This window comes from Panicum virgatum, chromosome 7N (genome assembly GCF_016808335.1).
Source record: "Panicum virgatum strain AP13 chromosome 7N, P.virgatum_v5, whole genome shotgun sequence".
NCBI lineage: Eukaryota > Viridiplantae > Streptophyta > Magnoliopsida > Poales > Poaceae > Panicum > Panicum virgatum.
This window is the reverse complement of record NC_053151.1, coordinates 31,314,803-31,452,491: the sequence shown is the minus strand read 5'-3', so window position 1 is coordinate 31,452,491 and position 137,689 is coordinate 31,314,803. Positions and strand designations below refer to the sequence as shown.

Sequence of the window (137,689 nt, the reverse complement as noted above, 5' to 3'; positions counted from 1 at the left end):
GCTCCATATGGTAGGTAGCCGTGATAATCCAAATAAGGCAATGCTGCAACTGCCTGCGGAAGTGGCGGGTTCACCACCCCTGGTGGTGGCCACAGAAAGCCCCCTGCAGGGGGAGAAGTACTGTAAGGGTTGTAGTACTGACCACTGGAGGCAGAGTTGGAGCTATCTTCATCATATGCAAGTGGGGCCTGTCGACCATGTCGCTGTGTCGATGTTGTTTGTCGTTGTGAAGTAGGTGCTCCATGATCTGTATCTTGTGTTGCATGGGTGAAGTCCTCCTCCCCAGTGAATCTTATAGTAGGAGATATACGATAACCACCACTTTCGTTGCCATCATTGCCATCACCTTCACTGCTACTGGAATCATCATCATCATCATCATCATCATCATCATCATCATCATCATCATCATCATCATCATCATCATCATCATCATCACCAATGTCCTCACCACCGGGGGTAGTCACTGCTGAACTTGCTGGCATATGTCTGCCTCATGTTTTGATACTCCATTGTCACCTCACTCAAATTAGGTGTCTTGTCTGTGTCAGCAAATCTCAAAAACATGTACAGAGGCTCAACATCATTGATCACATACTCCATATTCGCCCACCATTCAAGACTTGTGATGCATTCGTAAATGTACCTTCCAGTTTCACTTTTGAAGTGGCGGGACCGTCGGAACTCAGGTGACACTAACCATGTCATGAACTGGTCCTTCTTCTTATACATGCTTTCAAGGAACATGTAGTTGGTCCCAAATCTTGTTATATTCCACTTGACCAACTCTCCACCGATGGCTTCCCTCATCATGCTGTGTAAATTATTGGAGTTGTAGAGCCAGCTGCAAATTCGTTGCGCGCTTCGAATACAAGCATCATGCTCCGGCCACTTCCCTATGTCCTTCAGCATAAGGTTGATGGTATGGGCAAGGCAAGGCTGCCATGCAATGGTAGGGAACTCGTGACAGAGAATTTTGCAGGCTTTTTTGTAGTTCGAACCATTATCCGTGACAAGCTGAACCACATTGTGAGGCTCCACTTTCATGACCACTGCTCGTATCTCCTGCACAACATTGCCAATGTGATATGCGTATGGTTCTATATTTTATGCCAAGGTGAGAACAATGCATCGATACATGGACTTACCTTCAACAAGTATTGATGGTCCTGTATTTTGTCGGACGCATTGATGGACTTCAAGAAATACATGGTGCCACCGCTATACACCAAGAAATTAATGACCGAGTTACGCATAGGCCCCGTCCACGAATCACACATGATCGTGACTCCACATTCATCCCACTCGTTCTTCCACTTCTCTATCTCTTTCTCTATCTCCTTCACATTCTCATCCAAATATTTTCCATCTATCTCCCTCCCTGATGGTATTTTGATTCCAACACCTGCGGTCATAGAAGAGAAAGCATTAAGATCACAATGAAGGATATGTAATGTAGCTCAAAATATACATTGTTACCTTGTTTCTGGGTCTCCACGATCGCAGCTTTAAAGTATGGGTCATCGACTTTCCGGCCGGGAATACCGACAGCATGGCACGCCTTCGCCCATGCCCTCCCTAGAAGCTCTCTTGATGTCCTCCCCTTGACAGTCCATGGGCCGGTATCAATCCTTTGCTGCCGTGGAGCACTGCTCAAACCTAGGTGGTAGTCTTTAACCCTCTCGGGGACTTGTGACTGACTCCTTCTGAACATCGAAGGCTGTGGTCCACCACTGCCTCCAACACCACCTCTTCTAGATCCAGAAGCAGCTCCAGATCCGCCACCCCTCTCGTATCGTGGCCCAGCTTGCTGCATAAAGTCATACTCTTGGCGGGACTGGTGTATGGCAGCCTGTAGCTCTGCATCCTCGTCGTGCCCCTGGCCACCCTCCTCCTCTAGGTCAGTGTGCCGCCCCCTTGCTGCTTGGTCCCTCAGCACTCTTTCTCGGGCCCTTGCTTTTGCTCTAACCTTATTCCTGTCCAACTGCTCCCTAAAGAATTCCTTAACTTCGGTCGGAACCGAAGGGCAGTCCTTCACATCTTTCCCCCTATGTGCCAAATGCTCTTTGAACCGTGTTGCTCCTCCCCCACCCTTCTCCTCCCTGCAATACTTGCATTTGAAACCACCCCCGACCTTTTGGCCATGCTCCCACACTACGTCTGGCATTATCCTACAATTACAGAAAAATAGCACGGTGTAAGTTCATGAATATCATATAATAACATAATGCAAGTCCATATATATAAATACTTTTATGGTTACATACTATTCTATATCACTTACTACCTAGGTGACATGAATCAATCGGCTCTTAATTTCATCAGTAATATTGAATACAACTCATATCCAAAAGGTTGGAATAATTTTTTCTATACATTACATTTCACATTGTCGCTAGAATATCAAAACAACTAACAAATCCTAACATTCCCTCTAACCCTAGCTTCCCCATTGCAAAAATAGTATGAAGTTCATCATTTATCAAAACTAACTCACTTAGATCAACAACAACAAGCTTCACCATCACAAAATAACATCTCATACCTTTTTTTTCCGGTGTCCGCGGAAAAATCCGGCCCGAAGGGGCGGTTTTCCGCCGGGATTTCACCGAAATCCGCCCGGGATGTTGGCGGAAAACCGCCGCGCCTTCCCGGCCCAGAGATCCGGTGGATACCGGTGGATACCGGCCGAAATCCGCCTCCTTACCGCCGAAATTTCGGTCCAACTCGCCGGAATCACCTGCTTCGGCGGCGGGCGGCCTGGGAAACGCAGGAGCGGCAGAGCTGAGCGACGAGGGGAGTGGGGAAAGGCCGTGGGCGGAGTCACGGGCGTTGGGTAGGTTAAAAATGTTAACGGGTCTCTTAATTGTTAACGGGTCCGAACCCATTTAGTCAATTTAACCAACCAAATCAACTTATATTTCAATTATTTCAAGTGCTACTCGCTCAGAAAAATACCTAGTTTTTTATCATATTTTTTACATATTTTTTTACAAATTTTTTTGAATTTTTAAATTTCGAAACGAAAAATCCCGAAATCTACCGAAATTTCTGTTCCCGGTGTCTAGCGAAAACGGGAAAAATACCGAAATTTCGCCGAAAACCGACCGAAATTTTGAACCCTGTTACCACCCTGGCACCCTACCTAGCTCATTTCGATCCAGGCGCCCGTCCTTAGGACATGTACAACGGTAATTATGATGCTGTCTATTGCCGGTTTATTATGATTTTCAAGACCAAACCGGGAGGCGACGACCTCTGCCGTCCTCTCGCGAGGCGACGGCCTCGCCCCGTTGCCCGAGGGAACGCGACGGCTCTGCGCCTCTGTTGTAGCAGCAACTGTGAGACGTTGCCGGCGACGACGGATCCCCTACGAAATCCCGTGGAGGTGCTGCTCCACACCGTGTTGCCTTGCCCCCACGCCCGCGCCCCCTCCAAGGCCGCCGCGCCCCGGTTCTGCTCTGCTTCCGGTCCGCCGGCGCCCGCCGGCCAAATTTGGCCACTAATCCTCCATGGATTCCAAATTCTTCCCATTGGAAGCTCTCCCACCTTCCTAGCTCCCTCCACCACCGCTCCGCTCAGATCCAAACCCCGACCACCACCTCGCCGGGAATCGGAGATTCCCTGGCCGCCGGCCATTAGTGACACCCAAGATCCACCTCCACATCGCCGGCTCACCTCGGCCTCCCTCCGCTCGAGCTAGGTATAAAGCCCGAAGCCCAATGGCTCCCTGATGCTCATGCTCTGGTTACATCCACGCGTTCGCCGGTGTACTCGCCGGAACGCCGCCATGCCGCCGCTCCGACCCGCCTGTGCCGCCGCAGGAGCGCCGTGCGCCGCCCTGCGCAGGGCCGCCAGGTGCGCCTGCCTCCTCCGGGTCCCTTGGCCACGGGCCTGCCCCGCCGAGCACCGCGAGGGCCTCCGCTGCCGCGCTGGTGCGGGCGCCGCCGTCCAACGACGCCCGACGCCGGGTATGTGGTGCCGGCGGACGGGTAGGCGGGGTCGACGGCCGCGCCGTGGTGGCCGTGCGTCCTGGTGAGGGGCACGCGCGTGCCGTGGCGTCCGCGCGGTGCTCGGCCTTCTCCTGGTGCTTGTCGGCGCGCGGTGCACCTGGCCTTCTCCTGGTGCGCGGTGCTCTGCTCGGCCTTCAGTTTTGCTGTCCGCATCCTGCCCGAGTTGCCGGTCACCCTTCTCTCCTAGCCTGCGCTCGTGCTTGGACAGCGGATTGGATGAGATGCACTACTGTGCGTTCATGTGATGCCAACTAGTGATATGATAATGATATGCATATTTCCTGGAGATAGCTCAAAGCTGAATTTGTGTGAATCCTAGCAGCTTTCAGTTTCAGACATATGTACCATGCTACCGGACAGTTTGTTTCCTCTTTTGCTGCATTTGAAATTCACTTGTCTCTTGCATGGATACTTGTAGATGACCAAACACTAATCCCAGGAAACACATACAAGGCATTGCTGGCCAATGCAACAAGCTTTGATTTATTTGCATTCGCAAATGATTTTTTTATGCCACAAACCAATACACAAAGATCCATTCACATGTTTGATCACCATATTTCATGTGCCTAGGAATGTATTAAATAGCCTGCAGACAGTCACACGGACACACCATTGTATAGGTTATCTATTCTGTCGTCTAACCATTGTACATGCCCTTAAGCCCTGTTTAGACCACTTTGCATTTTTGGATTTTTAGAAGGGAATCTTCAACATTTGAAATATTAAATGTAGTCTAATCACAAAACTAATTATAGATCTCATCTATAAACTACAAGACGAATCTAATGAGCCTAATTAATCCATCATTAGAGCATATTAATTGTAGCATTATTGTAGCAATTTAGTATCTAATCACATTCTAATTAGTCTCATTAGATTCGTCTCGCGATTTACAGTCTATTTATGTAATGCGATTTATTTTTCGACTATATTTAGTACACCATGCAAACGATTTACAAAAAAAATTGAATTTTGAGTTTTTGGATCTAAACAAGACCTTATTTTGTTTTTGTTGTCGTGCGTGGCACTCGATCGTATGCATTTTGGTAGGGAGGGGGGGGGGGGGGGATCCGCAGCGTGTCTGGGTCAGGCTGGCCTTGTGCGACAGACAGCTTGTGTTCCGGCGGCATAAAGGAGAATAGGGAACCCAGGTGCAATGCACTTGACCATTTAATGGTACTATGCATATACATGCTCTCTAGGAGGTAAGGTATTGGAGGATTTAAAATTATACTCAAATATAAGATATTCTAGAATCCTTTATATAAACAGGGTATACTAATTTTCTTGATTTTGGTGCTAGTTTTGTAAAAAAAATCAATTACAGTGGGTAGGTGGAGTAAAAAAGGCATGCTAATCTTCTTGGTTTTGGTGTAGGCAGAACAACCGGCTGAAAATTAAGCAATTAATTAACTGAACAATGCACTAATAAAAAGTACATATATATTTTCTCTACTCCATAATTTGGACGCCCTACATTTCAGGATGGAGGCAGTACTCATATACTCCTACTCATATATAATACCGACATGATATCTTTCCCTCTTGGTTTGACATCATATATAGTTTTATAAATATGAAATAAAATATATTTATTTATTTGGTATTATAGTTGTTAATACACTTTTCTATAAATATGGCTAAAGCCAAAGAAGTTTTACTAAAATTAAAGTCTCTTACTAAAATCAAAGTTTCCGTGGAATTATTTTTTTCAAAACCAAGTAGAGTAGATAGAAAATAATAACTATGGCAATATTTATATCTCCTGAAAATTTATGTATGGTGTTTGTGGTGATTCTTCATTATTATGTCCGTTTCTTTTATTTTGAGTAGCTCAACATTTTTTGCATGATCACTAAGTGTAAAGGCGCATATATACTCAAACATCTTGAAGTACAGTTGTGGTTGTTATATCTGAACTTTGCAATTGCACTTGCTAAGAGGGCATACGTGCGCCCTTGTGCATGTGTGCTTTTTTAATTGTTTTTCTAAAAGTCAAGTAGAATGGATAAAAATAATAACTATGGTAATATGTATCTATGCGAAAACTTCTATATGCTGTTGTGGAGATTCTTTTTTGTTATTATATATGTCTTGGTTTGTCTTGAGTTTGCTGAACATTTAATTATATTGCACGATCTGTAAGAAATCACTACTCCATGATGGTATTTATATGACTGGTTTTCTCATGATGTGCTCATATTTTTTTTTCGCCGATATTCGATTGTGTAGCTGCCATGATGGACTCAACACTATCACCTACTCACCTAGAAACTAGTATTAGGTTTGATATAGCCTACATATATATAGTATGACTAGTACAGTCATACACTAGACTGGTAGAGAACAACAAATTACAATGTAACTATATGAATCAACCACTTGATATATGTAGTATATATCACTGAACTTTGAGTGTAAGTACTATACCAGCTGTATATGTAACTAGATTTCACATTAATTAGCCGGTCAACAATGAGGAGGTAGGATTCATCCATGCATGCCTATCTCTCTATCACAAAATCCGAACGAAAGGACAAAAGAAAAAGAGTACGATGTGATGATTATCTACAAGTAGGTTTGGCCCGCCGGACCGGGGCCGGCCGTCGACGTCGGCATGAACGCCAGCACGAGCAGCAGCACCAGCATTGCCACCGGCACCAGCATCAGCATCGACGGCGGCGGCGGGAGCGGCGGCAGGACGAGCGGGAGGATCACCAGCGACGCGGTGACGCCGACGAGCAGCAGGAACGAGGCCGAGGAGTACCTGGCCCAGAAGCCGCCGCCGTGGCTGCCAGGCTCCTCCTCCCTGTGGGCCGCCACCGCTTTCTGGTGGTCCGACGACGCGCGCGACGACGATGACGCGCCGCCGCCCCTGCCGCTCTCCATGTCGCTGCTGCCGGGCGCGGCGGGCGGGCTGCGGCTGGGACCGGCGCGGTTGACGGCGATCAGCTGTTGGATGTCCTCCGGGGGCTCATTCCTCGGGCTCAAGAACATGAGGATCGGAGCCGGAGCGCTCGGTCCAGTCGACGCCTTGCCCTTTGCGTGCGCCTTCTTCAAGTCCAAGGCACGCGTCCACACTGCACCACCAGTTGCTAGTAGCTAGCTGACTGGAGTCGTGAAGCTGATGAAGGTCATGAAGCTAGCTCTCGATCTCGTTAACTCTGATGACTGTCCGATCGCCGAATCAGGCCAGATCTAGCTCGCCTGCGATTTCACCAAGAAAGATCTAATCAGCACATGAAGTGATCGATCGAACTAATGGATGATCGGCGGCGGCTTATTATGCGTGTGTGTTATTTTACGAGCAGGAAAAGCTGGTAAAAGACGACGCACACAAATGGAGGAAAAACTCGTAAAGGCAGCGGGTAGGAGGCGAAAAGACATCCAATTCCTTGTTGTTTCAGAAAAGGGCGAGACAAAATAAACCCGGCCGGCAACTCTTTAGCTGAAAGAATATACACGAAAGAGGTCGATCGATTGAGTAGCAAAGTCCTGTCAGATCAGCGAACTAAGCTTGTACACAAGACGATGGTCGATAGATTAATAGCAACAAAAAAAAGCTTGTGCTCTAGTACTACCTCTACATGGGGCCGCATGCATACAATCACATGCAGTGCATAGGAACATCAGCATCGAGCAAAAGGCAGGCAGAGCGAGCCCGCGTCTCGAGATCGTCGGGCGCATACCTGCCGAGACCGATGGCGGCGGCAGCATCTTCCCATGCCAGATTTAGCTTCGGTATCAGGGAAGGCCAGCCGGCCGGCGAGTGCTGCCGGTGCCGGATGGGCACAGCGACGCAGACAGTTAGGCAGGCTAGGGGGGAAGAGTCGAGACGAGACGGGTGAGCAGACAGACTCTGCTGAGCTGCGACTGCGAGAGAGGCCGGGCCGGCCGGGAGAAGAGAGGGAGAGAGGCGGATGCATTGCACCTGGCGCAACTAGTCGTCGCCCGGGGTGCAAGTTGCGGCGATGGTGGCCGAATATTATACAGGCGGAGGAGGGATGATCCAGGTCCAGGCCGGGGTTCGTCTCCCCTGGCCGGCCGCCCCGCCCTCTCTGTCGTCTCGTACGTGCTTTCCCTACCATCTCCTGGGGTTTTTCTATGCGCCCGGCCGCCCCCACGCACCCCTGCCGCGCCCGCGCCCCGTCGGAGCTCCCGGCTCTCTCGCCCGCCCACTCTCGATGCTATCGCCGCCAGCCATGCACCGGGCGGTTTGTTTAGGCCATTCTCAACGCCGGAAATCTAGGGGCGCATTGGATTACTTTAACAATTATTAGTAATTAATCTCCAGGGGGGTTAGACAAGTCGTGGTTAGCTGCTGCCTGCTGGCCTTGGCCTTTGCTTCGGAGAATCGCTGGCTGCTGGCTGGTGGCAATGCAGACTTGTTTACTGGTGTGCTCAGTGCTGGTGGTGGCGTGCCCTGTGCCCGTGTCTCGTCGCGTGCCTGATAGTGCTCAGGCAGCGCCGCTGCTGTGCTGTCTCTGTTCTACGAACCATGGGGGACTGACCGGAGCGGAACAGATGAATCAGTAGCCCCACCTAATCCGAGTCAGCATGCCCGGCCCTTGGCGTCTCCCGGCCACGTACGGGTAGTTGTTTCACAATCCAGCTGATTCAGGTTGCGTTCAAGTTTCGGATCATTGGGCATTTGGCCAGAAAACGTAGCGCCCTGGCTGGCCCTTGACACAGTCAATATTTCAACTTTGCGTAATTAAGCGCGAGTACAGATTGCTATGTTCGTTTGGCTTGTCAGCCAACCAGCCAACAATACTGTTCTCTCATACTAAATTAACACCAGCCACCAGCTACCAGCTAGTCAGCAGTAATGTTTTTTCATAACAAATCAGCACCAGCCACCAGCCACAACCAAACAAACACAGCGATAGAAACTAACTGGCCGTCCTTTCTGCTGGTACATGAGAGAACAAGCACGTTTTCGTACGGGCGCATTGTATTTGTAGGGGACAAAATGACCACGTGTACCTCACTTAACCCCACATTCAAGAAGCCTCGATTTGGTTTTACCTTCCACGTGAGTCACGTGGCAAGCGCTAATGATAGGTTTCACAGTGGCTATGCTACGCTAATGGGCACCAACACAAAGCTTCACTGAATAAAAGTTCTATACCGATCGATGCTCTCATGGAGGCGAAACTCACATCTTTCCCTTCGATGGCTGCAGAACGAATGAGCTTGTAGACCTTCCCCTTCTTCCCTTGATCCTCGCACAAGTAAATTTCACAGTAGGGTTATAGGCAGAGGATTAACTAGGCATACATACACGACCCCTAGCAAAACCATGACAGTGACCATCATATCTCCGGACATCTATACAAGTATACAACAAATGTGAGTTCATTTGTAAAAGCTCGGTCTTAATCGTCATCCCATCCAATGTTGCCATTAGTTACAAATATCAATGGAGCTATTGTGCAACGGAGGCGTGTTACAATTACAACATTGCAGCATCTGCTAGCCCTCTGCGGAAATAAGCTGAACACTCCAGCCCCGCACCCGCTAGTCTTCAAGCTCAACAAGCTGAGCTCGTCTCTCGGCCGCTTTCCTCCTGACGAAGATGCCCCACCGCATCGCGGCCTTAATCTTCAGCCACCCAACAACGGCTTTACCGGACGAGCGAGAGCGAGAGCGGTCGTCCTCGAAGCTGAAGGCTGGGGCAGGAGATGGGTACGAAGGGAAGCTGTCGACATTGCTGAGGCCGGTCGGTGCCCCGCCCATGCTCAAAATGCGCAACATCTGTTGCATCTCATCGTTCTCCAGTATCTCGTGGCTCCTCGCCCTTATCTCCTCCATCAAGTAGTCATCGGCACCTCCGTGGTTCTCCTGTAACCGCGACCAGTCCTCGTAAGGGTTGAGAGCTGAAGGTTGGATGGACTGACCACCAAGCCTGGAGAACTCAAAGTTTTGCAGCAGCGGCTGCTGCTGCTGCATAGGGCGCAGTGCTAGCAAGTTGGAGCTTCTTGAAGCTTGAGTTTGGATGGACGAACCGCTGAACTGGCCTTCAGGGGCCAACGAACTCATGTCAAACTGCATGGTCATACTTGGTGCCATGTCCTGAGGATTGGCTGCATAACCTCTTGCTACTTGATTCCCGATGGATGCGATTCTAGTTGCATCTGCTGAACAGGGGAAATATGCTTATAAGCTCAAGCTAGCAGTAGTCAGCGATTGACAATAATTAAGTGAATAAAGAAACAAGTTGACACATAAATGCAGAATAATTGTCAGCGGGTAAATAGTTGATTTATTTTTGCTAAAATGACATTAATATCAACGTTGCTTTTGAAGCATTAAACTAAATTCAATCAGGAACAACTACTGATATTGTCAGACAGTCAGACTCAACAAAAGAATCCATGTTTTTGTGTTATGTATAGGTCCTATAACCGGTATAATTCAACAGATACAGAGCAATGTAAAAAAACTGCATAAAAGAAAGTGGAAATACTGCTCAAGAAATACTACTAGAAAAGCAAAGAAAGTCCACAAGAAACATACTGAAAATGAATGTTAAAGCTAGATGAGTCCAAATCTAGATACCTTCACTAATATTGCTCAGGGAAGACTGCTCAGCATTTGCAGGACCTCCTACCAATTGTTTCTGCGAATGCATTAAACCATTTGATGCAGGGTCACTTGATGAAGACTTTGCTGTTTCACTTCTAGTCATAACAGATTTCTTTTTCTGCTTGAATCTCAATAGTGCCTTCCCATCATATTCTACAACATTGATCCAATCATCATATGCTTGCTTCACCAACGTGTCAGCAAAAACCTGTGATCAGTTAAGTGAGCTTGTGACTTTTGGAGCAAATGGTTTTATATTTAAATTATCGTCACACAGGTACTAAAAACTTCACATCTTATACGGATAGCAATTTGGGAGAGAGAACTGGAGAGATAATTGAAATTTCTTGGCTGCATGAGAAAACACTGATATATAACTGAAATATCGAGGCAGTTTGTTGCAGAAATGGAGCAGTTTGCTAAATGTGTGCCTATGTCAAAATAATAGCAGAACACTCGAGCCAAGAATGGCAACAGAAATTCATGGACCATGAAAGGAGAAATATTTTGGGGGGCCATGAAATTTTGTCAGCGGTCATGAGATCAAGAATCTCAATCCATAGAATATCAACTATCAAGTGTTAGCAAGATATGTGACTCCCAAGACAAGCGTTATAGAAGGCATTGTAAGGACACTGACCCTCTGGTTTTCAGTGAGATTTTCAGCAGAAATGAACTGATCATCAGCGATCAAACCAGTGAATTCATATATGTTATTGAAAATTGCACCGACACTTCTGGCATCACTTGAGTAATATATATAATGCTTGCCGCTCAAAACACAAGTCTTCGCATGCTCAACAAGACTTTCCCACATCCTATTTGACATGTTACTGCCAAGAATCTGCCAAAGCAGCCAAAAAGTAAAGGAAGTATTGGTTACAAGACTACAAAGTTGATGAACTGTAGTTTGCTAGAAAACTAGACTTACACTTCTTAACTTCTGCTGGTCTCTAACAAGAAATTGAAGAAAGTGTTCAACTGTATAAATTCCACTTGAGTTTAATCTCTTGTGGAATGAACCATCCTTTCCAATCTTTTCTAATCTCCATACCTCATCCTTTAGTGCAGGAGGATAGTGCTTCTTGTACACTAAAAAAACCTCAGATATCATATTCATGAATAAGATGAATAAGAACTATAAGTTAGATCATTGTTAGATCATTAAACAATGACAGCATAGTAGATGAACATACATTCGCCTCTGTGGTCTTTAACAGTAAAAGCCTCTGTTTTTGCCTCCATAATCCGAATTCCTTCACAAAACCCTGAAGAGACTCTTAACCCAAGTCTAAATTTCCGGCTTCTTATCCAGCTGGAATTGTCAGTAAAAATAAGCTCTCCAATGGTCCCAACACCTTCTTTAAGGGTCACCTGGAGGTCACCAGTTAAAAGAGGCCTCTTCCCTTCACGTTCTTTAACTATGTGACTTTCAAAGTCTTCTTCAGTCCAACCCGCATCTTCCTCTTTATTAAAATCTCCCTCAAGCACTAGAACATCCAGTTTCGCAGATGACTCAGGTCCTGCAGTAATGGCATGTCCAGTGTTTGCATCTAGCAGCACAACATGAATTGCTGCTCCCTGCTCGCCTTCTACTTTCCCTCCAGTAAAGAGTGGAAGGGATAACCTAGTCCTAAACTGAAGCTGGAGATTTTTACCATCAGGGCCTTCAATTTGCTTGGGAGAGCTGCTCCTGTTTTTATTTGGTATGAGAAGTTCACAACTTATTGCGGTATATCCAGATAAAACTGCAGAAACACCATAAATGATCAAGTTCGAAATTTTGTACCTTCCTTGGATCCTAGCAGGACCAGCCGGGGCCAATTTGGTTAAAGCACGCTCTACTTCTTCACTGACCTACAAAGCAAACATTAAGCCACTAATGATAAGAAAAGCTGTCAGATGGTTATATCAAAAGTCATCCTCGGGCTTCAACTCACAACTCTGCGTAGAATCGGCTCCAGTGATGAGCAAAGCTTCTGTAAACTGTCCACCTTGAGGGCTTCTACAATGACACTGCAACCACCAGGAAAATATATTAAAGTGTGGCACATGCAAAACTTATCCATCACAATTTTTTTGTCTGTGTAGATATTTATCGATGATAAATTACCTAGTTTAAATTCTTAGCTGCGTCATAATTCACTGGTTTTCAAATGGTCTTAGAAAAATGGATAACCAATGACACCTAGAAACTAAAAACTAAACAAGCAAATATCTATTAAGAACACTGTTCAGCATTTAAAACTTTATATAACAATAGACAACACCATTGACTGACTAATTTATAGATGTACTACTTCAAAAGGAAAACAACGTGGTTTAATTACTGATTAAGGGTGTTATAGATCACAATAAATGCTGCCATACATTTTTGAAAGTAAGGTGTTTGAAAGGGCATGGATGGTGCTCTGCTCATACACAATCCCCCAAACAAAGAGGCACAGATTCTATGTGGACGAAACTACAATACTGAGTTCATACCCATCCTTTTAAGCACTTCTGTGAGCTAAATTGATCAATCCATGACCTGCTCTACCTTCATAAACAATGTTTCTGACCCATCCTGATTTACTGGGCCACTCAAGTTGGGATCCAGTGATCCACAGAATTTGCACCGCATTAGAGACCGAACTGACAATCAAGTGTACGATTTACGAGTCAACGTTTGCTTCTAACTGCTGCTACTTAGCCAAACAAAGTCACTAATCCACAAACTAAGCAGCACGTGCACTGAATCAGCAGCAACCCCCTCCGCAACAGTCCAACCGCGCCAGGTTCAACCCGCTCACCTCGCGAGGGCGGGGACGCGCGGGCGCTTAGGCGCGCGGTCATCGTCGTCGCAGCCGCCGCCGCCGCCACCATGGTCGAGCGCCCGCTTCGAGTTGGACCGCTCCAGGTGCCGCCCCTGCCTCTGCATCTCCGCGTCGACCCGAAGCCGCCAGTCAGATCTGCACGCACCACCAGAATCCCGGATCAAACAAAAGCAATCCCCGCCCACAAAAAAGAAACCCGAGGAAAATCCATCACCGGAAGCGCGGCCGCGCGGCGCAGGGACGACGAGCCGCCTGCTACCTACCGCCTCAGCAGCCGCCGCGAAAACAGGTCCGCAGCGAACCGTGACGCGTCCAGCGGAGCGGAGCCGGAGCTGTGGAGGGAGAGACGCGCGCTTGCGTTGCGCGGTTCTGCTCTGCTCGCGTCGGAGCTGAGCTGGGCAGCGACTGGGCGACGACTTGGGCGAGCGGGCGACGGCGACGGCAAGAGAGAGAGACGGAGAGATCTGTGGGCGCTGGGCGGGTGTGGGGCGTTTTTTATATTTTTCAAAAACGTTTTTTTATAGAAATATATTTTTTGTTTCACAATTTACATTTCTATACTCCTGCCGCACCGCCCCTGTCGGGCGATAGGGACCTATGTGTAATTAAAATTTAAGTTTTATCGCATAGAGGCCCCTACCGCCCGGTGGAGGGGCGGCAGGCAGGCCGACCGCTCGGCAGGGGGCGGCAGGCTCCCCCAATATAAAAACTGAGGTCCCCCACCTGCATTTACAGCAAACAACATCCATAGAGAGAAAAAGGAAAGACGTGGTGTGAGGGAGGGAGTTGCAAGAGCGAAGCCCTGCCGGATTTTAGATCCGAACCGCAGGTAAACAATATTTCTCAACTTTGTCATTCTAAATTTTTTTGTATTTTTAATTTTATGATTAGTGTTTTTTATAATTGTAACCACTTAGGGTTCGGATTAGTGGTTATAATTGAAGCCGTACCATAGATTTAGAAACTGGTTAAATTAAAATTAAGTCTTTGAATGGCCAGATATGTCGAGCAAGGTGGCGTTTCAAGTTCATTACGGTGATTTCTATAGAATTACTCGTGATTTCTATGTAGTAAATCAACCAGCATTGGAACGAAGACAGTGCAATCTAGATAAACCCTTATAGAGGAGTTTTGGTTCCATACGCAAATGGCTTCACGGGAAGTTCAATGTGAATTCAAAGACCCATTTACTTACGGTTCATACCGTGACTTCCTGGGAAACAAATAGGAATTTTTGGGAGTTGACGCTTATAAGTAGTACGGAAGAATGGAAGCATTACATGCACGCAGCTCTTCAAAGAGGGTGGCCTCTTGCAATGGTAATTCAGATTCACCAGAAGGTCGGTGATTTAGGTGAAGGATAAACACACACAACATATGACTGGAATGAAGAGTTGGAAGAGGATAAAAAAGAAGAGAACGTACAAGCTCCAGAACCAGAACCACAAGGTTTAGCAGATGAAGGCGAGCGGATACCAAGAATTGTGGAGGACATGGAGAAAGAAGACCAGGATGCACAAATAATGGAGCAATGTGGGGACTTATTGGACGATGAGGACGATGAGGACGATGAGCGCTTCCCAGTGCTAGGTGAATGGCATGAAGAGGGTTTTGGAAATCCAGTGGTACAAGATATTAGATGTCCGGAGTTTGAATACAGAGTGAATGAGGTCATACAAGGGACAAAGTATCGTACCATTGAAGATGTGAAGGATGATGTGAAGGTCTGGGCTATATCTCTGAGGAAGGAATTCAGAGTGATGAAGTCTAGCAGCAAAGAATACGATGTGAGGTGTGCAGATAGAGATTGTACATGGCGAGTGCATGTCTACAAGGGGGAGTTCAAAACACATTGGGAATGTTTAATTGTTACACCACATACTTGTAGATTGACAGGTGTTGTGGGACATCACCGTAATATCACATCTACTTTCGTGACTAAGAAGATGTATGGGGTGATTCTTGACAAAATGGATTACGAGCCTGCATTGATAATTAGGGACATTGAACAGAATTTCCAGTATGTGATCAGCTATGCAAAGACTTGGCGGGCTAAAAAAAAGTGTTTGAGATGCGGTTTGGCACTTATGAGGCTTCATATGACAACCTACGTCGTATGCTTGAAGCAATTGTGCACAGAAAACCTGAAAGTGCTTTTGATACATACAGTGTACCGAGCTTGTCAGGGGGCCACGAATTTTGATGCGAGCTTTCTTCTGCATTGGTGCATGTGTGAGCGCCTTCATTTACTCCCTTCCTGTTCTGTGTATTGACGGCACTTTCCTAACAGGGAAATATAAGGGAACAATACTGACGGCGATCGGAATTGATTGCAACAAGCAGATAGTTCCCATCGCCTTTGCCTTTGTTGAGAATGAGAACACAGAAAGCTGGTACTAGTTTCTTTAACGTCTAAAGAATCACGTTGTTGCTGGAAGGCCTAATGTTTGCCGTATCAGTGATAGGCATGCAGGTCTTCTTGCAGCTATAAGGCAGCTCCAAGAAGGTAGTCCATTTTCACCTCCTATATAGCCAGATGTTGTCAGTAGGTGGTGTGTGAGGCATATGGCTGCTAATTTTTATGAGCGGCTCAAGAATAAGGATCTGATGAATTTGTTCAAGCGATTGTGCACTCAGAATCAGCAGAGGAAGTTCGATGCTTTGTGGGATATAATTGATGACATGAGCACCGAATTGCTTAAGAGCCAGACCTCATCATCCAGCAGGAGACGTTTTACAGATTCATTAGTTCGAGCTGCTAAACTATTTACACAGTGGATTGATGGTGCACCTAAAGAGAAGTGGTCACTTCTGTATGACACAAATGGGAGGCGTTACGAGATCGAGACGACCAACCATGCTGAGTGTTACAATATGGTAATGTGTCGTGTTCGTGGATTTCCTCTTGTTGGCAATGTCGAGGTCATCATGTATGGATGTGTAAGGTATTTTAGGAAGCGGTACGCATCAGCCGCTTCCTTGCTTCATGATCCAGGAGTGCGTTTTTGCGGAAGGGTCAATGAGTACATGGAAAAAAAGATGGAAAAGGCTCGATTTCACTTAGTTATATCGATGGGCACAAAAGAGCAAAGGTTTGAGGTATCATGCAGGGACAGGACCGGACAGGGTGTCCGCAGACAAAGGTTAGTTCAAGAAGTTTTGATAACCATTGACGGGAGGGTGTTCTGCAGATGCCAGAAGCCAAAGGTGCATCACTTACCATGCTCCCATGTCATCGCAGCTTGTTCTATATCTGGGTTAGATGCTGCATCATATGTTTCTCACTATTTCACAAAGTAAGCCGTTGCACAGACTTGGTGCCATGAGATATACGGCATCAGTATTCTAGGACCATTCACTCAACAAAATTCACATCTAATGCTCATCCCAGATCCAACTATGAAGAGGGGCATAGGCCGACGGAAGACATGTCGTATCCAGAACGGAATGGACGAGTTCGAGGTTGGAAAGAAGAAAAAACATTGCAATTTGTGTGGAGCAGACGGTCACACTTACAAGAAGTGCCCACAGCTTTCAGTACCCACTGCTGCTGCCGAGGCTGGACCTTCCGGGAATCCGACGGATGGATCGGCTCCACCTACAAGAATTCGCCATATCTAGTTGTGCACGCAACAACTTGCAATGTATTTATGTGTACGAAACTAAGTATATTATGTATATACTATGTCTACATGTCTTGTTTAATTAATTGGCAGTGCGTATTTCTCTCGAATTTGGTTGTAACGAATGAAACCTTGAATGTAATATGTTATGTGGTATTTTTTAACGTTATATTTATATTTCGTTCATTGTATCTTATGTGGTATTTTATCATAGAGCCACACGAGGTTCAAGATTCACAAATAAATATAATCATTGCAATCAAACATAGCAAACATATAAGTATTGCAATTAAAGGTACAAGAGGTTTGCCGTCCCGTCATAATTTACATCACAATCTAAAACCGACGAACATCATATGTTATAGATCATGTCATGAAATCATCAAGGTCGTCATCCGAGTTGACAGATGGTGGTGCTGCTGGTGGTGTAGCGTGACTTCACGAACCTCTCGACTTTCCCTTTCTCTTTTTTCTGGTTATAGGTTCATGTACAGGGGGACAAACATCATGTGTTGGAGGCTATGGTTTTGGGGGTATGAAGTCATCCATATCATCATCCCAGTTAACACAAGTTGGTGCTTGAGGTGGTGCAGCATTACTTGACGAACCTCTTGCCTTTCCATTTCTCTCTTTTCTGGTTCTAGGTTCGTGTACAGGGGGAGGAATATCATGTGTTGGAGGCCATGGTTTGGGGGCATGATTTATTCATATCGTCATCCCAGTTAACACAAGTTGGTGCTTGAGGTGGTGCAGCATGACTTGACGAACCTCCGGTCATCTGTTCTTGCGGAGGCCAAGAACTATCACCCGGAGATCTTCTCCACCTCATTCGTCTAGTTTGTGGCATAAGTCCACCGAAGATACATACCAATTTACGGAAATTTGGTATCGATTTGTTAATCAACTCCGTGTCCTCGGGGTAATCCTAGCATATAATTACACAATAATTTTACTATTTCGTAAATATAGACTACAAATGACGGACGGGATTAGAACTGAATAAGAGTTACCTTAATGTGCATGACATACACCTCTGACCGCATCCATATCTTACAAGTATTTTGTAATAATCCAATAACATTAGGATGATTCGCTAGTTCACATACCCTCATGTATATCTTCCGACGTTCTAGCAGGTGTTAGTTTACATCTTGCGTTGTAATACCTCGAAATAATGTGAAATCTTCAAACTCAACTAATTTTGACAACACCATCTCTATCGTACCATCCACTAATACATCCAACTTTTTACTGATTACAAGATGTGTCATGATCTCAAGTATTATACTAGATTTTTCTTCGGTCCATGAAAATCCTCCAAAATTGGAGGCAGCCATTGACTTATGCTGCAATATTTAGAAATAAGTTTAATACTATATTTCACTCTCCAAAACTTAATTCTATTTTAATTTATAATTAATTTAGAAACAAGTCTATAATAAACTGAAATTTTAATACTGAAATGAAAATTTAATACTATAGCATTAATTAAATTAAATTGTTTTACAATATTAATGGATTCATACGTAACTTATTTGCAGATCACAAGTGCGGAATCCGGCAGGACTTCGCTGTTGCAACTCACTCCCTCACACCATGTCTCTTCTTTTTTCCTCTATGGATGTTGTTTGCTGCAAATGCATGTGTGGGGGACCTCAGCTTTTATATTGGGGGGAGCCCCTGCCTGCCGCCCCACCACTGAGCGGTAGAGGCATCCATGCGATAGAACTCAAATTTTAATTACATATAGGTCCCTACCGCCCTGCAGGGGGATGGCAGGGGGCCGCCCGCCCCGCCGGCCCCCTGCCGCCCTCCTGCCGAGCGGTAGGGGTATAGAACTGTAAATTGTGAAACTAAAAATATATTTCTGTAAAAAAATGTTTTTAAAAAATAGAAAAATAGAAAAAACGCGGGTGTGCGGGCCCGCTTTTGGCCTTTGGGCGCCCAGTTTGTTTACTGGTTTCGGCCCGCGTACGAGGCTCCGTCGACCGTGCGCGTCGCTGACGGGCGTGGCCCACGAGAGCTCCAGGGGGATGCTGGTACGGCTGGATATTCAAGTGACAGGTGGGGGCACGGATGGGTGGGGCCCGATGCCAGGGAGGGGGAGACGGGGCTGGTGGCATGGCGGCTGGGTGGGATATCCTGACCGGAGCCGTTCTGCCGCTGACAGGTGGGATGAAGGTTTCGCGGTCCTGTCCGGGAGAGGGACCCGATGCCAGGGAGGGGAGACGGGGAAGACGAGTCGAGTCGTGTCGTGTCGCTGACATGTCGGCCGCCGGTGGACAAGGTGAGCTGGGCCTGCGAGATGATTGGGCCGCTAGTTGCAGGGCCGGCGGAGCAGCACAGGTGTCGAGCAGGTGGCCGCGCCAGATACTTGCCTGCCGCCGATCGTCTGCGGGTGCCAAGCGGCGCCGCCGAGTGCCAATGTGCCATACATGTGGGCACGCGTGTGGTTGTTTTCAGACGCTAAAAGGTGCGACTAGATCTGCATTGCATGAAACACGTGTCCAGTTTGCTAGTACATGGCCACTATTACAAAGTAAATTTTGGAAGGAAAAGGAGATCGGTGACGGCATTTTCAGAGGATAATATTGATGCAGTGAACCTGTGCATTTCGGCTGGTACATTACATATTGAGAAGGAATTACATGGATTTTTTAATCTAGAATTTGTTTCAAAAGGATAAACCTAACACATACATGCATGTGTGGCATATGAGTGGCAATGTATTTACAACTAGCTAGATGGATTGAAACAAGAGGCCACCGAGACACTAGACCAGTCCAAGATCATGTCTTCTCAACCAAAAGGGAGTCACATGGGCTGGCCAAGCAGAAGCATCGACGAGTTGTTAGGGATCGAGAGTTTTGTACCGAAGAAGTGCGGGAGGTCTTGAGCTGGAGAGAAGTTACATATCCTACTATAAGACCGGTAAAGAGGCCATAAGGCGGTCCGTGCTGACCTGTTATTCACTGTTGGGACTTTGAAGATGATGTGGGAGGAGAGGATGCCAGCCTATTATTGATGCTCCCTCTGTTTTTTTTTTCTTTTGGTGAAATAAGGATTAAGGAGGCACCCTTCACCCTTGCATGAGAGTGAGGAACCTATACACATGTATGCGGTCATCACTAGGCATCAAGGGATACATGTATTTGGGCAACTCATGCTATGGATCTAACACGCAAGCGAACTCCATGAGAAGAAAAGAAAAGAAGTACACATGGAACTAAAGTTTTGACCTCTTATACGAATAACAAGATTCTGTTCAGAATTTCAGTAACCTATGTTCATGTTCATGTTGCAAAGAATCTTTGAAGGGTGGTAGTCTAATATATATAGTGCAAAGTCTAGAATTATCTTATTTATTTTGACTAATGATATAATCATGAAGGTTCATTTGAGATTTTGGTAATATAATAAGATATATGTGTGGTAAAACATGTTAATTGTTTGTGTAGCTAGTCTCCTATTGGTATGCACGATATGTATCTTGATATGCAAAATGATGGATAAATTTATATTTATAAATATAAATATATTTTAATGGCACTGGTGGGTAATTTATAAACATGTATATTGGTATTTTAGGCAATTTTTTCATAATGGCAGTGGCGGGTAATTTTAATTTTTCTTTTTCTCCGATTAACCTGGAAATTTCTAAACTATGAGAGCGAACGTGGAGGCTCCGTTTGTTGGCCAAATAATAAGATAATAGATTTTATGTGGCAAAGGCGTTCCTTTCCCTTACTGTTTTTTCAGTGCATTTTTCAAGCACTCCAGCCACAACTGCAGACACCTCCCCTGCTGTTTCGTCGTCGCCGCCGCCTGCGAAGTCTCGTCATCATCGCTATCATTGGAGTCACGTTGTCACCGCCGTCCACCACAACTATTAGCGCTAGGGTTTTGTTCGGCGGGTTCTGAGGGAGAGCGAAGCGAGGAGAGGGACGTGGGGTCAATGTATATGTGGGATCCGAGTCAGACGTGCTGACTCGAACAAAGGCGTGGTTGACGTGGTAGGCTGACTGGGCTAAAACTAGGACGGAATGGTGTCCATGGTCAAACGTGTCTGGTATAAACATTTGCATGGTTGCGGATGTTTGGTTTTGAAGTTGCGTTGCGCCGTTGCCAAATGAACACAGTCGATTGTTCGATGGTCAAAAAATGGACCTTTTCGGCTAAGAATGATCGAAGCAAAGAAGACGAGAAGATCTTCAGTGTAATTTTATTTTTTTTCCAAAGATCATTTTGTGTCAATTGAACCTTCTTTTATACCGGCTAGGATGTAGCTACAGTGCAACATATGGCTGCAGAAATCATTATTGCCAAACAGCTGCTTTTTCAACTAACAAAAGATTAAGGAAAAACCACTTCTATCATTTCTTTCCTGATGCATTAACAGGACCGGAGAGAATCTTGTAAGGCTGAATAGTTTTCAAAATTAGTTTTTGGCCCCATATTGCGTACGTAGCTAGGGACCGTGTTTCTAGCAACACTAAGAGAATCTTTTGTATGCATACTTATTCCCAACTCCATATATGTTTGTCAGAATCTTGTCAAAAAAGGATGTTCGGACCCTAAATAATGGAATCCTAATTTTCTGGTTAAGAAGAGGAAATGAAAAAAAAAACCTAAAGAGATGCCTCATACTGGATTTTTTTTTCAAAAAATGAATTCGCAAGATATAAAAATAAAAGGTATTCTAGAAAGTATTACTGATTACTTACTTTTGTCTTTCAAAATACATATACTACTAGCTAGTTATAAACATCTACCGGCATAATAAGATTTGATTGAAGTTACATCTTTCACAGAACCTGAAATGCAAAAACATCGAATAAAAGGAGAATCAACTGAAAACTTGTTAACTAGCTCTCGTGACTTATATTTGCTTCTAAAAGAAAGCCAAAAAAAAAGAAAGTGCAAAGCCATATATAGGCAACTAGTTTTACATCAATTTTCTAACATCAAATTAAAATTAATTAAACGTTTTCACTAGCTCGCGTCATCCATCTGTGGGCTGCAGCTAGCACCCATATATACTCTCTGTATTCAATCTTATATATGCAATCTTTCGAACAGTAATTAGTGGTAGAATCGAACTTCAAGAGACACAAATTAAACGTTTGTAAAATTAGATAGAATGAGAAGAGTGCCAGACATGGAACATGTCTATGCTGGCGCTGTTCTTCATAGTGGTTCTGTGATTCTGCCAGCTTCCCTGCTCTCCCTTCCATAGCACATATATAAGACTACCTGACCAAATGTATGCTGGCTGCGGTAATCTATGTACATACTCATAAATAATTAAAGACATGGAGTGCAAGCTTTTCACCTTAAGGTGTTGCACTTTATTCAGATTTGGCCGGGACTCAGGAGTGTAAAGCAGACATGCATAAATGTATTTGGGTCTGGCGGCTGTGGCTACAACTGATATACCTGCTGCTACTACCATCGGTGTGTCCAATAATGAAAAATGGAACTGATGATTCACTAATAAGAAAATATATGGACTCAAAAGGTACATCATGAAGCAAGAGGCACATTCCTAATAATAAGCTAGCAGTTATTGATCTGAGACCTCTGGAAAAGTGGAAAGCTGATGAGCTCAAAGCAATTTGTAGCAGGACAGAATATTTACAGAGAGATCAGCACTAGCAGTACAAGGAATTCATGAAGAAGGTTCTGATGATGAGTGCTCCTAACTATTGCTCAAGTTAATCCCTGCGTGATCCCTGAACTGAACATCACAATCGCTCAATGAGGATGATGAGTAGTCCATATTCCATAAGCTGAGACAAGGAATAACACGTACGACACAACAAACAAGAAATAATGACGTGATGATGAAAAGAAACTAAGCAAACTAATTGAGGAGAAGAGGATCGAGGAGCTGCTGCTGGTGCTAGCTCATGTGCATGCATGAGTTCATAGCTTCAGGGACAGGTCAATAACCTCCTCGGCATCATCTCCGTCGCGCCGTGCGCCGGACGAGGCTTCCGCGCCGCCTGCTGCCAGGCCCTGGTGAAAATGATGCTGACGACGATGCCTCCCCTCCCCCCACGCATCGGCGCCCGGCTCCGCCCTCGAGCGCGGCGCCGGCGCGCTCAAGCTGCCGGACGCCCTGCTGTTACCTTGGTCGCCGGCTACTGGCGGCGGCGGCGGCGGCGCGGGGGGCGCGGAGGCGGCCTCCCGGCCGCGCCTGGCCAGGTTGCGCTGCAGCTTGTGCGCGTTCTGGTGGCCGCCGAGCGCCTGCGAGCTGCGGAACTTCCTGGGGCAGTAGCAGCAGGCGAAGACCGCCTGGAACCTCGGCGGCGACGACGGCGACGGGTGCAGCGACAGGCTGAGCTCCAGCCCCTCCTCGTCCCTGTCCGCCGCCGCCTCCATGCCCGGTATACAGGAGCCGAAGACCCTGTCCATCCCCCTCGCTCGCCAATGGCGGGTTTCTACTACCTAATCAACCTGCCGCTACCAAGCTCAGGCCAGAAGGCCTCACAGGGCCGCAGCAGCCACACACAGCCAACGGGCGTCCGGGCCGGGCGAGTGCTGTGGCAGCTCCCCACTGGAGGAGGGAGTCGCGGGCGCGCCATGATATGATATCATGGGGGAGGGGAGGGCAATGGCCTGGCCTGCTGCCTGCCGCATGGTGGGGTTCCGCCTCCGCCTCGGCCTCGGCCTGTCCCTGTCGGGGAACTGGACGCTGGATGGACACAACAGTTTACGATGCCCAGAAAACGCTTGCAGTAAAATCATATCGGCGAGCCAGGCCGGCCGGCAGGGGAATCGAATCGGTCGATCGATCGATCGAGCAGAGGCCGGCCTAGGATGGTTAGCTCGCGGCGCGCCTTTCTTTCCACCTCTGGTGGATCGCCGGACACCACCACCACCAACGGGCGGCAGAGACAGGGAGCCAGCAGAGAGCAGGATGGGGTAGGCCAGGGGGGCGCTAGCGCTAGGTTACTCTCGTCTCGATCGACTCGTGCTCGTGCCGTCTGTCTGCTGCGCGCTTTCTACCTCTCGACCTTGGACGCGTACTATGTGTGCATGGCACTGTGACTGGCGCCCTCGCACACGGGGACGGGCTAGGGTTCGCGGCGTAGGCCACCGGATCGGAGGAGAGGACATGGGCGATGCTCCATTATAAATTATAAGAGCAAGTATTATAGCAGGCTATAAGCAGGCTGAATCTCACATGGAAGAGAGAAGAAAGCCATGTTTCCCTTGCCGCCGGCTCAAACGAGCGATTCAATCTCTGCGCGTGGACCCAGGCAAAGCAAATCGCTCGCTCCCAGCCTGCTGCAGGCGCAGAGCAGAGCTCGCAGCCGGCTGTGCGAGCTGGGGGCGCTATTTGGCGATCGTGCGCCGCGGCAATTAAGCAGCGAACGAGCTCCAGCTAGCAAGCAGTGCACGTGCAATATCAATAGTAGTAGCGAATAAATATTTGACTTGCTAGTTCCATGCTCTACTCTACCTTTTACTCTATTTTTTTTCGGGACAGCGGGTGTGTAGGTGAGTGAATGGGCGGGGGATTTCACATCAATATGCATGTAGAACTAGCAAAACTGAGAAAAAAATTGTATTTAAAATATTGTTGTACATAAAAAATATTTAAAATAAAAATAAAAGGAGAATGCAAATGCACTATGAATTTTGGGAGCTTTGTATTTCCAAATATAAAACATTGTTATTCTACACTATATGTTTAGATATATAAGAATTTACAGTTGCTAAACCTTTAAATCAGAAAAATTAAGTTTATACTAGCACATTAATAACTTTGTAGTTGTACAAAGCTTTCAGATCTGAAAATTGTGAAACCTTGTACTAGCACATTAATAACTTTGTAGTTCTAAAAAACTATAAAATTTGAAACTATAAACTTTGTACTATAATAATAATAACTTGTTAGTTCCAAAACTTTCGAACATGATGTCGTGAACTTTTTACTATCACATTAATAAATTTTATTATCTCCGAAAACCTACTATTAGCCCATTTTAAATTTTGTACTCCTAGATTCAAAATTTTAATTGAAATCTTGCACTCTAAATTCAGAAACTTTCTACTAATATACTTTTAAACTTTCTACACCAGACTCCGCAACTGTGTAATTCCAAAACTTTGTACACTACATTTCAGAACTTTCTATAATTAAATTTAAAACTCTATACTATTAGATATGAAACTTTATACATGGATATTTGAAACGTTTTACATAAAAACTTTCTACTGAAATAAAAAAATAACACTAAATTCGATAAATTTGGACTATTAAAAAATTAGTAAAATAAACTCTGAACTTTGCATCCCAAATTAGACAATTTTCTACTATCATGTTATAAACTTTGTATTCTCATGAATCCAACTTCACTTTTTAAAAAATCTGGAACTTTGTGATAGAACATTTAAAACTTTATCCTTTTAGATCTAATACTTCATAATTAAAAACCTTTGCATTCTCGTATTGGGAACTTTATTCTAGCCTATCATAAACTTTGTATCTCTCGGTTCCAAAACTTTATTTAAAAAATATTACAGCCCTAAATATTACAACACATGAACTTTAGAAAATTAAAATTACTAACTTTGTATGACAAACTCAAAAACTTTCTAATTACAACAAATTTAGCATCCAAATTTAGGAACTTCATACCAACGTATTTTCACACACACACACACACACTAGAACTTTGTGCTCCAAAATCAAGAACTTTTTAAATAAAAAACTTTGTATTATGAAATTGGGGGCTTTGTACTAGCCTATTATAAACCTTATAATCTTATATATAAAATTTTAACATGTATATGAAATATTTTCTATATCTCAACTCTCATATTGCACTTCAAAACCTTTGTACTGGAATGTTGCAAACTTACAATTTGTAAATGTAGAACTTTGGTCTAGCATTCAAACTATGGGTATAAACTGAAGAATTTAAGTCCTGTCGCAAACTTTAAGCTAGAAAATCTAAAAAATTTGAGGTTCAACTAATGGGGTGGGGGGATAATATACCATGGTTGGGGGAAAGAACATTGTGTTTAGTAAAAAAAATAATCTATGTCTGTGTTTAGTATAAACCTTTTATTCTAATCTTTACATTCTATATTCAAAGGATTGCTCCTTGCACATTTCAAAACATTGTACTTATGGAAAAAAAGGCTTTGTAATTCCAAACTTTGCACTATGAATATATGGAACTATGTACCGCCAAATTGTAAACTATGCACTCCACGCTACAAACATTTACATATATTTGACTCTTAAAGTTCTACATATGGCACTTTATAGTAGAATCTTGAAAGCTTTTGGCTCTTGTGTGGAAAATTTTTATAGAATACCTAGCTTCAAATGCACGTATTTGAAATTTTATTTGTGAAAAAAACTATGAAGCATATAAAACATCACATGTCCAAACTTATAAAGTTTCATGCTAAAACTCTAAACTGACTACTTGAAAATTTTGAATGCAAATATTGAGAACTTTCGGATTATGTATATAAAAACTTTGGATAATTGATTATAAAAGTAATAAATATATCAAGCCATGGAATAAAAACTTTGAACCCCTCAATTCACAGCACTAACTAAACCTGTATGGCTAACAAAAAAGAATTACATGTCATAATGTGGAGTTTGTTTTGGAAGGGGGCACAACTTTGGGCAGATATATTGAAACTTTATACCTAGAGATGTAAAACTTTGAAATTAGTGTACAATAGCTTCCAACAGATATATATTTTGACATAAACTAATTTATTTTAGGACCCTCATCACAAATTGACTAATAATACACACATCTCAAATTGGAACAAAAAACGAAAAAATACATATATATAGAAAAACAAAAAATACAAAAAAATTGGACGCTTACACATATCGCCGACGAAGCAGGCGAGACGGAGTGCGCGGTGAGCTGGCGCGGCTGCCTCCTCGACTCCGGCGTCGATCAAAATGCGGTGGAGCTCGGCGCGGCGGCTGCCTCCTCGTCTCCGGCTTACTCCCCGATGAAGCAGACGAGACGGAGTGCGCGGCGAGCTCGGCGCGGCTTCCGCTCGCTTCCCATGCGTACTCCGCCTCGGCGCGGATGAATTGCACGGCAAGCGAGGCTCATGACGTGGAGATCAACGCGGGTCTCTGGTGATTCGCCACCCTGTCTCCCTCGAATCCCTCAAATCTGGCGATCCCAGCCCCTTTCGCCTGCAGCTCGAGGCCGGGCCAAAGGAAGGGGAAAGGGAGAAAAGTTAGGAAAAAGGTGCATATATATACGAAGCGGTAGCTGAGATTCGATCGATACGGGCTGAATCCGAAGCAAAAATTGGGAAGTAGTATCTCTAAGTAGCGACGCAGTGGCAATAAGTAGCGACGCGCGCGCGCACTGTAAGGAATTCGGCTTGTGGTATTAGAAATCTGAGATATGTGTGCATACAGAACCTCTACGAAGACATTCCAACTTATAAAAAAAATGCACCGTTGGCGTGTTGCTCATGTCGCAGAAAAAAATCAAAACAGAAAAAAATGAAAAAATGATAAATGAGAGGACATAAAAGAGTCCACGTGGTTCCAACTAGAGCTGGCTCGTCATTCGCTGCTACAGTTGCCAGCGAACACCCATGTTCCATGAAGATGTCCGTTCACGACAAGAAATATAATTAGCTAAAGTAAAGAAATATAATTCGCGCGCCAACTAATAAAATCGCTTAGGAAGGCGCTGGAACGAAGCCGAGATCCAGTCATCCGCTCGAGCCGACCGTACCGATTATTAATTCCATGGTCTCCTTCTCTGACCCCCTTTCTCCTATCCTTTGTACTACATGCTGTATTATCGATCCATCGACCAATCTCCTTATTATCCTCTACTACTAGTATAGTAGAGATACATATGAGCCACAACCTGACTAATGATAAATAATGGGTGGGCTTCGTCACTTTGTGGTTTGGAACAGCGACAGTTGAACCGCCTGTGATCATCTCACTCATATGGATCACCCATAGCTAGCTTTGTCGGATCCATCCATCGACTTGATTGGCGCATATGATCTTTTTCATCTCAGTAATTCTCACAATTGTTGCATAGCTGAAGAAGTACTGTAAAAACTTACAATAATTATCAGCCAGCCAGCCAGCAGTGTTTTTCTCTAACACCAAATCAGCATCAGCCACCAACCAATAATACTTTTCTCTTACAACAAATCCAACTGAACACAGCGATTAACAATTTGCTACTGATCATACTGCATCTTCCGATATACAATTGAAAGTAACAAAGTGATGGAAGCATGCATATAGTACTCGCAGATGGATGCATGGATGTACTGCTATAGCTCCAGTGAAGTAGTAGGGGAGATTATACCTCAGCTCTGGAGGAGCTATAGCGATCGAGCTGAGCCCATCCGGGTGGAGGAGACTGATCAAGCTAGCCACAAGAGGGCCGGGGGCGGAATCCGGAGAGGACAGTTCAGAGGCCTGTCGGTACGTGCGTGGTGGGCGTGCAGTAGCTAGGGCAGGGGAGCGTGTGTACTATGAGGAAGTTAAGGTTACCAGGCCTTGGGGCCGGGTGGTCCAGCGAGTTGCCTGAACGAATCAGAGTCGACGCACTGCTCCATGAACAGGACGCTTCACCACCAGCCACCTGCTGGGGGAATCCATCGACGGCCTAATTATGGGGATGAACATGGGCTGGTCCCTCTCTCGCCCGCCCCTCGCACGCATGCATGCTGCTAGGGCGCCTAGGCCGATGATGGATAGCTAGGCAGGCGCATCGGCGACGACGACGAGCTTGTTGAGAGTAGCTGCAGCTGCAGTACATGGTAGCTTTTCTAGGACCTAGGTTAGTAGAGCCACATACTACTGTAGCACATATACGTCTGACGTCTCTCTCACACACACATGGCTGCTGCCTGTAGTATGTGGCTGTATCGGAGATTCAGAATCCTGAAAAGTGTACAAATTTGTCTGCTCCCAAGGACACACATACAGTAGCAGTCGTGAGTCATAAAACTCATAATGCATGCATACGGACAGCTAGCTAGCCCTGCAGGTAGCTAGCTACACGAGATCCACGACGGCTGCGTTTAGATTCGTAAAAATAGTTACATCGGATACTATAGCATATTGTAGTACTTTTTATTTATTTGTGGTAATTATTGTCATATCGTGATCTAACTAGGCTCAAAAGATTCGTCTCGTCGTGTACATCAAAACTATGCAATTAGTTTTTTTATTTACCTACATTTAATGCTTCATGCAGGAGGCAAAAGATTTGATGTGATAGGTAAATAGTGAAGTTTGAAGAGAGAAATTTTGAATCTTTGTTTGGTTGCGCTCTGTAAAATTTTTGAAAAGACATCTTTCTACATTTGAAGTACTAAACATAGACTATTCATAAAAATAATTACAGAACTCGTCTGTAAATCGCGAGACGAATCTAATGAGCCTAATTAATCCGTCATTAGATGTTGTTTACTGTAGCATTACTGTAGCAATTTAGCATCTAATTACAGCCTAATTAGGTTCATTAGATTCGTCTCGCCATTTACAGACAGCAGTCGCAAATACGTTTTTTATTTCGTCTAAATTTAAGTCTCCATGTAGGTGCTGGAAAAAAATTTAGAATTTGAAAGTTTGCAACCAAACACGGGCTTAATACAGCCGACGATGGATCAGTCGACGACGGCATAGACGACAGCTAGAGCTAGGCTGATCTGACAATCCATCTCTCCCAACGAAACAGCTTCTCTCAGGCACCTGTAATCGTTTAGTTCAAAAATCAAAATTTCAAAAAAATTTCGGGCACCTGCATGGAGACTTAAATTTAGACGAAATAAAAAACACATTGCGACTGCTGCCTGTAAATCGCGAAACGAATCTAATGAACCTAATTAGGCTGTAATCAGACGCTAAATTGCTACAGTAATACTATAGTAAACAATATCTAATGATGGATTAATTAGGCTCATTACATTCGTCTCGCGATTTACAGACGAATTCTGTAATTTATTCTGTGATTAATCTATGTTTAGTACTTCAAACATATAAAGATGTCATTTCAAAAACTTTACGGAGCGCAACTAAACACGGCCACGTCGGTCACTATAGCACACTGTAGCACTTTTCGTTTGTTTGTGATAAATATTATCCTACCATGACCTAACTAGGCTCAAAAGATTGTCTCGCGACGTACATTAAAATTATGCAATTAATTTTTTTATTTAACTGTATTTAGTACTCCATGTATGTGTCATTTGCTATATTTAATGTTTCGATGTGATAGGAGATGTGATGGAAATTTTGGAAATTTTGTGATATCTAAACACACCGTCAGTAACGACAGAGTTACTCGAATCGCCATGTACCCACGCCGTAGCCCGGTAGCTGGCGCGGCCCCCTGTTTGCTGCATCTGTACCACGTCCGCATGCGCCCGTCCATGTGTGGTAGTATCCTCCATGGGGGGGGGGGGGGGGGTTGCTTCCCTTCACATGGCTGCGGCCAGCGGCAGCAGCCGGCCGGCGCCACACGGCCGTACGGGCGCCGGCCGGCCGGCCGGGCACACCAGCTGCTGATGAGCTGCGTGCCGGCTCAGCTCGTTGATCAGGCCGGCCGGGCACACCAGCTGCTGATGAGCTGCGTGCCGGCTCAGCTCGTTGATCAGTCCCGTCACCGCTCACAGTAGCCGCGCGCTGTGCTGCTACAATGCCTAGCATATGCAGAACTCGGTAGCAGCTCCGATCCATGCCCGGCCCGCTGCGCTGCGTGCTCGCGCTCGCTCGGATCGCCGTCGCAGGCTCGCAGCAGAGCTCGCTCGCTCGCTCGCTGCCGGCCGCCGCCTGCGCGCGCTGCTGCTGGCGGCCGGAGAGAGACGACGACAAGAGATCAGATCGAACGGCGGCAGCTAGCGTCACACGGCCATGCCGGCCGGAGCTCGCGATGATAGGCCCGGCCCGGCCTATGCTTGCCAATAAAGGAGGTGGTTAGTTGATGAAAATTTTTGGTACAAATGTCACATCAAATATTTGATCAGACGTCGGAAGAGATTTTCCGGTACTAATTAAAAAACTAATTTCAGAACTCGTTTGGAAACTGCGAGACGAATCTTTTGAGTCCTTTGACCGCATCATTAGCACATGTGAATACTGTAGCACTTATAGCTAATCATGCACTAATTAGGCTCAAAAGATTCGTCTCGTCGTATACATCTAAACTGTGCAATTAGTTTTATTTTTTAATTATATTTAATGCTCCATGCATGTGTCTAAATGTGAGGCAAAAAATTTTGGGTGGAAATTTTTTTTAACTAAACGGGCTCAAAGAGTAGGATCCAGGATTGGGCGTAGGGCCAGGCGAAAGTCGATCGGACGGCATGCTCACTTGCGGCCGGGGCGCCTATATGACTGTTCACCGCCACAGTGGCCGGTGTTCCAGCAGGCCCGCGCACAAGAGTTAACTGCTGCTGCGGCCCCAAGGCGCTCAGCTCCAGCGAGCGCACACTACTAGCTATAGCTACTTGAAAAAAAGAAAAAGGAAGCTGTGTGTACTTGGTTTGAACTCGATCGCGCTCAGCGGATAGCGTGATGTGGCTAGCTAGTAGTAGGCAGCATCTACTGGGAGCACCTCCGTCCGTTCCAGGATTTTTCACGTGGCACCGGTGGCGAATCTAGTCTGAAAATGTAGAGGGGATCATGTCCACTCTCTTCTTCTTCCTCCTCTTTTTTTTTCTTCTTCCTCCTCTCTTCTCTTCATTGTTTCATCCCAAATCTTCTTCTTCCTCCTCCTCTTCTTTTCTTCTTCCTCCTCTCTTCTTCTTCATTGTTTCATCCCAAAAATCAAAAGGAGGCTTAGAAGAATATCCATGGGTATTAGGGAGGTAGGGGGCTTAATACCCCTAGCCCCATGTGGATCCGCCCCTGCGTGGCAGTTTGGTTGCAGCCTGGCAGGCAGCTGCAGCGCCAGGCAGCAATCCTCACCGCAGGCGGACGAAATCGTGCGCCTGGGGATGCTGCCTGCGCCAGGCAGGTTTGCCAGGGCTGCAAGCAAACAAGCCCATATGTGTCGTGAAAACTTTTTGCTTCGTAGTACGTTCCAGCATGTTGACACTAGCAAGTGTACTGCTTAGCTGTGCTACTAATAATCAGTTCCTTTGAAGATAGATAGATGGATATATCGATGGATATAGCTTTGTGCTCTAAATATGTGAACCCTTCCATTACGCTGTTGAGGACGAGAGCCGAGGCTAATGTGGGGGCACGTATCGGAATTGCAAAAGTTGGAATGCGCCAGGTAATGTTAAATTAAGCATGGGATTGTAAAACTAGTCCCAATAGGGTTTCATAAGTATTAAAATATATGACACATAAAAAATTTGCTGATTTGGCAACCTCATTGTGAGAGCATGTATTATGGCCGGCGCGGAGCGGGCGGAATCCGACGTGGGAGCAGGTGAGAGAAGGAAGCCGGCGGCTCGCGACACGCCCGCTCGGGCCGGCGACAACGCGCTCCGCGAGCTGCTATTGGCTCAGCCGCCTGCAACGCATTAAATAGAAGCGGGGTCCGCAACCTACGCGCTCGCGTTACCGCCGGCTGCCGGCGAAATCTTAAGCCATGCTCTGAGAAGAGAAAGGAGGAGAGTTTCATCTGGCAGGCAGGACTAGGTCGGGTAAAGAAACCTAGTTTTTTTTCCTTCAGTTTGAACCTAGCTCGAACTGACCACCAGATTGATTTTTTTGTCCCGAACTTGATCCAATCCATCGGTTGGTTCGGGTTAAGCCTGACTTTTAGTGAATAACTTTTGAGTGGATTAGGTTAAAAATTTTTTAAAAAAAGTTCGGGTTAAAAAATTTGCCCAGGCTTGGTTCGTATTTTGTTGCGAGTTGAAAATTCCGGCCCAAGTCTGTCTCACATATTGACCGGGGCGGGTCAGCCCGCATATTTCGGCTCCCTATCTAGTCCGATCCGGTCATATCTTCATGAATACAACATTCTCTCTTCGTACCAAAGACAAACCATTCTAGAAAATTTAGACAGATTAAAAGAGTGGTAAAATGGTCTTGTTTACCCTTATTTATTAGCTATATTTGGTACTAATTGGTAGTCGTTGCATGCATATGCACCTACTAAATTTGATAAAATGACTAGGAGAATTCCCATCGATGGCACCTTGGAGACTAGAGGAAGGGAGAGGGGAGGGGGTCGTATAGATCGGAGGATTCCGGAAGGGTGAGCAGTGAAGGATTTTTGCTCAAGTCCGGAAATGTGGTTGGAAACTTGGAATTGTTGTTCCTGAAAATGCAACGATTTGGCCTTCGAAAGAAGTCATAATCCTCTTGCTGTTTTTTTGTCGATTTGCTTTATTCTTTAGCAGAGACCTCGCGCAACACTCCAATGGCGTGCTACCAACACTGTCCAACATTGGTTGTACACAATTCGCGCAAAAAAAAAAATGGTTGTACACCATGGACACGCATTGCGCTGGAGATAGAGCCTTGAAGCCCTGGGTTTTATAACTTTGTATGTTGAAGCGACCTCCCTCTACAGGGATGCCTTTTGCTACTCTCAGAAAATTCCACAAATTAGAGCAACAATTTGCAGGGAGCTACATGTAATCTCTGGTGCTCTACTGCTATCGGGAGAATTTTGTTAATTAGACATCGGTGACCGTTAGTTATACATGGGCATTTTGTACTAGCAAATCAACAAGAATTGAGACATTTGTTCCCTGTAACAAGAATTAAGACATTTGTTCCCAGTTAAACTACATATTAATTGTATTCAACAAACTCTTTGGATTAATTTAAACTATTGAAATATCGTAAAAATCAATGTTGTCAATAACTTTTTTATTAGCTTGTCGTTTCAAGCCATATTTCTGAACACAGCTTAAATAATTTAATTTTACATGGACTATTTATTTACATAATTACTTCCCAAAATAGAAATCAACCTACCAATCTTTATTATTTGATCAAATGTTAATTTCCTTAAATTTTTAATTCCAAATTTATCCATTTACAATGACATTCATCATGTACTCTTTTGTCAAGAGCTATTTTTAATTTTTCATTTAATTTTAAATTTAGCTATTTACTAGTTTGGTCACACTACTTGCGCTACAAAAAGAATCTTGCATGCATGGAGTACTAAACAAAGTTTATTTGCAAAATCTTTTCATAGATGGATGCAACTTTTTGTGACGAAGCTAATGACGGTAATTAATCGATAATTGACTACAGTAATACTACAGTAACCATCCTCTAATCATGTGGTCAAATGTCTCATTAGATTCATCTCGCGAAGTAGCGCAGGGGTTGTGAAGTTAGTTTTATAAACTGACTTTATTTAATACCTTTAGTTAATGGTCAAAGTTGCTACAGTAGCTTTGCTACAAAACCACAATAGAGAGAGGGCTTCGTGCTACGTGTGGTCTTATATTAATGGGGTTTCATGGAAAATTTCATGGTATTAAATATTATCAATTTTGCTGATATGACAAGGTGAGAGAAAGATGGAGTTTCATGAGATGTGAGAATAATTTCATCGCCATGAAACTCATCTAGCATAGTTACCTAGTTCACAGTTGAGGTAATTGTGCCATAAAAATATGCACCGAGACTGGCCTTGTACGCCCATGAAAACTGGATGGATCGAGTATTCTATGTGGTTTTAGTTAAGTCTGAATTTTGTTATTTTAATTCCAATTTTGACTATCTACTAATCGTATTGGGTAAGGACTCTTTGATCAAGTCCTAATTTTCCTTAATTTTATTTTTTGAAATATATTTCATTTATGTATTTGATATGGGTTCATTGAGTTACTCTTGACCGCTAGATCTTCGTAAAATTCAACGATATAGATTCTTCTATCTTTTTAGATTATTGTGGCAATTTCTAACCCCTCTCGGCGAATCTAGTAGCTTCTTTTAACACTCCCTTATTAATGTAATAGATAAATAGATGATCCTATCACATCAGCAACAATTAATACACATGAAACTCTAATAAAACTCCATTAAAACTGGCCTAAGAATTTGGATCCAAAACCTCCTTCCGAAACACACCCCTAGTATTACAAAATAGGTATCACAGTTCTAAAGTTCCTATTAATTCTTCCAATAATATTCTTTTTGGAAGAAAAAAATCAGATTAGAATGTATGGTTATCTAGAATACTCCCTCCATCTTAATAAGAATACAACTCTCACTTCCTGAGAAGTCAAACAATTTTAAGTTTAACAAATTTATATAATATTAAAATTTATATTATAAGATAAGTATTATTAGATTAATTATGTAACATATTTTCATAATAAATCTATTTGGTGATATAAATATTAGTAATTATTTATATAAATTTGATCAAATTTGAAGTTGTTTAATTTTTTGAAAAGCGAGGGTTGTATTTTTTTTTTTGAAATGGAGGGAGTACATTCTAACGTCATCCTCTTCAAGCGCAAAGGGCAAGGACACTGGCAAAGGTAGACGATGGAGTTCGGGCTCGTATCGTATCGTATCGTATCAGCCGGCCGCGAGAGCCCGTCCAGTGGCTTAAGTGGGCCAAAGGTTGAAAGAAAACGCACCGACGGGTCGAGACTCTTTCGTCCAAACCATTTTGGGCCCCCTAAAAAATAACCCCCCCCCCCCCCCACCCCCCTCAAAAAAAAAAAGTAGCCCGTTTGGGTAACCAACGCCACCAAGGACCTGAGTATCTGACACACACCTGGTAGTGAATTCGATCCTCAGGCACGCTGCATCACAACTCAGAAGAATCAAAGGCGTAGAGGTGTTAATTGGTGATTCTTAAGTGCACTTTTAACTATTTTTAGTTCAAAATTTTGTGCTATTTTTTAAATTAAAATTTTATTTTAAAAACTAATATAAAATTTTGAATTAAAAAGGATGGATTGGAGGTGCATTCAAAGATTACCAATTAGCATCCTTATTAAGAACGTGGCAGGTCGAATTCCGCTCTAGTATATATATATGACTGTTAAAAACACGTCTCATCTTGTAACAGAAAGAGACTCGATTAGTCGACTGTCATCCGAGCGCACATTTACATTCATCTCCTATAGACTATAGTCCTACGTAAGATTCCAAATTTCCAACGGCGGTGCCGGTGCCATCACCTGCAGTGGCTTGGCTGCAGGAACTGGAGCTCGCACTCGCAGCCGCCGCGTCATGCCTCCCTCTGCTCCACAGCCTCCGGAGCGAGCTCAGCCTCGCCAGGCCCTGCGCCTTATTCGCCGCGTCACCTTCTCGCGGCGTCGCCGCCACAGCCGGTGCGGCTGTCTCCCGGTCCCGGACCTCGACGACCAGCGCCGCCGGTGGTCCACGGGAAGGGCTCGGGCCGCCGGTCGTCGTCACCGTGTCCAGGGACCCCCAGAACAGGACGTTGGTCGGGAGATTTGTGGGGTAGTTGGCGGGCTCCGGCAGCGCCGGTGGGAGGGCCAGGGACGATGGCGCCGGCGGCAGGGCGCCCGCCCTGTCGACGTCGACGCGGCAGAGCGGGCAGGTGGAGTGCCCGCGCAGCCACAGGTCGACGCACTCGGCGTGGAAGCCGTGCCCGCACCTGGGCAGGAACCTGGCCGCCTCGCCGTCGGCGAGCTCGGCGAGGCACACGGCGCACTCCAGCGCCTCGCCGCCCCGGCCCTTCGCCCTGCTGTACACCGTCACGGGCAACGCCCGGAGCACCGCCGGCTCAACGCCGCCACGAGGGGCCACGGCGGCATCGCCTTCTCTTAACGTGCCGCGCCGCTCGGGCTGGGCGCTCGACAACACCCCGGTCGTGACGAAGCCGCCGCCGCCCCGCGCGCCGCCGCGGCGACTGACCGTGAAGTAGTGGTGCACGACGAACGCGAAGGCGAGGGCGAGGAAGAGGAGGACGGCGGCGGAGAGCACGACGTCGCCTCCCGCCGGAGAGGCCGCGCTCCACCACGCGACGGGCGGGCCGCCGCCGCCGCCGCCCGCGTCGACGTCCTCGGGCAACGACGACATGATGGTCCCTCGAGCCCTGCTGGATCGCCTTCGGTGTGAGCGAGCTTCTTTTGGTGTCACGTGGCCGCGACCGATTTATGGGGATGTTCGTTGGCGTTCTTGGAGAGGTTTTGGTGAGCTTCGGAGTTGGAGCGGCCGGTTGGAGTTGGTGTGATGGCGTGGGTGGGGGATCGATGTTCTTAATTTGAGTAGAGCAGCTTGAGCTCATGGTTTAGGGGGACTCGTAAAGTGTTTAAGCCCCTGTCAACTTGTGATGACGCATGGAAGGGGCTAGAGAGATACGGGAAGAGCATCGACTCAGCAACGCCTGGACGGTTGTGCACTCGGCTTCTAGTAGTTTCCAAACCAGAGGCAAACGATAAGGCCATAAGGGCCTAGAACTAGAAGGTGCTTGGATTGGCCAGAATTCAGTTGAGAGGACAAATCATAGTATTTTGCAGCTCGTATTAATTATTGTTGCTTCGTTCATGAAAATAGCAAGGAAACATGGTACGAATGGCAAATATTGATCATTGTTGTTTTATTCAATTCGGGCCCACACAACAAGTTGACCTTAACCATTTGGATTGCGAGTGCCAGATCCAATTAGGTCTCCTCCAAAGGAGTGGCGACGTCGCTGGCGGACATGGAGGAGAGAGGCGGAGCGAAGTGACGAGAAAATGGCGTAGAGAGCTTTGTGAAGCGTGCATGTGAGAGCGGAAGATGCATGAGATAGGTGATTAATTCATCGCTAGCGAGATTCTTTTTTATATTGTTCATCGAATAAAATAGTATTTCAGCCAGCGGTGTCACCCCTGTTGGAGGAGGCCTTAGAGCAACTCCAACAGATTGATCTTCCCCTTTCCCCTTTCCCCTTTCTCACTATATAGGGAAATCCTCTTTTTTAATTTTAATATATATGGAAGAAGTGCTCTAGCAGATTGATTTTTCTCCCTTTCTATATGGAAAGGGAGATGTGATGTCTCCCCTTTCTATTGGGGATTGGAGAGAAATTATTGGGGATTGAGAAAAAATAAAGGGGAAAGGGAGATGAAAAATCAATGAACTGGAGTAGGTTTTTTCAACATCAATCCCCTATATTGAGAAAAAGTGGAAAGAAGAAAAGGGAAGATCAATCTGTTGGAATTGCTCTTATGCCTCATATCAAATGGTCGGGCCCAACCGCATTGTCTACGTCAATGCTCAATAGGTATCGGAATCAGATTGGTTCTACCAATTACCAAACAGGCCCGTAAAAGTCGATGGGAGTTAATGAATACATATACACTAAAAAAAGGAAAAAGTCCTTTCACCCCCTCAACTATCAACACAATTTGATTTATGCCCCTCAACAGAAAAACCGGATATTCAAAACCTCCGACTATTGAAACCGTTCAATTTACTATGTTAGTGGTTTTGAAAGATGGTTTCAATGATGTGACATTATATCTGCGGTCCCACGTAGCACCGCGTCCGCTGGGGGGGGGGGTAAATTAGACCGTGTTGATAGTTCGAGGTGGTCAACTGGACTTTATCAAAAAGTAGTTAGAAAAATATTTTTTTCTTAGAAAATATATGCAATTAAAAATCCTAAATCTAGTTTCATAGTAGAAATCTAAAATTTCTTTTAGCTAAAAATATGAAAAAAGCAATTTCATACTTTATTCTAAAACCATGTTCTATCTTCTGTTCCTAGTTAGGAGTCATTAGATCTTTAAAAAATTCTTTGATTACGATACTTTATTTCCAAATTAAAAATAAGCATTTTTAATGAAAGTCAACTTCAACTCGGCTCATTTAGCTCGTTGAAGTTGAGCCTCAAACGATACAGGAGATGATAATAAGTAGGTTGAGACAACTTACAATAAATAACAGAACCAACTTTTAGCAAAAAAAAAAAAATTTAAGGCTATCCAAGGATCTAAATAATTTTTAACTGGACACTATAAATAGAGCATGATTTTAGAAAAAAAAACTAGTTTCATATATTTGTGAGCTAAAATGAACTCTGTGAAATTAAACCAGATTTTACGATTTTTTTATAAAAATAAGGCAAACAGACAAATGTAAATCAAACCATGGGTGGATTTTTTTTAGGGTGCGTTTAGTTCCCAAACCAAAAAATTTTGGTTGTCAAATCAACAGTTTGACCAGATGTCGGGAGGATTTTCCGGACATTAATTAAAAAACTAATTTCAGAACTCACCTGGAAACCGCGAGACGAATCTTTTGAGGTCTTTGACCGCATCATTAGTACAAGTGGGTTACTGTAGCACTTATGGCTAATCATGCACTTATGGCTAATCATGCACTAATTAGGCTCAAAAGATTCATCTCGCCGTGTACATCCAAACTGTGCAATTATTTTTATTGTTTAACTACATTTAGTACTCCATACACGTGTCCAAAGGGATAGGCACAAATTTCGAAGTGAAAATTTTTGGGAACTAAACGCGCCCTTAGATCAACCAGGGGCAGATTTGGGGCCAATTTCGACGTGCGCCACCAAAGCAGTTGGGCCAGTTCCAGCCCGCTTCAGCATCCTCTTTTTCTGACGGGCAGCATGGTGGGCCTAAGAATGCCCCTCCGCCCGCGTTTTTTTATTTTTATATTTTTGAAAATTATTTTTTACAGAAATATATTTTTTGTTTTATAGTTTACAGTTTTGTACCCCTACCGCCCGGCTGCGGGGCGGCCGGCCCCTGCCGCCCTCTTGCCGGCGGTAGGGACCTCAATGTAAATAAAATTTACATTTAATCGCATTTTGGCCCCTGGGGAGCCTGCCGCCCCCCTGCCGGGCGGCAGGTACCCGCCGCCCACTGGCGGGGCGGTAGGTGGGTAACTGCCGCCCAGCAGGGGGGCGGCAGACCCCTCCTCACCGCAAATGAACGTGCAGTGCGGTATTAGATGTGATTTTAGATATTTTGGATAGAAATAAAAACCGTTAGTAAAGTAGATGAATATGAAAAGTATAACTTAGTAATTCATACACATACGCAACTGAGAATGAAATAGGTGATGCATAAGAACGAAATAAGTATAACATGATGACATGTCCATAACAAAAATACAGAAATAACTAGAAACACCTCCTAACCACCCCGGCCATGTCGACCTCTTTTACGCTGTGCGTGGACGTGGTCTGTAGGGTAGGTGTGTCGGTCTGGAGGCCCTATGTCTCTACCTGGACGTCCGGTGGCCACATGTGTCTGGAAGGTAGGATCGGCCTGTTGGTTAGGTGTAGAAAATAACCGACTCCAGTCTTCGAAGTTCGCCTCAAACGTATCTTGTGTGGCCCCTATGTAGTAGCAATTAAGATATCTTAATCATCATCTTATAAGTCATCTATTTGGGTATATATTCATCATACGTACCTGTTGGTGGTGGATACGAAGAAGGACCCATATCAGAAAGCTGGTTGTGTGATCCTGTAAACCGTTCAAATTATCTAAAATATTCATAGAAATAAGAAGAACATGATAAATTCGGGCTATGGATTAGGTATTTACCTTACATTCCTTCTGCTGTCGCCATAGGGTAATACGAAGAAGGCCCCGCATCATATAAGTGTTGTGATCCTATATGTAAATGCAAAAGGAATTAGACTTCATACCAAAATTAATTGAAATTAAGATATGGACTATATGTTTACCGAAAGGTCGTGGTGGTGCCTGTGTTGGTTGAAATGACATCCCTACAGCTGGTGCCATGGTACTAAACTGGGTCCCTCCGTGAGGTTGATAAGGTGGGTGTCCATCACTTGTATGGACTGAGAATTAATTGTTGTTATCAAAGTAGGAAGTCAGTAAGTATCATCACTGTAGCGAAAATGGCCTCTCATGCCATATTTCAATATATTGTTTTGGCGATTGATGACACACATAACACTTGGACTAATATGATTGTTAAGATGATCATTCTCAGACTTTTAGGTTCAAGTGATGACAAAGATAAGATAGGCAAAGTTAGGCCCGAAGGGCCGCCCCTACGGCAGGGGGCGGCAGGCTCCCCCAGGGGCCAAAATGCGATTAAATGTAAATTTTATTTACATTGAGGTCCCTACCGCCCGGCAGGAGGGCGGCAGGGGGCCGGCCGCTCCGCAGCCGGACGGTAGGGGTACAAAACTGTAAATTATAAAACCGAAAATATATTTTTGTAAAAAACGATTTTCAAAAATATATATAAAAAAACGCCCCCTCCGCCCCCACGCTACGGCCCGGCCTTTCACGGCCTATTTAGCAAGCCTGCAACGCTTGTTGCCTCGCCTCGGCGTCCGGTAGACGACGACGATCATCATCGCCACCCAACGGGAAGGAATGGCCGGAGAGGAGACACCGCCACACCGGAACAAAAAGAGATATTTTCAGAGGCGCAACGGCATATCTACATTCCTTTCACGATTTCGCCTCCCGCCCCGGCGCCACGCTCTCATGCTCCGGCTCGGAGTGGGTAGGGTAACCGATAACCGAACGCTCAACCGAAATACCCGACCTCTTATCCGCTCAGCTACTGACCTCCGCTCCTCCAGCTCCAGGTTCCTCCAGCTCCGGGCGGCGCTTGTCGCCCCCGGCGGCAGCGCCTCCTCCTCCACTTGCCCGCTCCCCCGGCCCCGATTCCTCCCGGCTGCAAGACTGTAGATCGATACATCTAGCACCAGGTGCGGCCTCTGCTCGTCCTTTGCTGTGGCAAGGGTGGAGCAGCGGAATCGATCCCCGCATCGCGGAAGAGCTCGCAGCCTCTTATCCACTCCACCTCTGTCCAGTGACCGCCGCCGCCTTCTAGCTGGGTGGAAGAAACATGTCAAGAATGGCGCCTCCGTCCTCTCCCCTGTCCATGAAGCCCCCGACGCTGCCCTTCTCCCCTCCCAAGAAGCCGGCGCCGATGCCGGTGTACAAGGACCTGCACTTCAACCGCGACCTCTCCGCTACCAAGAAGCTCCAGGCCGGGGTGGACCTGGTGGCGCGGTTGGTGGGGGTCACCCTGGGGCCCAATGGGAGGAACGTGGTGCTTGGCAACAAGTATGGCCCTCCCAAGATTGTCAACGATGGGGAGACCGTCCTTAAGGAGGTAATGCCATGCTTCCCAACATGAACTTTTCCTGCAGTATGGGTATGACCCTCCCAAGATTGTCAGTGTCAGTTTCACTGGAATCTGGATTGGGTGCACTCAGATGAAGCCATAAAACGTTAAACGTGTTGTTCACTCCAGTGGTTTCTGTTCAATTCTCGATTATCTTATTTTACTGCAATAGTAGACCCTTTTTTACTGTGCTCATTGTTCTGCAGTAAGCTAGTAACATAAGTGGGAAAATGCATTTTGCTATTGTTGTCGGTTTCTGACACTACTGTATGAGCTTGCTTATCATTCTTCCCTGAGCATGTCACACAACTTTCAAGGCCTGAACATATCAATCTAATTATGTTCTTGAAGATCGAATTGGAGGATCCATTAGAAAATCTTGGAGTGAAGCTGGTCAGGCAGGCTGGTGCAAGGACCAATGATATTGCAGGAGATGGTTGTACCACTTCCATAATCCTTGCTCGAGGCCTGATTGCTGAAGGAATGAAGGTATGCCCACCTCTTACCTTGTTCTAGTTTTCTACAATGTGAAGTATGGTAACAGGGAATAACAAGGAATGAATTCGCTCATATTAAAATTCTGAATCCTGAACCTGCATTGCTTCTTATGATTGTTTCGTAAAGTAGGTTCTTGCAGCAGGAATCAACCCAGTTCAGGTTGCACGTGGTATTGAGAAGACTGCTGCCGCTTTGGTGTCTGAACTCAGAGTAATGTCACGGGAGGTATGTTCTTAAGTTTATCTAAGTATTCTTTTGCATTTCCATTGTAAAGATATCTTAGAATTGTGTGACATGTTTTTTGAAACTTAATTGTGTGACATGTTGTCATGTAGATTGAAGACCATGAACTTGCACATGTGGCTGCAGTTAGCGCAGGAAATGATTATGCTGTTGGAAATATGATTTCTGATGCTTTTCAAAGAGTAGGTAGAAAAGGAATGGTGAGAATTGAAAATGGAAGAGGCACCGAAAACAGTCTGGATGTTGTTGAAGGAATGCAATTTGAACGTGGTTACCTCTCGCCCTACTTTGTTACTGATCGTGCAAATATGACGGTGGAGTTCACAGACTGTAAGGTAAGGGCAAGTTGTTAGGTTGATCTCCTTCCTAATAGGCCCAACGGCCTATTAGGCCCTTAAACCGCGCCCTGATCGGGGGCGTCCAACCCTTAATGGTTGGTGGGCCCCCGCTGCACAGCGCCAAAATAAAAGGGGTGAGGGGCCGGCGGCACACGGCACGAGGTTCGCCGTGCCGCCTACACCCTCACCCACAGAAACCCTAAGCCGATCTACTAGGGGGCGCTGGAGCAGTGGGAATCCGCCGCCGCTGCAGTCGACTCCGTCTAGCCGTCGCTGCTACCGTCCTCGACACCGTCGCCCCTGCATCGACCTCACTGCGTCACTCGTCGCCGCCTTTGAGCGGATCTCCATCAGCGAACAAGGGATGGCCGGCTCAAACTCCTCTGGTGGCGCCGAAGGTTTCTCTACTCTCTTTCTCTCTATGTATTTCCGTAGATCTAGGATCTCTTGTACTCAGAATCATAGAAAAGAGAAAGAAATCCCGCTCGATCCGTACACAGTGTTGATCCTAGACTCTAACATTGGTATCAGAGGCCTACACTAAGTGTAGATCGAGATGGGAAGTGTAGATTCGGTCACGAATCAAAAGAATCAAGACTCAGAAAAGCAATTCGATGCAAATCGAAAAAGAAAAGAAAAGTCGTAACCCTAACCCTAACCCTAGAGGTGAAAAGGCGCGGGGCCTACCTGGTCCGCGTGTCACTGCCGCCGCCGGTACGCGGGACGCGTTTGCGCCGCCGCTCGCCGGACATCTCGGCACAGAGAAGCCGCCGCTTGCCGCTCCGGGACGCTGGGGTTGCGCATGCGGGGCTCGAGAGCCTGGCGCCATCCATGGCGAGCTCGACGGTGGCGCGCTCACCCACCGGCGAGCGCGCGCGCCGGCGAGCAAGCCGCGGTGGCGCCGCCCTGCCCACTCCGCCGGGCCACCAAGGCCAGCGGCCGTCGCCTCCGTTTCGAGGAGAGAGAAAGGGGAGGGAAAGAATGAGCTAGGGTTTGAGGGACGCCGCGTCGTCGTCGGTTTTGATCCGGCGAAACGCGCGGACGGCCGTTCGATCAAGATCGACGGTCCAGATCGCGCCTCGCCTCCTGGGCCGGCAGGCGGCCCATGCGGGCGGGGGGGAGGAGACACCGCGGCGGGCCGATTCGGCGGCCCGGCCGTTGGCTGTCGGGCCTCGGGCCCAAGGAAAAATGCCCGAGCAGGCCGCGGGCCGTTTCGCTTCTGGGCCGCCTGAACAGTGCTTAGTTTTAATGTTTTTTCTATTTTTCCAGAAGCAATTTCAATAGTTTTGATTATAGTTTGATCTCTATTCAATTTCGCACCAACGTGTTTATTGTTTAGAGATAAAAGTTTATAGTTTTGCTTCTGGAAATAGAAATTCCTACATGTTTCCGCTGCTAAGATTATATAGTTGCTTTTATACTTTAATTCGAACCAACGAGACAATTAAAGTTTAAGATCATGGTTAAAAGCTTATTTTAAGGATTATGGTATTGTTAATTTTCTGACCAACGTTGTTAGTTACAATACTGTAATTTCATAGTTTTTGTGCATTTATTTCTATTTCTGCCCAACGGTGATATAGATTTAATTGCATAAACAGTTGTATGTTCTATTTTGACCAACGTTGGAATTTTACATACAATTATTGTTATTATGTTCTCACTATTTTTTGAAATTTTCAGCGGGGATGAACTTGATGGGATTCATCAGTCACATCCCGACTTTAAAAGGAGATAACTATGGCGAATGGATCAAGAAGGTTGATCTTGCTTTCGTCTGTGGAGAATTGGATGAGATAATCACCACTCCAAAGCCCACTGAGCCACCGGCTCCAGTGAGAGGAGATTCTGACACTGATGCTGAGTGGCAGAAAAAGCAAAGGGACTATGCTCCCTTAAAGATGGCTTATGATCTCGAAAAGACAAAGTGGAACAACGCCAACAAGAAATGTGTGGCAGTTATAAAGAACACAATTGATCCTAACATTTTGGGTTCAATTGGAGAGTGTGATTCAGCTGCAGAATACCTTGCAAAGATAAAGAATCAGTTTACTGGTTCTTCAAAGACTTATGCTACACAGATAATAGAGCAGTTGGTCACAAAAAGGTACTATGCCAATGCCGGTACGATAAGAGATCATATCATGGGGATGTGTGCTTTGAACTCCAAGCTCAAACCAATGGACTTGGATCTCAAAGAAGAGTTTATGGTGCACCTGGTGTTCGCCTCTCTGCCAAAAGAGTTTGCAACGTTCGTTGTAAACTATAACTCACAGCCAGAGAAGTGGAACATGGAAAAGGCAATTGCAATGTGTGCACAAGAGGAAGATAGACTCAAGAAACAGAATGGTGGGTCTGTCAATTTTGTGCATAATAACAAGAAAAGGCCTTTCCAAGCTGCTTCTTCCTCTAAAGCTAAAGACAAAGCCCCTATGCCACAGAAGTATCAGCAACAGTGTCAGCAACAACGCACTCCAGCTCAAGATGAGTGCTTCCACTGTTTTGACAAGGGGCATCGCAAAGCAGATTGTCCCGCTTATTTAAAGATGATAATGGCAAAGAATGGTGAGAATGTAATTTCATTTGTTAATGAATCCCTATATTTAAAGTTTTCTAAATCTACTTGGTGGATTGATTCTGGTGCAACTGTGCATGTTGCAAATTCTTTACAGGGATTCCGTTCGACAAGGACTACGCAAAGAAGCGAAAGACACATTAAAGTCGCGAACGGAGTACAAGCAGATGTTGAAGCTGTTGGCGATGTCTCCATTGAGCTAGTTAATGGTTTCATGCTTGTATTAAAAGATGTTTTATTTGTTCCTTCGCTTCAAAGAAACTTGATCAGTGTATCACGCTTAGACACAGATGGTTTTGGTTGTCATTTTGCGAATGGCAAATGTGAACTATGGTTTGATAATAATTGTATTGGTGATGCTGTCCTTTACAATGATCTTTATTTATTATCTATGCGTGATAAAGTGCATTCTGTATGTAATGTGAATGTGAATAAATCCTTGTCAGAGAAAGAAACAAAGAAAAGAAAGAGAACTCAAGATACTTCATCGAAATTTTGGCACTGTCGTTTAGGCCATATTTCGAGGGGGAGAATTGAAAGATTAGTGAAAAGTGAAATTCTTCCACAACTAGAGTTCTCTGATCTTGAACAATGCGTTGAATGCATTAAAGGAAAATTAGTAAAGCAAATTAAAAAGGGTGCCAAACGAAGTGCAGGAACGTTAGAAATAATTCACACTGATATATGTGGACCGTTTCCTGTGAAAAGTGTGGATGGCTATGATTCGTTCATAACATTCACAGACGATTACTCCCGCTATGGTTACATTTATCCAATTAAAGAAAGATCTGAAGCATTGGATAAATTTAAAATATTCAAAGCTGAGGTTGAAAATCAGCTTGACAAAAGGATTAAAATAGTAAGATCAGACCGTGGAGGGGAGTACTACGGTCGACATACCCCTTATGGACAAGTTCCTGGACCTTTTGCGAGTTTTTTACAGGAAAATGGTATAGTTGCCCAATACTCTACACCGGGGGAGCCTCAGCAAAATGGAGTAGCTGAAAGGCGCAACCGTACACTAATGGATATGGTGCGCAGTATGATGAGTTATTCTTCATTGCCATTGAGTCTGTGGATGGAGGCGTTGAAAACCGCCATCCATATTCTCAACAGAGTGCCAAGCAAATCAGTGCCCAAAACACCGTATGAGCTATGGACAGGAAGAGAACCCTCACTGACTCACCTACGGGTCTGGGGGAGCCCAGCTGAGGCTAAAGTGTTTAATCCAAATATTGGAAAACTGGATTCCAAAACTGTAAGCTGCCACTTTATAGGCTATCCTGAAAAGTCGAAAGGTTTTCGTTTCTACTGCCCAGACAGACATACAAAGTTTGTAGAAACGAGACATGCTGTCTTTCTAGAAAGTGAAATGATCAGGGGGAGCATGGTACCTAGAGAAATTGACCTTGAGGAGAAGCGGGTGTATGTGCCTACTCCTATGATTCAAGAGCCATTTTTCTCACTACCTGTTGATGCTGCACCAAAAGTTCCTGAAATAGTGACGTCAGTACCTTCTTCGGTTGTTGCTGCGCCAACTATTCCAGTTATTACGGTGTCAACACCTGTCGCAACTCCACCCATACCAACAGTAAGCGAAGGTTTGGAACCTGTCATCCAGGAACCGCCTGAACCCGTGGTTGGACATGAGGAGGAGGTGCTACAGCCCCTTATGGAAAATGTGCCAGAAGTTGAGGCACGAAATGTGCCACAAGCAGTGGCCCTTAGAAGGTCACAAAGAGAAAGAAGGTCGGCTATTTCTAGCGACTATGAAGTTTATAATACAGAAGAGGTTCATATGGAGGGTGATCCCGCTTCATATGAAGAAGCCATGAGAAGTATTCACTCATCCAAATGGCTGGAAGCTATGAAAGATGAGATGAAATCAATGAGTTCCAATGGTGTTTGGGACTTAGAGGAAATTCCTAAAGGAGCCAAAACAGTAGGCTGTAAATGGGTTTACAAGATAAAACATGACTCCAAAGGGAATATAGAAAGGTTCAAAGCACGACTCGTGGCAAAAGGCTTTACACAAAGAGAAGGGATAGACTATAACGAAACTTTTTCTCCGGTTTCGTGTAAAGATTCCTTCAGAATTATAATGGCATTGGTGGCACATTATGACTTAGAGTTACATCAGATGGATGTAAAGACGGCATTCCTTAACGGAGATTTGTATGAAAATGTTTATATGGCACAACCAAAAGGTTTTATCATGAAAGGAAAAGAACATATGGGGTGTCGCTTAAAGAAATCCATTTATGGATTAAAACAAGCCTCTAGACAGTGGTATTTAAAGTTTGATGAAACCATAAGAAAATTTGGTTTTAAAGAAAATGAGGAGGACAATTGCATTTATGCAAAGTTCTGAAGTGGAAAATTTATTTTCCTGATCCTATATGTGGATGACATTCTACTTGCTAGTAGTGATGTTGGTCTGCTACTGGAGACAAAGAAATTCTTGTCCTCAAATTTTGATATGAAAGATCTCGGTGAAGCTTCATTTGTTTTGGGAATTGAAATTCACCGAGATAGAACAAAGGGGGTATTAGGACTGTCACAAAAGACATACTTAGAAAAAGTTCTAAAGAAATACAGTATGCATATGTGCAAGCCTTCACCTGCTCCAATAGTCAAGGGCGATAGATTTGGGAAATTTCAATGTCCCAGGAACCAGTATGAGATCGATCAAATGAAAGCGGTTCCATATGCTTCAGCTGTAGGAAGCATACAGTATGCTCAAGTTTGTACACGCCCTGACTTAGCTTTTGTTACCGGGATACTTGGCAGATATCAGAGTAATCCAGGACAGGCACACTGGATTATGGTAAAGAAAGCATTACGTTATGTGCAAGGCACAAAAGGCCTCATGCTGACATACAGAAAATCCGATTCCCTAGAGATAGAAGGGTACTCAGATGCGGATTTTGCGGGGGACATCGATGACCGAAAGTCCACGTCCGGTTATGTGTTCACACTTGCAGGAGGAGCTATATCGTGGAAAAGCTCCAAACAAAGCGTCACTGCATCATCGACGATGTATGCTGAATTTGTGGCAACAAGAAGTTGGGCCAGTTCCAGCCCACTTCAGCATCCTCTTTTTCTGACGGGCAGCATGGTGGGCCTAAGAATGCCCCTCCGCCCCACGCTACGGCCCGGCCTTTCACGGCCTATTTCTCCTGCAAGCCTGCAACGCTTGTTGCCTCGCCTCGGCGTCCGGTAGACGACGACGATCATCATCGCCACCCAACGGGAAGGAATGGCCGGAGAGGAGACACCGCCACACCGGAACAAAAAGAGATATTTTCAGAGGCGCAACGGCATATCTACATTCCTTTCACGATTTCGCCTCCCGCCCCGGCGCCACGCTCTCATGCTCCGGCTCGGAGTGGGTAGGGTAACCGATAACCGAACGCTCAACCGAAATACCCGACCTCTTATCCGCTCAGCTACTGACCTCCGCTCCTCCAGCTCCAGGTTCCTCCAGCTCCGGGCGGCGCTTGTCGCCCCCGGCGGCAGCGCCTCCTCCTCCACTTGCCCGCTCCCCCGGCCCCGATTCCTCCCGGCTGCAAGACTGTAGATCGATACATCTAGCACCAGGTGCGGCCTCTGCTCGTCCTTTGCTGTGGCAAGGGTGGAGCAGCGGAATCGATCCCCGCATCGCGGAAGAGCTCGCAGCCTCTTATCCACTCCACCTCTGTCCAGTGACCGCCGCCGCCTTCTAGCTGGGTGGAAGAAACATGTCAAGAATGGCGCCTCCGTCCTCTCCCCTGTCCATGAAGCCCCCGACGCTGCCCTTCTCCCCTCCCAAGAAGCCGGCGCCGATGCCGGTGTACAAGGACCTGCACTTCAACCGCGACCTCTCCGCTACCAAGAAGCTCCAGGCCGGGGTGGACCTGGTGGCGCGGTTGGTGGGGGTCACCCTGGGGCCCAATGGGAGGAACGTGGTGCTTGGCAACAAGTATGGCCCTCCCAAGATTGTCAACGATGGGGAGACCGTCCTTAAGGAGGTAATGCCATGCTTCCCAACATGAACTTTTCCTGCAGTATGGGTATGACCCTCCCAAGATTGTCAGTGTCAGTTTCACTGGAATCTGGATTGGGTGCACTCAGATGAAGCCATAAAACGTTAAACGTGTTGTTCACTCCAGTGGTTTCTGTTCAATTCTCGATTATCTTATTTTACTGCAATAGTAGACCCTTTTTTACTGTGCTCATTGTTCTGCAGTAAGCTAGTAACATAAGTGGGAAAATGCATTTTGCTATTGTTGTCGGTTTCTGACACTACTGTATGAGCTTGCTTATCATTCTTCCCTGAGCATGTCACACAACTTTCAAGGCCTGAACATATCAATCTAATTATGTTCTTGAAGATCGAATTGGAGGATCCATTAGAAAATCTTGGAGTGAAGCTGGTCAGGCAGGCTGGTGCAAGGACCAATGATATTGCAGGAGATGGTTGTACCACTTCCATAATCCTTGCTCGAGGCCTGATTGCTGAAGGAATGAAGGTATGCCCACCTCTTACCTTGTTCTAGTTTTCTACAATGTGAAGTATGGTAACAGGGAATAACAAGGAATGAATTCGCTCATATTAAAATTCTGAATCCTGAACCTGCATTGCTTCTTATGATTGTTTCGTAAAGTAGGTTCTTGCAGCAGGAATCAACCCAGTTCAGGTTGCACGTGGTATTGAGAAGACTGCTGCCGCTTTGGTGTCTGAACTCAGAGTAATGTCACGGGAGGTATGTTCTTAAGTTTATCTAAGTATTCTTTTGCATTTCCATTGTAAAGATATCTTAGAATTGTGTGACATGTTTTTTGAAACTTAATTGTGTGACATGTTGTCATGTAGATTGAAGACCATGAACTTGCACATGTGGCTGCAGTTAGCGCAGGAAATGATTATGCTGTTGGAAATATGATTTCTGATGCTTTTCAAAGAGTAGGTAGAAAAGGAATGGTGAGAATTGAAAATGGAAGAGGCACCGAAAACAGTCTGGATGTTGTTGAAGGAATGCAATTTGAACGTGGTTACCTCTCGCCCTACTTTGTTACTGATCGTGCAAATATGACGGTGGAGTTCACAGACTGTAAGGTAAGGGCAAGTTGTTAGGTTGATCTCCTTCCTAATAGGCCCAACGGCCTATTAGGCCCTTAAACCGCGCCCTGATCGGGGGCGTCCAACCCTTAATGGTTGGTGGGCCCCCGCTGCACAGCGCCAAAATAAAAGGGGTGAGGGGCCGGCGGCACACGGCACGAGGTTCGCCGTGCCGCCTACACCCTCACCCACAGAAACCCTAAGCCGATCTACTAGGGGGCGCTGGAGCAGTGGGAATCCGCCGCCGCTGCAGTCGACTCCGTCTAGCCGTCGCTGCTACCGTCCTCGACACCGTCGCCCCTGCATCGACCTCACTGCGTCACTCGTCGCCGCCTTTGAGCGGATCTCCATCAGCGAACAAGGGATGGCCGGCTCAAACTCCTCTGGTGGCGCCGAAGGTTTCTCTACTCTCTTTCTCTCTATGTATTTCCGTAGATCTAGGATCTCTTGTACTCAGAATCATAGAAAAGAGAAAGAAATCCCGCTCGATCCGTACACAGTGTTGATCCTAGACTCTAACATAAGTTACCCGTTATACACTATTGGTCTGCAGAATGAGTAGAAGTTTTTTTTTTCTTTTTGTAGATTCTATTGGTTGACAAGAAAATTACTGATGCTAGTGAAATTATAAGGATACTGGATAGTGCTGTCAAAGAAAATTATCCATTATTAATAGTTGCTGAGGATGTGGAAGAAACAGCAATGGCTGATTTGATAAAAAACAAGCTGAAAGGGACAATTAAGGTTGCAGCAGTTAAGGCCTTCTCTTTTGGGGAGCAAAAGACTCAATGCTTGGAAGATGTTGCAGTCATGACGGGAGGTATGGAATTCAGTCGTCAGTCGAACCAATGCAATTCCAGTCACCAACAAATTCTTGTTGGTTTTCAGGTACAGTAGTGAGGGATGACATGGCATATTCATTGGAAAAGGCAGGAAAAGAGGTTCTGGGTTCTGCTTCTAAGGTGGTTATCAGGAAAGATTCAACACTAATTGTTACTGATGGAAGCACTCGTCATGCAGTTGAGAAAAGAGTTGCTATGATAAAAGGACAAATTGAGGTATAGTTATTCCAGTCGAAACATGCAAGTGCCCATGTGACTTTGTGTCCTCTGTATGCTTCACTTTTTCTGGATAAAATTATATCTTTTAATCTTTTAATTGTTAACTCTCAGAACTCAAAGGAAAGGTACAACAAGAAAATATTGGGTGAGAGGATAGCAAGGTTATGTGGTGGAATTGCAATCATCCAGGTACCACATGTTGTTTTAGTTCACCACTCAAAACATTTAGGGGTATCAATTTTGCCATTGGAATGTCAGAATTTGAAATTATATTTCGGGACGATGCTAATTGCAGGTTGGTGCTCAGACAGTCATTGAGATGAAAGATAAGAAGCTGAGAATTGAAGATGCTCTTAATGCAACTAGGGTACCTTGATTAATTCAATCTACACGTGTATCATGTGTGGTTCGGTAAATACAGTTTCGAACAATTGTTTTTTATATAATTCAGGCAGCTATTGAGGAAGGTGTTGTAATTGGTGGTGGATGTAGCCTACTAAGATTATCAAAGAAGATTGACGCAACCAAGGAATCATCATTGGATAATATAGAGCAAAAGGTCATACTTTATTACTTGTATTTGAGTAAAAGGGTATTTAATGAAATATTTGTAAGTTGAGATATTAGCAGTACGTCGACCTCTACTTGTGTAACTCTGTTTTGCAGCAGTGGTTGTCCAGGTATATTGTTCCGTTGCTTGTTCCAATGCAATGGATATGTCTTGACTCAGATTTGTATTATCCTTGTTTAGATTGGTGCTGACATCTTCAAGCAAGCCTTGAGTTACCCTACCTCACTGATAGCAAACAATGCGGGGATGAATGGTAATTTTGTCGTTGAAAAGGTTTGTTAGCTGCACCTGTAGCTCTATCAGTTACAGTACATGCTATGCATAATTTTGTGTCCACAAATATGCAGATGACACCATGCAAGTGCACCATATAACTGTGCACGCAAATTTTTCTGAACTACTCATCATCTGGATCTAACTTGTGTTTGATTGTTGCTCTTAAAAGGTGTTATTGAATGACAACACAAATTATGGTTACAATGCTGCCACGAACCGCTATGAGGACTTGATGGCTGCTGGAATACTGGATCCATCAAAGGTTGTAGACAAATAGTCATAGACATCTTAAATCATCTCTGTCATCTTGGACTATACGAATGATGGAGTATATCTTCTCACACTCCCAAATATCACCAGGTTGTGAGATGTTGCATTGAGCATGCTGCTGTGGTTGCAAAGTCTTTTCTCACTTCTGATGTGGTGATTGTTGAGGCAAAAGAAAGCAAACCAATTCGAATAAGGCCCCCAATGCCACCTAGGAGCTTGATCCCCCCAATACCTGCCTCAGGTAATTCTTGAACCTTCATATAGCGAAGGTACATTTTCATCGATCTGAATGTCAAACTTAATTAGCTTAGTTTACTGCTATGTTTTCAGTTTCAGGTATTCGAGTGTAGCAAGCTTCATTTCCACAGATTGACCTCAATATGACAAAAACTACATGGACGAAATTCTTTTGCAAAAAATGCATGTAATAGAGAAGAGAATGCTGGAAATTTCAATTGATATTCTTATCTCCTCCCACACTCTGTGGATATGTTTATCTTCTTTGGGGGAGGCTAGCTATGTAAATAGCTCGAGTCGGTTTAGATTGTTCACATAAGTTGCATTGTACGACCAGAGTTGCTACTCATTTTGTAAATATTTCTAGCAAATTCCTCAAATACTTATGTATATTTATAAAATGAGTAGAAAACTCACATAATCTACACAGTTTGGTTGACCATCATGACCACATATGAATTACTTGAGTTGTAGAAAATTCTAGTTCTTTGTTAGATTTTTTTTTGGTTAAGGGAATTAGTGCACTACACAGTCACGTAACATGCACGCAGGTAAGAGCGCGCAAAAGGGGTGGCGCATGCATGGCTGAAGATAGTAAACGCTTCTCTACCATCTACAGTTCACATGATTGACTTTGTGGGGATTAACTATTAAACATCTTTGATCATCTTCAACGAATCCACTTTAGGACACTTTGAAAGAAAGCAAAACTTCTTGTGTAGTGTCTAATGCTAATATCTTATTAGTCGAGGTGAACTGTCTGTCTTACTCTTAGAATAGAGAAAATTGGATAGTAAATTAATCAAGCCTCTTAGAAAATTTCCCCCTATTTCCTGACTTGGTTTGGAATCAAAGCACAATGAGGTTTTCTTTATTTTCATATGTATACCAATGTTTTCTTAAACTAAGTATACCCAGGGCTGGCTCTATAGTTTTAAGGGTCCTTGGACAAGCAAGAAGATAAGGGTCCGCTGAAATTTTTAGTATCAAATTACAGTGTACAATATGGATAATAAAAATTACTTTACAGTATATGTATAACTCATAAATGTGACAAAAACTAAAAACAATAACCATCGTGATTACCTTAAATAAAAATATAATGCTTCAGTGCCTTGTAAAAGGTTATATGTACTAATTACCTATATGTGATGCATGGGCCTTCAAAAGCTTTCAAAGGCTTATTATGATGGATTTTCAAAGACTTATATGTAAATAATTATATGTAAAAAATAACTATTATGATGGGATTTGAAAAACTTATTATGCTAAATAGAAAATTATATGTAGTAATTACCTGTATGGTCTTGGCCCCCAGCTCGATCCATGCCCTCCCCCCAGCCAGCCTGTGCATGTTTCAGATCATGCTAATTACATGGGAATTCAGAAGATTTACTATATTATGGCATTCCACTTGCCAATGTTTTCAAATCATATTATCAAACCTATTCGTAAGAACACCGATAAGATGACTAATCATAATTAGATGTTGATCAGGCTGATTAGTCAAGGCTAGTCGATCCTAGTCGGTAGTCTAGTTGTCTTGTCTAAATTCCCTGATACTTAGGATCTATATATATTAAATAGGTGATCAATTATAAATTAGAGTAGAGAATAAGTAGGCAAATAATAATGATTAAGATTCAACCATGGTTGGTTGGTCCAGCACATAAATCTCTCACTGAACAAGTATCCCTAAGCAAATTATCAAATGCTAAGCTATAGTTACAAGAGATTATTAATGGATTACAAACCTGAAGGAGTGTATTTATGAATCAGATATTAGTCTTTCTATGTCTAATCAGACAACTTGCAATCTAGCTTAGCTAATCGAGTCGGCGGATATAATTGGTACCAAGAAACCAAAGGTAATTAGTCTTGGCTAATTATGATTAGTCGGACGATATGATAACATATATAACCTCTTACACAGGGGCGGAGCTAGAGAAAAATAGGGGGGGTGCGGCGCTTCATAGTATATACATCATAGTGAAGCAAATATGTTAAAAATTTAGAAGTAGTAAGGGATTATGGAATCACATCTGAAATGGGAAAAAGAAGAAGCAACTTATATATACTGTGGAGAAGAAGCAACTATATTGAGAAATATATGAGATTTGCTCAAACGTGAATGTGGGAAAAACAACTTATTTATTTTCCTTTTGTGACGTGTTCTGATGAAACAGTTTTCTTGATCACTAAAAACTTCTTTTCCATTTTTTTCTCTTTTTCCTTACTTTTCCTTTTCCTAGCTAGTAAGGTTCAATAATTCTTGAGTAAAAGTATTGAGCTGTTCTATGAACCTCGTGATACACCAAAATTTGCACTAACGCTGTCTCCTAATTCTGCCATAGGTACCTCATATTTTACAGGGGGAACTAGAAACAGTAGCTAACACGTACTTTACTATGGTTTCTTACATCACCAGCACATAAAACAGTAAAAAAACACTGTTGTGTTGGGCTGTTGGTTGCGCTCAGATCCTCTTGTCCTTTCACCCTTGTGGGAAGCTTGCCGCCTCGACTAATAACAGAGCGCACACCTGAAGCATACATAATTGACACGGCGGTCGAATTGTGGCAAGTTTAAAACTGAGCCTGGAGGCACAAGTTTTCATGGCTAGTACGTTTCACCCGCCACACAGGCACACACAAAGATTACCAGGGGCAACAAGCAAATAGCACAGGAAGCAAGCTGAGACCAGCGTATACACGGCTCGCCCGGCTAGGTTCCTATCCTAGGTGGTAACAATCTCAGAGCTTCCCCTGATGAGGTTGGTTGCGGTAAACTCCAGGCTCGGGCTCCCCCAATCATTTGCCGCAAGCAGCTCGCGTTGGCTTCTCTCAGCTCTCACTCAAAGCGCGCGCGAATGGCGGGCGCCCGGGGAGGCCCCCGCGCGCGGCCTGACCACCGGGGCGAGGTTTCTTCTGCCGATCGATCGCGTGCTGCGCGTGCAAACCGAGCGAGCGCGCGCCCCGCGCACGCACGAGCTAGCTAGTAGCCCGGCCCTCCGCCCGCGCGGCGGCCTTGGCTGGCATCGGGAGCCTCGCCGCGGGCGGGGCGGAGGCGCGTCAGGGTGACGGCGGAGCAGTAGACCTCACTCAAGGTGCACGAGCTAGCCGTGTCCGCACGACGACGACGACCCCCACGAGCCGTGGCTTGATCGGGGGCCTGCTGCCCCTCACATGGAGTGACTCTTAACTCATGCTTTGAGTAATCATGCTAGTTCGTTTTTTTTTGGCTAATTTCTGCGATATTTCAGTAACAGTTGACAGGTACATTATGGATTCAAGCTAGTCCAATCTATACGCATGAATGAATTCTAAGACATGGTTGGCGAATGCAAAACATTGTTCTTATGAACATTTGGATCGGAACTCACATAAACAACTTTTAGATTAGGCTAGTTCCAGTGCACGGTTTCATTGCACAGTTACCTAAACTGAAAACTAGGTAACCGTATTGGTTGCGTTTCAAGGGAGTTAGCTAAACTGAAAACTAGGTAACCATATTGGTTGCGTTTCAAGGGATGAAACTCCTCTCATAAATGATGAAACTCCCATTTCTCACTCATCATAATGATCCTGTCATGTTAGCAAAAATTGATGATGTGATATAGAATTTAATGCCATAAAATTCTTCATGGAACCACCATTGAGACTGGCCTAAATACTATAGAAGTCTGAACTTGCTGACATGATATATGCCTGTCCATTTCCCAGGTTTGCAGTTGTAGCCTGTATATACTGCTTTCCAGTTCAGTGATTTATTTAAACTGTTTGATCGATCAATTGGGTGAAGCAGAATTCATCATCATCAGTACTAATTTAGTGGCGGAGGGTGGATGTCAACTGATCCTTCAGCTGCAGTTAAGCTCAGTCAGTTAAGGTTTAGTGGAAACTGTGCCTGCCTGCATGTGTGTGCATGGTGCTCGATCCCTAGGGAGACTGGTTGGTTTAGGTTGCAGCACCAAGTTAAGTGTTCGTTGGACTGCGTTATCGTCTAGTTTAATTTGGCCATAGCCACCCTTGCCTCCTCCAATGTGCAAGTAATAAACCCCAACTAACCACAAGCTTTGCATCAAATCCATGCATAGCAAAGAGCAACACTACAACATAAATCTCACTGGTGTCCCATAAATCGCCAACCCTCCTGCTTGTTCGGTTTAAAAATCAGTAGAAAGTTCCTTGTTAGGACTTAGGAGTAAATATAGTTCCCAACTTCACTTGATCATATTTCGCCTGAAATAATTGCCCCTCCTGAATTGTATCTAAAATTGCGGCTACATATATATAGCGATGCCTGGATGCATGCCACATAGACAGCTACATGAATGGGTTAAATTAGCTAGGTCAGATAAGGGGCGGAGACAGGGGGCGGGCAGGGGCCTGGCCCCCCCTATCATCCCCAAATTTACACTGCAAATTTAAATTTTGATTAAATTTTTAGATAAATTTATATGGTTGGCCCCCCCTAACAATGAAAAAAATGCCATCTTGGCTCCGCCCCTGGGTCAGAATCCAAATGATTTATGATGCGTATTGGATCTTGCCCTATCTTCTTGTTTCCTAGCTCTAGTCCTCAAATCCTGTGCGTGAGCATGTTCATGAGAAGATGCATTATTGCCAATCACACTCACGCACTAGTACTATTATCTTAGATCTAGAAATCTCAACTTTTAATCCTTGATTTACACAAGTAAATATAATACAGACACATCATGCAATAACCATCATATAATCTGATGTCCATCATCAGATGTGAAATTACACACACACAGATATATATATATATATATATATATATATATATATATATATATATATATGATGAATAGCAAATAAAGATTATACTACTAGTGGATAGCAGCCCTCCCAAAGCCACAGCAATTAATTGCTTTGAGAGCAATCAAGCGATCCCTAAACAACGAGCCTCGGGATCGTTAACGGGCGTAGAATAATGCAGCTGACCGCTAGGCGATCGAGCTCGTGCCTTCCTTCCTACGCGACCAACTTTATCTCCCTGTCCAGCGCCGTGGCGGCCGGCGTCAACTCTCCCCACCACCGTACCCCCACCCCCTGCTGCCCTGCGGTCTGCAGCCAGCCAGCCGCGGCAGTGCTGACGATGCACCTGCCTGCTGCTGCCCATGGAGCTAGGTCGGCCACGCCACGCGTGTATATATACGCGCTACAGGCCTCTCCCGCGTCAAAAATGAAGGCTTGACCACCGTACCGGCCACCGGGTGATCGATTGATTGGATCGCGCATGGCGGCCTTCTCCTCCAGCAACGGCGTGCCGCCGGGGTTCCGGTTCCACCCGACCGACGAGGAGCTGCTGCTCTACTACCTCAAGAAGAAGGTCGGCTTCGAGAAGTTCGACCTCGAGGTCATCAGGGAGGTCGACCTCAACAAGATCGAGCCATGGGAGCTGCAAGGTAAACTAGCGAGCAAGACATGCATGCTATTAAATTTTGATCATGCATGTCAGTCTAATAATTATTCCTCCATAATGGTTTAGAAGATTGTTCTTGTTGATTCATACAATCAATTGATGGCATGGATGGATGGATGCAGAGAGGTGCCGCATCGGGTCGGCGCCGCAGAACGAGTGGTACTTCTTCAGCCACAAGGACCCCAAGTACCCGACGGGGTCGAGGACGAACCGGGCAACGACGGCCGGCTTCTGGAAGGCGACGGGCCGGGACAAGTGCATCCGCACCAGCTACCGCAAGATCGGCATGCGCAAGACGCTCGTCTTCTACCGCGGCCGCGCCCCGCACGGCCAGAAGACCGACTGGATCATGCACGAGTACCGCCTCGAGGACGCCGACGACGCCCAGGGCGGCACTAGCGTAAGCTCGCTCTCTCATGAGTCTCTCATCCGCTGTGTTAGCTAGGGTTCTTCCGATCTCTTAACTGTGTGCTTGATGGCCGCGCATGCAGGAGGACGGATGGGTGGTGTGCCGCGTCTTCAAGAAGAAGTGCTTCTTCAAGATCGGCGGCGGCGAAGGGAGCACCAGCCAGGGCGCGGACGCCGGCGGCCACCTGGCCGTGTCGCCGCCGCTCGGCGGCCACCACGACCAGCCCAGGGCCGCCCTGGCGTCCCACTTCATGCACCCGCACCACCAGTACTACCACCACGCCTCCTCCTACTACTCGCAGATGCAGGCGCCGGCACCGCACGCCGCCTACTCGCACCACGTGCAGGTCCAGGACCTCCTCACCAACCACCGGCCCGGTGACGACGCTGCCGGCGCCGGCTACGACTTCTCCGGCCTGCCGGTCGAGCATCACCCCGGCGGCCTGGACGTCGGCAGCAGCGACGGCGTCGCCGCAGACGCTGCCCATCAGCTGGGCGAAGGGAGGGACCAGGCGAGCGGTGCCGCCGCCGAGCAGTGGCAGGCCATGGACGGGTTCAGCAACGGCGGCGGGAGCACCGCCGTGCAGCAGATGGCCGGCGCCCAACGAGGCGGGGAGATGGATTTATGGGGTTACGAGAGGTAAAAGCTTAGCTCTTGATGACCATATCTGATCGGAGACACAATCGAAGAACAAGTGAGCAATGCAGCATCATGCGTACATGAGAGATAGTGCAAATTGATGCGGCTTTCTTGCATTGGGATCTTATATAGTATAACCTGATTTGTTTGGCTTAGTTTTGGTGTTGAACAAGATGCATGTGTGTATATGTTGTATCATTTGTTGTTGGTATATGGTGTAATAAGAGCCAAGGATACATAAATATGGCGTGTAATTGGTGATTAAATTGTGTGTGGGCATGCTGACGAAGCACAAGAATTCAACTTTATTTGGGGGTTTTCTTGTCCAGCATGCATGGGGTACACACACAGATGTAGAGCGTGTGTATTTTATTTCGACCAGCATGGAGTAGGCGGCGGCAGTATTTGTTCTGCATGCATGTATGCCACTTCTACTCGTTTTGTGATGAATGAACTATGATAACAAGTTGATTGTTACGTTGTATGATAACTTCTTTTATGTGCAATATTTCCTCCTCCATATATGCATCTTCAAGGCCGTCAATATCTATAGACATATACTCGTCAGTATTGAGAATGATTGCTAATATATAATCGAGAAATTTTCTAAGACGATGAAGGAGAGGGTGATGGGCAACGAAGTAGGGCAAAGATAGAAGGACAACGAAGAAAGAGGTGGGGAGGTAGTTCTTGATGGAGCAACGGGAAATTCTTGTGAGGAATTAACATGAAAGGATGAGAGGGTTAGAGGGAAAACGTCTTAGGATCAAAATTTGAACATAGATACGAAGGTAACAATTTTCAACGATTTAGTCACCACCACAACCATAATTTCAATTGAGGTTCGTCCATCAAGTACATAGCTGCAAGATTTGATATTGTCACCCAGTTAATTTTTTGTTCTCTAGGTAATATGTTTGCTAGTTGCTTATGCAGTTGAATGTTTTCTTTTTATTTTTTTACAGATCACATACAAAAATGATTTTTATGGACGGGTAAAAACCTTTTTAGGGGCGGACGTGGTACCCACATCTAGTTTTCACAACTAAAAATCGGATTTGTAGGGGCGAGTAATATGACCGTCCCTACAAATAATTTGTAGGGGCGGGTCATGTGCTCACCCGCCCCTACAAATCGATTTGTAGGGGTGCATAAAAAAATAGAAAAAACTTGAAAATAGCAAAATAAAAAAGAAAAAATATCCCTATTAACCGGCCACCACCACAAGCACCTCTCCTGTCAAGTTACAATTTTTTTGATGAGATATGCACACTTGCGTAAACCGAGATTCGAACCACCTACCTCGAGCCTTGCGCGTACCTTCCTTACCACCACACTACACAGTTACTTATGACTCCATAGGGTATGCTATTGTTTTATATTAATCCTGAAATTGATTTGTAGGACGGGTGATGCCACCACCCGCCCCTAAAAATATTTTTCTATTTTATCTGAAAATTTATTTAATTGTTTACATATAGCAAAACAAATAAAAAATGTGAAACTTCTACACCATGGTTATTGTGAACTATATAAACGTAAAAAAATATGCCAAGTATAGTTCAGTGTATATAAAGGTTAAGATTGTAGAAACTCCAAATTATGACTTGAGTTATATGAGATACTATATAGTTATAGCTATGAAAGAACTTATAATAATTTTTTGAACCATTAGATGACCTTAAATGAAAAATTTGTCAACTACAAAGTTTTAAATCTCGTAATTCTCTACAATTTTGGTACAAAGATTGACATCATCCGAGATCATATAAAAAAAGTTATGATTTTTTTTTGCTTTGAATCATTTGTAGGGCGGGCTATGCCGTCACCCACCCCTAAAAATGGATTTGTAGAAACGGGTGAGACCATAACCCACCCCTACAAATGCCACCATTTTAAGGGGCGGTTCATGGCGTCACCCGCCCATAGAAAAGCTCTTTTTAGGGACGGGTGACGCCATTAACCGACCCTGAAAATGGCGCTCATTTTTAGGAGCAGGTGAGGGGTGACCCACCTCTAAAAATGCTTTTCTAGTGGTGGGTCGGATGCAACAGTAATCCCACTCTATTTGTAGCAACGTGTGAAATTTTGATCCGCCCCTGAAAAAAAATCTGGGTGTTTCTACAAATTATTTTTGTAGAAGTGTATTTTTTTGACACGTCACATGTATTTTTATGAGTATAATATGGGGTACACTACCGGAAACCCCACCTTTGCCGTGTGCCGCACACACGACAAAGGGACTATCCACGCGACAAAGCGTTTGTCATGTACTGCACATGACAAACAGCTCACGGCAAACAGGCATTGGCAAAGAAGGTTTTTGCCGTAGGTCATTCATCGCGAACTCGGCAAAGAGTGTTTTGTCGTGTGTCAAACTAACACTCCACAAAAATTTTCGGAATAAATAAAAAACACATCCACCACGTCCGCCGCCACTGCCACCACCGCACCGTCGCCGCTGCTCCGGCCACACCCCCGTTGCATCGCCCGCGGGCCGTCAAGGGAAGATGGGAGCTGCGCCGTCGCCGCTGCTCTTGGGGAGAGGCGGTGCCGCCCGCTCCGTCGGGATCCGCCGCTCGCCGTAGTCATGGAGGGAGGGGAGGACACCGCCTCCCGCATGGGACAGATCCTCCCTCGCCGAGGCCAGATCCGCCCGCAAATGCCGCCCACCGAGGATGGATCCGCCCTCGCCGGGGCCGGATCCGCCTGCGCCGTCGCCCGCCGAGGACGGATCTGCCCGCGACGAGGCTGGATTTGCCCACGCCACCGCCAGGTCCGGCCGGTGCTGGTGGTCACCGTCGGGTTCGGCCGGTGCAGGTGGTTGCACCTGGGCCGGCCATGAAGTGAGGGAGGGAGAGAGGTGAGGGAGAGAGGGAGTGCGGGAGCGGGTGAGAGACAAGGGAGAGATAGAGAGAGATTGCGGGAGGAAGTGAGGGAGAGGCTAGCCGGTCTTATCCGGATGGGGAGGAGAACTTTGCCGAGTGTCCAGATCTCACACAAGGTAAAATATTTTATTTTTTTCTTTGCCGAGTGTAAAAGAACACTTGACAAATAAATTGTTTGCCGAGTGTAAAAAAATAAACACATGGAAAACTATTTGTCTACTGTATTTGTTTTGCTATATGTATTTTTTACTCTACTCGGTAAATAAGCTATTTGCCGAGTGTTCGAGATAAAATACTCGACAAATAAAAAACACGGCATAGGCTCGAGTTTCCCGAAGTGGCATGCGAGTGGCAAGCTGAAAACTATCAACTCCGCAGGACCTCACGAAGCGATTGAGAGGGGCACAGCTGGCGGATTGAGATGGGTAGTATGAGTGATTTGGAGGAATGTTCTGGTTGGAGTTTTGAAAATTTAAAAATATTTTTTCTATCATTCATGCATCCTCTTTTGAATTGATTGAGGCAAGATGATGCTCATAATTAACTCAAAAGTAAGACCCTATATGTTTTTTTATTTTTTAAAATCAATGTTTTGAAACAACTCGTTCTTGTAAAATGTTAAACCATGTGTTTTAGAATGTGGACCTACCATTCGTAACTGTTGATAGGTGTAAGGTTAATTGAATTTTAATTGTATCATTTCAACATTTGGGATTTACAATGTCAGCATTTTGGCATTATAATTTTAACATTTTGTGTTACAATTGTATAAATGTCCTCCACAAAGAGTTTAATATGAATCACTTATTTTTTGACAGGTACATATTTTGAAATAATGAATTTCTAAAAGTATTAAAAAAGGTGTTCGGATGGAATAATAGAAAAAATTAATTGTAGAAAGTTGGACGAAATTCACTGTAGCGATTTTCAACCAAATATTAGGAGGACTAAACATAATATAATTATAAAACTAATTATACAAATGAACAAAAAATCGTAAGATGAATCTATTAAGCCTAATTAATCTATTATTAGAGATTATTTACTGTAGCACGGCATTGTTTAATTATGGTCTAATTAGATTTAAAAGATTCATCTCATAATTATACTCAGAATTTATGGAATTGGTTTTGTCGGTTATCAAAATTTAATAGTCCTAATTAGTGATCAAACATTTAAAGTTAATGTAGCACTAAAAAAGTTGGAGATATAAGCAAAACTTTTAAGCTAAACTGGGCCTTCTGCTCCTGGCTCCTCTCCCGCTCTCTCTCGGCGTGGGCCTGTTCGAGGTGGGGAAAAAAAACGATCCGGCGGCTTCTCTCTTCTCTCCCCCACGCCTCTCTCGGCCTTCTTTCCTAGAGGCGACGACGACAGGGCGAGTGGAGGTGGAGCCGCCCTTTACCAGATCTTCGTCGGGTGCTTCGCCGGCCGACAAGGGTATGTCCCCCCATTCTCTTCCCTTCCTTCCCTGCTGTGTGAAATCGAGCACCTGAACCCCTAACGTGTGCTATTTGTATTCGGGATCTGACCAGGGTTTCGTATTGTACCTACTAACTTCGATTTTTCGGCCGCCAAGGGTTTTGTATTGTACCTAATAGCTTCGATTTTTCTTTTGCAAAAATTATTGGCCCCGCCCCTGCCTGCTTGGATGCATATTCTGTGAATGGGATGTGTGCCACTTGATCTTTTGTTTCCTGCGAGCAATCAAATCCCAATCGTCCTTGCCGGGATGGATAATCCAAATCCATCAAGTTTATTGCAAATTCGCTTGCTGTGTGATTGTGTGAAGGGCTAGTAATTACTTAATGTTCCAAATATTGAGGGTTCAACTAAGCTCCCATTCCTTCAGTAACATGGTCAGCGATCATGCAGGCTCACGCTTAGCCATCCCTGGAGATGCATCCTCCGCTAACCTTGCACAGGCATCCTATGTGTGCTGAGGTACCTCTCTGCTTATATCTGGCTCTGTTTAAAGCTCTGGGCCTCTGGCATGTGAACTGTACAATCTGTGCATTCTTTCATGAAGCTAATGTCCATTTGTCATCCAGATAATTGAAGCATTCCAGAAGTGCCATGTGGATCACCCTGTCAAGAAGTTCTTTGGCGAATGCACAGATCTTAAGATTAAGCTAGACCAGTGCTTCCGGCAGGAGGTGCTTAATTCTTTTTCTCTTTTCCCTGCATTGGAATTCATACCAACATTTATTTGTCTGTTCCTATGTGAGAACCTATGATGCTAGTTCTTTGCTTCCCTAAATGCCATTTTGTTCTTTGTGAAATTCAGAAAGGTTTGAAGAGGAAGGCAAATTTTGAGGAGAGCAAGAAATTTAAAGAACAGTTGCAGGCATATAAAAGGGAAATGGCTGAGGAAAACAAGGAATCATAACTTGGAATATAGGGCGAGGATCTGCATTTGAATGTTCTTTTTATCACAAAATGCAACAGCCTCAGCTGTATACTTCACAAATTTTTAATGTTTTGAAAAGCTACTACTAGTGATGAACTTAGAGTTCTGAACTCTTTCATGTGGTTGTGCTACTGATGTTTGATCAAATCTCTAGGAAGGAAGCAACCTTACGTTTAATCTTTAACACAAGAAGCTCTTGTTAGCAGAGTAACAGAACATAGGTAACTGAATTTGCACCATGTTGTACTAAAATAACTAAAGTTTGAATTAAAGGTCCTTGTCTTCTTATATGTCTACTCCGAGAAACATTCTATAATACGACTGTCAACATAATTATCAGCTGAATTGAAATTTTTCTTGAATACCAGTGGAAACTATTTTGTTCTCTGGAATCCTACCAGCTATTGACATACTGACATGGTTATGGCTCATGGATGCCTGGTCAGGGACTTGGCATTGAGTCATTAGATTTTCACATTTTCAGTATTTGTTATAATATTTCTTTAAGATTCTTTTCTTTATGTTTGTTTCAAAGCCATCTAAGGTCTGTTAGCCTTTTTTCTTTAATTTTGACTTTTGTTGATGCCCCATCGTCCTTACCAGCACTGTTTATTAGCGATGAGGATGGCTGTGGCACTTAAAGAGAGAAATCAGGACAACTATGTGCTAAACCTTTCATTTTGGGTAGCAAGGTGCTGGGCATTGTATTGCAAGACAATCAAGTTCCTTTCAGAGAGGAACATCAATAGGCTAATAGCAAAGGGTCAGGAGAGGGAGAAAGAAAATTTGAATCCCATTCTTGAGTTAAAATGGGAATTTTCATGTTTTCTCACAGGTTAGTTGTCATGACTCATGAGCAACCTTTCTGCGTTTTAGAATTTCAGTAAACATGGATGGTTTCATACTTTCATTTGCAAGCTTGTATATTTCTATGCTGTTTTTCTACCTTTTTTGTGTTAATTTTTTTTGTTGACCTGCAAATTTATCACATATGTTGATGTAATAATTTGAAGTTTTCATGTTCTGCTTACTAAATTGAAACTATATACTGCGGTGCCCTGGAGATGCTGGCTTCTTATATTCCTTTTCCCGTCTTTACTCTTGGAACTTTTCATGGATTAGTTTCGTGTTACTGAGCTGCAAATTCATCTCAAGAAGTTTTCGTTTTTTTCTTGTTATTAAATAAATATAACTTTCTACCTCAACATGTTTTCAGCTGCACAGCAACGCACTGGGAAAAAATGTATGAAATGGTAATCATGCTTAATATTTGCATACCTTGTATGAACTGGTATGTGTATCATGATTAATTTTCTCCTCTGTTTCCTTTTACAGTCAGTTCAATGCTGTTTCCTTTTTCCTGAAGTGCAACCATTTTTAGAACATTACAAGCATGGATATTTAAAATAAAAGGATATCATGTACTTGTGGCTTGATTCGACATTCACCTTATAATCTCAATATTTGGTTTGACCAAAATATATTCAGAACTTCTGGTGACTAAATTCTAGATACAAAAGAACATAAACTTTTAACAGGTCAACTTATTGTATTGCATTTTGCATTTCAACTTGGTAACTTGCATACTGTAGAACAACCTGGTAGGCTAAGTTCTTTACTTAGCACATGCTGATCAATATAGAGATCATAATGCAATCTTGCACAGCTAGGAAATGGCTGATGGTGAGAGATGATTACATAAGCCACAGGTCTGTTGTCTGAATCGTAAGGCATAACTGCAACTTGAAATAAGTAGAGGCCTGGAAGCTAGTTGAGGATGTTGTGCTTGTGAAGGGTGGGGATTGGGATATTCTTCCACCAGATTTGGCATGTTTGGAAGAGCATCTGACATTGCTAAGATTCCTTTATATATTCCTAAGTTTATAAAGAAAGAGTACTTGATTAATTTATATTTCATCACACAGTTATTAAAACCATCTGAGGTTCCTGTGCCTCTTTGTTTCCTCTTGACTTGTTCAGAACAAAAACAAGAACATATCAGTGCCTTTTTCCAAGTATAATGGGGGCTTGAACCTATGATGGTATGACCTCAACCACCAGTCTTGTCCAGTTGTGCTTTAGAATTAATAAACTGGAGACTTGTTTATATTCGACCTACCCACCTACCTTTCCCCACCAGCAGCCTTTTCGGTGACAAGGATGAGTTGGGCATTCCCATCAAATCACCCCCGAAGTGCGATCCTATCAGGAGATGTTGTGATAGACACTAAAATCAAGCCACTCCTGGTTCCTCTTGGAGAGTGATTGCAGAAGAACAAGGAGAGGAATCATGGAGTCTATACCTCTTCTGAGTCCTCGTGAAACTGGAAGGTTCAGGTTTTTGCACAGGTCAGTGGAAGACCTATTCTACTAGAGTTCAGTAGACTCGGATGACTTTATATGTCAATTTCTTTTTCTTTCTTATCTTCAAAATTTCTCATGTATCAGTTGTGTTATTGACCAGCGAATTACTCAGTTCTGCTATGGAGATTGATTCTCTTCAGTTTATAAAATAGTTTCTTTCAACCTACTTGTCACTTTTACTGAAATTCATTGGGAGAAATACATATATATGATGTATGCCTGTACAGGCGTTTCTTGTATGAATAGAATTTATGTTCTGAATCATAATTATTCTTCCTTTCTTCTGCTTGTTCCCTGACTTTGAGGTAACAATGTTTGGTCTCATGGTCATGGTAAATTTTGTGGAACTATGATGGTATTAATCAAGCAGGATATTGCTTCAAAATGGTATGAGGATTGATGCTACTGTGGGAATTTTAAAATAATTGAATTTACATACATAATATTTTGGAATGGGTAATAAATGTATAACTTGTGTTAACTAGGTGCGAAATCTTGTTTTCTCTGAGCTATAATTCAGTCTATATCAAGTATAAACAACCATGTTCTCAATACACTGATCCTTTAGGATTATGAAAACTCTGTCAAGGCCCTATTACAAGCCTTATACCTGAAATATTATGCCACATAACTCTGACATCTTCTTTATGTTTTACTTTCTTCAATATTGACACAGAATTGTGCTGGCACCTTTAACAAGAAACAGATCATATGGCAATCTTCCACAATCACATGCCATACTGTACTACTCACAGAGGGCTACAGAGGGGGGTTTTCTGATTGCTGAAGCCACAGGCGTGTCATCTGATGCTCAAGGGATGAGTTTATTTCCGCACACCCCAGGGATATGGACCAAGGAACAAGTTGAGGCCTGGAAACCTGTTGTGAATGCGGTGCATGCTAAGGGTGGAATATTCTTCTGCCAGATTTGGCATGTAGGAAGAGTATCTGATATGGGTATATATATATTTCTTAAATGATTCCTTGCGTTTGTTTTCCTAACCACCATTATGAATGTAATGGTGTTTGGAGAATGCTGTGCTCTTGTCACACTTGACACTAGCCTGCACCTGCTACATTTGCTTCAAACTTAATTTAAGTGTATGTGGTTGCATCTTCTGCTGCAAGGAATGTTCTTTTCAGGTTTGGTGCAAGCACAGGAGCTTCACCTACTCTCTTTCTGTTCCAAAGCTAAACTGAAAAAAAAAATCATTAACAACTCTACTCTAGTCATTTGGCTAAATAAGTTCTGAATATTTGGAACCAACAACTTTTAAGAGGTGGTTATCTTTGTATTGCCATTTGCCAGAGAAAGAGCCCATCTCAAGCACAGATAAGCCAGTGGAAAAGAATGAAGATGACCACATGGACTTCCCCATCCCAAGATGCTTAACTGTAGAAGAGATCCCCGATGTAGTCAATCACTTCAGAGTTGCTGCAAGAAATGCTATGGATGCTGGTAAGTTGATCATTGACAAAAGAGATATGCAAGTAAATATTAAAAGAAGACCAACTACTACAATATTCAGTTGTTCACAATATCATCATGGCCAAAAACATAACTGGCTTACAACAACAACAACATAGCCTTTTATCTCAAGCGAGTTGGGGTAGGCTAGAGATGAAACCCACAAGACACCAAGGTCACGGTTCAGGCACGTTGATAGCTAATCTCTCCAAGTGTTCATATCCAAAACTACATCCTCAGAGATATTCTAATCTTTAAGGTATCTCTTAACCGACTCGTCACAAGTCAGTTTAGGTCTACCTCTACCCCCTCTTTATTTTATCGACACGCTTAAGCACCCCACTACGAACCGGCGCCTCCGGAGGCCTCCACTGGACATGTCCAAACCATCTCAATCGATGTTGGGTAAATTTCTCCTCAATTGGTGCCACCCCTACCCTTTCCCGAATAATTTCGTTCCGGACTCTATCCCTCCTTGTGTACCCGCAAAATCACCGCAACATCCGCATCTCTGCTACACTCAGTTGCTGGACATGTCGTCTTTTTATAGGTCAACATTCATCACCGTATAACATCGCCGGGCGAATTGCTGTCCTATAGAACTTACCTTTTAGCTTTTGTGGCACCCTCCTGTCACAGAGGACACCAGAAGCTTGACGCCATTTCAACCAGCCAGCTGAGATTTTATGCCTAACATCTTCATCAATGTCACCATCCTTTTGTAGCATCGAACCTAAATACCGAAAAGTGTCCTTCTGGGTCACCACTTGCCCATCGAGACTAACATCACCACCCTCATGCCTAGATGCGCTGAAATCGCACATCATGTACTCGTCTTCTGTAGAAAATAAGGTGATTCAAGTTGTAATTGATCTCTCTAAGATTCTTGATTTGCTCGCTCATAAACATTAGATATTATATGACTATGTTGTACCTTCTGAAACATGTACAAGGACCTGACATGATCAATATCATAACCTGTATGTATCAAATGCAGGTTTTGACGGGGTTGAAATCCATGGTGCCCATGGCTTCCTCATTGAGCAATTCATGAAAGATAGTGTCAATGATCGTATTGACAAGTATGGAGGCAGCCTGCAGAACCGCTGTCGATTTGCGCTTGAGGTAGTTGAAGCTGTGGTGGCTGAGGTTGGGTCTGACCGTGTAGGGATCCGCCTCTCTCCTTATGCCAACTACGTTGGCTGCCATGACTCGAACCCAGATGCATTAGGTGTCTACATGGCTCAGGAACTGAACAAACACAACATCCTGTACTGCAGTGCTGTGGAACCTGAGATGGTCACGGTGGATGGCAAGATGCAAATCCCACATAGGCTACACGGAATGAGGAAGGCCTTCAACGGAATGTTCATGGTTGGTGGAGGGTACGACAGGGAGGAGGGGAACAGAGTTGTGGCTGATGGATATGCTGACATGGTTGTATATGGTCGCTTGTTCTTGGCAAATCCTGACCTGCCGAGGCGATTCAATCTGGATGCTCCTCTGAATAAGTACGATCGATCAACATTCTATACCAATGATCCTGTTGTCGGCTACACGGATTACCCGTTTCTTGAGGACTGTGAACCAGCGAGCTCCACATGTGGGGAGAATGCCATTAAGCAGAAGAGAGTCAACTAACGAAGAGCTGAATTGCCTTTGTGCGACTTTTGCCCCCGGAATCGCAGGCTTGGACATCACTGGAAAGCAACAATTGGATGATTTTCATTTCGTGAGGTTGTTTCTGCAACATTTCTGGCTTAAATGAAGAACAGTTACAGATTTCAACAAATCTTAGGTATTTCAACATATGAATTGATGATTTGGTCACAACTGTATAGAATAGTAATATATTTCAGAAGGTGCAAACGGTTGTGTTTCATGCACTTTATTGGGTCCTGAAACTTGAAAAATCTCATATTACATCAAACCAAAAGAACACATTGAGTTGGCGGCTTTTGAATTTTAAGTGATGCGAAATTAAACTCATCTACATCACATTTATTTCCAGCTTGTGATTGTAATAGTTTCTGCCATCATATATCTGTCACCTATATTGTCATGGGTTCAGTGTGAGCTTTGTTTTTTTTTTTTTGGAGATTTGAGATCCGGAACATTCCAGCTTATATTAATAAGAGAATAGAGTTTTGAGCTGTAACTAATGAAATTTGAGCTGATAAGGTTGAGGGTAAGACTCTCACCCTTTGCAAACTACTATGAGGCATCAGACTCAAATCCAGAAGATCTAGGTCTGTACATGGCAAAGGCACTGAATAAATTTGGAATTCTCTATCTTCACATGGTTGAGCCCCGGATGATCACAGTTGGTGAAAAAACTGAAACTCCACGTTGTCTTCGCCCCATGAGGGATGCTTTTGAGGGAACATTCATCGCAGCTGGCGGTTATGATGATTTAACTGCATATGGGCGTTGGTTTTTGTCCAACCCTGACCTTCCTCAAAGATTTGGATTAGATGCTCATCTCAACAAGTACAACAGAAGTACTTTCTACACCCCTGATCCAGTTACCGGATACACTGACTACCCATTTCTTCAGTTAGGGGATAAAGAAGCCAAGTGAGGAAGGAATTTCACTCTTCAGAGTATCTAGTTGTATTAGCAGCTTGAGAGGGATAAGTTCATTTGCATCAGTGTCTTCTGTGAGGATCAATATGGACCTTATATTTCATAAAGACTGTGTGTGGAATAATATTTTATTAAATGTTATGTCCGTTGCAATTTACAGACACTGATGGTCTGCAAACAATAAGAACCAAAAAAGGAAGAAAGAAGTTAATCAGAAGCTATTGGCAACCCATGCTTGCTGCAAAAAGCAATTTAAATTCATCATTTGCAACTGCTGCGATCCTATGATCTTTTTTCAGGACAAAGGCATTAACCCTGCATTATAAAGCAAAAGGATGCTAGGGAATTTAGGGATACGAGCTTTACTAGTTTATCGATACAAACTAAAAAAGGAAAACAATTCTAAACACAAAAGAACCAAAACTCAAGCATCGTGACAGTAGAGGACAAGCCGTCAGGTAGAGACTACATGTGCATAAAAAGAACAAACCTAATGAAGTCTGCCTATTTTGCTCCCACATGTACATTCCCATAGTTCTAGTAAAGAGTACAGTTTATGTGAAGGTTTCCTCCTCATTTTCCTCCTATGATCATGTTGTGCAGTCTGTATCCCAAAATTCTGTGTAGTATGACTTTCTAGACAAATAGGTCATCTTGGCACAGGAGAAGAGAGGAAAACAAATAAAAAAACAAGAAGCATTATATGGCTAAGTATCACTACTTGTATCATCAAAATTGCTTTAGATTTAAGCTCGTGCTACCCAAGCTTATTATCCCGAACTGGGCCAGCAATTCCGGCCCAAATCTGTTCCAAAGTGCGGGAGACACCACGGCCTGATCGAGGAACGCAGACGGACAGGCCGCGTGCACTACCTCTCCCACACAAGGACTGTCACTTCACCCCTAAAAAAAAAAACCTTCACTCCTAAAAAAACAGTCACTTCGCAAGCGCATCGCATTGACTTGGCGGTGAGCGCGAGTTGCAGCTTTGAAGTTGGCCGGCCGGCCGGTGAACTAGCACGATCGCGCGATCGATGTGCGGTCGACCTTCGAGAGCTCGGCCGTTCTTGCACGCTGCTTGACTTGGCAATTTGGCATGGCTGCAAGTTCCTGCGCCACAGGAGGCCGAGCGGCCCCGCTCCGTCCACGTCGATCATCGGAGCAGCCAGTGCACAGCAGCATACAAAAACGGCCTTGGCTGTGGCCGGCTTTGCTTGTCCACTTTGCCTAAGAATTCGACCTGTTGATGATCGAGTGAGATCGAGAAGAAGAAAAGGAGGTCGATCATCATCGGAGCAGCAAGAAGATGGGTGACGACAATGGCGAAGCGGGCAAGGACGCCGCCACGATCCCTATCCTCACTCCCTACAAGATGCCCTACACCGAGCACATGGGCGCGGCGGACTCGGACCCGGACGCGCTCGGCCTGCACATGGCGCGCGCGCTCGGCGGCATGGGCGTGCTCTACCTGCACGCCGTCGAGCCGCGCATGGTGCGCCCCTACGAGCGCGGGGAGACACGGCGCAGCCTGCGGCCGATGCGGGACGCGTTCAAGGGGACGTTCATCGTCGCCGGCGCGTACACGAGGGAGGACGGCAGCCGCGCGGTCGCCGACGGGTACGCCGACCTGGTGGCGTACGGGCGGCTGTTCCTGGCGAACCCGGACCTGCCCCGGCGGTTTGAGCTGGACGCGCCGCTCAACAAGTATGACAGGAAGACGTTCTACACGTCGGACCCGGTGATCGGGTACACGGACTACCCGTTCCTTGATGATCTTCCCAAGTGAAGGTGTCTGCTGGAATATATACCGTTTTATAGGTCTACACGTTATAGTACAATAATGGTTTGACACGCAACACCTACAATGATTCCATCAGTTATGCGTCTGTAAATTAAATGTGTCTTGCCAAAGAAAAAGAATCTTTTTTGCGAAACAAAGAAAAAGAATCTAGTATCCATCTGAGTTATATGTCAGCACACATGGTAGTATTTTGCGGCTAATTGTTCTTTACTTATTGAATGAACGGTCTCAAAACAAACACAAAATATTGTGTGTTTATTTCGAGATCGTACACGATGTGAGTGTGCGTTCATATACTAGATAGTTTATAATATGTACTGCTACATCCATCCCAGAATATAGTTATTTTTAGATTTTCTCCAAGTCAAATCTTTAAACTTTGACAGTAGATGGTAAAAAACCTATTAAGATTGACAAGATAAAAATGATATCAGTTTATCATAATGGAACCAGCTATCACAACTTGTAATATTTTCTATTTAAAAGTAATTATTTTTAAAAATATTATTGGTCAAATATGAGAATATTTGACTTTGACCAAATCTAAAAGGTGTATATGTTTTTGAACATGGCTACGGGAGAGGGCTCTCTAGATAATGGTCGGTGGAGAGCACCCTACCCCAAACATCCATATGTTGCATGTGACTTTGTGAGCCATGATGAGCACACCCATATCAATCTCAACTTCAAAGAAATCAATAATTCTCTAACCACATATCCAAATCAAAATTCAATTATACCATCAGGTTCGTTTTAACTATAGCTTCAAAACAAGACCGCACTTGAATATATTTTGCACAAAGTGATGAAGTTACTTTTTCAAAAATATATCTTACTTTCTCTACTATATAAACTAGTTACAAGTTACTTCATATTATGTATGCTATTAGCAAGTTACTTTCTGGCATGAACTAGAAAGTTATTTTTTCTAAAATTAATATACTACAATGTTATTTTTTTTAACTTTCACGAATTATAAAAGTTACTTTTTTAAAAAACAAATCTTACTTCCTTTGTAGTATAAACTAGTCACAAGCTACTTCATTTCATGTATACTATTGGTATGTTACATTCTATCATGAACTAGAAAGTTACTTTTTTTGAAATCCGTATATACAACAATATTACTTTTTCTTAACTTTCATGAAGTATAAGAATTACTTTTCTTAATAAAGGTACGGATCATAAAAGTTACTTTTGTAATATTAATATAATATGAAGTTACATTTTTTAAAATTTTACAGTGTACAAAGTTACTTTCTTAATACTGGATTGTAAAATAACTTTTAAGATAAAAAATAATAGCTTTTTTTAGAAATCTGGTAGGATTATACTTTGCATTTTCAGAAAATTTGAGGGCTTCTTTTAAGACTCCATTTAGATTTTTCCTATTTTTTGAGCAAAAAAAAATAATTATTGCTCATCACGTGGGCCCCACTACATGACGAGAAAACTGGCGGTGTGTTTAGATCCCACAAAAACTCCAAACTTTCCATCACATCTCCATCACATCGAAACATTAAATATAGCAAATGACTCATGCATGGAGTACTAAATGTAGGTAAATAAAAAAACTAATTGCATAGTTTTGATGTACGTTGCGAGACGAATCTTTTGAGCATAGTTAGTTCATAGTAGGACAATATTTACCACAAACAAACGAAAAGTGCTACAGTATCCGATATGATTTTTTCTTCTACCTTCTCCAGGGATCTAAACACAGCCTGGATGGGAAGCCGACGACGAAATTCACGCGTGAGCTGGATGAGTTTCAGATCGCGTCGTTGTTGCCGTCCCTCTGCCCATCATCATTAAAGGGTGTCGTACGAAAGCGAGATCGCACAATGCAAGAAGGTGAGCCGTACGTATGTGGCGTCGTGGGTCCCGTTTGGTTGTTTCTAAGGGCAGTCTCAATGCTTGAGTCATAAAGACTATGACCCATCAGCATAATAGCTGACGTGGCAACAGAGTTAAGAGAAGAGAGATGACTCGGGTCATCACTATAGCCCTCTCATAACACGGTTGCCAAATCATGACATGTGGATGACACTCCCCACTGAGACTGTTCTTTATCAAGTCATGGCATATTTGATCATACAATTATTGCACTATATAATGCTGTAAGTTGCCTATGAAACTGTGCTATAACGTTGTGCACTGAGAGTGGCTATGTCATTCCAGTGTCAAAGTGTTGTGGCACTTTTGGCAACTGTACAATAACACTTTCCACTAAGACTGTCCTAAAACAATCTAGAACGACACTTTGACCGCCAATAGTGGTATTAAATAAAAGCAATTTATAAAACCAACTCCACAATTTCTGCACTAGGAACTCTGAAGAATTTAATGAGATCTTTGACCGCATAATTAGATGATGGTTATTGTAGCATCACTGTAGCCAATCATCAATTCATTACTGTTATTAGATTCGTCGCGAAAATACACTCATTCCTAAAGAGGTTTTGCAAATGGAATAGACTTCATTTAGGAGTTGTTTGGTTCCAGGAGCTAAATTTTAGACCATCTCACATCAAAAGAATTTTAGTATTTTATAAGTATTAAGTGAAGCATAATTACAAAACTAATTACCGAATCCTGGGGTTAAACAGCCAGACAAATCTAATGAGATATATTAATTCATAATTAACGGATAGTTACTGTAGCATCACTGTAGCAAATTATTGATTAATTAGGCTCATTAGATTCGTCTCGCGAATTACCCATATATCAAAAAAAGTTTATAAACATATTTTATTTGATACTTCTAAATAGAAACATTTCTTTTGATGTGACAGGGGCTAAAAAAAATTAATTGAATCAACAGGATCTTAGTACTTGATGCGGAGTATAGAAAACACCCTCCGCCGGCTGCTGCCTCCATGACCGCATCATCAGTGACCTCACCGGACCAGAGCTGTGCCGGATGTTCTTGCATTATATTGGCCCTCCTTTCTTTCTCAAGCGATCTTTGCGAAACGAGCCGGTCAATCATCAGTATCATCACCCAGGAGGCCCCAACTTGGCAGCATAAAGGGACAGAGAGGCGATGCGAATGGGGGGAGAGGAAGAGACAGAGACGGGGGAAGAGATGAGCAACGACGACGGTACGAACACTGTCCCCCTCCTGACCCCTCACAAGATGGGCAGGTTTGATCTTTCCCACAGGTAATACTCTCTCTCTCTCTCTCTCTCTCTCTCTCTCTCTCTCTCTCTCTCTCTCTCTCTCTCTCTCTGATCTCCCCCATTAGCAAAGCAAGTGGCGCTTTGATTAGCACGCACCTCCAAGATGTTATTCGTTGGGCATCCTCAGTACATGCGAGTAGAGCACTACGGGGTATCATAAGGCCCGAACTTGGGAAACCTGTATTTTCTAAAGAAGGAAGATATGACAGTTATGGCCGGCAGAGCATCGTTAAGTGATCTTTGCTTTTGTGGAGGTGCGGCTTTATCTGCTTTACGCAGATGCCGTCTCTGCTGTTCGTATGAAGACTAGTCTCCCCGATTCTCCCTCCTTCCTTTTCCTTTTTCCTCTTCCTTTTCTTTTCGCCTTTGTCCTTCCTTTCCCAAGTTTTCATTTCATAATTCAGGATGAGTACGATGGCATCGTGCTGAAACCCAAAACAAAACTGATGGTAATTTATGAGTTCTGAAAGGTTTGATTGGGGTGCCTCAAAGATTAGCTTATGACATGTTTGTGGAAAAAGAAATTTCATTCAATCATGAGGAGACCAAAAGCGAGTGTGATACAGTATAGAAAAACGTTGCTGTTACTACTGTGGTATATAGCTTTGGACAATAACTTTGCTTCCATGTGTAGGGTGGTTCTGGCGCCACTAACTAGGCAGCGGTCCTACGGTAATGTTCCTCAGCCTCATGCCATACTGTATTACCAACAGAGAACTACTAAAGGAGGCCTTTTGATCGCTGAGGCCACTGGAGTGTCTGACACTGCTCAAGGGTGCGTCACCTAGATCCTTAGGCTGTGCCTTTTTCAGCGTTCTAAAGATTTTTTTTTTCTGTATGATTCCCTACAAGGTACAAGGATACTCCTGGTATTTGGACAAAGGAGCAAGTGGAAGCATGGAAGCCAATCGTAGATGGGGTCCACGAGAAAGGAGGAATATTCTTTTGTCAGATTTGGCACGTAGGGAGAGTCTCCAACTCCAGTAAGTTTAGGGGGTGTTTAGTTACCAAAAAATTTTGGACAAATTTTTTTTGCACCTTTTTCAATACTAATTACAAGTATTAAATATAGACTAATTATAAAATTAATTACATGGATGGACGAAAAATTGCGAGACGAATCTATTAAGCTTATTTAATCCATCATTAGAGACTATTTACTGTAGCATGATATTATTTAATCATTGCATAATTAGGTTCATTAGATTTGTCTCGCGATTTCACCCGGGAGTTATGGAATGAGTTTTGTCAGTTATCCACATTTAATATTTCTTAGTGATCAAACATTCGAAATTACTCTAATATAGTATATGATTGTTCCCCAAGCTAAATTCAGAACAAATTGTCTTTGTGGTAACCACGAAGATATTAAGCACATTCATGATGTTACTCTGTACTGATACTTTATAGAGAAAAGATGGCATTAATACCGACAAATTTTAACTGTTCTGGTACAGCTTTTCAGCCTAATGGGCAAGCTCCAGTTTCAAGCACTGATAAGCCAGTGAATAGTGTACATGTGGCTAAGTTCACACCTCCTAGACGATTAGAAACTAGTGAAATCCCTTCGATCATCAACGATTTCAGGATAGCTGCCAGAAATGCAATTGAAGCTGGTAAGCACCATGCTCTGACATTTTTACACTCTAAATTAATAAGACTAGCCTGCAAAGAATTAAGAAATGTATACTTTTTTAGACTTGTCAAATTGGGGTCAGTAGAAAAATACTAAATTAGAATCCTAAGGTTCTTGTGGATTATGTGTTAAATGTTCAACAACCACATAGTAGTAATTTACTGCAATCCTAGTTCTGACTCCAGAAGAAAAGGGCAATCTATTCTTAACTCTATATGTGGTGTGTAGGATTTGATGGTGTTGAAATCCATGGAGCTCATGGTTACTTGATTGACCAGTTTTTAAAGGACCAGGTCAATGATCGCACGGACAAATATGGTGGCAGCTTAGAGAACCGTTGCCGCTTTGCCCTGGAAATTGTTGAAGCCGTAGTTGGTGAAATTGGGCCTGAAAAGGTTGGGATAAGACTTTCACCTTTTGGCAATTATTCAGGAGCAGCAGACTCAAACCCAGAAGCACTAGGCCTATATATGGCACATGCACTGAATAAATTTGGAATCCTTTACTGCCATGTGGTGGAGCCTCGGAAGGTAAAACTTGGTGAAATTTTTGAAAACCCCTACAATCTTGGTCCAGTGAGGGATGCTTTCAAGGGAACACTTATTGTTGCTGGCAACTACAATAGGAAGGATGGGAACAATGCAATCTCCAGTGGCTATGCTGACCTGATTGCATATGGGCGCTTATTTTTGTCCAATCCTGACTTGCCTCGGAGGTTTGAAATTGATGCTAGTCTCAATAAGTACAACAGTGAGACTTTCTACATCCCTGATCCAGTTATCGGATATACTGACTACCCATTTCTTTCATCAGACATCTAAAGGTCGATGATTGGATAGCTACCTTGTGTGTGCTAGTAATATTAGAGGAGTAAGGTCATTAATTGATCTGAATTCTGGGATTTCATGTGCATGGACCAAACAATATGATCATCTTGATGGAGTCATGCTCGCTATGTTACATATTTCCTCCTTTTGCTTCCACATGTGTTCCATTAGTCACTGGCATAGCCAGCAAAGGAATAAATTAAGGGTAGGTTCAGTCGAGTGCTCTAGCAGAGAGATGTTTTAGCTTTCAAATTTTAGAAGTTAAGAAAGTAGAATCCACTAGCTACTCAAGCTAGAAAAATAATTTCTTAGGCATATGGTTCGAAATGATAAGTCTCTGGTATTCTTAGGCATATGGTTCGAAATGATAGTCTCTGGTACAAAAGCTATATATATCAGATGAAGGTGAGCCTTTTATCATGGACATTCTTTATGATGAAGAACAAAAAAGGCTGCTTTGTGTTAATTACTAATTTTTTTCTTATTTTTCCTCCAATTCTTCTCTTTCAGCGACTACACATGTACTGGATCATGCAAACCAGGATATAATTGTAATTCAGAGTTTGTTGGATTCACATATCTATGAGATCCAACCATTTTTTTTGTTTTTACAATTTTCTTCCATATGAGAAACTGAGCAGATTGTGTCGCATTGTTATTTGAAAGGGGGTAGAAGTCTGAATAAGTGAGCTTAATTTGTGTCATGCTGATTGTCTTAAGACGGGATTCTGTTTTATCATTTCAGTTTGTTATACCAAATTCTAGGGCCATATATTCTTTTTTCATCCTCTGATATCTTTTGGCATTTGTTTATTTCATTGGAAGCTGAACCTTCTGTAACTTTAGTACAGTGTAATTGATATTTAGTTGAGTTACTGCTCTAAAAACTGAAGTTATTTGCCTAGCAATGACCCACGGGTGTTTACTCCAGAAGTCCAGATCCGTCATTTTGAACTTCAATAACAACAAGAGACAACGTATAGATTATGATTATGCATATGAAAAATTAAAAGAAGGATACAATAAAAAGATATTTTTTCTCAAAAAATGCAGGAGAGTTGTGCCTCATCAATAAAAAGATATTCAAAAACAGGGGAGATACTTATGCAGTCTTCTGCATTATTAAAATGTAAAGTACTATTATATTTTTTTCCTTGAATACGCAGGAGAGAAGTACTATTAATTGCATCAACTATTATCTAGCAACTTGGTTTATGCTTTGTCAGCAGATGCTAATGCCTAAAGAATATTGGTCCAACTTGAATAAGGAATGGCTACGCAGGAAGCTTAAGCTCCATTGTCTTGTGTTGGCTTCGCTAGATCGAACCTTGCCTGCCTGTGCTCCAGAATCCTATATCTTCAAGAAGGGGATGCTAACACTGTTTTTTTTTTCCATCAGCAAGCTAGATTCAGAAAAAAGAACTTTATCCCCAAACTGCAAGTAGGGGACCAAGTGGTTGTTTCACAAGAAGGGAACAAGCAGCGGTGTTTTAGTTTTATGAAAATATTCTTGGCAAAGCTGAAGAAAGAGAATTTACTTTTGATTTAGATGAGTTGGGTATTCACCAACATGATCTGTCATCTCTGGATGTTCCTTTCTCCGAGGAGGAAGTGTGGGCTTATCATAAAGGATTTACATCTAGACATGTGTAACACCCCGTCCTCCAAAGCTGCACCGCCCAGCCCTTCCGAGGGGCGGGCACGCGTACACATAGCACCCTACTTACACTTTCGTCCTCGCTTCGTGTAAAAGAGTTAACCCGAAGGTGCTATGGCTGGAGGACAAAGGCATGTAAGTTGACACCACCCTTGCTCAACTAGCAATGTGATACTAAACTCGTGCACACCACGCTCATGGGCCACTACTGGGCCGAAACAAATGGGCCGGGTGTCACATACACCCCCCCCTCAAAGAACCCACGTCCTCGTCGGTCCAACTCACCCACACGGGCAAATGTCCAGGACCGCCCCCTCTTGGTGCATGCTCGTACGTCCAGTGCCGGCGCCATATGCCATGCAGTGTGTCCCATCCAGGCCCACACGCGCCATGTGCCATATGCCCGAACACTTACTAACCGCGAGAGTCGGCTTTGATACCACTTGTAACACCCCGTCCTCCAAAGCTGCACCACCCAGCCCTTCCGAGGGGCGGGCACACGTACACATAGCACCCTACTTACACTTTTGTCCTTGCTTCATGTAAAAGAGTTAACCCGAAGGTGCTATGGCTGGGGGACAAAGGCTTATAAGTTGACACCACCCTTGCTCAACTAGCAATGTGGTACTAAACTCGCGCACACCACGCTCATGGGCCACTACTGAGCCGAAACAAATGGGCCGGGTGTCACATCTTGCTGGAGTATTATTAAAGGTGACATTTTGATGGCCCTGGACACTATTCAGCGAGGTCATGTCTTCAAGTTTCGTCTCCTCAATACGGCCTTCATTACCTTGCTGCCTAAAAAGATGGATGCTGTGGAGTAAAGGACTTTCGGCCAATAAGTCTAATCCATAGCTTTGCTAAATTGGTGACTAAGCTCATGGCTAACCGGCTAGCCCCCTTGTTACCTTCCTTGATCTCCACAAACCAAAGCGCCTTTGTGAGAGGAAGGAACACTCATGCCAATTTTATTTTGGTACAACAGATAGTGAAATCTTTGCACAAAAATAAAGAGGCTCATATTCTTCTTAAACTAGATATTTCCAAGGCGTTTGATTCTATTTCTTGGTTGTTTCTCTTGGAAATACTGAGAAAGGTTGGTTTTGGCCAACGGTGGTTGGACCTCATTTGCCTGATTCTGTCCACTTTTCGACACAAGTGCTGGTTAATGGAGAGCCGGGAGACACTATTTTTCATCATCGAGGCCTCACACAAGGAGATCCTCTTTCTCCGATGTTGTTTATATTAGTGATTAGGCTTGGGCGTTCGGGTTACCCGAAAATTTCGGTTCGGGTTTTTCGAGTTTTTTAAATTTCGGGTTTTGAAAACTGAAATCCGAAATTTGTTTAAAATAAACAAAACCCGACATTTCGGGTACCCGATAATTTCGGGTTCGGGTTCGGGTTACCCGTACTACCCGATTTTCTACTTGCTGTTGTTCTAATCTAGCAGCTGAACAATGGCCAGGAGAAATCTGGAGGGAGAAAAGGAAGAAGCGCTATCGAATGAAAAAACAAACTCTTTGTCACTGCATTTATCAAGTGTATCTAGTGCTAGTAAAGAAAAAACTCGTCTCAGCCTGTGTAGTGTTCCTCCGTCGTTGGTGCCTTTCCGGCTTCCTAGTCAGAAAAGCTCCTTGCCCGCACTGCTGCACGCCTGCACACAGCAAGCCTGCACCCCCTCGCGAGCGCCGCTGGATGCCGACATGGAAGACCAGCCGCTGCAGGCCTGCAGCTTGACGAGGAGGTCGGGGCTGAGGCGACGCCGTCGGCCGTCGCGCACTGTTGCTGCGGCGCTTCTGGTGGGCGGTGGGCGTTGGCTTTGGCGTCCGCGACGAGATGCGCCGTCAAGGGGCGGCGGCTCTGGCCTGCAAGGTGGTGGATAAGGTTGGGTGTTTGGGGTGAGGCGGCGCGAGAGGACGGCAGGGTGCGTGAAGAGGCGCGGGGGTGCGGGGGCTGGGCGGCTGCGTAGGGTTAGGGTTAAGAGGTTTAGTGGGCTGGGCTGCAATGAATAAATATATTTGGGCTGGGTTATTTTTCGGGTACTTCGGGTAGTTCGGGTACCGTGGCCCAATACCCGAATTACCCGTAATAATTTCGGGTACTGTGGGTTAGAACCCGAATTAGGGTTCCGGTTTTTCGGGTTCGGGCTCGGGTTTTTCTGGTTTGGATTTCTGGTTTCGGGTATTGTGCCCACCCATATTAGTGATGAACGTTCTGAATTCATTGGTCGAGTATGCCACCATGGAAGGATTGCTGCAGCCACTAGCCATTCAGCAAGCTAGACATCGTGTATCCTTCTATGCGGATGATGCTGTTATATTCTTGAGGCCTTGCAATTTGGAACTAATTGTTATCAGGCATCTTCTGGATATGTTTGGACATGTCTCCGGCCTTAGAACCAATCTATCCAAGAGCTCAGTATCCCTGATTCAATACTCTGATGAGGAGTTGACACTCATAGCAAATGTTCTCTCCTGCAACATCAAGGTTTTCCCCTGTACCTATCTTGGCCTCCCGCTCACCATTGGCAAACCAACTAAGGAGGTGCTACTGCCTTTAGTTGATAAAGTGGTAGATTATCTCCCTGGATGGAAGGCATCTCTAATGAATAAGGTGGGACACTTGGTTATGGTGAAAGTGGTGCTGACCGCTGCTCCAATTTATCTGCTGATAGCCATGGATTTACCAAAATGGTTCTTCAAGGCTATTGACAAGAGAAGACGAGGATTCCTTTGGAAGGGTCATGTTCAGGCCAATGGTGGCAACTGTCTGGTTGCTTGGGAGAAGATGCAAAGGCCACTTGAGTATGGAGGCCTGGGGATTCATAATCTTGAGCTTCTTGGCTTGGCACTGAGGATCCACTGGTTATGGGCACAAAAAACAAACCCTGATAGACCTTGGGTTGGTCTTCCTATTACAGTTCCTCTAAATGCCAAGGCCCTCTTTGATGTAGTAGTAGATGCTATAGTTGGAAATGGGGAGGAAGTATTGTTCTGGAAAGATAGGTGGCTGGATGGGCACACTTTGGCCGAATTAGCCCCTAACCTGTTTAAAGCAGTCCCGAAGCAAACTGTTAATAGGAGGACTGTGGCTCAAGCACTGCAAAATAGGAGTTGGGTGCATGACATCAAGGGAGATCTTACTGTAGAGGTGTTGGTCGATTACCTTCTCATATGGGATATGGTAGATGGTGTTGTTCTACACCAAAACATATCAGATCACTACAGATGGAAGCTAACTAAGCATGGTTCATATAGCAGCAAATCTGCCTATGAGGCCTTCTTTGTGGGATCCATCAGGTTTCGTCCGTGGAGAAGAATTTGGAAAACCTGGGCACCTCCTCGCTGTAGGTTCTTCATTTGGCTGGTGTTCCATAACCGAGTGTGGACAACTGATCAACTAGCCAAAAGGAATCTGGCCTATCCAGAGGCTTACCCTTTATGTGATCAGGAGGAGGAAACAATAAACCATCTGCTGTTAGGGTGTGTTTTTGCTCGCGAATTCTGGACCATAATTCTGCAGCAGCTAAGTCTGCTGCAATTAGCACCACAACCTACGGTTGTCCGTTTCTCAGGGTGGTGGAGGAAAACAGTTGCAACAGCTCCAAAAGAAGCTCGCAAGGGCCTGAATTCCTTAATAATCTTGGTGGCCTGGGAGTTGTGGAAACACTGTAATGCTTGTGTCTTTGAGAAGAAGAGGCCAAGTATCCAAGATGTCCTTAGGTCGGTTAGTCTGGAAGGAGGCCTTTGGGGTTTGGCAGGGGCTTCCAAACTCCAGTAGTTGGTGTCCAGGTCGTTGACTTTCCTGGCCTAAAGTTTGGGGTCGTAGGGTCGTCTATTCGTCTCCGTGGTGGAAATATAATTGTGTGTGAGTGGCGCTGGTTCTGGTGCCTGGTGTGGTCTATCTAGACCTATGTACTCTTTTCTATCTTAATGAAATGACGCGCAGTTCTCCTGCGTTGTTCGAGAAAAAAATAAATGTGGAAATACATAATGATGTTAGCTTTGAATTTGTTCGCTTTTTACTAATAGTAATTATTATATCTGTTTTTTCTTCAAAAATTATTATATCTGTTTCTTTTGTTTTTCATGCTACTTTTTACCATCTCAGAGATATCTCTGGAGTTAACTTTTTTATTCTGAACAATGAACACGGAAGTTCACTGTATAATTCCTTTACCTTATGATTATCCACTTTCCACATGCCAGTTTGGTCCACTTAATTGTATACCTATCAACTTACACATGTAAAGCTAATATACTTTTCTCTACTGTCAATATACTGGTACAATTTTAATTTGTTGTCAAGTAATGCAATTTACTTACGTCAGTTTCTAATTTTGATTTCTCAAATTTTTCCTATAATGAAAAAAGATTAAAATGCACCAGAGGTCCATCAACTTGTGAGAGGACAACTTAGGTCCATCAACTTTGAAATTGCATTTTTGGGTCCATAAACTTGTAATTTGTGTCACTTAAGTCCACAAACTATGAAAGTCTTTCTAGATCCATAAACTTGTAATTTGTGTCACCTAGGTCCACACCCCTCCACCTAGCCTTCATGCATTGATATCGCACCTACATAAATCTACACGATGCCCACACATTACTGGGTTTTGCTAGAAGGGTGAAATTTGAGCTCCGATTTTGAATCAAGAGCATACGGAGAGGAGATAGGATGGATGGAAGATTTATTTCGGATGTTATTGACATGTATTAGGATTTAAAGGGGAGCTTACAGACTTTCATTAGTGAACTCGGAAGCTTAGATCTAGATATGACCCTGTAATATGGGTGGAAAGGATGGGGTGATGGCTTGGGAAAGGTGGAGGATGTCACAAGAGACTCAACAACATGTGTACCGTGCTAGGGGATATTATGTTCTCCGTGGTGCGGGTAGCCGGATATGGTGGCGCCAGAAGTTGTGGTGAAAAATATTGTGCCGACGTTAGAGCTGGGTCAATCTAGAGTGGTTCTCGGTGAGTGGTTGAAAGATATACATGGACAGTTAGGCGACCTTTTTTGGGTGCGTCTATGGCCACACGACTGGTCATGGATAAAATTTCTGGACCTAAAAATGCACTTTTAGAGTTTATGGACCTAAGTGGTACAAATTATAAGTTTATTGACCCAAAAATGCATTTTCAGAGTTTATGGACCTAAGTGACACAAATTACAAGTTGATGGACCTAAAAATGCACTTTTAGAGTTCGTGGACCTAAATGACACATCCTTACAAGTTGGTGGACCTCTAGTGCATTTTACTCATAAAAAAATGCCTGTGCTTTTTTTTTAAAAAAAATAAACTGTTTGGTGATGCTATTATGCATAGTGTGGTATCATGGCACACGCCAACTTTCTCCTGGAGTTCAGGAGTTGGATCATTTTCTTGTATCGATAGCTGCAGTGGCATGGAGAGAACTGTTTGGATTTAGAAATATTAAGATGCGGTGAGGTTTGTTATCTAAAATTATTTAGAAAATATGTTTATGTAATACATAAAAATAGGATCCTCCTGCGTCTTTATCCCTAAAAAAAGCTGCTTTTGTTCTCCAAATTGAATGGATAGAATTTTATCAAGAACTTAGATCATCATGTCAATTAAATTGCTTGGTACAATGAAACATATCTATTTCTGAACTTTAATACCTTCTGTTTATCTATTTTCAAGAATACGCTGGAGAGCTATGTATCCTTGCATGTAGAAGGATAATTCTCGAAAAGCTACAACACAAGCTGACTGAAGGCACTCGCTAGGAACCAGTACAGGGTAAGGTTGATCAATTTTAATGATGGAGGAATCACTTAACCATGTTAAATTTATGTTTCAACCTTTGACATCTTTCACATCATTATATTAATAACTGGACTGGAAGATGAAATAGAATGGCCAGATAAAACCCTAATTATTTTCCCAAGACAAAGCATAGTAAAATAGATCGATTAAATATTTGAAATGGACAGAATACTTAAAATACCTTCCTTGCTGAGTTAAACTTGTGCACCTAAAATCTACCTCTTATGGGCATAAAGTAGGCAATAAAGGGTGCTGACGCCTGCATTGCTGGTTTTTTGTAAATCTCAAATGCACCTCATTTGTCTCACATTAAGTAGCTGATTCTAAGATTTTGTTTGTCTCCGCCCGGCTTTGTTGAATGATTGATAGGGTTGCATTGGTGAGCCTCTAGAATGTGATTGATAACCTGGATTTCCACAATACTTGAAGATGACTGGATGGGAATCTGGACCTAAAGCTATTGCAAAGGGGTGGTCCTGGTAAACTGCAACCGTGATCCATAATGCATAATTTAGCTTTATTTGTTGCTAATTTGTTGAAATAAGATTCAGTTTTGCATGCACAATTCGAGTGATTGCATGTAGTTGCATACTAGTAGTTGCCTACTGCAAGTTCCTTTTTTTTTCTGTGAAACTGAGGGATGTCTCTCCCTTTCTAATTCTACTTTTTTTCTGTGAAACTGAGGGACGTCTCTCCCTTTCTAATTCTAGAAAAAAGAACAAAGAACCTGTAGATTTAAAGATTTTAGTCTGACCATTCAAAATAAAACATATTCTTAACAGCATGAAGTATAATTCTTTTGCTTGACATATATTCCTCGCTAATTTTTGGACTAATGATTATGAACAGGTTGACTATATAGCTCTAGGGTTCAGTAGTAATACCAAATATGAATTGTATTTGTTAGAGAAGAATTTTATAGCTTGTGAACCGGTTAGCATTAACCTATGCCTTTTCTGAATGAATATTGCTTTAGCTACTTACTGTACTGTAACTCCTAAAGAAGCAGGGAGTCAGCAGGGAAAAGTTGTAACTTGATCTATAAAATTTGAAGTAGTCTGCACGGTAATTTTTGCTTCGTCCCTACAAGAAGGGTTCATTTGTGAGTGTCAAAGCAATATTCTGATTTAAATTCTTAGTGGAAGATGTCTGTTATCTTTGTTTTTTTCCAAAAAGATTTTTTTAATGAAAGAGTAATAGCAAGTTGAGCTCTAGAACCGTATTCAAGAAAACCTCAGCTCTAGAACAAGATCCAGCACTGTGCAGGAAACATTATAACATCAACATCCAGTGTGTATGACTGATACATGGGAAACAGTTCATGTCCTGTATGCAGCCTTTTGTAATGTCGAAAGATTGGCCTAAAAATTATTCCCTGTCCTCAGGAGCTCCCTATAAATTGCTTGCTTCCATGGTGGATCCAAGTCGCCATTGATCTAAAGTGCATGTGGAATATCAAATAGTTAGCTGCAACAACCTCAGAAGCTAGTCTAAACTAGTGGGAGGTTGTGTGCACAAAACACGAAAAAACACTTGATCCGAGTAACGATGGCTCGAGGTAAGGTTCAGATTAGGAGGATAGAGAACCCGGCGCATAGACAGGTAACCTTCTCCAAGCGGCGGATGGGCCTGCTCAAGAAGGCCAATGAGTTATCTGTTCTCTGTGATGCTGATATTGGTGTTATTGTGTTCTCACCTCATGGCATGATGTATGAGCTCGCCACCAATGGGTCAGTATCTCGTTCTCTACCTCTCATGTTTATCTCCGCAAAAAAATGTTTATCTTCGCAAAAGTTAGGCTAGTATGTTTCCACTTTCCCTTTGTTTCAAATTTGTGTACATTAGGAACATGCAAGTCTTGGTTGAGAGGTACAAGACTGCCTTTGGAGAAACGCAAGGTGCAAGTAGAAGAAAGAAGAAACCTCAGGTCAGACTAAGAGTTTAGATTAAGTTATGTAGATAAGCAGTTAGAAACAAAATTGCAGAGCTATGCATTAATGCATAGGAAGGACTTTCTCTGAAACCTTGTAGGCATGATTAGTGAGGGAACTTTTGCTGAGCACGCATGTATCCATCATCTCTTTAATCACTGGTGCTAACAAAGTTTCATATGGCATGATTATTTCAATTCTGAAGTGCACATATTGGTAAAATACAATGTGCAGAGTTTAACTACTGTACTAAATGGTAATATTCTTTGTTATTGCAGGCAATACCTCAAGAAGTACTAGCACTGACACGTGAAATTGAATTACTTCAAAAGGGCTTAAGGTAAATGAGCTGTGTTAACATAAAGGACTGTCTCTGTAAGAGCAATAACAGACTTGTTAGAGTAAAACAAATGATCCTGCATTCTAGGTTGCTCTTGAAAACAACGATAGTTAATGTAACATTAGAAAAGGAAACTGAAATTAAGATAATGTGCCTGCAACACAATAATAGGAGTTAACATGATACATTAAAAGCCAAGAATCCGTAAAGGTTTTTCTAGAAAATGCATAGTTTTTAAGGTTTGGTAAACAATTGTTCGATATGAGAAATTGATGACCAAACTTGAGAACATCAACGCAGGTACAAATATGGTGAGAGTGATATAAACCACATGAGTCTTGGTGAGCTCCACTCCCTCGAAAGTAACCTTGAAATATGGGTACAAAACATTCGTTCCCAAAAGGTAAGGTTCATGTTCTTTTCAAATGGGAAAAGTCTGATTTACACCATCAAACTATTACAAAAAGTCTTATAACCGGATAACAGAGGTCATCCAACTGTTGAAACCGGACAAATTTGGCCTCTTAGGTGGTTTCATAGGTGGTTTTCCATTTTGTGAGAATTCAAATATTCAAATTTAAACAAAAAAAATCATAAGTAATTCATTTTAAGCCATAAAAATATGACATGGGTATCAAATGTTTTCTAAAAAATGTAACCTATCTATTGGCATGATATTTGCCATTTATTCTTATCAATTTTTTTATGTCCATAATATTTGGTTGCCTGTAGTTATACCTATTTTTTAATAACTAAGATTCAAATAGAGCAATAATTGATAGGTTACATTTTTTTGAAAAGTTTTGGTATTAGTTTCATATTTTTCTGATTTAAAATAAATTAGTTTTGAGTTTTTAGATCTAATTAGAATTTTTTTATAAAAATATAGAATCACCATCGAAACCACCCCAATGGCCAAATTTGCCCACTTTTGACAGTTAGATGACTTTTTTTTGTAGTTGAAAGTTAAAAATTGAACTTCTGTAATAGTTCGAGGGTGTAATCGAATTTTTCCCTTTTCAAATACAGATCGAAATTATCTGTAGGAGGTACTTGCAAAGTTGTAATATACTTGTATATGGTTAACAGATGCAGATCATGTCTATGGAGATTGAGATGCTCAGGAACAAGGTTGGGTCAGCATGCTCATTTTTAGCTCCTGTAACAAACTCGAGCTTACATATACAAGAGACAAGCAGTGTGGCTCCCTTCAGCAATGTTTTTCAGGAAGACATATTGCAGGCTACCAATGATATATTCCAAGAGAAGGTACTTCTCAAGTCTAATGTTCCAGCACAAAAAACTAAACTTCGTTGGAAATATCCATTTACATGATAGGGAAATTAGTTCAAGACTGTGTACGGATTTGGGGATAAACCAGAGGAATTAGTGAGCTAATATTATTAAACTTCTACAAAGCGCAGCCGATATATCTGCTACCTTGCACTAGGACCAATCTATCTTTCTTATCATCAAAGCCCCTCTCGAGCAAACATGTTATTCAGAAATATTTTTTACAAGAAAGCATCTTGGGAGATGCCAAAACACATTACTCACCGCCTTATCTTTCGCTTACAGATATCTGAGCAGAACGGGATTCTGAACGCCAGTGGATCAGTGATGGTACCACAAGTGCCATTTCAGCTGAACAGGGGAAGTAACTACTATTTGTAAGCCTAGATATCCGTGATGTCAAGTTTCCTCGTCGGTTCTTTTGCATGCTCCATTAGGATACCATGCCGAGATCCTCCTAGGAGCTTTGTATCTTTCACTTCGAGTTGTGGGAATAATGGTCATGGAGCACGACAAGCATGTTGCTCGATGGTGTGGCAGTAATTAACGATCGGTGGTAGTTTTTCAGCTTTCGTCTTGACTTGTCTTCGACTTGTTCGTGAGTTGTACTTCTCTCTTTTCACTGTTGTATCCCATTGTATCTCTGTTTAGTTTCTAAAAAATTGACTACAGAATTTTTAGACACATGCATAGAGCATCAAATGTAGTTGAAAAAATAATTAATTATACAGTCTAACTTATTAGTACGAGATGAATTTTTTAAGCCTAATTAATCTATGATTAGACATTATTTGTCGTGAAACATCGAAATGTGCTACAGTACTAAAACCCAAACTTTTTTTATCAACTAAACACACCCTTAGGGTTATGCCCTAATCATGTATTGGCGCCTGGCACACTCCATTTCTGGTTCTACTGTATCAGGGGAAAATTTTTCAGGTGGTGTCATCCCAATAATGATAGGGGGTCGCGCACGCGCCGGTCAATCTATCACATAAGGCTAGTAGGGGCACTACTCGGCCAGTATAGAAAAGATGTGACTCGCATGCAAAAGGCGTGTGCCACGAGGTTAGTGGCTCTGTGCGGAACGGAGTCGTCTGTCTGACATGTATAGTGACGGACTGACATACTACATACATATATAACTTCATGTAAATAAAAAAAACACAGTTCGCAAACAGATTATAAAACTGAATTCTGATTGTACAGATCTAAAAAAGTAAACTAAACCTAATTATATTCAAAATATTTTGTTCTGAAATAATTTTATTTTATTCCAAAACATTTTTCAAAACATCTGGTTCTGTTTTATTCTTGGAACAAGTTCTATTTTTTCAAATAGAACGTTTTTATTTTCCGACTTAGATTTTTTTTTGAAATTTTGTTGTAGAATATTTTTCTAATTTTGTAGATGGAACAACGGTTACAGCTTCACAAATAAAATAGTTGTAACTTCACCATTTCATGCAAAATACACATGCATGGTGTGAAGATTCGAACTTGAGACCTCACATCTTGTCTCGCACAATTCCTCCTTACAATCTTACCAATGTATAACCTTTGATGTGAAGAGAAATGCTTTTCTTTTTCTTTTAAAGTAACTCTCGAAGAACCTACGAGGATAACACCAACCTGGGTGGAACCTTTAGTACGGGTGAATAATAAAGGTCTTTAGATCTTTTCATCCACCTCAAAAATATCTATTGGAGATGACTCTGTACTAATGTTAGAATTAGTACCGGACTATCTTCCTACCGATACTTGGTGGACCGATACATGTTTTTTATAGCGAAGATTTGGCGGAGTAGGGTTGAAAATTGTCGGGATAAATCTCGTCTCGTTCCGCCCCGATTTCTACATTTTACTTGCTCGTTTTTGTATTTTTCGGACAAATTGGAAATGGTATGAAATACAGGATGCCAAATTCGGAAACGGGACGGAAACAGTTTAGCTTGTATCCCGATCGTTTCTGTATTTCTCATATTTATCGGGATATCCCGTTTTACTAATTCAATATGTACCAACTTTACTACTATGTATGTGGTTGTGGTCATAAATTTGTTATATATTCTCAGTGTGGGCTTATGAGTTGCCACTATATATATTGCACTACTATGTGTGTGTGGCTGTAAACTTGTTTGTGAGGTTTTGAATTATTATCATGATTTACAGTTACTTGTGTTAGTATTATTTGTCTATTGTTTTTATGTACTCATGTCGGGTTTGTTGGATGATTGGGTACCATACGGGTCGGTGTATTTCCATTTTGATTTTCCGTAGACCATTCGTTTTCGACACATATCCGTTCGAATTGGTTCGTTTTCGAATCTGGTGAGTCCGTATTCGTTTTCGTGTTCGATCATTCCGTTTTCGATATCGTTTTCATATTAAAAATGTAAAAGTGAAAACGGTAACGGGGTTATCCCGATCGATCCCGACCGTTTTCAACCCTAGCTGGGAGTTTTGATTCAATTTCGACATATGTTCCAGCACAAAATGATCCCACTAGCTAGATACGCGAAGTTTCTCCCCGATACTTCTGTGCAATCACCGAAGTGTTTCACAACGGCAAAGAAAAAGTCAAGCAGATGCACCGTCTTCCTGTCGTATAATGTTTGCTCTTCTGCGGCTGCCTATGGATTTGCTAGCATTTTCATTCGAACTAGATTGGAGGGCTTCCCCTCAAGCTATAGATCAGATGCCGAAATTTATATCAAAATAATCCCTTCTTTTCATAGGCTTATGTATCTAATCCTGATTCATCACCACATCATTAAGATTTTTGTATTTGCTCCTTTAATTATCCAAAGCATAAACCAAGGCACTTCTTTTATTGCAGTATGGCTTGCAGCAAATGCACATTTGGAGTACGTATGTATGTTAGCAAAAATGGCTTATAATAATTTACAAATGTCTGCTTGCAGCTTGATTTTTTTGAGATTTTTGTATTGAATACTTAGTACCTACGACTTAAAAAAACATGGGAAAAAACTGGCTTGAAATAACATGGGAAAACACATTATTACCTAAGGAACCTAAAATTCCATCTATTTGAGATAACAAAAAAAAGTAAAACTTCATCCTTTAGAGTTTATAGAGAAGGGGAAAATTTCATTCCTTTTTCGAAAGATGGATTGGAAATTCGGGCCAAGGCTGGTTCTCGGGATGCAGGCGGGGCAGGTTGTGGGCTGCCCGCCGCGGGTCCGCACCTGCCGCAAACGCATATGCGGTTTCAAGCGGCGGCCCTCACACGCCCGCTAGTTTTTGCGGGCTCTTTGGCAACCCGCTTGGCCGCATGCTATCAACGAGTGTCGTTTGCGAAAGTACGATGGTCGAAGGTGCAAGCAGGCTCATGGCGCCGCGGGCAGCACGGCGACGCCCTGGCCACGCGCAAACGCGACATTGATGAGCGATAGCTCGGCTAGCTCGCGGAACACCGCCATGGTGGGGAGTTGGAGTGTCCCCTCACGCCTGGCCCAGGCTGAGCCAGTGAGCCTGATCGCTGTGGCGTTCGCGCGTCTCGGCAACTCGCCGAGGAGCTACGGCCCCGAACCCGGAGGCGGCGCCATGATAAGCGTGAAGGACGTACACCCTGCGACATGCGCCGCGGCGAACTGGAGCCACGCGTCGGCGAGGGCTCGCTCTGGCCAACGGGTGCTGCTGATCTCCAGTGCGTCGATGCGGGCTCCGCCACCGCCAACGCGCCGGGCGAGGATCGCACCGACGATGGCGTTGAATTGCTTGTCGTCCTGCGGTGCGACGTCCTCCCTCGACGCGAAGCGGGAGCGTCGGAATGGACTTCCGGAGGTGGCGTCAGCGCCTGGAGAGCGTGGACGTGGGTTTGCAACGCGCCGCTGGGTATACCCGCGAGGACCGCTTCAGCTATACGGGTTTGCGACGTGGGTTAGGTGGGTTCATGGTGCAGGCGGGTCCAGCGGGTTCGCGGCAAAGCCTGCGCCGCTTGCATCCTGAGCTGGTTCAGTTCGTGCTGCCCAACAGCACAAGCCCGAACTTATTGGGCCAGGGCCGGGCCGGGTCGGGCCAATTTTTCTAGGGCCTTCACACAGCTTATTGGACCCAGCCCGAACATTTCCTGTTGGCTGCCCGTCCGAAGAGTCTGTCAGTATTCATCAGCTCGGAAGTGAACTGCAGAGCTCGCAATTTCGTCCGGCCTCCGGCGCGTCGCCTGTCCGCATCGGTGACCTCACCGCTGCTGTTGCCTGCCGTCCTTGGCTCCTCGCCTGCTTGGGTATCAAGAGCGCCAGGTTCATTGAATCACCTTCCACCAACCAATTGCTTTCTCTAATTGTTAAGACTTAAGAGCGGCACCATCTTCCCACTGATTACCAATCACCATTCACCAGCACCAGCATAAAGAGAGGTGCCAAGCCAAGGCGAAAGTGGAATTGTGGGAAGAAGAGAAGAGGACGACACAGGAGGGGGAGGGACGATGAGCAACAGCGGCGCCAACGCGATCCCCCTCCTCACCCCCTACAAGATGGGGAAATTTGATCTTTCCCACAGGTATGCGCTCTTCTTTGGTTGGGGTTTGGACCAATCCCAATTTCCTAATCCCCAATCATGTGAGATTAGCTTTCCCCGAGAAGTGATTCGTTGGGAATCCTCTGTACACGCGAGTTGCGCAACCGCTTTTCCCTAACGAGGAAGATGACAAGCCATGGGCCGGCACAAGATCGTAGCTCTCTCGTGTATGCTGTGATTTTCTTCGGTTTTATTATTTGGTGGATTGGATGCCATCTGCTGTTCATAGGGAGAGTAGGTTCCTCAGTCCAATCATGCTTTTGCAAGTTGAGGGCGGGGATGCTTTCCGGTCGCAGAATCGATATGGGTCCTGAATGTGTGTCATCAGGTTGAATTGCTTCGGAAAATAGAGTTGTTTTGTAACATACCGAGACCACCTTCTTCGTATTTCTTTTTGAGGGAAAAAAAAGTCCAAGGAATCTGGATGTGTGACTTGTGTACCAGCAATTTTCAAAGATCCATTTGGTCCTAAGAATTTCCCTTTTTCTTTGTTTCTAGGGTGGTTCTCGCACCACTGACAAGGCAGCGGTCCTATGGCAATGTTCCTCAGCCTCATGCCATACTTTATTATCAACAGAGGACGACTAAAGGAGGCCTTTTGATTGCTGAGGCCACTGGAGTGTCAGACACTGCTCAAGGGTGCGTCACCTAGATCCTCAGGCTGCTGCGTCCTAAAGTCTATGTGGACATGTTAAGTTTCTTCTTCACAGTTTAGAGATGTGTTCTATTTGCATACAAGGTACAAAGATACTCCTGGCATTTGGACAAACGAGCAAGTGGAAGCATGGAAGCCAATCGTACATGGGGTTCATGAGAAAGGAGGGATATTTTTCTGTCAGATTTGGCACGTTGGAAGAGTATCTAATTCCAGTGAGTTTGCAACCTCTAATACAAACTTGTTTGCGCCAAATTTAATGGTAGTGTAGTTAAATTGCAAGAAAATTAGGTTCACAGTTATTCATGAAGACTACATAACAACATTTTTTATCCTCGTCATAAACGATGATATTGGCATACTGATACCATATTTCTACTATCCATTAAGACTTCATAATAGCATTAGTTATCCTTGTCATAAATAATGATATTGGCACACTCGTACTATATTTCTACTACTGTTTATTAAGTAAAATATGGTGTTATACCAACAAATGTTAAATGCTCCAATGCAGCTTTTCAACCTAATGAGCAGGCTCCAATTTCAAGCACTGATAAGCCACTAAAACCTCAAGTGAGAGCCAATGGTGTAGATGTGGCTACTTTCACACCTCCTAGACGATTAGAGACTGATGAAATCCCTTCTATCATAAGTGATTTCAGGGTTGCTGCTAGAAATGCAATTGAAGCTGGTAAGTACCTTGTCACAGTTTAAAGTTAGCCTACAAAGCATATGCAAATGTCAATTTACTTTAGTCGGACTTATTTATCAATTGAGTTAGGGTCAGTTGAAATAACATATAAATGTCCATATGGATTATGTCTTAAGTGTTCAAAGACTATCTAGTAGTTTACTGCAATCCTAGCTGATACCTGAATAAAAGGGCAATCTAGTATTTAACTCTCTGTGGTGTGTAGGATTTGATGGTGTTGAAATCCATGGAGCTCACGGTTACTTGATCGATCAGTTTTTAAAGGACCAGGTCAATGATCGCACAGACAAATATGGTGGCAGCTTAGAGAACCGCTGCCGTTTTGCATTAGAAGTAGTTCAAGCTGTAGTTGATGAAATTGGAGCTGACAAGGTTGGGATAAGGCTGTCACCTTTTGCCAGTTACGCAGAAGCACCAGATTCAAACCCAGAAGCTCTAGGCTTATATATGGCAAATGCTCTGAATAAATTTGGAATCCTCTATTGCCACGTGGTGGAGCCACGGATGGTAAAACTTGGTGAAAAAATTGAAACACCCTACAGTCTTCGTCCAATGAGGGATGCTTTCAAAGGAACATTTATTGTTGCTGGAGGCTACAACAGGGAGGATGGAAATAATGCAATCTCCACCAAGTATGCTGATTTGGTTGCCTATGGGCGCATATTTTTGTCTAATCCTGACTTGCCTAGAAGGTTCGAAATAGATGCTCCTCTTAACAAGTACAACAGAGACACATTTTACATCCCTGATCCTGTTACTGGATATACTGACTACCCATTTCTTCCAACAGATGTGTAAATGGGCCCTTCCAGCGAAATTATTTTTAGATTGATGAGTGGCTTGTTGTTGTACTGGGAATATAAGAGGAATAAATCGTTCAGAATACCTAATTTTCATGTGTATGGACAAAGCAATGTGATCATTGCAATCAATATTTTAAAATATTATTTGTGAAAAGAATGAAAGCAGATCAAATAGGATGGCATGCATCTACTTTGAGCTGTAGTCAAATGGTGCTTCCATCTTTCCTCATTTTCCTTGCACGTGTCCCAATACTTACAGTCATGTTAAGTGGGATCTCATAGTGAAGTGTTATGGTGAAGTTGTTTAAGCTGTCGTTCGCTTTCCACTAGTCATTGAGCTTATCAGAAAAGTAGCTGCTTAAGCATGTCTTGGAATGTATCCATCTATGAAGTAATTGTACCTTGTTGTTACTAAAGAAATCAGGCTCGTAGATCAAGGGAATCTTAGCTCTTAGCTTTAGTCGTGGATATCACCACCTAGAGGAGATGCTTCTGCAGTCACAAAAGGTTATTAATTTTGACATCAACACAATTCAAACACATATAGTCACCGTGTTCGGCAGGCTGGAGCTGGAGTGCTGTGAGAGAAAAACACTGTTCGGCAGGCTGGAGCTGCAGGCTGGAGCTGGAGGAACGTGAGAAAGAAAAACTGTAGAGCTGGTGGGCTGCTCACCAGCCGAACACAGGCACTATTTGACAGTAGTAAGTGATGTTTTGGACGTCAACACAGTTACAGAGGACACCTTTGAACTCAGTCCTGCATGATGAATTTTAAAACCTAGTAGAGATGTAATTATATATGAAAAGAAATTAGACAAATCTCCACATACCATTTTTGTGTCACCAATCTAAATATCAGCAGTATAAATTTAGGAGTTTGATCATATCTACTTCAAAACATGATCTTTTTCAAGGGAATATAAAAAGGCATCTTTGGGCTACTGTTTGTTGCGTGGCAACTTTAGCATATTGGAAGTGCTAGAGTTTCCTTTGTTAATTTCCTGAAGCGTCATGGTCTTATAGGCTTATAGCTGGCACTTCTAGTATAAAATATTTCTAATCTCTATATACGATTTTCCGGACCAAAAGGTGGGCAGGCAGCGTGTTCACGTCACCATCTTTTTCCGACCATCAGATCGGCCGGACGGATAGCCTAGATCGTGCGAATCCTGATCATTTTGCAAGAAAACTCGATTTTAATTAAATCAACCTGCAGCCCAACCTCCTCTCTCAAGCTTTGTAGCGAAAAAGCCATCACCCTTTGAAGAAATCAACCTGCAATCTAACCTTCGCATCAGGGATATTTGCAAACAAAACCTTAAATTTTCATTGAATCATCCCGCCGTCCTGGTCCTCTCTTAGCAAATGTTATAGAAAGACCCTTGTATTTTATTTAAATCAAACCACAACCTATTTCATTCCATGCTTGTACACGAGCAACATCATATGTACAATTTTAATATCAAAATATGTTGGAATCAAAAGTTCAATATAAAACTTGATCTAAAAATCAAAAACTACAACTTTATTATTTTAAATTTTATAATTCAAAAAACTTATTATTTTAAAATTTTATAATTCAAAACGCTTTCAAGTTTACACAAATGCTTACATACGACCGTTGTACTTACAATTTGGACACCAAAACATCTTTAAATAAAAAAAATGATCAATATAAAAGTTGCTTAGAATTTCAAAATCTACATCTTTACTATATAGTAAAATTTCAAATTTGAAACCCTTCTAAAAAAATTTCAATACAAAAATTTCTCAAAATTTTAAAACCTAAAGCTTTTCTATACAACAAAATTGTAAATTCAAAGCATTTTTGTAATTCATTCAACATAATATCTTAGTTTGCTAAAAATATAATATTGTACTACCATTTTTCTTTGGCTTCTCATGCGACCTCCCCAATAGCGCAACATATTTGAATATAACCACTACTTCCTTAAAAAATATCACATCTATTAATTGCCTTAAGTGTTTGACTAATTGTGCTCCGCCCTCGCCAGGGTGTGGTAGTCCCCTTTTTTGGAGGCGATCAGCTGTCCAACAACGGTTACGAATAGCAAGCCAAATAAAGACTTGCATTTGTTAGGAGCCCAAGCTTTCCATAATCGTTTCCATGGTTCAAAGTGAATGGCCCCAACAAAGAATGCTCTATAGGCTGATCTAGTGGAAAAAATTCCTGAGCTTCCAGTGGTGTTGGTCTTCCGTATTGTTGAGCTGAAAATCTGAAATAGCGTCCCACAGCTCCAAGTATTCCATAAGACCATGCCAACTAAGAGGACCTCTTATATCTGATACCCAAGAGTGATCAACCAATGCTTCATCCACGGTTCTTGTATAACGTACTCGCAATGGAACAGATTTTATGGGTAACCATACATTCACATATAGGATGTACTTTTTATGGGTAAGCAATACATACTTCAAAATCAACATTGCCAATCAAAATAAAAGTCTATAAAACAAACATAAAAGGTTGATAATAAAGGAACACAGCTGCATTTTTTTGAGCTTGGGCACTTGCCCTCTGCTTGGGATGCACTTTTTTTAGGGGGGGGAGCCCGAGCCCTCCCTCGAGGGCGACGGGCCGACCCTGCCGCCGCCGCCACCTACAGAGCGCCGCCACCCCTCCTCCCCCGCCTTTCCGCCGCCCGAGCGGACGCCGGCCGAAGCCGCGCGGACGTGAGGAAGGCGGCGGTAGGGCCTGATTAAAACTCTATGACGGAACCGCCAAATTAAAACTCTAATTAAACATAATGATTGTCATTTGAACACATCGGACGCATTAGCTTAACGGCTTAATTTGGCGATCCTTTCTCAACCCACAATCCGATCGAAACAACACCGGTAGTCTCACACGAAGGTGAGCGCAGACGGTACGAGCACCACACAATACTTAAAAATACAAACACCATGCTATGAAACATTTAAATTACAAACCGTACGACATGACAATACTTGAAAATATACACGAGTGACATACGATAACAACAAAGAGTTTTACAAACCGAGTTCGAAATACCTAATATTATACGAGTGTATCTGCCTTTTATACAAAGTTTAATAAACATGAAATCTGCCCACTACAATATATAAGAACGGAAATGAATTACACACTCAGCCCACGAGTGTGCAATTCCAACACTCCAAAGCTACGCGCCTGGGTCCTCGACGTTCCACCCATCCGCATCCAGTCGAATGAACTTGGCGCAACACGGATAGAAGTCTACGTGTGCGGGTCCTAAAATCATTTTTCCAACAAAACTCTGAGTATACTAATACTCAGCAAGACTTACCCGTCTAATAGGTATACTTAGCCCACATATCTAGACATGCAAGGCTTTCTGGCTAGTAGTTTGTTTTGCAGAAAAGCATCTAAAAGTAGATCCTTGATTTCAAGATTTTAGCTCCAAATTAAAGCAATAGATTTGCTAAATATCTATGTTTTGCATGTCTACGAAAACCACGTGAAAACACAATTGATTAAGAAATATCAACATTTATCATATCATTCCGTTTCACTTCCTTACTACGATGTGACACGAAGATCAAGGTGCTCATGTCCGAGAGCGACTGACGGCGAATCGATCCGATTTAACCTTGCAAGGTGGACCTAACCAACACGGCACGCATTTGCCCCGTCGGACTATACATGCCAATCATTCCCCTCCCCGCCTCGAACTACAGAACCGCCCCACATGCATATAGTCAATCGAGCCCTACGAGAGACCACCAAAAGTAAACTTATGCATCCCAATTCTCCGCGGCCACTCGACTCGCCCTAAGGGGTGGGTAGAAGTTCTGTACTTTCGAAGCAAGGCAGTACTCGGCTTACCGGTTTCGACTACCTCCTACTCCCAGCATGCGGTTAGTACAATTCAAACATGATCAGCAGGGCCTACAACGGTACGGTCCTTAACCGACACAGACGGGACTAAGACACCCAGGAACCCTGTCCTGCCGCCATACCTATATATCATCACCACTTCCCGTCTGGTCTTAAGCTTCCTTTTATATCAAATTCATTAACTCGGAACTGGATTATAAAATAGTATATATCTTGCGAGTAATCGGAAATTACTCGACTTCTAATCATCCTATTTCTTGCGAGTGACCAGAGATCACTCGTCTTCTACCAGGAACCATTAAGCCTAGCACTTCTATCGTCCTATACATACTAGTATAACTCAAGGGAACCTAGGGATCATGCAACTAGGGTTCCAAACCATTCCTAAACCTAATGCACACGTAATAGAGACATATAAAGGTGTCATAATTTAAAATAATAGGATGTGCACCGGGGCTTGCCTTCGGGCTGCTGCTCGACACTGGGCTCGGCTGGGCCTTGGGCCAGGTGCTCACAATTCTCCTGCTGAACTTGCCCCCGCTGCTCCTGTGGCCCGGCGATCACCTCGTACACGGCTCCTTCGGCGGCGGCGTCTACACGTATGCATATGATATGAGAATGCATAAATGGGTTGCAACGTTAAAATAGCCAATGACTAGATGCAACTACTAGTAATTTACACAAAATTGCACTCCCTGGCCCAAAACATTGCCCAAAAACCCGGAGTATCCAGACTCCCAAGTCCGGAGTTTCCGGGACTATACCCGGAGTTTTCCCTGGAGTGTTCCAAATTCGGAGTATTCGGGCTTATACCCGGAGTCTCCGGGTTTCCTACAATTTTCGCCCCCAAAAACTGAAATCTTGATGTTTGGCAAAACCAACCCACAAAATTTGAAACCCATTCAGGCCTTAATAGAATGGTTCATAAGGAGATGATTGACCCAAAAGAAATCGCTTTAAACACCCTAGATCAATCAATCCCTTTTTGTCCTAGCTCTTAATACCTTGAGCAAGCTCTCCTTGCAAGAAAAACTCAAAAATGAAGCCACCCCATGGTGGAATACCTGGAGAAGATGATCCCCCACGCCGATTTGAGCTTCTTTGGCCTTGGAAATGGATTTGGAGGGAAGGATTTGGAGTTTAGGGCTAAGGGGAAAGGGAGAGCTCTTGAGGGAGAGAAAAAAAACATGTGGCTGGTGTTTTAACGTTTGGAAACAGAAAAAGGACCCTAGCACGTGTTATAGGATTGCAAGTCCGGACAATCCGGAAGAAAATCCGGAGTATCCGGGTAAATCCGGAGTTTCCGGATTTAACCCCGGAGTATCCGGGTTCACCCCGACTCCAACTCCAGGAAATGAAAGTGAGTTTGAGCAGAATTTCGACTTGATTTGCGACGGATTAACTCAGGTCACTAATTAATTAGTTAAGCCCAGTTTTAACACTCGGGTGTTACAACCTCCTCCCCCCCCCCCCGATCTGGATCTGAGGACGGCCGCCCCTGTTCATCGGACATCAGCTCCAGCGCAGGCTTTCCCCCGCCGGTTTGGATCTGAGGATGGCCGCCCCTGTTCGTCGGGCACCAGCTCCAGCGCAGGCCTTTCCCCGCCGGTCTGGATCTAAGGCTGCCCGCCCCTGCCCCACTCAGGCAGCAGCTCCGGCCCAATCGACCCTGCTCCCCGTCCCGGCCGCCGGAGTGGGCACCCATTCCCAAATCGGTGCCCTCCTGCGTGCATCCAGGCCAGATCCATGACGTCGCGCCGCCGACACGGTCTGTTGTGACCAAGGCAGCGCGGTGGCAAATCCTTCGGACCTTGGGGCTCCAAGAAACTCCAACCCAGTCCACCCTGGCGGCAGCGACAGTGACGCCCGCGGGCGCCGTATTCCTTCTTGAAGGTGTCGCTGTAGAGTTCCCTGAGGTTCGAACGGTCGGTGGCCGGCCGTCGACCCGTTGCTTCTATTCGTTCAGCGTGGTCGTCGGCGCCAATGGATGAGCTGGGGCGGCTCGGGTATCTTCGAAGCCCTAGCCACCACCACCCATGTCCACCCTAGCGGCAGCGACAGCGATGCCCGCGGGCGCCGTATTCCTTCTTGAAGGTGTTGATGTGGAGTTCCCTGAGGTTCGAGCGCTCGGTGGCCGGCCGTCGACCCGTTACTTCTCTTACTACAGCGTGGTCTTCGGCGCCAAGGAATGAGCTGGGGCGGCTCGGGCATATCCGAAACCCTAGCTGCCAGCACCCAACGACAGCACCTCACGCCGCTCGCACACAAGCTGCAGGCGAGGGTGCCCAAGAAGGAGGTCGAGAAGGAGAGGATGGGATCGCTGATCAGTGGCGACACTACCCATCTTCCCTTGCAGTGGGGAATGTCTGGAAGGTGACACTCCACTTTGCCTTCTAGTCGGGCGCGGTGAGGTGGGGTGTCCATGGCTCTTAATTCTTCGACGCCATGGATGCTGCGTGGTGCGGTGGCCACGTTCTACATCCAATGAGTTTCTCTCAAGTTCATCTTAGTGCACGTTGTTCAAGGCATGGCGGCTGATACAAGAAGACTGCCATGAAACGACATCGATTTCTTTAGCACTGTCTTGAGTAGTTAACTTATTTTTTTGGGTGTAGTTGTTCTTTAGTACACTTATCTTCATGTACTAAAGTTTTTTTTTCTTAGATTCTGTATTAAGTTTGGCTGTGTGTGGTCACGCATAGGCTTTATGCTGTGTGCGTTACCACAGAGGCCGGAATTTAATTCCGTTATCTAAAAAAAATGTGCCGTCTTTAACTCAAGTTGTTGATTCTAAGGTTTCATTGGAGTTCCCAGGATTTGCTGAATGATTGATATGATTGCATAGCTGTGCCTCGCTACTGTGATTGATCACCTCATTTTCCACTATACTTGAAGATAACTGGTTTGTAATGTGGATCTAAAGCAATATTAAAGGATTCATTAAAGGGGTGGTCCTGGTAAACTGCAATCATGGTCCACATGGCATATAGTTTTTCTTTAGTTTGGTACTTTGGTCAATTAAGATTTGTTTGAGGTTTGCATGCACAAATTGATTATGTGTATTCCTGCTGAAAGCTTCTTACTAGCAAGAAAACGAGTGGTCCTAAAGTAATGGACCTAATGCATGCTTTGCTATGTACTGGCTGTTGCTTTATTCTTTTAGTACTTGCCTATTTGGGAGTGTGGAAATGACAGGTTGTGGATCTGTTGAGTGAGCTATCCCACTCTCAATTAAAAAAACATTGTAGCGCCAACCAGCAGTTTGTTTTCCAAGTGTGTATGCCAAAAGAACAGGTTGTGTCGCTGACAGGTCCGTCTGAGACTTTTGGTTAGTGTTGGAATTTATAGAGAAGGGAGAGGTCTGGAGAACAAGTTTACAAACAAATAGGCTTTCTGAAATCAGAACTGTGGTATGTATAGTGGAGCCTTAACAGCTAAGTGTGCACCCTTTTCTTTTCTTTTGTACTTTACAGAAATAAGATTAGACTTTAGAGCGCACAGCATGGCTTTATTGTTTCCTATAATTTGAATCAGATAGCGGCATAGAGAATATGTGCTTAGAACAAAGGTAAGTGTAGATTTTAAAATTTTAGTCTGACCTTTCAAAATAGAAAAAATTCTTAACAATACAAAGTGTAAATGCCTTTACATGGGACATATTCCTCACTAAATATTCATTATGATCATAGACAACTTGATTGTTTAGGTTGGGGCAGCACAAGCTACATGAGTTATTTATTTACTCAAGAAATAATTTAGAACCTGTTAGTATTTACCTAAGCCCTTTTACTAGCAAGCTATTATAACTACAGTCTGTGTGACTCCTAGGGTAGTTGCAAGTCATCATGAAACAAGCTTTAACTTGATGTCTGACATTTGAAGGACAGAACGTTTTTACCAGTGGTTTTGGCTTCTTCCCTACAAGCAGGATTCATGTGTCAGTGTCAGACTCTATTGCTTTTATGGTTTTTTTGGTTCAGGTGCTCAGTGGGCAATGCCTAATATATTTCTTTTGCTCCTTTTTGAAAACAGACATTTTATATGCAACTAGGGTATTTCAGAGTCAACTTGATATTGAGAACAACAACGAAGACTGTAGATTTATACAAGGGTAACAGTTTAGATCTCTGTGTGTAGCCTTTTGCTAAGTGGAAGGACTGGCCTACCAATTATTCCTTGTCCTCAGGAGCCACAATAAATTGCTCACTTCCATCGCGGATCCAAGCTGCCATTTGCCTCGAGTGCAAGAGGGAGATCAAATTCGTCAACAGTCTCAGAAGCTAGTCCAAACTAGTGGGAGGTTGTGTACACAAACAAGAAAAAAGGGTTCAATCAGTGATGGCCCGTGGTAAGGTCCAGATGAGGAGGATAGAAAATCCGGTGCACCGCCAGGTAACCTTCTGCAAGCGGCGAATGGGCCTGCTCAAGAAAGCTAAGGAGTTGTCTGTTTTATGTGATGCTGATATTGGTGTCATTGTGGTCTCCCCTCATGGCAAGATTTATGACTTGGCCACCAATGGGTTTGTATATCTTTCTTGTTTACTAATTCATACTTTCCTGTGCAAAGGATCCTTTTTCATTTCTTTGAATTTCTTTTGATGTTAGGAACATGCAAGGCTTGATCGAGAGGTACAGAAGCTATTCAGAAATGCATAGTGAAAGTGAACAGAACAAAACTCAGGTCAGGGACTGACAGTATGCATCAAGTGATGCGACTTTGCAATTTAAAACAATCAACAGAATAAACCTATGCTTAGAAATGGTGAATTCCTATGAACACTTGTGTGCATGATTAACAAGGAAACTTTTGCTTAGCGCACCTGTTCTTGGCTTTTATTTATCAGTGATGCTAACAGAACTTCATAAGGTATTATTATTGCTATGGAAACCTATTTTGATTTACTTCATACTGATTGAAGAGATATGTTAGCATTAACTATGATACTGTATGCTGATATTCTCTTGTTTATGCAGGCAATACAACAAGAGGTATTAGCATTAACGCGTGAAATTGACCTCTTTCAAAAGGGTTTAAGGTAAAGTAGCTGCATTTCATGTATGCAGTAAAAAACATCATGGACTCTACATGAAGAAGTCACAAACTTATTTTCTTAGAGTAGAATCATGAATTTGATTATCCTGCATGAACGTGCTTTTGCAAATAGTAAAGCGTGAAACATGGAAATCAGAAAAGAATCTGAAAGTCTTCATAATAGCACAAATATTTTTTTCTCAAATACGTAGGAGAGCTGCGTATCATTGCATTAAGAAATAGTAGAAAAGCTAAAATAGTCATACAAACACACACACCCCAATAGCACATGGGAAAAGTTCGGCACCCTCGAACTATCACAAAAGCCCGATTTTCAACCTTCAACTACGAAACCGAATAACGGAGGACATCCAACTGTTCAAACCGAATAAATTTAGCCCCTTAGGTGGTTTTGAAGATGGTTTTCCATTTTGTGAGAATTTAAATATTCAATTTTCAACTAAAAAATTTATAAGTAACTCATTTTAAATCAATTATGAAATGGGTATTAAAAGTTTTCTAAAAATGTAATCTACCTATTGGCATAGTACTTGTCAATTATTCAAATATATTTTTTTATATTCACAATATTTGTTTGCTTGTAGTTATAACTATTATTTTTGAATAACTAAGATTCAAATGGAGCAATAATAGATAGGTTACATTTTTAGCAAAATTTTGGTACTAATTTCATATTTTTGTGGTTCAAATGAATTAGTTTTGATTTTTTTATCTAATTAGATATTTTTATTTTCTGTAGAAAAATGCAAACCATCTTCAAAACCACCCTAAGGGCCAAATTTGCCTGATTTCGAAAGTTGGATGGCCTATGTTGTCCGGTTTTATAGTCGAAGGTTGAAAATAGGACTTTTGCGATAATTTGAGGTTGTAAATCGGACTTCACCCATAGCACAAAGATGGTACAAATGTAACACATGGTGCATGTCATCTTTCATATAGTGTATTCTGAAAGGATCATGATCACACGATGTCGTAGCCTAGAGGGAGGGGGGTGAATAGGCTTTTCTTCAATTTTAAGAGTTAACCCTGCTGGCACTGTCTAGACCGGTCAGACCGGTCTATGCAGACAGGCAGCCACCAGCAGGGAAAAATCTCATCTCGAGCTTGAACCTATATGAAACTTGGAGTGTAGCTTTTGTAGAGTATTTCTATCAATATAATTAGCTTCCTACACACAAATAGAACACAATCAAGTACATCGAGCGGAAGCACAATTCAAACTCAAAGACAATAATGCAAGGTAAGTAAAACAAACCGAAATGAAGATGATGCAAAGGAGACACGGTGATTTGTTTTACCGAAGTTCAGATTCACCCCGTGCAACCACGTGTGAATCCTACTCTCCGTTGATGAAGTTTATGGAGACCGCAGGGTCAAGCTATCTCCTCTCTCCACTATATGACCATGCGCCCTCGTGGCACACAATCGCTACTGCAATAAACTTGTCGCTGCTCACCACAACCTTGGGAGCTAGCCGGCGACGCCTAGCCGTCTAGGAGCTAATGCTCCAAGAGTGACAAATGCTTCAATCGAGTTGGCCGACGCAACCTCAAGTGCTCAAAAAGCTAGGGCTCAATCTCTCTTGCTCAAATAACTCTCAAGGAATGGATTCACTCAACCCAACTCAAGGATTCAACTTGAATCAAGCAACTCTCACAAAGATATGTTGGGGAGGACTCTCCAAGTGCTCACAAGGCTCTCAAATGTGTTCTGAGTGGAAAGGCATCAGCACCCACGAATGGGTGAAGTCATGGGGTATAAATACCCCTCTCTCAAAAACTAGCCGTTGCCCCTGTCAGTGTTAGACCGGTCAGACTGGTCCCCCAGACCGGTCAGACCGGTCGGTATGAAATTATAGCCGTTTGAGGCTCTACCCTGCCTAGACCGGTCAGACCGGTCCCTCTCTGGTTTTTGCAGTTGGCTCTCTTTCTTAGGCTATTCTCTCTAGGGACTGTTTTGAGCACTTTTGGTATTGTCTAAATCCACTGATGTTGCATCCCTCTTGATAGTACGGCATATCTATACTCAAGTGCATAAATAAAATATACAATCACCACTTGACCTTCGCATTATGATCATGCCGACCTTCATTCGATCGATACCGTGAGGTTATCAACATCTTCATTCTTTGAGCATACCCACTTTGAGCTAGTGATTTTGAATCTTCAATTTGCATAGGTATGAATTCCAACATTGATTCACAAGTCACCTTCTTCACTTGAATAATGACACTCTTCAACATAGAGCTCTCCATAACTCTAGGATCTCCGGCCTTTGACCTGTATCGGTTTCTTTGCTCCCCCCAAGCCGTCGCTTGCGTAGCCTCTTGAAACACGTCTCTCGGTCCTCTACCTTTATCCTAGCCGTCCATCTTGAACTCATATTGATTTGTGTCATGCATGAAATCTTCTTTATCAATTCGAATTCTCAATTCAATCACATATGCAAGCTTTCCATTTTGAGACATTATCTTTGCATAAACTCATATCTCATTCACTTTTGCCTTACTTGCTTCTTTTGTTAACAACCATTTATTACAAATGAAAAGTTCTTCCATATTTGAGACTATGCATAAGTATATCACATCTCATTCACAAAATCTTTACTTGTCATTTTGAATCCCATCATAAGTACAACAAGCCTTCGCAAATATTGGAGCATTTATATCAACCATGAATACCTTGCTCTATCCTTTCTTTTCTAGTTTTGCTTGTCACATATCTATTATGCCAATGGGATAAACACACTTGCTTGCAACACATGAGCCATCTTATTTAGTACCAATTTCTCAATTATTCCTACTCATAATCTCATGCAAACAAGTTAGTCCTTTAATCGTGTTGTCAATCAATACTCCAAAACCCACTAGGGGCCTAGATGCTTTCAGTCTCCCCCTTTTTGGTGATTGATGACAACCTGATTAAAGCTTACAAAAAGATATTCAATAAAACTTTTGAATTCTCAGATTTAGTTGGAGCTCCCCCTCAATATGTGCACATGAATGGAATTCATCACAAGTTTGCCACACATGCCAAATTACATATATTGAACACAAATGAGACTCCCCCTAAATCTCAGCATCCGTGGGGTGCAACAAGTGTGTGTGAACATCATAAATAAACCTGTGATGCAATATGACATGTTATCCAAAAAATTAAGCAAAACAAGCAATGCTGCTGCCACAGACCGGTCCGACCGGTCACAGGGACCGGTCAAACCGGTCCACACCAGCCAGCACTCAACACGGCTTAGACCGGTCAGACCGGTCAGAGATAGCCAGCACAGCCCAAGGCTGAAACAAAAAGCATCACATCTCATGAAAATTTCACACTATCACAAATATTTTTTATGCATTTGAATCATAATAAAAATTCCCAGTAGCACACAATACAAGAGTCTCAAGTCCACAAGTCCTTAAACAATAGAGATGGATATGTTTTTAACAAGATGAGACAAGAATATCCAAACAAACACATGCACATATGCTTTCTTCTCCCCCAAAACATGACATAGCATAAGCACATCCATATCATGATATCCATACATCCATCATCCATACATGATAAGATCTATACATGATAAGATCTAGATGATACAAGATGATCCATACACATCACAACAACTCTCATCACGGCACACACACACACACACACACACAAGATCTCGAAGCTTAAATATCATCCTCTCCTCCTTTGTCATCCATCAACAAAAAGCGCACAAGAGGAGAAGAGTGTGCTGCCATCTGAAGTCACTATCCACTAGAAGAGAAACCACCAGAACTACCCGGATAAGCAAAGATCGAGTCACTCCAGCTAGCCATGGTCATCTCAACAGAGTCAGGAGCTGGAGAAGGAGAAGGTGGTGTCCCTGCATATCCCATATCTGGTGAAGAAAAAGTCCCTCCAAGACCAAAGTGCAGTGAAGGTACAGAAGCTATAGGAAATGTCGCCGACGATCCTAGAACTGTCAATGAACTGACTTGAGTCCCAAACTGAGTTGCTACACTAAACGGTGGAATCTGCCTCATAAAACTGGAAGTGAACAGCGGGGGCCCTGAGTACGGTCCAGCAAACTGAGAACCCACAAACTGTCCTGCAAACATCTATGGGCCTGAAGCAAACAGCTAGGGACCTGGCGGGAACTGTGGTGCAAAGTGTGGCAGTGGTCCCTGAGGAAACTGGTGAGCTGAAGAAGATCCACCTAGCTGACTCTCCTGCTCAAAGAACATCCTGTCGCCCAGGTGGTCATACTGTCCAAAATCCATGCCCTGGAAGCTCTCAATCATCTGCTCTACTGAGGGTATCACAGCTGCCTCGGGCTCTGGAGAGATAGGCGAGAGCGGTGGCTGGAGCTGCATAGAAGTGTGCATCCTCTTCTGGTTATCTCTCAACTTCTTGTTGTTCTTCCTCTCTTGCTCCTGATTAACCAGAATGTCTCGCTAGTTCTTTATCATGCCAGCAAAGGTCCGAAACATACGCCTGAAGGAATAAGAAGACCTGCGAGGAGGGGAAGCATCTCTACCCTCGTGAGGCACATAGCCTCCAGCTGGTGCCTCCTGGTGAGGTATATCTTCAGCGTGCTGCTGTGCATCTGCACCCTGGTCATCCTGTGGACCCTGATCCTCCTCCTGAACCTCATCATATCTGACATCGGATGGAACTCTCACATGCTTAGGATGCTTAATCCTAATCGGCTCATGCTTCACATCCATCCCAAAGTTTCTCCTAGTGACCTTCAGTAGCACCCTCATGATATACGATGCATACCCACATGTCTTCAAGGGAGTCTCAAAAATGTGATTGATATCCTCCCAAATGAAGTCACCAAGACTGAAGTCACTGCCTCTGGGATCTGGCTGCATCTTGCTCATCAAATTCTTGGCGTGCGCTGAGATATCACTAGGATTCCCATCCTGGGGTGTGAGTGTCTTTCTGAACAGCCTGTTCAGGACAGAGTAGTATGTGTACAACCTCGTGACCTTGCCTGCACTGCCAACCCTATCCCTCGGATACATGAATGTCACCTGATCTGCTACCAAGGGTAGATCATAGTGAATCTTAGGACGGTCCACGTCCTGAGCATCAAGTCTCAAGTATCGACAGAAAGAGGTGTAGGAACACTGGTAGCGCTGTCCCTCTGTCATCCAGTAGATAGTCCTCTCATTGTCATTCTATGCATCATGCCCAAAATATATTGTCGCATAGAACTGGGCTATCACCTCCTTGTTCCAATCATGCTGGAACCCCATGATGTCCTTGATGTGCCTGTCCTGACACATCTGAGCCACCTCATCACATAACTCATTTCTCAAGTTTGCCATATGAGTCCAATCAACCCACTGAGCCTCTAAAGCAATGCCTGCCTTGGCTAAGATGACTGACTCATAAAAGTCCTGCTAAAAGCGAGTATGGAATATGTAGTCAACTGTGTCCTTTGGGACGTCCAAAGGACTCTGCTGCCTCAGCAAACGAGCAGTCGTTGTCATCCCGGTGTTATAGTAACTGACCATCTCTACACCGGCCTGCCTAACAGGTACCTGAATAGCTGGGGTCACTAGAGGACCCTCCAAGTCTGAGCTGCCTACGTCACTCTCCTCAGATCCATCCTCACTGTCATCATCATCATCACCACCATCATCATCTTCCTCATCCTCAACCATGTCATTTCTCTCACTCTCATCATCACTGCCATCTCTAGGATCCCTCAAGTAAGGCTCGTCCTCCTCTGTGTCATTACCGGACGACTCATCAACATCCATCGGTTGTGCCCTTGACTTGGCCCTTCTAGGCCTCAACTCATGCTGACTAGGAGTTGCTGCATGAGATGATGAAGCTAAAACCACAGCTACTGCCTCGGGACCACCACTGCTCCAGGCACCTCCAGCTACTCGTGCACCTCGATCCTCATTGAGTTTGCTTCTCTTCTCATGATTTCTCAAAAAAAGATTCCCGTACCGATTCATGATCTCCAACCTGAGATAGGAAGTATTTAAGCTAGGATTAGATCATGAGAAGCAAATACAAAGATCTGGATAGAAATAGATTGAAATGCACTAGATTGGTGTTCTGTCAGCCACAGACCGGTCGGATAGACCGATCAGACCGGTCCCTGACAGAAATAGGACAAGGGCTCGGATTCGATGATCATTTTTCAGGAATATTGCTAGATGAATATTATAAATAGTATGAATAACATCTAGCATCTCTTAGCAACAAATGAAGGATTTAGCTGAGGATTTTTGATTTTTGGCCAGACCGACCGGTCTGACCGCTCGGGCCGACCGGTATGACCGGTCGGGCGGCGCCCGAGCCCTAGAATTCGATTCCGAGCAATGCAGTTGATGAAACTTCTCGATCTCTTAGAGGATGGTTCCTAGACCTAGCAGAACCTACTAGACCAAAGGAATTGAACAGATAGGCACTGAGCTAAGAGATCGGGCAAATTGAAACTTTGGTACCTTGGGTGAGAGAGGAACTCGTTGAGATCTTCAAATCTGGCCGCACCACTGGATGATCCACCCCTCCAATCCCCAAAACACATGATAGAGTAACCAAATCGTGAGATGCAACTTCAAATCTCCTAGGGAGGAGATGAGAGGGAGATAGGCGGCGCTCGGGGTGAAAAGGGAGTGGCTATTGGTGCCAAGATGGTAAAAAGTGAATGGGTTTGACAGTTTAACCCGTGGAGGGGTTAAATGGCCGTTACTGCCCCCAGACCGGTCCCTTGGACCGGTCAGACCGGTCACACACTGAGTGTGAGAAAGGAAGTCCAGAGTATCCGGGAAAAATCTAGAGAATCTGGACTAGATCTAGACAATCCGGGCTGAAGTCCAAAGAATCCGGGATTTTGTCAAAAAGAATTTTTGGAGAGATAATTTCTTGGTTAAATGGTTAGGCACCTCCATATATTATATTTTCTGACCTTATGTGCTAACCATTAGATAAGATAGGAAGAAGAGATCTAAGTTAGGAATCATTTTGATGAAAAATATTTTTCCGAGTGAGGGCTCCTTGTTACTTCCAAGGAAGATAATATGTTTCCAATATAACCAGTTCTTGGATGAGAGAATTGATATGGATAAAGATCTATGGACTTGAGAAAATCTCACCACTTGTGACTAGCCATCAAGCAATCAATGAGAACAATAGTCACAAGTAGCTTGATACGGTCACGGAGACCAAAATCCAAATATTTCAAATTTGGCACACAACCTATCATGCTAGTTGATTTTTCAAAACACCTATCCTATAACACTCATAGCATGCAACAAGTCAAGCTATCACCACACTAGAGGATTTAGCACAAACCTTACACAGTTTTATACATGGTTGACACTTAGTCACAACTAGGAAGATTTTAGCTAAATATCTAGGTGACAAGACTTCTTGAGCTTGAAGCACACAAATGCACACAGTAGCATGAACACGTGGCCTAGATGCTCAAAGGTAAAACATAATGAGTAGAGAGCATACCTTTGCCTCTTAGCCACTTAAACTTGTGCATAAGAGTTTTAAAGCCAACACTAACTCTCAAGGATGAGACATAGTGTTCAATATAGCACAAGTACTCATGATTATGCTTTGTCAATCAATATTTGATCCATGAGATGAATAAACTCATATTAACTCACATTGGAATATTGGATCCATAAAGAGCATAATCCATACCATGAGAGACTACAAATTCACTCGAAGAAAATGTTAGTCCCAAAGACACAAATTGTAAAGTGGTCTCTCCCTAAATAAGTGCATAAGAGTTTTGAATTTTCTTTAGATGCACTTTATCCATATTTAAAGGACGAGGAGAGGGTACTTTGACAATTTGGTCACTAAACACATAAAGAGATATTTAGATGAAATTGCGCTAGATTTTCTTACTGCATATAGTACATGACCCCATGAGATGCTTCTCAAATATATGCACTGAGAAAGAACCTTTTGCAAACGGCTTCTTTCTTGTTTCTTCTGAATACTGCAGTTTTCTGGTTCAGACCGGTCAGACTGGTCTGGCAGACCGGTCAAACTGGTCACACCAGTCAAAATGCAGTAAACCTCAATTTGTCCATGTATTGCTTCAATTGATGTCTTACTAGATAGATTTGCTTATCTGCACTAAAACAAGACATTGCTCTACACAAGAGCCATTAAACGCATCTCACGGCATATGGGGAGTAACTCAAAGGAAAATGCCTTAGTCACTTATTTAGAATGTCACAAACTCAACACAAGTGACATACTTGTACTCACAAAGAGTTAAGTGACTAATGCAATTTGAAATTTGAAACGAGTTACCGAGATGACATTGGATGAAAGTATGCAAAATAAATCCATAGACTTGGCCAATAGCATTAAGGCACAATAAACCTTTAATGAACCAAGCTCTCCAATGCATCTCAATGTACCTACAACTTTTTAAGCTTTCTTTGGTGCCCAAATGTTGTTGGGCCCTACAACATTAGCCACAATAGTCTTGGGAACCCAAATAGCCATTATGCTAACATTGGGTGATTTGATCACCTTAGTAGCATAAGTACTCATCTTGTCTTTCCCAAGTTTAGCAAAATCATATTGAACAAGTTTTGAGTTAGGCAAGTTACCGTTTGGACAATCCTTGCTCATATGACCTTTTGCTCGACAAGTGTAGCAAATTCGGTGTTTAAGCTTGACGAAGGTGCTCTTGACTTGTTTCTTGTGCTTCTGAGCATCAATGGACTTCTTGAGTGGAAGAGTGGGCTTCTTGATGGGTCCAGCAGCAACTCTGGCCTGGACCGGCCTGACCGGTCGGGTCCGACCGGTCTGACCGGTCTTGTCACACTTGAACTGCTGAGGACAGCAGTGAATCATGTGCCCCTTTTTCCTGCATCCAAAGCACACCCTATTTTCTGGAAGCTTTCTTTAACTTCTTGAAAGTCGCTCTTCCTCATCGGGCTTGATTTGACAATTTCTTGCATAATGTCCTTTCTCTAGACATCTATAGCACTTGATGTGTCCTAGAGACTTCTTTCTTGGAATCTTGTGTTTGATGCTCTTTTGATCCTGTTGAGGAGTTGAGCTAGTGATGTTTGAACCCTTATCAAGCTTCTTCACCACGGAGTCACGGTTATCTTGAGAAGGTCTCACTTGCTCCTTGCCCTTCAATTTGATCACTTCTTCTTTGAGCCTTTCTACTTCATGCATAAGTTCTTCATTTTCTTATGCAATGAAGTCATCACAAGATTCTACAAATACTTGCTCAATGCTAGATTGGCTTGCTTAAGAACAACATGGTTTAGTGTAAGTCAAATCAATTTGAATTTGTGAGCATGTGCAAGTGTGAGATTAAGGTTCATAGGACTTTACCGTTGTAACCATAACCTCATGAGCCACTTCAAGTGAGACATGTGAGTCCACAAGCTTCTCATAGAATTTTTCAAGTTTCGTATGAGTTCCTTGCAAAGCCACATGCTCACTAGTGAGCTTCTCCAACTTGGATTTAAGCACTTGATTCTCCTTCTCTAAAGAGTCAATACGAGATAATGAGTTAGTAGATAAGCTCTCAGATTTTCTTACCAAGGAGGCATATATGATCTTGAGTCTATCAAGCTCTTCTTTGAATTTCATTGCTTGATTAACTCCTTGGATATCTTCTTTCTTGATTTCGGTGGTCAAGCACTTGTGATCAACATCACTCGAAGATGTTGACTCATATGAAGCTTGTGCTTTCCTTGATCGCCTTCGGGAGCACTTCTTGCTCTCCTTGTGCCGTCTCCTGGTCAGACCGGTCTGACCGGTCACACAGACTGGTCTGACCGGTTCCAACAGGGAACCAGCAGACTTTATTCTTTTTCTTCCTTGATCATCGGAAGAGGTCACAAGAGGATGAACATAATTCTCTGAACTGGTATACTCCTCTAGTGACCCTTCATCTTCTTCTTGATCTTCGTCATCACTATCTTCTTTGCATATTGCCTCGAGAAGTTGCCAAAGGCGATATGCATCAAGACGTATCTTTGAAAATTTCTTCTCCTCTTGTATAGAATCTGCAAAATCTTTGTCCATACTCTCAAACAAGAGGTCAATGACACGACGATTACACAACAAGCATCCTTTTTCTTTATTTGTTAAATTGTTGAGATCTCTAGGTAGAATGCTAGTTTTAATAGCTTACTCAAAAGAAGGACCCATGGTCCTTAAGACATTACGAATATGAGCAGAACAAGAAATGTAGTTTGAGCCATTCATACCAAGGGGCTCAAATGGTACCTCACAAAATGTCGACATTGTGATTCTTCAAGCAGTTAGGCTTCAATCCGGAGACCAAAGCTCTGATACCAATTGAAAGAATCTTGATCACACGATGTCGTAGCCTAGAGGGGGGTGAATATGCTTTTCTTCAATTTTTACCACTTAACCCTGTTGGCACTGTCTGGACCGGTCAGACCGATCCACCAGACCGGTCTATGCAGACATGCAGTCACCAGTAGGGAAAAATCCCCTCTCGAGCTTGAACCTATATGAAACTTGGAGTGTAGCTTTTGCAGAGTATTTCCATCAATATAATTAGCTTCCTACACACAAGCAGAACACAACCAAGTAGATCGAGCGGAAGCACAATTCAAACTCAAAGACAATAATGCAATGTAAGTAAAACAAATCGAAATGAAGATGATGCAAAGGAGACACGGTGATTTGTTTTACCGAAGTTCGGATTCGCCTCGTGCACCCACGTGTGAATCCTACTCTCCGTTGAGGAAGCTTATGGTGACCGCAAGGTCAAGCTATCTCCCCTCTCCACTATATGACCATGTGCCCTCGTGGCACACAATCGTTGCTGCAACAAACTTGTCACTGCTCACCACAACCTTGGGATCTAACCATCGACGCCTAGCCGTCTAGGAGCCAATGCTCCAAGAGTAACAAATGCTTCAATCGAGTTGGCCAGCGCAACCTCAAGTGTTCAAAAGCTAGGGCTCAATCTCTCTTACTCAAATGACTCACAAGGAATGGATTCACTCAACCCAACTCAAGAATTCAACTTGAATCAAGCAACTCTCACAAAGAGATGTTGGGGAGGACACTCCAAGTGCTCACAAGGCTCTCAAATGTGTTCTGAGTGGAAAGGCATCAGCACCCACGAATGGGTGAAGGCATGGGGTATAAATATCCCTCTCTCAAAAACTAGCCGTTGCCCCTGTCAGTGTTAGACCGGTCAGACCGGTCGGTTTGAAATTATAGCCGTTGGAGGCTCTGCCCTGCCTAGACCGGTCAGAGCGGTCCCTCTCTGGTTTTTGCAGTTAGCTCTCTTTCTTAGGCTATTCTCTCTAGGGACTATTTTGAGCACTTTTGGTATTGTCTAAACCCACTGATGTTGCATCACTCTTGATAGTACGGCATATCCATACTCAAGTGCATAAATGAAATATACAATTACCACAATCACCACTTGACCTTCGCATTATGATCATGCCGACCTTCATTCGATCAATACCGTGAGGTTATCAACATCTTCATTCTTTGAGCATACCCGTTTTGAGCTAGTGACTTTGAATCTTCAATTTGCATAGGAATGAATTCCAATATTGATTCACAAGTCACCTTCTTCACTTGAATAATGATACTCTTCAACATAGAGCTCTCCATGACTCTAGGATCTCCGGCCTTTGACCCGTATCGGTTTCTTTGCTCCCCCAAGCCATCGCTTGCGTAGCCTCTTGAAACACGCCTCTCGGTCCTCTACCTTTATCCTAGTCGTCCATCTTGAACTCATATTGATTTGTGTCATGCATGAAATCTTCTTTATCAATTCGAATTCTCAATTCAATCACATATGCAAGCTTTCCATTTTGAGACATTATCTTTGCATAAACTCATGTCTCATTCACTTTTGCCTTGCTTGCTTCTTTTGTTAACAGTCATTTATTACAAATGACAAGTTCTTCCATATTTGAGACTATGCATAAGCATATCACATCTCATTCATAAAATCTTTACTTGTCATTTTGAATTCTATCATAAGTCGAACAAGCCTTCGCAAATATTAGAGTCTTTATATCAACCATGAATACCTTGCTCTATCCTTTCTTTTCTAGTTTTGCTTGTCACATATCTATTATACCAATGGGATAAACACACTTGCTTGCAACACATGAGCCATCTTATTTAGTACCAATTTCTCAATTAAATTTCTGCTCATAATCTCATGCAAACAAGTTAGTCCTTTAATCGTGTTGTCAATCAATACTCCAAAACCCACTAGGGGCTTAGATGCTTTCATATTCAGAAGAGCAGTTGTAGCTTTATAATTAGCCAGAAAGATGTTTCTTTTATTAATCTTCGTGTTGCTTTTTTTTCTAAAACTCATAGAAAAAACATGTCACTATAGTTGTGTAATTTTTAGAGAGAATGCAGCTTCATAGTTATATTATGGTCGAACAACTTAGGGCCCGTTTAGTTAATCCGAAAACAGGGTGGTCTGGGCGGGATTGAGGATGATTCAGTCCTAAATAAGTTAGTTCAGGATTCAATCCCTCTCATTCCACTCCATTCCCTTCCCTTCCTATTGAAACCGAACGGGCCCCTGCTGGTATGAACTGAGGGGTCATGTTTTACTACAAGAATGCACAAATCATGGCATTTTCCAGTGTTTGGTAACCAGGTATAGTATAGAATACGGGACTGATGAGAAAGGTGCACATCCATGCAGGTACATTCATGGAGAGAAAGATACGAAACACATGAATCTTGGTGAGCTCCAAGCCCTTGAAAATAATCTTGAAATGTGGTTACATAACATTCGCTTCCAGAAGGTAAGGTTCATGGCTTCATGCTCTTCCATATACAGGTGGAATCTTTTAAAAAATAGATGGCACCTGCAAGTTTTGATATACGACTCTTTTATGTCAAACAGATGCAGATCATGTCTACGGAGATTGAGATGCTCCGAAACAAGGTTGGTTCAGCATCTGTCACTCTGTTCATGCATCGATCCGAGATTTATATACAGAGAAGAGACTAACATGGCTATTATTCCCTTCTTTGTGTTTATATTTTCCAGGAAGGCATATTGCAGGCTGCCAATGACACACTTCAAGAAAGGGTACTTAATCTGTATTTCCTATCCTTTAACATAAAAAGCACACAGTTTGAAATATCGCGTTAGGAGCTCCAAACCCTACATCTATACACATAGAAAACATACATTAAGGGAGTGTGTATCTTTTTCTTTCTAGTTATCTAGTCTTCAAAGGCTCTTTAACTCAACTGTTATTTGAAGAGATTTTCGATTGGGAAGGTGTCTTGGAAGATATCAAGATATCAGCACATACCTCACTGGCTTGATCTTATGCCTGTAGATAATTGAGCAGAACAGGATTCTGAATTTCAGCGGCACCGTGATGATACCGCAAGCACCATTCCAGCTAAACATGGAGAGTGACTGCTATCTATAGGCAAAGCTGCTGACTGCCGTCCTACCAAGTGATCAAATCATCTCATCAATGCTGTTTCCAGTTCAACCAGGCTATCATACTGGGGCCTCAGATCGTTCATATCTATTGTCTTTGGGGAAACCAGTGTTTGTATCTGTGCAGGTTCTGCGTATGTAAAAAAATTACTTTGAAGGCTTGATGCATCGCTCTATTTAACATGGTAGAACTCTTCGGATGCAATATCAAATTTTGGCACTCGGAGTTCTGACACAGATTACATTAGATGTTTGCAGAACCTAAATAATCGAGTTTCTTGCTAGTACATTTTTGCAAAGTGTCTGATGATAAAAGATCAGGCAGACAAACACATATAGCAGATATACCATTTTCCTGATTCCTGAGAGACACCAAGACAGGGTCGTTATGCCTTCACGTCGAACAGCATCTGCTCTTCTGCTGCTGTTGCTGCTGCTGAAGTGGCTGGCCTTTCATCTGAACTAGATTGGAGTGCTTCCTCTCCAGGGCTGCCTGACTCCCAACTTTGCTGCACATCAGACGCCCAAATTCCGTCAGGAGAACCCTTTTCAGATGAAGAAAAAATCAGAAACTTCTCTGGCATACCTTTTCTTGATCGTTGCAGACATTGCCAAGAAAGCTTCCTCCACATTGATGGATTCCTTAGCACTTGTTTCCATGAACGGAATACCTATCTCATCAGCATAAGCCTGCACAATGGTGAACGAACATTCGATAAACTACATATGATTACAGCGATAATCATCTAGAAGCATGTAGGTTAATTGAAAGTTTGACCTGTGCTACTGCAGTTTCAACAGCCCTACTCTCAGCCAGATCGCACTTGTTGCCAACGAGAAGCTTGCATACACTGTCGTTGGCATATCTGTCAATCTCGCTCAGCCACTGCTTCACATTGTTGAAGCTCTCAATGTCTGTAATGTCATAAACGATCTGGGGGTACCGAAGCAAAAAAAAAAATACGATTGAGTGGAATGAACACTCAAATGATAATTTGTTCGCAGGCTGAGAGATCTTGCTTACAATTATCCCATGAGCTCCACGGTAGTAGCTACTTGTGATTGTTCTGAATCGTTCCTGCCCGGCTGTGTCCCACTGTTAAACATGCAGCAGCCATCAGGCGTCGCTAGTATCGGACCAAATCGGGCATTACAGTCACTGCTTTGCGCAACACATTTGAAAATAGAACTGAAGCTAAGGTGAGAAATAGAAGAATCTGTAAATAGTCTGGTATCTAAACATTGTGAACAAGTAATATGTTACATTGCACAATTTTTTTTTCTTCATAAATGTTACATGAGAAAATGGTGAACTTACAATCTGCAGCTTTATGGTCTTCCCATCCATCTCTATAGTGCGAATTTTCTGCCCAAACAGAACAAGGGGAAAAGGATGGTCAGTAGATCGACCAGCCAAAATGCAAGGAAAGCAGCCCCGGAGCCCCCCTGAATAAATCAGGGGGATTCCAAGAGGAGCCCCAGCCCACTCACAAAGTCAACACCGATGGTGCTGATGTAGCTGTCGACGTAGGAGTCGTCCTGGGTGAGCACACAAGGGGTAAGAGACTGCCGTATTTGGCCTAATCTGCAGCAAACGCACGACACGCGTTACTCACAGCGAACCGGAGGAGGAAGCAGGACTTGCCGACGGAGGAGTCGCCGATCAGGAGAAGCTTGAACAGGTAATCGCTGCCAACCAAATTGAAGGGGAAACCTCAGCACATTGAAGCGAGGGATGGAAAGGGTGGGAAGAGGAAACGAAGAGGGGCACACTCACAATTCGTTGCTCATGGCTCCAACCTCCTGCCTCCGATTCCCGAAACCAAGAACGAGGCTGGGGAAGGGGGAGATGCTTCCGCGAGGGAGAAGCAGGGTTAAGTCAGACCGGTTCCGGTTCTGGCCGATTTCAAACCGGCCTAAATTCAAAATTCAAATTTAAATTCTAAAAAATGAAAAATTTCTAAAAAATTTCTAAAAATACTTCAAGTTGCGACGAATCTAATGGTATTAAATTTTTTTAAATATTCGTTCATTTAGTATACTTTGCGAGCATTTGAAGTTAAACAAAAAAACGTGCATACAAAAGTATACAAATACAAATGTAAAAGTAGTACAAAAGAGGTTTGGAGGGTTAATTTAGCCTAAAACATGTTATACAAACATTCATTTAGTATACTTTGCGGGCATTTGAATTTAAACCAAAAAAAAAATTGAATTTGGCCGGTTACCACTCAAACCGACAGATTACCACTCAAACCGACCAGTAACCGGTCAAACCGAACCGGTAAACCGGTCGGCTAGCCGATAGGAACCGGTTGAACATGAGTTTTTTATTTGGATTTTGTATTTGGCCGATTTTTTCCGATAACCGGTCAAACCAGTCATGTTTACCGGTACCGGTGGGCGGCGGTTTTGTCCCACCGATCGGTAAAAAAAACTGAGGAGAAGGTGACGGCCGGGCTCGTGAGAAGATGCAACCCCCCCCCCCCCCCGGTCACGCGGCCCGAGAAGGCGCAGGCTCGCAGGTGTATAAACTAAAGCAAAGCGATCCGGCGATGCATTTGTTTTTATCGAACTCGGCAGCGTCGTGACGTCGAACTGCTCCCTCCCTGCATCCGGCTCCCCTTTTTTTCCCTACGAGATGACAGGAGGGACTCACGGGCGCGCCGCCGCGCCTGCCAAGGATGATCACGATTCACGATCCCGTTGCGTAGGTCCCTGGCAAACAATACCGCTTTCAGGTTTCAGCTAGAGAGAAATGTAGCAAGCATCATGTGAAAGGGAGTATAGTATCCGAGTATGTATATGTACAAAACCATGTCCGATAAATTGGACTAGTAGTCTGGATAGCCTTTGCATAATTGCATGAAAGATGCCAAACAAATAGCAGGTGAATTCTGCCTGGCAAGAACCCAAACAGCTGAATTTTCAGAAGCTTAAAGATCACGGCACGATACATACACAGTTGAGTTTGAGTCCCGGATGTTTTGCTTTCTACCGGGCAACAAACTTCCGAGACTGGGGGTGTTGGTTGAGATACAGGGACTAACTACTAATCGAGTATTGCTGGAATAAGTAGGACAGTATCTTCTTATAGTCCCCCGATTGGAATCCAGTGTTAAGGTCAATCAAATATGGCACCTGCAACGAGATTACTCCAGTGTTAGAAGTTCTTTTCAGATCTTATCATGAAAATAATCAGCTACTGCTTCTCATGACGTGGCATATGGCTAGCCTTACCTGTTTAGAACCCGAAATTCTTTGAAGCGCATCCATCTTAGACGATCCCTCTCCCACGTTCTGGAGAACATAAGGAAGCTCCAATTCACAGAGAGCCTCTCGAACAATCCTAGCATACTGAATCATAATGTGTTAAGGCCACATGAGAGACAGACAATAGAGCTAACTCCTAACAAGGGGACAAGAAAATACGTGATTCTTACAGAGTTATTCTCATACGAGAAGAGCTCCAACTTCTCTGCAGGTACAACACCAGCATTGTTCCACAGTGTCATTCCTCTTCCAGCTCTTAGAAGAGTGGGCACCCATCCTGTGAAGATTGTACTGCAGAGATATGGGAAGGCTTCATAATTGCATACATCAAAAGGAATTTTGTCTAGTCCCATTTTATAAATTATTTTTCATTGTTTTAGTGAACCTAGTCTCAGACTTCATCCTTGGAACAAACATTTCAACATATATCACTTCTGTTACTTAAGATAGGTAACATGAGGTTGTCAAAACAAGCAAAGCTGGATACCTCTCAAGAAGGCCAGAAGGAGGACTCCTTCCTTGTCCATACTGTCTGAAGAGGTAGTTGACAATATCTCCTGCATGTCTAAGCACATATTAGCATCCATATTTATTTTGCAGTCAATCAGCTAGCTTTAACTAAGCTATCCAGAAAAGAACCACTTTATCAAAAAAAATTAGGAAAAAGTTCATTTTTGGCCATCGAACTATTGCCCGAGTTTAGTTTTGGCCATCGAACTCCCAAAACCGGATATCCTTGACCACTCAACTCTCAAAACCATTCATTTTTAGCCATCGGATGGTTTTGGTGAGTGGTTTTGCTGATGTGGACGCCACGTGGCGGTGGGGCCCACATGTCAGCCTTTCTCTCTCTTTCTTCTCTACTCTCCCTCTCTCCCTTCTCCTATCGCTCTCCTCTCACCCTGCGCTGCCGGCCGCCGTCCTCCCCTGGCGCGCCTCTCCGGCTCGCCCGCCCGGCAGCGCTGGCCCGCGGCGGAGCTCCAGTTCGCCCGGCGGCAGCGCTAGCCCGCGTCGCCCCTGCTCCTCCTTGCGCCGTCATGCGGGCCGGCCGCGGCGCCCATGCAACTCCATCGGAGCGGCCGGCGAGGCGCCCCCGCTCCTCCTCCAGTCCTCCATCCCCGAGCCCCACTCCTCAACGCGTGGTCCACCGCTGGCCAAATCGAGCCTCGGCACCTCCTTCCTAGCCACCCCGAGCTCGAGCACGTGTTGTTGCCGGCGAAATCGAGCCGCGCTGCCCTGTCCCCAAATTCGCCAGCCTCCGCAGGGAGCTTGAGTGCTCTGGCGCACGCACGAGAGAGGATGGCCGGGAGGGGGGAGAGAAGAGTGCTCCACCGGCGGCAGGGGCACTCGGAGCAGTGCGACGAGGCAGTGCGGCGGCACAAAGCGCGTTGTCCTCGATGGCGTTGGCTTCACCGGCCATGGCGCTGGCACGCATGCACGGTGGTGGTGGCCGGTTTCGCCGGATGCCGGATGCCGCCGTCTCAACTTCACCGCGCCGCCGCCTCGACTCCGGGCCGTCCACGGGCGCCGGATGCCGGGCTAGGGAGGCCGGAAGAGGCCCGCTGGCAGAGCTCCCGTGCCCACGGGCCGTGGCGGCGCTCGCCCGCCCAAGGCCGTGGCGGCGCGGAGCTCCCCCGCCCGCAGGCCTCTGCTCCGCCGCGATGGCCCTGCGCCGGCCGAGCTCGAGCTCAAGGCGGCGGATCTCCAGGAGCGTAGGGGAGGAGGGCTGCGGCCGGCGGCGTCGGGGACGAGGGCGAGCAGGCGGCGGCGACACAGGGAGGCAGGGGCGGCGCCACCTTGGAGAGAGAGGTGGGGACGGGCAGGGAGGGCGGCGCCGCTGGGGAGAGAGAGCGGGGAAGAGAGAGAGAGAAACAGGAGGGAGAGAAAAAAAATTAAGCTGACATGTGGGCCCTACCGCCACGTGGCGTCCACATTAGCAAAACCACTCACCAAAACCGTCTGATGGCTAAAAATGAACGGTTTTGAGAGTTGAGTGGTCAAGGATATCCGGTTTTGGAGTTCGATGGCCAAAACCAAACTCGGGCAATAGTTCGATGACCAAAAATGGACTTTTTCTAAAAAAGTAACAGTTAAAGACACTGTTTTGTGGCTGCAGCCAAAAAGTTAAGAGACCCTGGAGATGGAATCGTAGCAGCTAGCAAACCGAAACTGCTGAAAACACACAAAGATAGCTGAAAGATTCATAGGAACTTACCACTTTCATACATTGTGACACCAGTACTAGCATCAACAAGCAGGGGAAACCTGTATAGAAAACTACAGTTCAGTGAAAGTAAGGAGAATATCATAAAGATACATGACTGTGCTAAGGGTGCACCCGTGCAAGCAATGTTAACCACGAAGACAGATAGAATTCCTAGTATTTCCAGACATCCACTATTATATACAACTGAAGTGTTGCGGTATCTGTTAGCAAATACTTAGCAGGCAAAGACATACTGCTCCTTCCCTCCAATTTTCTTGACCATTTCCCTGTGCCTTCGTGATCCTTTTGGGCATGGATAGACCTGAAACATTAATAAGGCAAAGTTGAGGGGGGAAAAAGAAGACATCATTTTAATGCTACATGGATAACCTAGGAGACAATTATGTCCGTTTGCATGGTTTTCCAAGGTATTAATTTATGATGCCGTACTGCATTTACAAAATTTGAATCGCTGTAAGACATGGTTGAGCACCTCCGCAGAAAGATCAAGTTCGGTCATGGCCTCCCGGACTCTCCTACAGAAGGGGCATGCCTCTGTAGGAAAATACAACAAAGGATTCGATCAGTATGTTATGAAAGCCAGAAACCCGTGTGCTACAAGTCATAGCCAACAGAAAATGTTTTTTTACCAAACTCGTACAATTGCAGAGTTGGAACGCTTGTTGCTGGCCCAGTGTTATCTCCACTGCTAGTAGCCACTTTTGATCCCCATGGCAGTCTAGCTAAACTTGAAATTGAAGATGTCGTGACCTGGGGGTCATCAAGGGCAGGCGAAAAGGAATTACTCAACAAGGGAACCACCAGCATGAACAGCAGCACTTGCATTTGCTATAGATGATCCAGAGGACCACGCATCAAATGAAAACCAACGAACATATTACGATATCAGCAGCAGTAAATACATCAGTCAGAGATTCGTTTAGCGAAGGAATGCACTGAAGCTATCCATCCGATTCAGTTCAGAACTCGAGACTCTAATCCAAGTTACAAATTCATGGTTGGCCTGGAAAAGAAAAGTTACTAGTTCATGGTTGGCGTGTGCTGAGCGCCTGAGCCTCGGGGTTTACCTCCACGAAGTCGTTCCGCTCCCGCGAAGGATCGCCTCCCTGCTCGGCAATTCACAGCACGACACCAATTTCAGCAACCGTCTGCCTAAGCCTAACAACCAAGCCCAGCGACCGACAAACGCGACGAATCGATTAGTTACCCCGAGGAGCTTGAGGAGCGGGCACAGGAATGACAGGACGCTTCCGCCGCCGCCGCCGCCGCTCGTAGAGGCGATCTCGGTTTCGGCCGCGCCCACGCTGGGAGGCCGCGCTCGGGCGAGCGTCCGGGCGCGGGCGAGGCTGGGTGGACGAGCTCGAGCGGGAGCCGCAGCGCGCCGCGGGGGCGTGGGACGGAGGCTGGGGTGGCGCGCGGGGTGAGTGAGGTGCAGCATGGCAGCGAGCGCGAGCGCGAGCGAGAGGGAGAGGAGAGGTGCCTGGGGGCTGGGGGCTGGGGGCTGGGAGCTCTCGCCGGCGTGTGGCTGCCGTCGCGGGAGGCGTACGGGTTGGTCGGTGGGGGCGAGTTGTGGCTGGGCCTCATCTGGGGTCGATTCCCGCGAACGGCTTGTTGGGCCCACGATCGTGGCCGAGCCGTCAGCCCATCAGGCTCTCGGGAACGGCGAATTTTTTTTATTTTTATTTTTATTTTTATTTTCGATTTATCAAAAATATATGTCTTGTTTTTTTTTCAAAAATGTCACCCAGCCGCCAGTTCATCCGGCGGAAGGTTGTTACCGCCAGATGAACCGGCGGTAGGATCGGTCCGCGCTGGGTTGTGGTGGGCCGAGCCTTACCGCCGGTTCAATCGGCGGTAAGGTCCCTCCTTTAAACCCCGCGCGCCCGTCCCCCAGCGCCGCCGCCCGCTCCGCCGCCCGGCCGCCCCCCGCGCGGCTCCCGCACGCGCGCCGGGCGCTCGCAGCGCTCTCCCGGCCGGCTGCCGCCGCACCGAGACGGCGCGCGCAGGTACAATTTAAATTTTAATTTTATTAATAATAGTTTGTAGATTAGAATTAGAAATATTAGTGTTTTTAATATAGTTTTATGTGTAGAAATAGTTTTTAGCGTGTAATTATTTTAGTATAGTTTGATGTGTAGAAATTATTTTTTTATATGTAGAAATATTAGTGATTCGAAAATAAATTATTACGATATAAAATCGTAGAACATGTAATTGAAAATATTAGTTTACATACGAATATAATTGAAAATATTAATGAGTTCAAACAGACATATTTGTCGCATAAAAAATAATATTAATTAATATTATATTACAGAAAAATAGAAATTGTTGTCAGTAATAAAAATTGTAAAGAAATAATTAAGATATATGCAAAAATAGCAGAATTATTTTTTTAGCTTTGATTAAATTCTAAGGAAGAGTAATTATTGTCGTAAATATTGACAGGCATGTCAGATGATTTGTATTTTCAAGTGTTCTATGGGTCTGGAGAAGTTAGATATGGTCCTGAAGGGGTAGATTTGTCAGAGTTTAGCTCGATCACAAAAAAAATACCCCGAGCTAGAGAGAGGACTTGGATTTCAATATCCAATTGGCTATTTAAAGCTTTCGGCCTTAGTCGAGATGAACATGAGATCTCTGTCATGGCAGTGGTTAGTCGAAGGGAACCAGTATTTTGGGAGCTATTGCCGCTTGAAGGGACGCAAAACTGGAGGAACTATGTCAATATAAGTAGTAGCCGAGGCTTACCGCTTGTGTTGTTTGTTCAAGCATTCGAGAAGATTAGCTTTAGAACTGAAGCGGGCGGGGATCATGAAGGCCAGGGAGATATAGTTTCCGAAGAAACTGAGACGATGCATGAATCTCATGAAGAAGATGGTGAACTTGAGATTTTAGAAGATGATAGACATGCTGCACACGAACCTCGTCAAGCAACTGGTCAGGCTGATGAAGGGGAAAACATTCTAGAGATAGTTGAAGATTTCAGAGGGAGGGTGAAGAACAGCACAATGCAATGAATGATGACTCCTCGGATGATGACGATGACGACGACGAAGATTATCATGTCCCACACAATTGGTCCGGTTATGAATTTTCAAAATTAAGTGTAAATGAAGGTGAAGCGGTGTCTTGGGAGTACAGGCAAAATGAGGTATGCATCGGTTCGGTGTATGCTAACAGTGACAACATGAAGGAAGCTATAAAACGTTGGTCGACTCTCTCTTTGCAAAGACAGTTCAAAGTTCTCAAGAGCAGTCCGAGAACATATGACGTGCGTTGTGTGAGAAGCGAATGTCCTTTCAGGGTGTATGTTTCTATGGGCAAGTGGCAGGATTTCTGGGAGGTTAAAAAAATTGTAGAGCACACATGCCTGCTTGAGCAATTAGAACCACAGCACCGCAACCTCAGTGCAGGTTTCATAGCTAACTACATGTACCCTTTGATCGTGGACAATCCTAGTTATGAACCTAAGTCAATCATTTGTGCTGTTGAGGAGGAGTTTAAATATAAAATTAGCTACAACAAAGCTTACAGAGCGAAACAGAAAGTGCTGCAGATGAGGTGGGGGACGTATGAAGCTTCGTATCACAATATACCGGCATTGCTGTACACTATATGTCTTAGAAATCCTGGTAGCTACTACGACTTGAAAACGTATCCATGTGCCCAGAAGCCTGGAAAGCAGATACTCCAACGGTCATTCTTGGCCTTGGGCGCTTGCATTGAGGCGTTTCCGCACTGCCGGCCAGTCATTTGTATCGATGGGACATTTTTGACAGGAAGGTATAAAGGCACAATCCTCACAGCTGTTGCAGCTGATGGTAACAGACAATTGTTGCCTTTGGCAATTGCCTTTGTGGAGAAAGAATCAGGGGATACTTGGTATTGGTTTTTGCAGAGGGTGAAGCAGATGATTGTTAAAGATGTAGAGAACGTGTGTTTGATTCATGATCGGCACAAGGGTATATTACAAGCAATCGATGACATACAGAATGGTTCTACTGAGCGTAGTAGGACTGCACTTTGGCCGGACCTAAAGAGTAGGTGGTGCATGAGACATATGGGGGCAAACTTTCATACCCAGTTCAAGAACAAAATCCTTATGAAGCTATTCAAGTGGTTATGCAGCCAGAATCAGGAAAGGAAATTCAACTTCCTATGGAAAAAATTGGATGAGCTAACAAAAAAGCAAACGGCGGAGCTAGCGAAGAGATCTGTCAATACAGAGAAGGACGACCAGGTCTCGCTTGAAGATGTGGGCTTGGACAGTCCGAATGTCAGGCGCAAAAGGAGAAAGGCAATTAAGACATTCTCTGAGTGGATTGAGCACGAACCAAAAGAGAAATGGGCTTTACTGTTTGATGAAGGCGGTGCTAGGTACGGTTTAATGACTACGAACCTAGCGGAGGTATAAAATTGGGTGCTGCGTGGTGTAAGATCATTGCCACTTGTTGGGATCGTGGAGTTCTTCTTGTATCGCACTTGCGAGTACTTCAGGGACCGTTATGCTGTGGCACAGAAAGATATGGTCGATAATCGCAAAGTTTACGGATACAAGGTTACGGAGCATATGGAGGAAGCTTTCAAAAAGGCCCGTTCACATCGGGTGACTCCAGTTGGCTCTATGGAACGTCGGTACGAGGTGATGTGTAGGGACAAAGGCCGAATGGGGGGGCCGGCGTGAGAAGTATGTGCAGGAGTGTGTTCTCCGTCCTGATGCTTGTATTTGCTCATGTCATAAGTCAAAACTGCTGCACCTGCCGTGCACACATGTCATTGATGCCTGTTTTGAAGCTGGTGGACTACAGGCTCGTATGTATGTCTCAAATTACTTCATGAAGGAAACTATTTGGATGACTTGGAGGCACGAGATATATGGGTTTCGCATCCTTGGAGACTTCATAACTGATCCTGGACACAATGCAACTTACATTCCAGATCCAGATCCAGAAATGTTTCAAGGGGTGGGCCGACGCAAGAAGAAACGCATTAGAAATAACATGGATCGATCGGAGGCTGGTCGAGATGTCCGCCTCTGCTCGAAGTGCCATGAGACGGGTCATACGTACAAGTATTGTACGGCATTGAGTTATGGTGGCCGCACAGATGGAGCGGGCCCATCTGAAGCTGCTCCAAATCCGGCACCGCAGGCAACGGGTCGTCGTGGCCGCCGTCCTAACAACGATGGCCTTATGTGATCGATGACGATTGTCATTTGTGTCATTCGCTATTCAATCATGTTTGATGTTAAATTATGTAATATTAAGAACTAATATGTCGTAAACTGATTTCGTCTTGCCATACGAATATTTGTTGTAATATGTGCCCCAAATATATGTTCAACTTTATTGCTGTAATTGGAATTTGAAGTTATATAATATGTAATTTGTTGTGCATCATTTATAAGTTTATTATGTTATGTTTTATTTAGTATTTTATTAAAAATTTGTTGTATTACTTAATTTATGTTCTAAAATTTTATTTAGTATTTTTTTACGTTAATGTTATTATGCTTAATATTGTTATTTATGTCATGTTCTGCAGCTCGCAGGGTGACTCATGCCCCCAAACAGCTCATTCCTTTGGCGAGGTCAATAGCTGACGCTCCACTTACAGGGGTCAATAGCGAGGTCGGCTGGGGTTCTGCTGTTTTGGCTGCGAGTTACAGGGGTCTTTGCACGGGCGTGACGAAGGTCTCAGCAGAGGAGCCCATTTTTGTTGGGTGTCCTCTACTGTTACAGCTCTGGTCTTACGAGCGCTTTCCCGTTGGTAGGCCGGAGATGGACTTCGAGCCGTACGTCCAGCTGTCCGCAGACCACGACGACGTCGACAGACCTACGATGGGTTCATTGTGGTGCCTCAGGAGGGTACGTTACATAGTTTCTTTTACTTATTGTTACATGCGTGCATAAATGTACGTCGACAGACCTAAATGTAAAGATAATAATTACAGTTTAGATAGTCTTTAAAATAATTATACAATTATTTATAGCAGTGAAAGCTTATAAAACAATTAAAAATAAAAATTATAGCAATGAAAGGTTATAAAACAATAAAAAAATATGGGGAACACCTACTGCCGTTTAAAACGGCGGTAGGGCACTGCCAGCTACAGCCGGCTGTAGCAGCCGGCTATAGCCGGGCTACAGCGCGGCGGTAGTACTTACCGCCGGATCGATTGGCGGTAAGGAGCTACCGCCGTTTGATCCGGCGGTATGTTCCATGGGCCGTGGGCCAAGGATCTTACCGCCGGAGGAACCGGCGGTAACTCCTTACCGCCGAACCAACCGGCGGCAGGGTGACATTTTTGAAAAAAAATTATAGCCACATATATTTTTGATAAATCGACGAAAAAAATATAAAAATAAAAAAAATTCCGGGAACGGCCCGCCGAGCCCACCACCACTGGCGTGCGTGGCGTGCTCCGAAGCGTTCCAGTGCACGTCCACTCCAACAGTCCAACAGCATCTCGGCCGCGCGTGCAACGCGACGCCATCGCCGTGGCCAAACCAAACTTCCACTTACCGACGACGACCTGACACAAACATCTCGATCGATCGACCTGCGCCACCGCCACGGAGCCTCCGTGAGTCCTCGCTCTTCCGTCGCGCTCGAGCAGGCCGGCGGGCCGCCTCTCTGCAGCGATCAGATGGGCAACAGCTAGCTGGCGCTAAATCGACGGATCGGCCGTGCTGTTCATGCCGCGCGGCCGATCCCCAACCCAATCATGGACGTCGCGTCGACTGCGATACCGATACGTGCGCGTCAGCCACCGGCCGCGGGGCGGGGCTCGCTCGCTCGCTGTTCGCGCGTCCCTTTCGCCATGGCTTGTAGCTGTGTGTGTGTGTCACTCGCGCGCGGTGGTGGCAAGGCTGGTGGTCTGACGACGAACGCGGCGGCCGGCGCAGTGGGCCGTGCGCACACACGGCGATGCCGATCGATCGATCGGCCTGCCTGGCCAACTTGCATTGCTCGTTACCATCAGTGCTGGGTGCTGAGAGGTCGATTATCCGATCTCTCCATGCATGCATGGCGACTGTCGGCAAATCATAAACATCGCAGTAATAAAAGGGTCGAGCCGGCGCCCGAGCCGTCTAGTTGGTCACTTGGTCTGGTCTCTTCTCTTCAACACTTCTACTGTATCAGCTGGCGTCGATCTTGACACTTACGCGCGTGTGGTTTCTCTCGTGATCGCAAAAGGCAAACCGCAAACAAACGTGGTCGATCGCTTTCCGATGCTACAGCCGCGAGAGTACACTGTACATTCTGTCCTAAGTCCTTGCCCACTGTAGCGGAGTTCGAGCTAGGTACCAGGCTATGAGGCTGCTTGTAAAGATTTCTCCCAAAAGGGTTCGATCATTACTGAAGTAATTAATAAAACCGGTAAAGTCAAAGAAAACTAATTTCACCAAACTTCTACTTCATTATAGCCTGAAGCTTTTAAAACAACTCTATGCTGTAAAGTTTCTGAGTTTTCACAAAACAGGTGAAGCTGAAGCCGGAATAAACCCTCGAGTAGCTACGCTGCGGGCTGCGGCGGCCACCTCGGACCGTGACATCGTGTGCAGGTAGTCAGGTACAAACCGAAAAGGTGTAGACCAGGAGAGAAATAAAAGGGGTGGGCGATCGACGTACCGGTAGTCTGGTACTGATGGGACGCCTCCGATGTGTGCTGGCTGGCTGGCTCGCGCGGCGGCACTCCGGCCCGGCCGCCCGATCGGCCGGTCCGTCGTCCGTCACGTCCCGGCGGTACGCGCGTCATGATTGATCCCGCCGGGCCGCCGGAATCAAGGCGGCGTTAAGGTCGGCCAGCTTACGCTCGATCGTACGCTCTCCGATTAGATCCCGCCCGCCGGCCCGGGCGCGCGCACGGAGGGCCCGTACCACGAACAGGCAACGAGGCGCACCCACCCACCGGCCGCGCGCGCGCCCCCTGAAGGCCTGAATCCATCCGCATCTGCAGGACTGCAGATAGGCCTCGCGTCGCCGCCGGCGCGCACGGGCGCGGCCTGGGGGCCGGGCTGGCGGTGGCGCCCCCACGCCGCGGGCGCGGGTGTGGCCTACGTCCCGGCTGGCGTCGTGCGCCCTGCTGGCCCGCCGGCGCCCGTGCAGCGCAGTGCATGCATGCATGCGCTCCACCCGGCCAGGCGCGCGGGCCGACGCCGACCGACTGGTCAAATCCGACCGAGGTCAGGTCAGGAGGGTCGATGGGGGGCCCCGCCGGCGCCCGGCCGGAGGCGGGGTGACGCAGCGGCCGCCACGGCCACAAGCGCGGCTGCCGCCACCGTGTGTGGCTCTCTTTCGGCCGACATGCCCGGGGTTCGCGCGCACGTACTGCCGGGGATCTGCTGATCGACCACGCTTAGTTGAAAATGGAGCTACGATTCGTAAACCTCTCATTTCGCACTGCTGCCTTGTCATAAATATTAAATGTTACATCAGCAAATTTGCGAACACAGTAGAGTTATTTATGAGTTACTAAATTTTCAATCTTAGTAACGGTGGGATGACACTTCTTACTGAAACTAGTCTAATATGCAACGGGCTTGCGGCTCTAAATTGTACTAACTTCAACTTAATTTAATGATGCGCAGCTATCCTACGTGTTCAAACCAATAATAACTTTTTTAAGTTGGACTTATATCGTGCACCGGTGGATGCACGGTGACGTTGGGTGTGTGTTGTTGCCGCGCCAAACGCAGGTTACGAGGAGCAGCCAACCACCGTGCGACGGCCTGATGGCCTGATCTTGCAACTACTACTCAGGCAATGATTGCAAGATCCATGTACGGCTGTACGTAGCCTAGAAAATGCCAGTCCACTCGCGACAGCCGCGCGTGGGGATCCACTTGCGCTCGCCAGTAGCCGTAAGCCTGATCCTCTCCTCTGTTCACGCACTGTTCGTGCTTCACTGCTCCTAGATATCTTGAGTGTATATTAGTATGTTCTCATCTCCATTCATTCTACTACTACTTGGCTTCAGCAGATTTTTTTTCACTTTCTTGCGTAGCCTGCTGCAGATCACAACAAACAAACACGATTACTACATGATTGGGTACGGTGCTAGTAGTAGCTAGCCTTTTCGAAACGAATGCGAGTCGGTGCTCAACTCGCAGGTCTTTCCGTGCCAGTCTGTCCAGGCGAGTTGAACAGAGCATTTCGGTGCTCAACTCCTGCTGCTATACGATCAACATGCCCCGGCCTCTGTCCAGGCGAATGAACAGAGCATTTCAGTGTAGCTATGCACCACTGGAGCGAATTCATCAAAGAGAAGAAAAAAAAGAACTCCAGATCGATCGATCGAGCTGTGGGCAGTGGGCTGGATGCCCTTGATGATTACAGTCGCCGCAGTGAGTACAGAGACATGATTGGTAGGGCATCATGGGTACGGCCCCCTGACCCCCTCCGTACCGTACGTACGTCCCCGAACAGACACGTGGCGCCCTACCGCGGTGGCGCCCACACGGATACATGCCCTCCTTCCCCGATTTGGGACTCGACCCGTCTTCAACAAAAGATCCAATCATCCAGGGCATCGTCCGTCGTCGTCCATGGTCCATGGCTCCATGCTAAGCCAGCTAGAGCCTTTAGGTGCTGCTGCTGCTGCGTGCCTCTCCAACCGTACGCGCGTGTGCAGAGCCATCAGTGTGCCTTCAGAAGTTCAGATCGATCGAGCCCTTGTTTAGTTGTGTAATTTAAAATTCTAAATTTTTTTCCCGGCATCCGCATAGAGACTTAAATCTAGACGAAATAAAAAACGCATTGCACAGTTTGCCTGTAAATCGCGAGACGAATCTAATAAACCTAATTAGACCGTAATTAGATGCTAAATTGATACAGTACTGCTACAGTAAACAATATCTAATGGTGGGTTAATTAGGCTCATTAGATTCGTCTCGCGCGCTTTACAGACGAATTCTGTAAGTAATTTTGTGATTAGTTTATATTTAGTACTTCAAATATAAAAAGATTTGCTTTCAAAAATTTTACACCCTGCAACGAGATCTCGCCACTGTTCGTCGCCAGCTTCTCCGTCCCCTCCCGAGCCCCATGCGTCTCTCTCAATCTCAGGAGTCAGGAATAGTCCACGTCCAGGCTGGTACTAGACCCCATGCCCACAATGGAGAATGGCCAGGCCACCAGCGACCAAAGCTTCTTCTTCGTCTTCCCTAGAAAAGCGCACTGAATCTGGAGAAGCTACTGGAGAAACCAAACGTGCAAATCAGCAAATGAGAAGAAGTTGCTAAGCGGTTTCAAAGTGATCGAACACGTACTTCTAAGTTGCTAAGCAATTGTACCTATACTGCTATATATAGTCGCTGCTTGATTTCCACAATACTGTGGACGCTTCATCATTCTCCTTGACAAATCAATGGGACAATACAGTGCTAGCTCCATTATATGTCCTTTGTTGTTCGTCCAAACAGTAGTACTATCTAAGTAGTGTATGGCCTCGCCGGCTCGCCTAGAGCTTGGATCGACCGTGGTTAGGGGTGTCAATTAGTGATCTTTTGGTTCACCTCTAATTCTTTTTAGTTTAAAATTTTATATTAATTCTTTAAAATTAATTTAAAAAATTAATACAAAATTTTAAACTAAAAAGAATTGGAGGTGCACCTAAGGATCACCAATTTACACTCCTAATCGTGGTGGTGCACTGACGATCGAACCAACAGCCGTGAAGCGCCCACAGCAACAGCGCGCGCACAGTGCCGCCAGGACGCGGGCGGGCATTATTGCGCCCCCAATCATGGATCAAATCATGAGCTTAACATAGTAGCTGGCCTCTTGAAGCGACTCGCTGCGACCCGGCCGGTGCCCCCATCGCGGCCTATATATAAGGCAGGCTCCATTATCACGATCACATCCAGCTCCTCATCGCCGTTCACTCTCGCACACATTCTTTGCTGATTTTTGAACAAGTGTTTTGTATATATATATAACGACGACGATGGACCGAATGGGCAAGCACCTGCAGATGCCGCCGATGACGAGCAGCAGCGGCGGCGGCAGCTCGTCGCCGCCGCCGCCGCCGCCACAGCAGCAGCAGCAGTACCGGGGCGTGCGGAAGCGGAAGTGGGGCAAGTGGGTGTCGGAGATCCGGCAGCCGGGGACCAAGACGCGCATCTGGCTGGGCAGCTTCGAGTCGGCCGAGATGGCGGCGGTGGCGCACGACGTGGCCGCGCTGCGCCTGCGCGGCCGCGACGCGCAGCTCAACTTCCCCGGCTGCGTCGGCTGGCTGCCGCGCCCCGCCAGCACGCGCCCGGGCGACGTGCGCGCCGCGGCCGCCGCGGCCGCCGACCGGGTGCGCTGCGACCCGGCGCTGCTGCTGCTGCAGCAGCAGGCGGCCGCGGCGCGGTGCCGCCACGACGACGAGGTCGAGCTCGACCTCGTCGGGGCCGGCGGGCCGGGGGCCGAGCTCCTCCTCGGCGGGAGCGACGAGGAGTTCGAGCTGGACCTGGGCTCGCCCAGGCTGTGGGCCGAGATGGCGGAGGCCATGCTCCTGGACCCGCCGGGCTGGGCCACGGGCGTCGGCGACGCGGAGGTGGCCCAATGCTGGTCGCACGGCTCCCTGTGGGACGCCTGCTAGCTCTGAAGCTCTCTCTCTTCCTCACCGGCTCACCCGGCTGGCTGCTCATCAATTTGGCTTGCCTGCAAGTGTTTGGCATTGGCCATGGCCACTGGACGCTGCTAACCTCACAGGTGTCACAGTGCTTTTGGTGTGTGCCACTGTGAGAGCGTCTCGATTGCTTAATCCTCCTGTGTGTCTTCGCTTTCTGCTTCTGGGCTTGCCGTTTTGGTTCGTGCTAATTAGCTGTATATTAGGCAATGATGACAATCTTGGTCATTGGTCAAAGTCTCAAAGATACCACTGATATTATTATGGTTTGATTTATATTCTTGCATTTGTACTAGCTCTGCGTTGTCGATCACGTTGGAGGTGACCATGCATGCATGTAAGTACTCACCCAAGCCGCACTGAGTTTGCTATATGTATAGGTTGTTTGCTATATATATATTATGATGGCGTTTTTGCCAATGTATTATGATAACCGAACTGCTATCCAAAACGGATCTTTTCGAGGATGATAGCCAAATCACTATGATTATCTGCTTTCGTTTCCTGGTCCGTCCCGTACCTACGCACATCAGAGTACAGGACAGCAAAAGTTTTTTTGCCCACAATGACAGGGACACTAATTTTGGTACTGAAAAGAACTGCTTCTGATCTGAATCAAGCATAGTCACGGACAGGCAGTATCCGAAAGGGACAGGCTTTCAAATTCAGGGGGGGAAAAGGGACAGAAACGTTTTTTGGAAAAAAAAAGGAAAGCAGCCATAAAAATCGATTACCCAAAACTCAAATCCACAGGATAACATGTTCAACCAACTCACGATGGGTGTTGAGGTGGTGCATAACTGCATATGTGCAGATATGCTGATACGAGGAGTCAACGTGCATTTCACAACCCGTGATATGCAGAGCTGTGAAGCTGGGCTGACCTGCTATGCAGCATTGACGTGAGTCCTACGCATGTTCTTGGGGCTGCTGGTTGTACAATGTTGTACAATGTTGTGGACAGAAGGGGTATTCGACAAAAGCTCATCCAACTCTGAAAATTGATCAAATAGTCAGCACAGTTGTTTGGTTGGGTTCAAAATGTAGTTGCGTAACACCCCTCTCTAATTTTCATCATCTTATCCATTCCAAATTGTATGTTGTTTTGAAAAATATAGATACATAAATTTTTTTATGCACCTAAAAAAATACTATGTCCAAATAAATGGCAAAAAATATGTATTTATATTGCCAAAACGATCTACAATTGGAACGGAGAAAGTAACATGTATTGTCTCGCTTTTATAGTGCTAGTAATGATTAGATTGCGGTTTTCCAGATCACTGCTGGGTTGGCTCACCCTCTCGACACTAATTGTAGTAGTAATAGTGTGTATTGTGAGAAAGGGAGGCTTCAAGATGCTAGATGTGTATCATAAGAGAGAACTATGTTACATTTGTCACGATTCTAGATTTGCTGCCCATCCTTCCTCGACTTTGATCCAACCTTGCAAGTGGCGAAACATATGAAATCTTTGGACTAGCAGGGGATGTGAGAAAGGGAATACATGGGAAGTTTCATACAGTCTTTCACCCAATCATTGACATAGTGAAAAAGCTATAAACA

The 137,689-nt window shown here is 44.3% G+C and overlaps 18 protein-coding genes across 30 annotated transcripts; 11 read left to right on the top strand and 7 right to left on the bottom strand.

Annotated features, from left to right (window-relative positions):
* Nucleotides 1-447: 447 nt before the first annotated feature.
* Nucleotides 448-2,767, bottom strand: LOC120681151. The gene is made up of 3 exons (XM_039962684.1): nt 1,480-2,767; nt 1,149-1,405; nt 448-1,065 (listed from the first exon to the last, which is right to left on the bottom strand). The coding sequence occupies exons 1-3, from the start codon at nt 2,165-2,167 to the stop codon at nt 448-450; spliced, it is 1,563 nt and encodes a 520-aa protein (XP_039818618.1). The 5' UTR covers nt 2,168-2,767.
* A 3,650-nt stretch (nt 2,768-6,417) lies between these two features.
* On the bottom strand, nt 6,418-7,992 carry LOC120680658 (protein AUXIN-REGULATED GENE INVOLVED IN ORGAN SIZE-like). 2 transcript variants are annotated; one of them, XM_039962174.1, is made up of 2 exons: nt 7,598-7,992; nt 6,418-7,223 (listed from the first exon to the last, which is right to left on the bottom strand). In XM_039962174.1, the coding sequence occupies exon 2, from the start codon at nt 7,011-7,013 to the stop codon at nt 6,585-6,587; it is 429 nt and encodes a 142-aa protein (XP_039818108.1). In that variant the 5' UTR covers nt 7,014-7,223; nt 7,598-7,992; the 3' UTR covers nt 6,418-6,584. The 2 variants fall into 2 exon arrangements, with proteins under 2 accessions (XP_039818108.1, XP_039818107.1); XM_039962173.1 differs by having other exon boundaries at nt 7,706-7,980.
* Nucleotides 7,993-9,324: 1,332 nt separating this feature from the next.
* LOC120682027 (calmodulin-binding protein 60 D-like) lies at nt 9,325-13,881 on the bottom strand. 4 transcript variants are annotated; one of them, XM_039963760.1, is made up of 9 exons: nt 13,635-13,881; nt 13,397-13,555; nt 12,545-12,620; nt 12,394-12,461; nt 11,801-12,297; nt 11,536-11,696; nt 11,245-11,448; nt 10,578-10,812; nt 9,325-10,153 (listed from the first exon to the last, which is right to left on the bottom strand). In XM_039963760.1, exons 2-9 carry the CDS (start codon nt 13,522-13,524, stop codon nt 9,537-9,539), a joined length of 1,986 nt encoding a protein of 661 aa, XP_039819694.1. In that variant the 5' UTR covers nt 13,525-13,555; nt 13,635-13,881; the 3' UTR covers nt 9,325-9,536. The 4 variants fall into 4 exon arrangements, with proteins under 4 accessions (XP_039819694.1, XP_039819695.1, XP_039819692.1 ...); XM_039963761.1 differs by having other exon boundaries at nt 9,325-10,156; nt 11,801-12,291; nt 13,635-13,855; XM_039963758.1 differs by having other exon boundaries at nt 9,325-10,156; nt 13,635-13,853.
* An 8,747-nt stretch (nt 13,882-22,628) lies between these two features.
* On the bottom strand, nt 22,629-23,626 carry LOC120682817 (zinc finger protein 2-like). The gene has a single exon (XM_039964843.1). It carries the CDS (start codon nt 23,458-23,460, stop codon nt 22,969-22,971), a length of 492 nt encoding a protein of 163 aa, XP_039820777.1. The 5' UTR covers nt 23,461-23,626; the 3' UTR covers nt 22,629-22,968.
* Nucleotides 23,627-36,103: 12,477 nt separating this feature from the next.
* Nucleotides 36,104-37,282, bottom strand: LOC120681150 (E3 ubiquitin-protein ligase EL5-like). The gene has a single exon (XM_039962683.1). It carries the CDS (start codon nt 37,022-37,024, stop codon nt 36,104-36,106), a length of 921 nt encoding a protein of 306 aa, XP_039818617.1. The 5' UTR covers nt 37,025-37,282.
* Nucleotides 37,283-41,422: 4,140 nt separating this feature from the next.
* Nucleotides 41,423-43,201, top strand: LOC120683708 (chaperonin 60 subunit beta 4, chloroplastic-like). The gene is made up of 4 exons (XM_039965802.1): nt 41,423-42,070; nt 42,434-42,571; nt 42,710-42,805; nt 42,916-43,201. Exons 1-4 carry the CDS (start codon nt 41,801-41,803, stop codon nt 43,174-43,176), a joined length of 765 nt encoding a protein of 254 aa, XP_039821736.1. The 5' UTR covers nt 41,423-41,800; the 3' UTR covers nt 43,177-43,201.
* LOC120683707 lies at nt 43,171-46,182 on the top strand. The gene is made up of 2 exons (XM_039965801.1): nt 43,171-45,726; nt 45,834-46,182. The coding sequence occupies exons 1-2, from the start codon at nt 44,850-44,852 to the stop codon at nt 45,878-45,880; spliced, it is 924 nt and encodes a 307-aa protein (XP_039821735.1). The 5' UTR covers nt 43,171-44,849; the 3' UTR covers nt 45,881-46,182.
* A 2,908-nt stretch (nt 46,183-49,090) lies between these two features.
* LOC120683706 (ruBisCO large subunit-binding protein subunit beta, chloroplastic-like) lies at nt 49,091-53,694 on the top strand. Of its 6 annotated transcripts, none has more exons than XM_039965799.1 (13): nt 49,091-49,746; nt 50,110-50,247; nt 50,386-50,481; nt 50,592-50,834; nt 51,423-51,657; nt 51,726-51,895; nt 52,010-52,087; nt 52,194-52,265; nt 52,350-52,457; nt 52,650-52,742; nt 52,915-53,007; nt 53,106-53,256; nt 53,346-53,653. In XM_039965799.1, exons 1-13 carry the CDS (start codon nt 49,477-49,479, stop codon nt 53,363-53,365), a joined length of 1,767 nt encoding a protein of 588 aa, XP_039821733.1. In that variant the 5' UTR covers nt 49,091-49,476; the 3' UTR covers nt 53,366-53,653. The 6 variants fall into 6 exon arrangements, 2 of the variants coding, with proteins under 2 accessions (XP_039821733.1, XP_039821734.1); XM_039965800.1 differs by having other exon boundaries at nt 49,108-49,746; nt 50,386-50,466; nt 53,346-53,679; XR_005678885.1 differs by having other exon boundaries at nt 49,109-49,746; nt 52,391-52,457; nt 53,346-53,691.
* A 4,809-nt stretch (nt 53,695-58,503) lies between these two features.
* On the top strand, nt 58,504-60,181 carry LOC120683709 (protein BEARSKIN2-like). Its single transcript, XM_039965803.1, has 3 exons — nt 58,504-58,686; nt 58,826-59,103; nt 59,195-60,181. Exons 1-3 carry the CDS (start codon nt 58,518-58,520, stop codon nt 59,753-59,755), a joined length of 1,008 nt encoding a protein of 335 aa, XP_039821737.1. The 5' UTR covers nt 58,504-58,517; the 3' UTR covers nt 59,756-60,181.
* A 3,727-nt stretch (nt 60,182-63,908) lies between these two features.
* LOC120683998 (COX assembly mitochondrial protein 2 homolog) lies at nt 63,909-65,336 on the top strand. 2 transcript variants are annotated; one of them, XM_039966084.1, is made up of 4 exons: nt 63,909-64,076; nt 64,512-64,580; nt 64,688-64,792; nt 64,924-65,336. In XM_039966084.1, the coding sequence occupies exons 2-4, from the start codon at nt 64,536-64,538 to the stop codon at nt 65,023-65,025; spliced, it is 252 nt and encodes an 83-aa protein (XP_039822018.1). In that variant the 5' UTR covers nt 63,909-64,076; nt 64,512-64,535; the 3' UTR covers nt 65,026-65,336. The 2 variants fall into 2 exon arrangements, with proteins under 2 accessions (XP_039822018.1, XP_039822019.1); XM_039966085.1 differs by having other exon boundaries at nt 63,913-64,076; nt 64,489-64,580; nt 64,924-65,230.
* A 1,454-nt stretch (nt 65,337-66,790) lies between these two features.
* On the top strand, nt 66,791-73,422 carry LOC120681149 (putative 12-oxophytodienoate reductase 11). Its single transcript, XM_039962681.1, has 7 exons — nt 66,791-67,395; nt 68,087-68,367; nt 68,720-68,869; nt 69,876-70,109; nt 71,128-71,455; nt 72,209-72,279; nt 72,724-73,422. Exons 1-7 carry the CDS (start codon nt 67,337-67,339, stop codon nt 73,248-73,250), a joined length of 1,650 nt encoding a protein of 549 aa, XP_039818615.1. The 5' UTR covers nt 66,791-67,336; the 3' UTR covers nt 73,251-73,422.
* Nucleotides 73,423-74,989: 1,567 nt separating this feature from the next.
* On the top strand, nt 74,990-79,696 carry LOC120681516 (putative 12-oxophytodienoate reductase 11). Its single transcript, XM_039963031.1, has 6 exons — nt 74,990-75,119; nt 76,061-76,430; nt 77,083-77,223; nt 77,301-77,431; nt 77,906-78,064; nt 78,313-79,696. The coding sequence occupies exons 2-6, from the start codon at nt 76,312-76,314 to the stop codon at nt 78,903-78,905; spliced, it is 1,143 nt and encodes a 380-aa protein (XP_039818965.1). The 5' UTR covers nt 74,990-75,119; nt 76,061-76,311; the 3' UTR covers nt 78,906-79,696.
* A 6,479-nt stretch (nt 79,697-86,175) lies between these two features.
* Nucleotides 86,176-90,342, top strand: LOC120681518 (MADS-box transcription factor 26-like). Its single transcript, XM_039963034.1, has 8 exons — nt 86,176-86,342; nt 86,739-88,099; nt 88,215-88,296; nt 88,579-88,640; nt 88,941-89,043; nt 89,730-89,771; nt 89,868-89,909; nt 90,219-90,342. The coding sequence occupies exons 2-8, from the start codon at nt 87,918-87,920 to the stop codon at nt 90,312-90,314; spliced, it is 609 nt and encodes a 202-aa protein (XP_039818968.1). The 5' UTR covers nt 86,176-86,342; nt 86,739-87,917; the 3' UTR covers nt 90,315-90,342.
* A 3,698-nt stretch (nt 90,343-94,040) lies between these two features.
* Nucleotides 94,041-96,810, top strand: LOC120681517 (putative 12-oxophytodienoate reductase 11). Of its 2 annotated transcripts, XM_039963032.1 has the most exons (6): nt 94,041-94,198; nt 94,298-94,457; nt 94,974-95,114; nt 95,215-95,345; nt 95,648-95,824; nt 96,051-96,810. In XM_039963032.1, the coding sequence occupies exons 2-6, from the start codon at nt 94,384-94,386 to the stop codon at nt 96,641-96,643; spliced, it is 1,116 nt and encodes a 371-aa protein (XP_039818966.1). In that variant the 5' UTR covers nt 94,041-94,198; nt 94,298-94,383; the 3' UTR covers nt 96,644-96,810. The 2 variants fall into 2 exon arrangements, with proteins under 2 accessions (XP_039818966.1, XP_039818967.1); XM_039963033.1 differs by lacking the exon at nt 94,041-94,198 and having other exon boundaries at nt 94,224-94,457.
* Nucleotides 96,811-104,763: 7,953 nt separating this feature from the next.
* On the top strand, nt 104,764-119,090 carry LOC120680450 (MADS-box transcription factor 26-like). The gene is made up of 7 exons (XM_039961944.1): nt 104,764-105,027; nt 105,113-105,188; nt 105,482-105,543; nt 118,242-118,344; nt 118,446-118,487; nt 118,593-118,634; nt 118,891-119,090. Exons 1-7 carry the CDS (start codon nt 104,846-104,848, stop codon nt 118,984-118,986), a joined length of 603 nt encoding a protein of 200 aa, XP_039817878.1. The 5' UTR covers nt 104,764-104,845; the 3' UTR covers nt 118,987-119,090.
* Nucleotides 119,091-119,174: 84 nt separating this feature from the next.
* Nucleotides 119,175-120,892, bottom strand: LOC120680449 (GTP-binding protein YPTM1-like). The gene is made up of 8 exons (XM_039961942.1): nt 120,778-120,892; nt 120,617-120,689; nt 120,492-120,539; nt 120,319-120,366; nt 120,025-120,096; nt 119,779-119,934; nt 119,587-119,690; nt 119,175-119,509 (listed from the first exon to the last, which is right to left on the bottom strand). The coding sequence occupies exons 1-8, from the start codon at nt 120,789-120,791 to the stop codon at nt 119,395-119,397; spliced, it is 630 nt and encodes a 209-aa protein (XP_039817876.1). The 5' UTR covers nt 120,792-120,892; the 3' UTR covers nt 119,175-119,394.
* An 883-nt stretch (nt 120,893-121,775) lies between these two features.
* On the bottom strand, nt 121,776-126,047 carry LOC120683283. Of its 2 annotated transcripts, XM_039965351.1 has the most exons (10): nt 125,708-126,047; nt 125,568-125,606; nt 125,130-125,250; nt 124,973-125,034; nt 124,734-124,801; nt 124,489-124,538; nt 122,761-122,830; nt 122,444-122,564; nt 122,241-122,357; nt 121,776-122,141 (listed from the first exon to the last, which is right to left on the bottom strand). In XM_039965351.1, exons 1-10 carry the CDS (start codon nt 125,936-125,938, stop codon nt 122,046-122,048), a joined length of 975 nt encoding a protein of 324 aa, XP_039821285.1. In that variant the 5' UTR covers nt 125,939-126,047; the 3' UTR covers nt 121,776-122,045. The 2 variants fall into 2 exon arrangements, with proteins under 2 accessions (XP_039821285.1, XP_039821286.1); XM_039965352.1 differs by lacking the exon at nt 125,568-125,606 and having other exon boundaries at nt 125,708-125,995.
* A 9,336-nt stretch (nt 126,048-135,383) lies between these two features.
* Nucleotides 135,384-136,399, top strand: LOC120683244 (ethylene-responsive transcription factor ERF027-like). Its single transcript, XM_039965297.1, has one exon. It carries the CDS (start codon nt 135,455-135,457, stop codon nt 136,091-136,093), a length of 639 nt encoding a protein of 212 aa, XP_039821231.1. The 5' UTR covers nt 135,384-135,454; the 3' UTR covers nt 136,094-136,399.
* The last annotated feature ends 1,290 nt before the right edge of the window (nt 136,400-137,689 follow it).

Coding starts and splice junctions, on each gene's coding strand:
- LOC120681517 (XM_039963032.1), top strand. CDS start 94,384: ATGAGCAACAGCGGCGCCAACGCGATCCCCCTCCTCACCCCCTACAAG. Junction 94,458..94,973: donor AAATTTGATCTTTCCCACAG/GTATGCGCTCTT, acceptor CTTTGTTTCTAG/GGTGGTTCTCGCACCACTGA. Junction 95,825..96,050: donor TAGAAATGCAATTGAAGCTG/GTAAGTACCTTG, acceptor TGTGGTGTGTAG/GATTTGATGGTGTTGAAATC.
- LOC120683998 (XM_039966084.1), top strand. CDS start 64,536: ATGCATCCTCCGCTAACCTTGCACAGGCATCCTATGTGTGCTGAG. Junction 64,581..64,687: donor GGCATCCTATGTGTGCTGAG/GTACCTCTCTGC, acceptor TTTGTCATCCAG/ATAATTGAAGCATTCCAGAA. Junction 64,793..64,923: donor ACCAGTGCTTCCGGCAGGAG/GTGCTTAATTCT, acceptor TGTGAAATTCAG/AAAGGTTTGAAGAGGAAGGC.
- LOC120683706 (XM_039965799.1), top strand. CDS start 49,477: ATGTCAAGAATGGCGCCTCCGTCCTCTCCCCTGTCCATGAAGCCCCCG. Junction 52,458..52,649: donor TGGATAATATAGAGCAAAAG/GTCATACTTTAT, acceptor ATCCTTGTTTAG/ATTGGTGCTGACATCTTCAA. Junction 53,008..53,105: donor GAATACTGGATCCATCAAAG/GTTGTAGACAAA, acceptor AAATATCACCAG/GTTGTGAGATGTTGCATTGA.
- LOC120681518 (XM_039963034.1), top strand. CDS start 87,918: ATGGCTCGAGGTAAGGTTCAGATTAGGAGGATAGAGAACCCGGCGCAT. Junction 88,100..88,214: donor TATGAGCTCGCCACCAATGG/GTCAGTATCTCG, acceptor TGTGTACATTAG/GAACATGCAAGTCTTGGTTG. Junction 88,641..88,940: donor TTACTTCAAAAGGGCTTAAG/GTAAATGAGCTG, acceptor ACATCAACGCAG/GTACAAATATGGTGAGAGTG.
- LOC120683244 (XM_039965297.1), top strand. CDS start 135,455: ATGGACCGAATGGGCAAGCACCTGCAGATGCCGCCGATGACGAGCAGC.
- LOC120682027 (XM_039963758.1), bottom strand. CDS start 13,524: ATGCAGAGGCAGGGGCGGCACCTGGAGCGGTCCAACTCGAAGCGGGCG. Junction 11,697..11,800: donor TAAAGACCACAGAGGCGAAT/GTATGTTCATCT, acceptor AGGTTTTTTTAG/TGTACAAGAAGCACTATCCT. Junction 10,813..11,244: donor ATCTCACTGAAAACCAGAGG/GTCAGTGTCCTT, acceptor AACTGATCACAG/GTTTTTGCTGACACGTTGGT.
- LOC120680449 (XM_039961942.1), bottom strand. Junction 119,691..119,778: donor TTGAAACTGCAGTAGCACAG/GTCAAACTTTCA, acceptor ACCATTGTGCAG/GCTTATGCTGATGAGATAGG. Junction 119,510..119,586: donor TCTGCAACGATCAAGAAAAG/GTATGCCAGAGA, acceptor TCTGATGTGCAG/CAAAGTTGGGAGTCAGGCAG.
- LOC120681149 (XM_039962681.1), top strand. CDS start 67,337: ATGGAGTCTATACCTCTTCTGAGTCCTCGTGAAACTGGAAGGTTCAGG. Junction 68,368..68,719: donor AGGAAGAGTATCTGATATGG/GTATATATATAT, acceptor GCCATTTGCCAG/AGAAAGAGCCCATCTCAAGC. Junction 68,870..69,875: donor AAGAAATGCTATGGATGCTG/GTAAGTTGATCA, acceptor TATCAAATGCAG/GTTTTGACGGGGTTGAAATC.
- LOC120681151 (XM_039962684.1), bottom strand. CDS start 2,167: ATGCCAGACGTAGTGTGGGAGCATGGCCAAAAGGTCGGGGGTGGTTTC. Junction 1,406..1,479: donor CGTGGAGACCCAGAAACAAG/GTAACAATGTAT, acceptor CTATGACCGCAG/GTGTTGGAATCAAAATACCA. Junction 1,066..1,148: donor ACCATCAATACTTGTTGAAG/GTAAGTCCATGT, acceptor AATGTTGTGCAG/GAGATACGAGCAGTGGTCAT.
- LOC120680658 (XM_039962174.1), bottom strand. CDS start 7,013: ATGTTCTTGAGCCCGAGGAATGAGCCCCCGGAGGACATCCAACAGCTG.
- LOC120683707 (XM_039965801.1), top strand. CDS start 44,850: ATGAACTTGATGGGATTCATCAGTCACATCCCGACTTTAAAAGGAGAT. Junction 45,727..45,833: donor GATGATAATGGCAAAGAATG/GTGAGAATGTAA, acceptor AATTCTTTACAG/GGATTCCGTTCGACAAGGAC.
- LOC120680450 (XM_039961944.1), top strand. CDS start 104,846: ATGGCCCGTGGTAAGGTCCAGATGAGGAGGATAGAAAATCCGGTGCAC. Junction 105,028..105,112: donor TATGACTTGGCCACCAATGG/GTTTGTATATCT, acceptor TTTTGATGTTAG/GAACATGCAAGGCTTGATCG. Junction 105,189..105,481: donor GTGAACAGAACAAAACTCAG/GTCAGGGACTGA, acceptor TTGTTTATGCAG/GCAATACAACAAGAGGTATT.
- LOC120683709 (XM_039965803.1), top strand. CDS start 58,518: ATGGCGGCCTTCTCCTCCAGCAACGGCGTGCCGCCGGGGTTCCGGTTC. Junction 58,687..58,825: donor CGAGCCATGGGAGCTGCAAG/GTAAACTAGCGA, acceptor GGATGGATGCAG/AGAGGTGCCGCATCGGGTCG. Junction 59,104..59,194: donor ACGCCCAGGGCGGCACTAGC/GTAAGCTCGCTC, acceptor CCGCGCATGCAG/GAGGACGGATGGGTGGTGTG.
- LOC120683283 (XM_039965351.1), bottom strand. CDS start 125,938: ATGCTGCACCTCACTCACCCCGCGCGCCACCCCAGCCTCCGTCCCACG. Junction 125,035..125,129: donor TCTGCAATTGTACGAGTTTG/GTAAAAAAACAT, acceptor ATTTTCCTACAG/AGGCATGCCCCTTCTGTAGG. Junction 122,831..124,488: donor TGTCACAATGTATGAAAGTG/GTAAGTTCCTAT, acceptor TTAGACATGCAG/GAGATATTGTCAACTACCTC.
- LOC120682817 (XM_039964843.1), bottom strand. CDS start 23,460: ATGGACAGGGTCTTCGGCTCCTGTATACCGGGCATGGAGGCGGCGGCG.
- LOC120683708 (XM_039965802.1), top strand. CDS start 41,801: ATGTCAAGAATGGCGCCTCCGTCCTCTCCCCTGTCCATGAAGCCCCCG. Junction 42,071..42,433: donor GGGAGACCGTCCTTAAGGAG/GTAATGCCATGC, acceptor ATGTTCTTGAAG/ATCGAATTGGAGGATCCATT. Junction 42,572..42,709: donor TGATTGCTGAAGGAATGAAG/GTATGCCCACCT, acceptor TTCGTAAAGTAG/GTTCTTGCAGCAGGAATCAA.
- LOC120681150 (XM_039962683.1), bottom strand. CDS start 37,024: ATGTCGTCGTTGCCCGAGGACGTCGACGCGGGCGGCGGCGGCGGCGGC.
- LOC120681516 (XM_039963031.1), top strand. CDS start 76,312: ATGCGAATGGGGGGAGAGGAAGAGACAGAGACGGGGGAAGAGATGAGC. Junction 76,431..77,082: donor AGGTTTGATCTTTCCCACAG/GTAATACTCTCT, acceptor TTCCATGTGTAG/GGTGGTTCTGGCGCCACTAA. Junction 77,432..77,905: donor AGGGAGAGTCTCCAACTCCA/GTAAGTTTAGGG, acceptor GTTCTGGTACAG/CTTTTCAGCCTAATGGGCAA.